This window comes from Ischnura elegans, chromosome 4 (genome assembly GCF_921293095.1).
Source record: "Ischnura elegans chromosome 4, ioIscEleg1.1, whole genome shotgun sequence".
Classification (NCBI taxonomy): domain Eukaryota; kingdom Metazoa; phylum Arthropoda; class Insecta; order Odonata; family Coenagrionidae; genus Ischnura; species Ischnura elegans.
In genome coordinates, this window is record NC_060249.1 from 99,457,132 (window position 1) to 99,586,342 (window position 129,211).

The 129,211-nt window shown below is 36.0% G+C and overlaps 6 protein-coding genes across 11 annotated transcripts; 2 read left to right on the plus strand and 4 right to left on the minus strand.

Moving 5' to 3' along the window:
* Positions 1 to 10,858: 10,858 nt before the first annotated feature.
* LOC124157826 (band 7 protein AGAP004871-like) lies at positions 10,859 to 25,933 on the minus strand. 2 transcript variants are annotated; one of them, XM_046532857.1, is made up of 9 exons: positions 25,826 to 25,933; positions 25,479 to 25,631; positions 25,211 to 25,351; positions 24,997 to 25,097; positions 15,282 to 15,437; positions 15,080 to 15,177; positions 12,793 to 12,954; positions 12,547 to 12,712; positions 10,859 to 11,727 (listed from the first exon to the last, which is right to left on the minus strand). In XM_046532857.1, the coding sequence occupies exons 3-9, from the start codon at positions 25,341 to 25,343 to the stop codon at positions 11,617 to 11,619; spliced, it is 927 nt and encodes a 308-aa protein (XP_046388813.1). In that variant the 5' UTR covers positions 25,344 to 25,351; positions 25,479 to 25,631; positions 25,826 to 25,933; the 3' UTR covers positions 10,859 to 11,616. The 2 variants fall into 2 exon arrangements, with proteins under 2 accessions (XP_046388813.1, XP_046388814.1); XM_046532858.1 differs by lacking the exons at positions 24,997 to 25,097; positions 25,479 to 25,631; positions 25,826 to 25,933 and having other exon boundaries at positions 25,211 to 25,313.
* Positions 25,934 to 26,095: 162 nt separating this feature from the next.
* On the plus strand, positions 26,096 to 52,022 carry LOC124157827 (polypeptide N-acetylgalactosaminyltransferase 1). Of its 4 annotated transcripts, XM_046532860.1 has the most exons (12): positions 26,097 to 26,451; positions 26,554 to 26,842; positions 27,031 to 27,197; positions 32,875 to 33,049; positions 35,062 to 35,271; positions 38,864 to 38,981; positions 40,154 to 40,339; positions 40,661 to 40,795; positions 46,643 to 46,753; positions 46,991 to 47,092; positions 49,346 to 49,489; positions 50,978 to 52,022. In XM_046532860.1, exons 1-12 carry the CDS (start codon positions 26,337 to 26,339, stop codon positions 51,155 to 51,157), a joined length of 1,932 nt encoding a protein of 643 aa, XP_046388816.1. In that variant the 5' UTR covers positions 26,097 to 26,336; the 3' UTR covers positions 51,158 to 52,022. The 4 variants fall into 4 exon arrangements, with proteins under 4 accessions (XP_046388815.1, XP_046388817.1, XP_046388816.1 ...); XM_046532859.1 differs by having other exon boundaries at positions 26,096 to 26,842; XM_046532861.1 differs by lacking the exon at positions 46,991 to 47,092 and having other exon boundaries at positions 26,096 to 26,842.
* A 4,195-nt stretch (positions 52,023 to 56,217) lies between these two features.
* LOC124157829 (translational activator of cytochrome c oxidase 1) lies at positions 56,218 to 66,008 on the minus strand. The gene is made up of 6 exons (XM_046532864.1): positions 65,932 to 66,008; positions 65,499 to 65,818; positions 65,311 to 65,426; positions 65,059 to 65,192; positions 64,798 to 64,963; positions 56,218 to 56,595 (listed from the first exon to the last, which is right to left on the minus strand). Exons 2-6 carry the CDS (start codon positions 65,698 to 65,700, stop codon positions 56,395 to 56,397), a joined length of 819 nt encoding a protein of 272 aa, XP_046388820.1. The 5' UTR covers positions 65,701 to 65,818; positions 65,932 to 66,008; the 3' UTR covers positions 56,218 to 56,394.
* Positions 66,009 to 66,034: 26 nt separating this feature from the next.
* LOC124157828 (glycylpeptide N-tetradecanoyltransferase 2) lies at positions 66,035 to 87,092 on the plus strand. The gene is made up of 12 exons (XM_046532863.1): positions 66,035 to 66,207; positions 66,381 to 66,483; positions 66,607 to 66,721; positions 69,232 to 69,356; positions 73,370 to 73,461; positions 76,760 to 76,876; positions 77,841 to 78,051; positions 78,607 to 78,747; positions 83,235 to 83,355; positions 85,289 to 85,434; positions 86,109 to 86,246; positions 86,813 to 87,092. Exons 1-12 carry the CDS (start codon positions 66,110 to 66,112, stop codon positions 86,831 to 86,833), a joined length of 1,428 nt encoding a protein of 475 aa, XP_046388819.1. The 5' UTR covers positions 66,035 to 66,109; the 3' UTR covers positions 86,834 to 87,092.
* A 1,440-nt stretch (positions 87,093 to 88,532) lies between these two features.
* Positions 88,533 to 93,125, minus strand: LOC124157830. 2 transcript variants are annotated; one of them, XM_046532865.1, is made up of 4 exons: positions 92,862 to 93,119; positions 92,446 to 92,644; positions 92,162 to 92,359; positions 88,533 to 88,824 (listed from the first exon to the last, which is right to left on the minus strand). In XM_046532865.1, exons 1-4 carry the CDS (start codon positions 93,028 to 93,030, stop codon positions 88,656 to 88,658), a joined length of 735 nt encoding a protein of 244 aa, XP_046388821.1. In that variant the 5' UTR covers positions 93,031 to 93,119; the 3' UTR covers positions 88,533 to 88,655. The 2 variants fall into 2 exon arrangements, with proteins under 2 accessions (XP_046388821.1, XP_046388822.1); XM_046532866.1 differs by lacking the exon at positions 88,533 to 88,824 and adding an exon at positions 89,522 to 89,728 and having other exon boundaries at positions 92,862 to 93,125.
* Positions 93,126 to 96,754: 3,629 nt separating this feature from the next.
* LOC124157832 (post-GPI attachment to proteins factor 2-like) lies at positions 96,755 to 104,602 on the minus strand. The gene is made up of 4 exons (XM_046532867.1): positions 104,225 to 104,602; positions 102,443 to 102,689; positions 102,142 to 102,357; positions 96,755 to 100,604 (listed from the first exon to the last, which is right to left on the minus strand). The coding sequence occupies exons 1-4, from the start codon at positions 104,408 to 104,410 to the stop codon at positions 100,477 to 100,479; spliced, it is 777 nt and encodes a 258-aa protein (XP_046388823.1). The 5' UTR covers positions 104,411 to 104,602; the 3' UTR covers positions 96,755 to 100,476.
* Between the last annotated feature and the right edge of the window lie 24,609 nt (positions 104,603 to 129,211).

The window sequence follows — 129,211 nt, forward strand, 5'->3', positions numbered from 1 at the left end:
CCTACATTCTTATGAATTAATGAAATCCACAAAATGTAAGTGCTAGAGCAACGTCTTCAGGAACAAATATTCCTTTCCTCAAAGAAGGAAAAAATAACAGATCAGATACATGTGCCAAATACTTACTGATCAAGAAGGAAGATAACCATTATTGAGAGCTCATGAAAAGAAAACAATTTCAAGGTAATAATAATACAGAAAGCATTTTGAACGTGTTAAAAATTTAATTGATATGTACATTGCTGGTGTACAATAAATATTATTGTTTCCAGTCTTGATATCCTCAATAGGCTTATTACAATAATTACTTATAATCAGTAAATTTCTTTTACACTAAAAATATGAGCAGGAAAATGGAAATTATTCAAGAGCCTCAGTAAGACTCTTACCAGAGAAGATAAAATTTGATTCAATTTAGAATGCAAATAAAAAAATATGAATTATCAACATATAATTGAAAGATTTCCGGGAAAATCAACAGGTAAAAATATAGTTAGTAAAAAATCCAATTTAGGATAATTAAGGTATACACACATGAGTTTACGGATCCATGTATTCTCCAACAAAGGGCATTTATTAATAAAAATAAAAGATTAATGTTATGCTTATTGTTTGCTTTGTGACATAAAAAACATATATTTCAAAATATTTTGTAAAGTTTATTCCTTTCATCCTTGACTAGTGCTCATGAGGATAGCAAAAAAAAACATACATGTATATTAGTCCAAATAAGATAGTGAAACTTGTATAAAATGTACAAAAAGATATTGTTATGAATATTTATATGCATGTCACCATCTTGCAAAGAAGTGATAACTTTCTAGCAATGAACATTAATGTACATACGAGTGTAATGCGCCATTTAAAATTGTAAAGTTAGGACTTTTCAAGAGCATTTATGTTGAAAGCTGAAAACTCAAATACAACTTTGCATCGACCAATGTTCACATTCGTGATAATTAAAATGAAATCTTTCACTTGACTCCAGCAGGCTTATATGTAAGAACTAAGCTTAAAAATATTCATAATATTGTTCTCCAAAATGGAAATAGTATCATTAGGAGCAGCTAACTCGAGAAACAGCATAAAAAGTCATCAAAAACTATCATGACAAACAATATTTCCTCCGATCTTAAAATGCCATTCTCTAATGCCAATATAATCAATCATTCTCTCAATGTTTCCAACAACACCCATATATCTTAATTTGAAAAAATACACAATGAATGTCATTGAAAATGATGTTTAAGTTACAGAAGAGGAAACAAGTTTTAAGCCAAAATGACAATGCAAACAGAAAAAACTAATGTCATTCTATAACATACTTCGATCAATATTAACTATTACAGAAAACTAAAAAAATAAACAAAATAGACCCATCAGAATAATCTGAATACCAAAACCCTGTATAAATATACACATAGTCTTTCTTGGACTGAAGCACTGGCATGAAAAAATCTCATACAAAGGTAACTTTTTCCTTCCAGAGCAAAGGCTCATACCCTATCACAGAATTATAATTAGAAGGGAAATATTCGTTGCTCTCCCACATTATCACTGAAAGCCATAGCCATCTATCTGTGAAGCCATGCATGAATTTAAATTATATGTACTACTCATGATAAATAATTCCCTCATCCTTGAACTAACCTAGACGATGTAAGGAACTACAATTTAATTCAACTATTTCTGCAATGTTTATTGAATCGAGCCAACTACCCTAATGTAGGCTAGATACATAATATCAACAAAAACATTGGAATAAAGCTTTCACAATTAAGAGTAAATATCTCACCAGCAAAAAAGGTTTGAAAAGCTGCTAACCCATTACACTGTCTTACTATGACAGGATACCTATGTAGGTTATGAAATCATTTTCAGACCTGGATTACAGAATTTCTATGACACAAATATTTCTAACATTTCAAACTGCATTCGTACTATCCACAATAAAATAATCACTAACCTACTACACCTACTTCAATATCGAAAAGGATTTTTTTCTCCTTACACACATTTAAAGTCATTTGCCAATTTAAATATTTAAAGAAATAGATTTATCTATGCCATACAACCCAGTACAGACATTGCGTTTTCAATTTAAGCAGAAGCCAAATGCAGAAAAGCAATAATTTATCCATTTTCTATGACAAGAACACAAATTTAGAAATATTGAAGTGTACTGAAAGACTGATGAAGAAGGCAAAAAAATAAAACACAAATTCTAGATACTCACTAGTTCTATTATTGGTACACATTTACATAGTTTTCATACAGAGTAATGGGATCATAGACAACAAAGGCACATCATATCAAAAACATCTATAAGAGTATTTCACTGCACAGTTTTACTTATAATAGTGGGCTTAGACAAAGATATAGATTTTGATCAACAGCACTAATTCATCTCAACATCACAGATACAACCAACCACTGAAGACACATCATATACACAGAGAGTAGTCAATTTTGTAAGAAGAAAATGAGAAGAAAGGAATCGTGCACACAGACTGATAGTGTAGGGGAAATTAAAAAAAGCACTTGCAATTGAAGGGGCTATGAGTAAAAAGCACAAGTGCGTGAATATTTTCTTATATCTGCGAGTTATCATTAATGCATTTACTTCAACCTGAGGAGAGTGATTTCAAGATTCAACAGGATATATTTGTACTACACATTGGAACATAAAAAAACTGAAAATAATAAAATATGTATTAAGAAAAATATCAAAACTCAACACAAATTATCTCTTAACCTTAACCTTATATTATTATCTTATTAAACTTTTTCGTTGTAATTATTTCTTAAAGTAAAAATGAATACCCACCAGTGGCCAATATTTTGGACCAAACTTTTTTCCTCGGACATCAACATATATGCTCCATAATCCCTGAGACTAAATTGGATAACCAAAAAAACAAGCTACATATTTATCTCTTTATTTTTCTTAAGATGTAACTGTCTTTCATACTGGGGTTGAGAAAAGATAGCTAAATCTCATGATAGAAGGGAAAAAACACTAAACAACAAGGGCTAGAGGACTATTTAAAAATCAAAGGATTCTTTTCCTTCAATGAGTTTTCAGATTCAAAGCTGTTAGAATCATGACCAAAAGTTTCTGGAAGTCAAAAATCTTCGATAATCAAAGAGACACGTTATGGAATCAAAAAAAATAAAATAAACAAAGAACAAAGTCAGTTCAATTTTATTCCCCCCTTCGTATTACTATCAATACCAAGTGGATTGAATAGTTTTAGCAACTACATATATCATAGATGTTGAGGGCATAGACTTTGATGAATAAACATCAAGCCAAATAGGACTTTGCTCATTGCCTATAGCTTTGTTTAGCATTGCCTATTGCCATATAGCTTTCACTTTCTGAGTAAATATTGACTTCATGTACAGGCAAATAACTAAAAAGCAAAAAGAAATATACGTACTTTTGATACAGTACTCTCTGAAGAGGGATAGAAAAGGAAAAAACTGCAATTCCACAAATACAATTTCATCTGTGGTATTAAAAAGCTACCATCATCCATCCTTCCTACTTTTCAACAGGCTATGACAGCTGCAAATGATACCAAAGTGCACAGCTTGCATGCCACAAGTCAAAGCTTGGATGAGATTTTCAAACCTACACAATTTTCCAAACCTAAAAAGATTATGAATATTCAGAAGGATCCAAGCAGAGATGCAAAGAGCAGAATGGTAACTTATGCTTGAACATTTAGCACTTATACCTGGTGTGGAAGCATGAAACCGGAATTTTTTTATAGTTGGTGCTTGCTATCAGTTGAAAGATCATAGGACTGCTTCTGCAGCACCATCTTCTCCCAAGTAACTGACAAAATTTGTCAACACACAATAAGCTAAATTTCATACACTGGTAGATTTTTCTATAACCTCACACACGTCGTTTTTTGTGCCTACCGAGTATGATTTGCAGACAGTATGGGTTTTCTGATATCATTTGAAGAAAACTGCAGCAGAATCGCATCAAATGTTTGTCGAAGCATACTGAGAGCATGATCTTGGCAAAACTCAGACCTTCAATTGGTTTTGGTTTCAATTGGTTCAAAAAATTTAAAAGTGGTGATTTTGAAATAGAAACGAGGACCATGGTAAAATATTTTTTTAAAATTGAAGAGGACTTGTAAGACTCATTGGATAAAGATGATACTCCGACTCAACAAGTACTCACGGAAAAATTGTATGTGATGCAAAAAGCAGTTTTTCTTCATCTGAAAGCTATGGGAAAATTCTTAAAGTGGGAAAATGGGTCCCTCATGAACTGCATGAAAGATGGCACAAAATTCAAAAATCCATAAAGTCATTTTGCTTCTTGGTAACGCCCTCTCACACACAGAAAAACGGGTTACAAATACAATCAAGACATTCAATTGGGAAACACTAATGGATGCTGCTTATTCTCCACACTTAGCTTCATTCAATTACTATCAGTCTGCATCATTGGGATTGCGCTCGTCGAACAGCACTTTGATTAGTAAGAAAATTTACAGGAATGGCTCGACAAATGGTTCACTTCAAATGAAAAATTATTTTTTGCATGCCATTTATAAGCTGCCACAGAGATGGAAAAAATGTATAAAATTCCAAAGGAGATTATTTTCAATAAAATATTTTCTAAATTTTCAACTAACAGACGAGTAATAATTAAAAAAAAAAATCCCGTTTCATATATCTCCACCAGGTAAGTTTTATCAAACCTAGTTTTCTTACATCATATATGAGAGGAATAATAGATATATATTTTTTATTCAGCATAATTTCTCTGGTAAAAACTGTTAAAACCTAACATTTTGGACTCTCTCATTCATCATACGATAACTTTGGAGAATATTTTCTCTAAATCAAGTACATAGTTGTATATTACAGTGATATAAATTATTGCTGCTTAAATTGACAAAATTTTAACCACAAATCATGGTTCAGTCTTTACTTGATGCCAACCTCAAAATGTTGAAAAATATAAGTGAAGATGTTTCCATAGAAAAAGCACACTTAAAAAGAAAATTGACTGTTCATTTTTCACCTGCAACTGCCCAACAATCTGTGCAAGAAAGAACCCATTTCCAATAATAATTTTTTGCAATGAACTGTTGTAAAAAAGGAATCCATAAAACATGCTGCACATTAGATCAGCACTGTAAGTCCACTATTCCCAGCCTTACAGACCATGGATAGAGGGCAACAGTATCTCTCCATTTCACAAATTGAGTTACCCATAGCAGAATGCAAATAAGCATATTGCTTTTTGCACAATACATCCCAGATAGAACACATAAGTCAGATAAACTCAAGATAAATTTTCCTAATTGAGATACAGGTAAATATTGACAACTCAATATGCCCTGAAAATTTAAATAAGATAGCCTAAGTAAGCAATTCATTGGGAAATCAGACCAAACAGGGGGAGAGGAGGAATGATGGATCCTCCAAAGGATAAAAAAATTGAGAAAGTGAATGTTGCAATTGTAAAATTACTTGTACTACCTAATGATATTGATACTTTGAATGATATAAGGTCCATGAGGTAACTTCATGATCAATTTTTTGCTTGATGTGCAATCACAGATCTTGTGATTAGCTATGTCACATTGTAAGTAATGAAACTATGGTGCATTCCCACAAATTGACTAATCTCAGGCCATCATCATCCAGCTACTCATAAGAGCTTTATTTAAAAGGACTGCCATTGAGGAATTAACAAAACATGAATTTTCACCAAAAAATTTTGCTTGTTTTTTTCTATTAAATAAAATCTCTTTTGGATTAGGCGATTCACAACACTACGATAATTTTTCCCTGATTCCTCTAGATAATAAATTATAAAAACACCTGATACACCAATGGAATATGTACACTTATATTGCATGACTATTTCAATAACAGATTAACTGCTCACTTGAGTACAAAAAATAGAAGAATGAAAATGAACGATGATTATCATTCAGTTAGCATACATAGTAAACTTTTTGTTGTACTTAACTCTGTGCTACATACTAGGATTGATGTAAATACATCAATAGTAAATAAATTAGGCTAGTATTCTGTTTGAAGTTCATTCACAAAAATAACCATTTACTGACTTAACAGGGGACTGTCCTTTTGGTGCCTCTTTCCAGAGCAGAACAATGTAACCACCATAATGAATTAATAAACAATTAGGAAGACCTCTCAATCTCATCTTTACAATCAGTTTCATTCAAACACTTCATTAATCTGACAACAATTGATAGCTTCCTTTTGCACCAGGCTCGAAGGTAGGTAACAGTGAGAGAAGTTAATAAGGAAACTTAAAAGTCTTTTCTGTCTTGCTATGATGTTCTTTGTTTTGATTTTTATGCAGAGTAGCTTCACTCAAACAACTTACTTAATCCTCAGAATTCATATGAATTTGAAGGATCAAATTACTGGAATGTGCTTTGATATATACATTGAAACTGTGAAATATCAACTGGTTCTGTAACACTCTATAAGGGTATCTAATGAAATTTTATCTCCATTGAATTATATATATGTAGGCATCTATTATGATGACACTGTTTCTCTCAAACATTTAAAACTTTATAAACTTTATCATAAACTCAACGGCAGTAAAAACAGTAGCTTCCATTTGGTAAAAAAAAGTAGGTGCATCTTCGCAAGGCAAGACACATGGAAGAGATATAAAGCAGTAAAAAGGTTCACTAAAGTAGTATTGGGTAAACTGATCATGAAAGAGCACACCTGAATGTAAGACCAATGCAACGTCAGCATTGAAAAAATGTGACCCATAAACTGAAGTAAGTACTAAGAGAGCAATGAGAAAGGTAAAATATCATCACACAACTTAAGAAATCCTAAATGCATGATAACCTGGGGGTGCAGAAGTTACAAAAAAGTAGAGCAAAAAAAACTCACCTATCACAGCTGATTTATAGAAAAAATTATCAATAAATTTAAATTAAGCACAAAACAAAACATAAGCTTTACAGCTTCGGCCATTCATAGAAAAAAATTAGCGTGGACTAAACATCTGTCATTATACTGAAGAGCAAACTGAAAAATACAGCACTCACTCAATTGTAATTGAGTTGAGTGATTTCTGAGCTGTCTTGGAGTCTTGTCTAGAGTTAACTTCTTCATTCCATATTATATTTATGTAATTATCGATTCCAAGACATCATCTTACATGATTCATAAGTTGACAAGCATAGTTAAAAAGCACATGAAACTGTGAAAAAATGACTGAAACACTGAGCATTCCTATAATTTCACACAGATTTTCCTGTTATTTCAAAATTGACCAATTCCCGCGCTAACATTTTCTATGATCGCCGTCATTGACTGACCGAATGAGCACTGAAATCTCACACTAATTACTCCCTACATATATTTTATAGCAAGCATTTTCAATAAACCAGCCCTAAAAGGTAATCAATGAAAATTCTCCCATTAAATCCATTATGGGTCAGTGGCTCAAAAAAATTATGCACGCAATATTTCATACCATGAAATGGAAGTAAACTACAGACACTAACACAAGCAATATCCAGCCAAAGAAGGCAGCAGAAAATTGCTATAGTTTACAATTCAGAAGAACAGCTATCTATCTCATGCTTTCAAAACCAAAAGACACATATAGATAAAATATTTAAATGAGCAGACACAAAACTATATCATTATTGGAAGGCAATCACAGAATTAATTCATGGAAAATTGACTTATAGCATTCCTTTTAACTCTATACACACTACTATTATAGACATACAAATGTTAAACATCTACGAATATATATTTATATTAACAATTAACACCAAAAACATTAGAAAATACATGTGTAAAAGTTGCCTCAAAAGTGGTCCTTAGATAACAGGATTAGAATTTGCCATGGTAAACAAAAATGAGATTAATGTGCTCACAGGAAGACTGTATGAATTCATATCATAAGGCAACAAAACTAAAAGCACATATCAACCAAACTCATCCATAACCGCCACCAAAAAGTAGTACCAGTCACATGCTTAGCACATGATATTAGTAAGTACATAATACATTCTCATGTTCTTTATTTAAATATTGAACTTTATATACAAGAACACTAATGTCTCAGTCAAGGGCGGATCTAGGATTTTTTTTCTGTGGGGGCACAAGGGTCTGACAGGCAAACGATCTCCTCATATTTGGGATTAAAACCAACGTAAAAAAATTACTGCATGATTTATTCTCTTTACTTTAACATGAAAGTTATTAATATGGTGTTAAAATATTGATGCTTCATCACGTACAAAAAAAAATGTAATGATAACCGTATTAAAAATCTTGTCTATTTTTTAACCATCTGGGGGGAGGGGCTCATGCCCCTGTGCTCTCCCCTCCCTTAAATCTGCCTATGGTCTAGTAATTACTAATTAAGTACACAGTGCTCATGTATAAGTATCTGAATCACTCACTTGCTCAGCTCAACAAAAAAGGTTAACTTGGACAGGTGAAGGCAAAACTCATTCCAGACTATGCCACACATGTGAGTGAACTCCATACATTTAGGGTGGGGAGCCAGTTACTTTCTCTGGGCCACCCAGGATTCAAACCTGGAACTCACCAATTGGCAGCCAAGCATTCTACTCACTTGGCTGCCATGCTCCCCTAGAACCTGAATAATATGACCGAAATACTAAAGAAGTTTAGCCATTAGTTTGACAAGTACTAAAGTTTACCAATTCAACTGTACAATTAATTAACCCTCCAAACTCAGTATTCCTTGCACTAAATGCTTAAGTTAGCTATGCAGCCCCGGAAATGCCTCAATAATAACCAAAGGTAACACAATGCTTTGGTACAATTGAACCATCCCATTATGTAATTTTATGTACATACTACTTTTTGGTGCAACTATTTAACCAATTCCAGCCTTGCATGAAAAACTAAAATCTTTGGTACGGAAAAGTAAATAACAGTATCATAATGGAACTCGTGAAAAAATAAGCCTAATAGGCAGTGAAGTTTCACGCAACTCACCGAAAATAAGTGATGTTTAAATAAGAGAAAGAATTGACAACACTTGTAGTAATTCCTTCCCTTTTGGGGCTGGTCGTGAAAAAAATTAACTTTTCCAACCACCAACCACAGAAAAATATTTCAACTGAAATACAATGAATATTGGAAACAAAAGATGTTATGCCTGAAGTTACCAACCTCCTATTATGGTTTTCATCATAAATCTGGGAGCACATTCTCAAACTCAGAAGGGGAAAAATAGGCATGCATGGACAATAATTTACAACTGACAAAATAATCATAATATAAAATATTAGTAACTCCCACAAAAATATCAGAAGCATAAAATCCTCAATAAAATATTTTAATGAGGGTATAAAAATGGGTATAACAACAGTCTTCCTGCAATTTTGATAGAAAGGCATGTCAGGATATAGCATGGATGAGTATGAATTTATGAAAATAATGATTGTATCAAAGAGTATTTTACAAGGTAATTCAGGATCCTTAAAAAATGGAACATTCTTAATAAAAATAAAATACATAATTTTTCACAAGTACAAATATGTAAAAGTTGAAAGAGAAGAGAGATAACAAATAAGTATCAAAGAGCTTCTTGGAGGCATGGATAGGGATATTTAAACATGTTTACCCCTAAATGAAACTATCTCTTTTAAAAAAGTATGATGAACAATTTATCAATAATTGACTTCTTCGATGAATGATGTTAAGTAAATGCTAAATATTATACAGGAATAAAAAATTATGAAATGTATAATTACATATTTACAATATCATGAAAGCGAGGATGCAACTAAGTCCCCCCAACATTCGCTATTCAAATGCTTCTTGTGACAAAATATTTACAAGTGCATGCAAATAAGAAATATATGATTGCAATTGATAACCATGGGACGGTGGCAATACCAATGACTGGATGAAATATGCAATGAAACAGTAATTAAAATATTCATCAGATAGCAAATAAGCATAACTTAAGACTACACTTCTAAGATATAGCTTTTTTTGGAAGAAATATACCAGACTACCACTTTCACATATTTTTCACCATTAGAATTAATGCAAAAAGACACTGCAGTTGATATTGGGGATGCTACAGCACTAGGTGACACTCAGATAGTTTAACATTGAGGAGCACTATGATAGTGACCTAGGTAGTCCATAAAAAAAAACATTCAATAGAATTCTTAAATATGAACAGTGTAAATTCTATAACATCAATTAGACCTTAGCCATAATATACAGTAAACACATCAATAAAATTGACAATAAGAAACCTCCACACACCATTTTTACATTTATCACAGAGGGATAATGTAAAATAACGTTCTGTGTTAAATTATTGTCGAACAAGCTAATAACTTCAGCAAAGATTTAAAAAAAACTCATCATTTATGGAAACCCCTCTTGATTTGAAAATGTATATTACAATAAACTGCAGTCACATACCTCTATGTGGAACATTTATGATCATAAAGACAGGCTCACATGATACTTTCAAGTGTGCATGACTTTACAATCATACACACATAACACCACTAATAGAACAATAACTATTAATGCACTGATTTATCATGATGGCATTCTCACAATGAAACAGGAAAATTTGAATTCCAATTATATTTCAGGAATATTCTGTATCCTCAGCTCCTACTTCTTATGTTATCCATTTGTCAGTGGCATATTGCTCGAGAACTAAAATCCTAAGTAGCTTATAAAAAAAACTAAGAAACAGCCTTAAAATTTATCCCATAACAATGTGCGACTGTTTTCATCTTAAATAAATTTTAACATAATTATGAGTTTTTTTTTCAATTAAATTTCACAACAATTGTTTTCAATTTATCATTTCTTTTTATCATAAAGGAATTTGTAAAAATATAATGAATTAATTTTAATATTTTAGGAGCAAACACAACTTGGCACAACATTTACAGTAGAGCTTCGACTATCTGTCATCCAATTCATCGTTCCTTGGATTGTCTGCTATCGCCTATATAGCCAGTTCCTTAATACGCTCTGCTGCTCTCCCTTTCCTAATGTCTTCTGTTCTCCAACACCCACCCTCAAAACCACTAGTTTTTGACCGGAAAGTGCACAAAAAATGCAGAGAAAGGATGAAATTCTCAGAAAATCATTATGAATTATCTGTGTCTTTTAGTTATCCATTAAAGCTTTACAATATATTTGGATGGATAATTGAAGCTATACAGCAAATTATAGCAGATTTCCTATTCAGTGGTGTTGGTGGCAAAAGTAACCTTGCTTTTTAATAACATATTTCCATACAACTTTTCCCATAGATCACATTGTGGAGTGTACACCAAATATACACAGAATATAACTGCATATTTGATATTTTACCTGCCTTAGATACACTGTGGTACAAACACCTTGACTGACATAACACATACAAAACATTTTGGGAGACATACAAGGCTTTTGGTCGAGTCAAGTTGCTAACCTTCAATGTATCTGTACAACACAGTTCAATGCCACAAAATTCAAGGTATGCAACTGCAACAGCATGGGAAAAGCAAAATGCTACATACAGATAGATACAAGAGGAATCCCTCGTAGTCCAGAACTGCCTTAAACCGAATGTCCTATTTGAAGTGATCTCATCAAGTCAATTGGAATGGGAAAAACTATAGTTGAACTCTTGTCATTGGTAATCGCACTTAAAGTCTGAAGGTATCTCAGCTGCGAATGTAAGTTAAGGAAAAATATTAATAAACTTTTGAATGAATACTCCCAAGAACATTCAGAGAACAGGATTTTGGTCAAAGTACTTGATAAATATTATGCAATAATATGAGGCACATTCGAAAAGTAGAACCCGATTTACTAAACGGTGCACTAGAGAGTAGAGTAGCCGCCAGACAAGTTCTAACATGGTCAGTTGTATTTCAGCTGTGTGTGCAAAGTTACGCCTTGCTGGTACTGACTGTGATCTTTCTGTGAGTGTTTATAATGTTCAAGAAAATAGAAAATGCCGCCAGTTGTAAAATTAGGGCTGTGATTAGATTTCTCAATGCAAGAAAAGTGAAACCTCGGAATATTCATTGTCAACTGAAGGAGGTAGTATATGGAGACACTGTTATACGCAAGTCATCTGTTCAGCAATAGTGTTGTAATTTCAGCTTGGGCAGAGAGATGATGACGAGCATTCCGGAAGGCGGTTCTTTTAAGTGCTGAGTTCAATTAATGAATTCGTGAAGGCCGATCGGCACATAACAACTGATGATATCAGTGAAAATTTCCATCACGTTTCACAAACAATTATGCAAGATGTTGTAAAGGACCACCTGCATTATGCAAAATTGTGCAAGGTGGGCCCCTCACATGCTTACTGACAAATACAAAACCACCCGATTGGCTGCAGCACTAATTTTTTTAAAATGTTACTCTCGTGGAGAAGACTCTGTATTGACTCCCATTGTCATTGGTGACGAGACATGGGTTTGTTATAAACTAAACTAAAATAACTTTAAAAATACAAAAACTATGTGAAGTACATACCTGCATAGCAGCTGGATTTCCAGACATTGTATCTGAGGCTTCCCTCAAGGCCCTGGAAGCATCAGCTTCACCTTGCGCAGCAATCAAGTGAGCTCGAGCCTCACGGCTGGCCTCAGCCTCGGCTGCCATGGCACGCTGAAGAGTGCTCGGAAGTCTTATGTCTTTTCTAAAGAAATTTGAAGCATGACCCAAGTAAATAATTTAGCATTCAAAGGAGGTCAGTTAAGTTTTTTCACCACAACATACATTTCTATTCTTTCCACCAGCACTCCCCAAGGGTCGGTTGGAGCATCCAAAGCAGTCTGGACAGCTTGAGAAATTTGGCCCCTTTCTTCCAATATGGCTGATAACCTTCGTGAACTCAGAGCTGTACGAAGGTTTGTAGCTGCTAGAAGGCGGGTAGATTCCCTAGAATACAATTGCACATTTAAGCGCTTTCATGCTTGGAGCAAAATAACTGCTAACTATGTAACGTGCATGGGTGGGGAGCATAATTATACATACAGGTTCAGAATGAAATTACAGTCGCTTCCTATAAATTGTGGGTTCACTTACATCCATACCATTCATTTTAGAAGATATTGATTGAGCAAATATTGTACATAATTATTCCATGTATATATTAAATAAAGTTGTAACCACATTCAAAATTATTTAAATTCATGTCCCTGTTGTATTTTACAAGGCAAAATACACATTTGCTGATGTGTTATACCTTCCCTGGCACCATACTGACAAAGCATTTTGCTGTGTATGATAAGTTAACACCTTCACCGAGCTCTCGTGAAGCGTGGTTATCCAGCAGCTCATCTTTCTCAAGAGAGGGGAGGAACAGCAATGACTGGGGAAAAAATGAGGAAAAAAGGAAGGGTGCAAGGGAGAGGGTAAAGATACAGGGAAGAAAAAAAGGTTGACGGGTATTGGTGCTACTTTAGAGGACATCGTTGATCCCTCGTACAGAAAACATATGAAAAGTCCAAACTCATGCCTGCTCCAAGTCCTTCAGCTTTAGTGGGGTGGTAGACAGTTGACCGTCTACCACCCCCAAGGAAGACTTAATCAGCATGTTGACACCTGACCACATCACGCAAGGGAACAAAATACATTCACAACAGCAATAGGGTTAGCATTAATCCTTAAGGGGTTAGACAAAACCTCCACTAATAATAGAGTGATGGACTATGGCTATCCTCCAAATATAGTCATTACTTAGTATTATCTGAAGGTGAATTGAGGAATTCCAGGAATTGAAGATGGAATTAATAATGTATTTTTCAGTTTTCTTTCAAGGAGTAAACAACTGGGTCCTTGCACACAGAACTCCACGTCATGGACACAGAAAATAAGAGAATGGCAAATGCTCAAAGTTGGGCAACATGATTTTACAAGCAAAAACGGGGTACATTTTAGATTTAAAAAACTTATGTATAAAAAATAATATGGAGGAGACGATTTTTTTCGAGTACATCACTCACCATAGAAATAGACAACCTCCCATATGTTTTAAGTCACATTGAAATTGTTTGCTTTGTTTAGCCGTTACAGCTCCTCTAACTCAAGTGTCTAGCTTTTTTTTACAGACAGTAGTCTATCATCATTTTCTAGCGGAATGAAGATAAAGATACATGAAAAAAGGAGATCAATGATGGAAAATCAAAACTTAGAGATCTCCTCATTGGGATTCCAAAAATTCTTTAAGTCATTATGATTAGACAGGTAAACCTGAAATGACATTGTTTACTATACAGTGCACTCCAAATTATCCAGGCTAATGATAGGGAGAGACGGCACGAATAATCGGAAAACACAGATGATCCAAACTTTCACATAACTGTCTTGTAATGCTCATAATTAACCTAAAACATACAATACAATATCATTTATGCAGTTATTCTATTATTTAAGAGTGCTTCCCAGACTCAATGAGAGCTTTCTTCACCAGTAAGCGATCTTTTTAGCGGAGTGTGGTCATGCACTGCGAGGCTTGGAAAACAGGAACATGGTGCTCCCATGTTCCTGTTTTCAGTTAGCATGCGATCCCTTCCATTTTACGAAGGATTCTAACGGAAATAATAATCCCGGTTTATCCTAGCATTAACGCAGTAATTGCGATGATTTTGCTTCCGATTTTATTTTTTAAATGAAGATTGCAGAAAAAATTGAGCGAGAGTAAAAATCATGCACGGATAATCTGCAACACGGATAAACTGCAGCCGGATAATCGGGAGTCTGCTGTACTTTTAAAGCAAAATAAATTAAACAACAGGATAGTTATTCATTCAAACTAAGATCTGAGAGATGTTTTAAATTAATAGAGCCAATTTCATCATATATTTCAAATTTCCATGGAATGGCTTAGATAATGCCTTCCCAAAAAATCAAGTTTAGTTTACGTCTTACTTTCTAAAATTGAAAATAAATTAAATGGAACACATGAACTGTTAATTTCTATGACAAAAAAAAAACAACTAAGAATTAAATACTCTTTTCACACAGAAAAATAAATCTACTCAAACATATTTAACAGTATTACCTGTAGTCATGAACCTTAAGGATGGCACTTAATGGATCTTGAACATGGTAGTAGACAACAGCATCTACACTTATGGTAACACTATCTTTAGTTAGGACCTATGAGATAAAACAAACATCATCAGCATGGACAAAAAGTGAAAACTTGGGCTCATTACAGAACTAGCACATACACAAGCACTCAGTCAAGATTAGTAATGTACCTGCTGTACAGGAACATCAAATGATACAGTCCTCAAATCCACTTTATGAAAAGTTTCAATACATGGAATACGGAAATATATTCCTGGTCCACGAATACCACCAGTTTTAAGTCTCCCTAATCTGAATATCAAAGCTCTTTCATATTCTTGCACAACCTGGAAGAAAAAATAGGAGTGAATACATTAAGTACCACAAAATATTAACTAGTAATTAATGAAAAATACATTTGAGCTTTCACATGCATAGTGAATTTTTTCATTACAGCATACCCAAATGCATACACATTCTCATTTATGCTTTCTTAGACATCAATCAACCACTAGATGTAATACAAATAAAATAAAGCAAAAATAATCATCCAGACATGGTACATAAACAGCCATGAGGTTATATAATTTCTTCGTACACACATACTTACACTTTCAAAGACACTCAAGGATATATTGAGAGCAAAAATGAGCAACACATGGGGGCAGTTAATCTATGATAATGGAGAATTTCCCTTCAATGAAGATAAATTGCAAGTCATGCCCTAGTGAAAGCATATTCACGATAAAAAATAATATGGAATAAAATATCCTGTTTTTATGGCAATAAAAAGAAAACTTCACATTCATGCAATAGCAGACAAAAAAACTCAAAGGGGGGTGGGGGCGCAAAATATAACTTGAGCTGTCTTCACTTTTATCGCAATAAAAAATGATCAAATCACAGCTGTCACTTGATCATTTGACTTCCAAGGCAGAGTATAAGAAACTTTTATTTAAAGTGATTATACACATGTAAAAGACAAGCCTTCTTATGTTATAAAAAAGTTAAAATTGCAGTTTTGCAATATTCAGGCGGACCGGCAAGGGTGGGGGGGCACCTCCCCGCATCTGTATCCGCCATTGCATTCATATAATAAACTTCCCATCTGCCGGAAGGCATCCTGCTAAGGTATGCAACCACACATAACAGAGAGGAAAAATAATTGGTGTATCTCAAGAAGGAATATGGGATTGCATAGAAAACGATGTAATTAGAGAAATGTTTAAGCGCAAATGACAATTCCTTAGCTGGAATATAGTTTGAAAAATCCGTTGTTACCGCATTTATGTAGATACTAATTTAATTTTCAAAAGCTGAATAATGAAGTTAAAAATTCATCATTTAAAAAATAACAATGACGTGAAGGAGAGTACAATTTATCGCCACTTCTGAACCTGAAAAAATTTCAATTCCTTCCGTATAAAGCAATGTTCTGCAGCTCTGGCTTGTATTTCATGAAAGGAACTGTTGAATGAGGCGACGACCTGTGGACCACTGTTCTTCTATGGCGAACACCATGCTCAAAGAAAATTTTATGAATCGTTTTGATAACTGACTTTCCGTTTAATATGTAAGTCTCGATTATATCCACCCTGATTGCAAGAGTAAAGCTCTTCATGGTGGTTCTTTCCACTATGACTAACAATGCAGGGGTGCATCTAGGAATTAAGTCTAGGGGGGTTTTAGGCGCAACTAATACTGGGGAGTTTGGGGGTATGGAATACCCTCCAGGGGAAGTAGGATGGCCCCCCCCCCAGAATTTTTTTCAAGGTAAATGGCTCAAAATGGTGAGTTTTACGGCTTCCAGAGGTATATTATATTTGCTTTTACATTATTCTACAAGTAATATTAATCCAATAACGTAAAATGGATTAAACTTAAAAATTTCTCTCACCTCTGGGGGGAGTTTAATCCCCCAAAACCCCCCCTCGCTGCACCACTGTAACAATGAGCTAATGCCAAAGAGACATGCAGCTGAAGAGTTTCGCAAATGGGGGTAACATTGCTGCTGAGGTAAGGTGGCTTCCATGAAAATATGTACTTGAAAATAACTCAAACAGTTTTTGAGACACACAATAAGGTCAATGTGTAACTTTGTAACTTATGTTGGGTAACCTCTTGATATGTGGACAGCACCATACCTTAGAACAACTTTTAATACCTATTGTCTGTCATGGTAGTTGTCCTGATATTCCCGCGCAAGATTCTGTGACATTTGACTCCTATGTATCCATCGGAGGTCAAAAACTAACAAGATGGATATGTTTATCGCTTCACTGTCTTGGGCATCCTTGAAAATTTTCCGGTTTGCGGGTTGATTTCCTGGATATTTTTGCGCACACCTCCGTGAATGTTGACCACCTAATGACCTCAGGAGGTTAACATTTAACAAAATGGATACTATGTGTACTACGCACCTCACTTGGTCACATTTTGTTTGGAGACATTAGTTTCCTTGATATATCCAATCATGCCTTTATGACCTTTGACCCCATTATGACCTTTGGAGTTCAAAAAATCAACAATACTGATAAATGAACTGCAAAACTGACTTGAGCACCCTTTAAAACCTATGGTTCGACACGTTGGTTGTCATGATGTCCCAACGTTTAACTCAATGACCTTTGACCTCAGAATTAGCCCTGGAGGTCAAATAGTGGATAAGACGAGTATTTGGACTATACCAATGACTTGGGCACCCTTTAAAACCCATGGATCGGCACTTTTGTTGGTATTCTATTCTTTTTGCCACCCTTAGGACCTTGACGTGACCTTAATAGGTCAATGGTTGAATTTTCGTGAAAAAAAGTGTTATTTTCAGTTTCTTCGTGTCTGAAAACCTAAGAATTTACATCTTGGTCAATGATATTCAGACTTTTTCTATCTTGAATTTTTTTAACATTGAAACCCCATAAAGCAAATTCAAAATTTTGGTTTGGGTCCACATTGTGAGGTCAAAAGGTCAAAATTGTAAAATTTTGCTTGCACTCAACATAACTTAGGACCTTTCCCCATAAGTATGCCAATTTTCAAGTACCTATATTGCTCGAGGAGAAGTTACTAAAATTAGTCAGTGGGACAGTCTGTATTGCATAGTAAGGCAGACCAGAAAAATTAATTTTTTTCAAATCCACCTTGTCACCTCTGTGAGGGGGGTGGGGGGTCGTACTCTTCGTAGGCCCTTAACCTCCCCCCCAATACATATTCCTAGTTACATCCCTGGAATGCGCTATAGCTCGGATTGACCTTAGGGATGTGCAAGTCAAACGTTTTGATCACAAGTCATGTCGTACTACTTGTGAGTACCGAGTCAAGACATAATTTCTGGACAAGGCAATACAATAATGCAAGCACATATTCTCATTTTTTCGATCCCCTGGCGCAGTTTCTCTTCTGAACCCTTGGCCTGATGTAAAAGGGAAAAGACGATGAGGAATGTCGATGGTCAGAATTAGGAACTGAATAAAAATTAATATATCTACAACAGTTCCAAAAGGACAATTTAGATGAATTAACAAGTACACAATAATTTGTTGAGTTTATTTGAACTACGTCTCCAAATTCCTCGGGAAGAGCCCAGACTAAATGCATTTGCACAATTAAAATAAAGATGAATCGTGTAAGATGTGATGCTTTCAATGGCCCTATGGCACTTTTCTTATTACCTTCATTAACGAGTAATTGCTGATAATTCAGCAAGAGTTTACTCCCTAAATGACAGTGCAAACTTATTTTAGATAGTGCAGTATTTTAACAAAAAATGCATTTGGCAGGTGTTTTGTCAGCACATTTGGTAAAGAAGTCCCAAATCAAAGAGGCCTGCACCTTTGGTGTGCCTACTGATCAGAGTAAGCCCTTGAAGGCCTACTCTAGGCACTTCCCTCGGCATGCATTACATATATGTATCGAGGTTCAGAAGAATTAAGACCGGTAAGGCTTGGCCTACTACTAGGTCGAGTAATATATTGTTCATTTGTAGAAATACTAGGAGTAGGCCAGCGATCACAATCGCCTTCCAAATTGGTCATCCACATTTTTCACGATTTGTCTCACACTCCCTCAAAAACCAACACATACTTAATGCAAATTTAATTATGGTTTCAACATAAGAAATGCAATAATTTGTGAGCAAAAGGAAGCTAATCATTGTCAAAACACTTGAAGCAAACCAACCTGGCTCCCCAGCCAACTCTTCCAATCAATTTCTTCAGAACCTACCAGCCACGAAAGCTCTGTAACCAAAACTACTCGACTCAACATTCGTAAAGTACTCAAGCATTCGAGTCAAGAAGTTGATACTCCACTCGAATTTTCAAGTACTTGCACGTCCCTAGTTGACATCTACTTTGGGTTGGATTGATTTACAATCAATACCTATCGCAGGTTGAGACACTGATGATTGAAAATACCTAAAAACATAATAACTACGATGAAGGGATAGATCTAGGCACAAGCAAGCACCACCAAAATGGAGCCGATACCACAAAAAACAAACAATTAGCAAGTGAATGAAACAATTAAAAATTTTTAAAACACCACAAAAAAATTTAGTAGGCCAAGACCTACGTCATTTCCTTTTCACACTATAATCGATTCAAATTGCAATACAATATCCTCGATTACGACACTTCTCAACCAGAAAAACTAGGATAGATATCTTAGGATTATGCGAGGTGAGGTGGAGGGATGGGGGGGACTGTTGGAGTGATGGTTATAGGGTTATATATAGTGGAGGGGAGGAAAGCCAGCGAGGGGTAGCTTCAGTATTAAACGGGAAGATGGGTAGGCGTGTGGTAGGTATAGACCAGGTAAGCGATAGGATTCTGGTGGTAGAAATTGAGGAGCGGCCCACTAACCTTGTGGTGGTCCAAGTTTACATGCCCTTTAGCAATCATTGGGAGGAAGAAGTAGATGAGGTGTATGAACAGCTTGAGGAAATAATTAGAGACACACCGGGTAAGGAAAATCTGGTAGTGATGGGGACTGGAACGCCTCATTCGGGGAAGGGAGGGATAGGAGATTACACGAAATTAGACACGAAATAGGAGATTTTGGTCTAGGAATACGGAACGACAGGGGAGAGAAAGCAGCAGAATTTTGCAAGAGAAACAAATTATTCATCACAAACACGTGGTTCAATCATCATAAAGGGCGAAGGTACACGTGGAAAAGTCCAGGAGATGTGGGAAGATATAAAATAGACTACATTATGGTAAGACAGAGGTTTAGAAATAGTGTGAAAAATTCGCACAGCTTCCCTGCAGCAGATGCAGATTCGGACCACAATCTAGTGCTCATGAAATGCTACGTAAGATTCAAAAGACTAATGAAAGTTCGGAAGGCAAAGAAATGGAACGTAGAAGCCCTGAAGGGGAGTATGAGGAAAGAATATCAGTCACTAGTAGACATTAGTATACGGGAGATTGAAAGTACTAAGACTGTTGAGGAGAGATGGGATAATATAAAAACGGGAATATTCAAAGCGGCAGAGAAGTCAATTGGCTACATTGATAGTAGAAGTATAAAGAAGCCGTGGATAACAGAGAACATGATAAGGGAAGTGGAAGAGAGGAGGAAGTGGAAGAACGTGGACACAGAACAGGGCAAAAGAATGTATAGGGAACTAAATAATCAATTAGGACGTGAAACTAATAGGGCAAGGGAGGCTTGATGGAAAAGACAGTGTGAGGAAATGAAAAAGTTCCAGAAGGATGGAGAAGTAGGCGCATTGTACGCCAAAGTTAAGTCGCTATCAGACCGCAAAAGAGGACAAGCCATGTCTAAAATTAAGGCTAAAATGGGAGGATGCTAACCAAGCGAGAAGAGGTACAGAGTACATGGAAGGACTACGTGGATGATCTGTATGACGGAAGAAACAGGCCAGAGAGATTGAGTTTAGAGGAGGAAAGTGCAGTGGAGGAGGATAATCTTGGGCCGGGGATATTAGATTCGGAAATAGAGAGAGCACTTCGTGATATGAAGGCTAGGAAAGCAGTAGGAGTGGACAATATCCCGTGTGAGCTTCTGAAGAATCTAGGGAAGGATAGTAAGAAAAGGTTGTTCGAACTAGTGTGCAGGATCTATAAGGAGGGATGTTGGCCGGAGGAGTTTGTGAAGACGGTTTTAATTCCGCTTCCAAAAAAGAGGAAAGCTGTGGAATGCGGAGATTATAGGACTATCAGCCTAATATCGCAGGCGGTGAAAGTGGTGCTGAGGATAGTGAACAGACAAATGGAGGCGAAGGCAAATGAGTATTTGGGTGAAGATCAGTTTGGTTTCAGAAAAGGGAAGTCAACTCGTGATGCAATAGCAATAATGAGGTCCCTCATGGAGAGGAACCTAGAATATGACCAGGACGTATATGCGTGTCTCGTGGATTTTGAAATAGCGTTTGATAGGGTGAACTGGGTAAAGTTAATGGATATTCTCAAGAGAATAGGTGTAGATTGGAGGGATAGACGACTGATTCATAATCTGTACATGGCCCAGACTGCGCAAGTGAGAGTAGCGGATGGAGAATCTGGGTGGGCAAGCATTGGCCGAGGTGTGAGGCAAGGCTGTCCTCTATAGCTGCTGCTCTTTAACGTGTACACTGAAGAGATGGGAAGGGAAGCGTGGGATGTGTTAGAAGCTGGAATAAAAGTGGGAGGAATGATGTTCAAATCAGTGAGAATCACGGATGATCAGGCGTTGATTAGCCAGTCAGCAAGGGGGCTTCAGGCTCTAGTGGATGCATTATACGAACATTGCGAGGAGTATGGGATGAGGATTAATCACAAGAAAACTAAGGTTATGCGGTTTTGTAAAGCATCACGAGCGAGGAATGTGAGACTCAAGAAAAACTCGAGCAGGTAGAGCAATTTAACTATTTAGGCAGTATGTTAGAGGAAAACGGATACAGTAGTAAGGACATCAGGAAGAGAATTGCATTAGCAAAGGAGGCATTCATGAACAGGAAGGAGCTTTTGAGAGGATCGCTATGTAAGAGTTTAAAGAAAAGGTTAGTGAAGAGTTTGATCTGGAGTGTAGCTCTCTACGGTGCGGAAACGTGGACACTGAGGAAAGAAGACGATAGAAGATTGGAGGCATTTGAGATGTGGGTATGGAGAAGAATGGAGAGGGTAAAATGGACGGAGAGGAAAAGGAACGACGAAGTGCTGGACATAGCTGGCGAGGAGAGGCAGCTTTTAGATGAGATCCGGAGGAGACAGAAGGTATGGATGGAGCGAGTACCTGGAAGGGAGGGGATGTTAAAAATGGTGTTAGAGGGTAGAATGTTAGGGAAACGAGGGAGGGGAAGGAAAAGAATAGGATTTTTAGATAGATTGAATGAGAGTAGGTCTTACAGTGAATTAAAGAAGGCCGTGCTGGAAGGGAGGCTCCCAGATCACTTCTTGAATACTCCATGTAAACCTACCTTAATCGGTAGAATACTATAATAATAATAATATACGATGAGGGATTTGTTTGAAATGATAATATGCCAAATTGTGAATTAAAAATTAAAATAAAATAGCTAAATTGATATTGTTGTGAAAAGCAAGGGATGATACCTGCTTTTTATAAACAAAAAGACACCCAGGGGAGAAAGAGTTGGCTTGGTACCTATGTAACTAACCAACCACATACTTAACTATCATGAACACTATTATCCTTCCATGAAACTTGGAAGATTTCCTCGGGTTCTTAAAAGGGGATATGTGGTACCTATATTCAAAAAGGGCGATCCATCAGATGTAAAGAATTATCATCCAGTTGTAATACAGCCTGCATTAGCTAAGATTTTTGAAGCATTGTTCTTCATAGGCTCTCTTTCTCTCTGAATAATAACGTCCCTTACCAGCATGGCTTCAAGAAAGGATGATCTGCTACAACAAATTTGGTCCAGTACCAGGATGACATCATGCAGACCTTTTCTTATAATCACCAAGTCGATTCTGTTTATCTGTATCTATCCAAGGCTTTTGCTAAAGTGAGTCATGCTTATTCTTGTAGCTAAGCTTGGAGGACTGGGTATCACTGGATTACTACTCGGATGGTTTGAGGGCTATTTGCATGGTTGCTTGTTGACCGTAAAGTTTGCGGGAGCTGAGTTTGAAGCTTCTTCTGGCGTTCCTCAGGGGTCGCAAAGGCCAATTTTATTTTCCATTTTCATCAATGACATTGCTGATGTAGTCAAAGAATCAAGTATTTTGATGTTTGCTGATGATGCCAAAGTATATAGAGAAGTGAAGTCCATGCATGATTGTCAGTGCCTTCAACAGGACCTCAATGAAATTTCAATGTGGTGCTTACAAAATGGTATGCTTCTTAATGAGGCCAAGTGCACAGTGATTTCTTTCAACAGATCCTTGACAACTTGTCTCTTTGATTATTCAATCAATGGGAACTCTCTCAGTAGATCCACCTCTGTTAATGACCTTGGAGTAATACTCACATCAACGCTCAGTCCTGAAGATCAAGTGAACAAGATAACAAAAAAAGTGAGCTCAGCCCTTGGATTCATTCTAAGAGTATCAAGAGATGGCTTCTCTGTGTGGGCATTAAAGACTTTGTTTGTTCAGCTTGTGCGACCTTTGCTGGAATATTGCTCTCCCCCATGGTCACCACATACAGTTGGTCTTACACAGGACATTGAACGAGTTCAGAATCACTTCCTGAAAATCGTGGGGCTTAGACTGGGCTTTCTGTTTAGGGATATTCCCATCTTCTAGCAGCTTCAGCTCTTGAGTTCTCAATGGCAGATCGCTGATCTGGTTTTCTTAAGGAAAATTCTCACTTAGGAATTTGACTCTCCTGAGCTATTAAGAATCAATTTTTGTTGCTGTCGTTCGTCCCGATCTCAGGACCTATTCCAGAGGGGCCACCATGCAACAGCTTACGCCTACAACTCCACTCTGCCTTGTTTGGGAAACAGTCTTCCACAAAATGTTGACTTTTTCAGCACGTGAGTTTGCACAAATTATTTGCAGGTTCTAAATGAAGACTTTTAAATGACTGATATAAAGACTGTTATAAGACTGTTAATATGAAGTTATCTGCATATATTTTGAGTTGTTTTCATGCCTTGTTCAAAAAACTTTACGAAATGGTGTTGACCATTGAATAAATATTATTATTATCATTCATCTCAGAAAAAAAGAATTTATTTCCCTACAGGAATCCATCACTTCCAGGACTTGAATCGGAGACCTCCAGATGAGCAATTATTTAGCTCATCTATAATTGCTATAGCCACTAGACAGAACTATCATACCCATTCATGAGATAAAAAGACACCCATATTAAAATCTGACGACTACCATTCAGGATTGGTAAAAGGCAACTCTAAAAATAACCCTTGAATTCCTTAGGTGAGGCTGACCTACTTTCATTCCATACCACACAGTGTAAGCACTTCAAAGAGGGTCACCGTTATGTGTCCATTTCAAATCTCAGCAAAATTACCAGCATTAACGTAAGCATTACAGGGAAAGGTATCAAAAGTTTTACAGAGATCTCTGTCTAATAGACTAGGTAACTGTTATGCATAATAAAATAAACCTTCAGCAAAGAATTCTAATAGATTTACATACGTTAGAACAGGGATGACTTTGGCTTACTTCCCATGATAGCAAAAGCAAATAAATACAACGACATTAATAATACTACATGTCACCCAAAAGATTAAATAAAAAGAGTGAATGTAAACACCTAAAATCTATTTATCTGGCAGCAGAACACAACCAAAAATTAAAATCTTACTCCATCCTATTCCAATTAAGACCACTCAGAGCATGCCTACACAATTGCATAAAACAGAAAAGTTTGCATGCACGAAAATCATCCCAAATCATTCTATATAATGATCAATGAGGCTTTAATATAAAAAGTTTTAGCTGAACTTTCACTCAAAAATCATACCTCGAAACAGAGAAACACTGATATTGGAAATGTAAGAACTATAAGAATGATTGAACACACAGTGGTAAATATTTCTGCTGCACTCATCTCTTCTGGTTCCACTGAAAATACGAAAGTGAATTTTTCCATTACTCATCCCTGGTAAACCCAATCACAAGATGCAAAACCCAGTTATTGTGATTAAAGGCCATGATAACAACTAACATATACTAACACTTTGTAACGTCACTGTCATCGTCCTTTTCAACGTCCCTACTTTTGAAGCAGGATAATTTCTTGGACAAGCATTCACGACCAATTGCTATTTTACTCTTAGGTGTATGTGGTATAGTTTCTTGCACCTCCATCGCGCTAACTATGGAATAAATAACAAAAAAGCTCAAACTCTTCGGAAGTCCATAACTGCTGAGTTGAGGAAGCTAGCCTCAAAATCGATGTTCATCGAAAAGACAAATTGATAATGACTCCAATAGCATGAATACCTGTTTTCAGAATAGTCCTCCTATTTGTGTACCAAAATCTTGCGAACACCAGCAAAGCCAAAACCCCTAAAACGTTTTCGATTTGCTCAATATTTTCCAGAAATATTGACGCATGCGTGGTCGGGTTACCCACACTGAAGAAATGAATTTTCCCTAAAATATAATGAAGGGCTTGCGCGATTTATATTTTAACCAGCTCTGCGAGAAAATAATTATTTACAGGTTAGCTATACAAAATGAATCACATTTCCAGTACTACGTCGGTTATTAATTAATAATCTGACTACATCAACTACATGACAACACATTGGACATAATCGGCTAGAATAAACGATACAATAGTTTACAATAAAGTGTTATCTAATTTGGTGGTAAATTGAGAATTGCAATCCTCCACAGAAGACTTTTTCAAATTCTTCTATTCCGCGCAATGGTGAAAAGTGCGTAACCCACTTAAATGAGCCCAAAGCTCACTACCAAAGTTGAGCCTTCAAGACACTAACGCTCCCTGTGCTCAATTGCAAAACTACGTCACCCCGATTTTTACGAACTGAACCAAACTGAACGATGAACATTAAATCCAACCTATGTCCTGGTAATAATTAAATAAAGCAGAATCGCCATACGAAGTATTTCAAATGCAAGATAATTTGATATATGAGTTGGCAGGAGGGACATAATCAGCGGGTGCATACTTGACGTTTCAAAAATTATCTCATTTCACTACGTGGAAAGCTATGTGTGCATTCTTTGTCATATCTACCAAAAGATCCACTCTTGCCCTGCCGCAGTTTAACTGACCTTTAGGTGCCAATTTTCTCAGATGTTTGTGGTAAAAATCACCTGCAAAACTTCGAAATGTTGTTGCGTTTCTTTCATCGCCGACGAAAGTTGTTGCTTTTTAAACTGGTCGTAGTATTGATTTCAGTGATGGGGTTACTGCTATGGACTAAAAGGACAAGGGAACCGCAAAGTAATATTAATAGCAATAGCCAGACTGCGTTTGCCCAAAGTGGGCGGATATTCGCCGATAATTCCAAATATTTAGGAAGAGTTAATAATACTCTTTCTTTAGACGCAGCTTTCACCAAAGGGCGATTCGGCTCCAAGGATAGGGAGCTGAATGCTAAGGAAGTGCCAGTGAGATACATAGACGCTGTTTCAACTGAAAGCGAATATGAAAATTTTATAGCCGATACCGAATCAAAAATCATTCCTGGCCTTGGTGATGACGGAGTTGCAGTTCATTTAGAAGGAGAAGAAGCCAAACTAGCTGAAAAAGTGATGAAAAAAGAGGCATTTAATATCATTCTCAGTGATAAAATATCTTTAACCCGCTCTGTACCTGACTCCCGAGACCCTTTGTAAGTTTTGTTGATCCTTAGGCTTAAATGATTGATTGAAGTTAGAGATAGTGTTTTATGGCAATACTTTGTCTCTTTAATTCTTACTGCTTAAATACTATCTGGTGTATGGATAGTTTCCTTAATATATTGTGAAGACTTATTGCAATTTATTGTGCTGTTGTGGTAATAATATCCTTCTTTTGCAGATGTAAAAGTGTGCATTACGATGAAGATCTGCCATCTGCTAGTATAATTATCATATTCACAAATGAAGCTTGGAGTCCTTTACTTCGCACAGTAATGAGTGTTCTTCAAAGGACCGAGAGCCGTTTCCTGAAAGAAATTATTCTGGTTGATGACAAAAGTGATAGAGGTGACTTCCTACAATATTTATAATTCATGTTTGAAACCTATTTGGTTTTTTAGTCGTAGAAAATGTTTCAGTTTACATTAGTCCCACTTGCTGTGTAGCTATATTTGTAAGGAGAATAGGGGTGTGCCAAAGGTAATCACTAATGTTTGGTGTCCAATTGATTATATTAATACTCAGATCAAAGGTGGTGCCAGGGGCAAATATAGACAAATAGAAAACCACTATGTTAAATTTCTGAGAAATTATGTATTGTCCATAGTAACCCTGTAACATAAAAATAATACACTCGCAGTGGATTTTATGAAGTATTTATCCACGTTACCTTGAGGTTTGGCCCACCCATTTCTATAATCTGACCCACCCTTGGCACTCTCATGTCACGCATGAAAGAGCCATTGCTGACTCAGATGATAATTTCATAATGAAAGATGAATGCCCTGGTGAATACCATAGCAATGGAGTTCTCGTGTTCCACAATGAATGGGATGTGATGAATAAATTGGCAAGTACCTGGTTACCGCAGTGAAAACATAGCTTTAGAATCTGGATGCTCTGGAATTCATCTTGATATTGTTATCATGTAATTACTCAAGTAATCATAGGAGTAATCATTTATTTATGTCACACCAAAAACAGCAGTAAGGCCTTTACATTGGGCTTGTAAACAAAATAAATTATATAAATATAATAATGAACATGTAAAAAATTAATATCATAAGTAACAATCATTTTCAGATTTCACTGATATACATATTAGCAATGAAAGACACTGAAGAAAAATTGTGAAAGCAACAAAGTGTCTTTCATTTTTAATATGGAGCCCTTCTATGACGCACAAGCTTCAAATTTTAATTTATCACTGATATAATTTGCAAGTTTTTCCCCTCATAGAAGAGCCAGAATATGATCTAGGCTTTGTTCAGCCTCAAGTATTCAACTGAGGTCTATTGATACGCATTTTATTCCTTTATGACTAGAATGCTGAAGGGTGTCATTTGGACACCGTAGGCGTACATTATTTACGGAGTATAATTAATAAGTGTTGTAGAAAAAAATCTTTCGTGACTTTTATTCATTTTTTAGAGTTTAACAAAACGACAGAAAAAGGGATACCCCCCTTAATTTTTTTCGTCTCAAAAATTCAAATTTACCTTTAATGCCGGAGGGTGCAATTTTGACACTCTATATTATATCGTTTCTTCTTTTGGTTTAGATGTCTCATGGGATGCGCGATAATTATTTGTCAAATTAGTATAGTATAGTTCATTACCTTTATGTATAGTATAGTATATTTTATTATGGTACATTGCCTTCATGATTTGACATCATTTTACATAATTTCAATGAGCATCGGCTTTGTACAATTTTTTTTAGAAAGTTTAGTAGCTCGTAAGGTAGGTATATTCTGCTGTGTTTTGCGAATGATTTGCCTTGAAATTAGCCAATTTTTTTAACGCGTTGACACTTTTTTTTGCCATGAAACATAGCAGTAAAGTGACACTTGCAGCAATACAGTTGGCTGCTGCCGAGCCTCTGTGTTCGGCTGCCTGGCTCGCTACTGTGTTGCGACCTGTCGAGACCTGCCGCTTGACCTGCATTGGCAGTTCTGTCTTGATAATGGCACTGCATAAACATGTTACGAAGGAACAAAGTATTGCATTACTAAACGATATTTCTGGCGACGTGTCCGAGAAAGGGTCTGATGAAAATGTTGAGTCGGACAACGATTGGGTTGCAACGGAGGTGCAGTTTAGTTCATCCAAAAGTGATGAAAATACAGAGCATGGTCAGTTTCAGTGTTTTGTATATTTCATTATAGTAATTTAATCACGAAAGATGCACATATTTATTTTACAATATGCATATGCACATAATTAAGTTATTGGATCTGCATTGGTTATCAGACAGAAAAAAAATTATGCGTGGTCGTGAGGTTGTGCGCTGATGTGGAAGGAACGCTGAGTAGACTTCAAAGCGACGTCACCTCCTTGTGAAAGATCCTGCCACAGAAGGAGATGGCCATGTTGTGGAATCATAGCCTGGGCCTAACATAACCATTGACGAACAGCTGTTTCCAAGCAAAGCTAGATGCCCATTCACGTAGTTCATGGCACCAAAGCCTGATAAATATGGTCAAAAATACTGGTTTGCAGTATATAAAGAGAGTATGTATTTTGATAACGGATTCCATTGACTTCCGATTGACCAGGGTCATCAAGGACGGCTCTCGTCAAGCTGGCGATCGCATTTCAGTTCATGTTCTATTGAAACGTATGCAACCCTACGTGAGCAAGGGCAGGAATGTAACCACTGGCAATTATTTCAGATCACTTTTGCTGGCTCTACTCAAAACAAAAGGGTACATGCCTTTCAGGAACCGTAAATAATGGAAGAAAGGAAATCCCTGGTGAAATAAAAGCTTCTCGGGAAGAGTTGTAATCTACTAAATTGTACAAAAATGGTGACGTAACACTTACTCTTCATCAGGGCAAACAGAAAAAATGTGTTCTAGTTTTATGATCTCTTCACCCTCATATTGACATTAGTGACAACTCTAATAAATCGCCCGAAACTGTAGTGTTGTAATGAGATAAACATTGAAGTAGATATTATTGATCATATGGGGTGGAAATATTCGGTCAGAACTGGAACCAGGCGATTGCCTGTTTTTTCTTTCCAGAATACTTTTGACTTGGTTGCTATAAAGGCCTGGATAATATATAATGAAATAACTTCACAAAAGATGTCCCGAATAATTTTTACAAAATTTATCAGAATAGCTTACTTTTCCTTACATTGCGTCAAAGAATATCTGTCAACCATCTAAAGAGTGTGAAGAGGTGACAAATCTAGGACTGAATAGGGATTGTCAATTAAAGATAAAATGCAATAAAACCAGACTTGCTTTTTGTAAGCTTTGTAAAAAGTCAGTAAATCTACGGCCAAAACAGAGCAAAAGTGCCAGAAATGTAGGGAATATACAATTTAGATAAAGCTTTTTTTTTAAGTCTGTATGAAAAAGCGTTCAATTTCTTTTTGGTTCTCATAAAGTTTTTGTAATTTCTTTTTAAAAATTTCATAGCTTAGTGGTCGTAATTGTTTTTTTTTCAAATTTTCGATTTCTGAAGCACACTTCTACATTCTAAGACGAAAACCTGTTGAAAAAAAGTTAAAAATATTAATAAAAAGAAAAAAACTCTGTCATATATGATTTTAAGTGTTTTATGCACGTAAAATTTATAGTAAATAATAAATACTTTTATAAAAAAGTATTCAATGATTGCATATTGGTATTACTACACTTTCGTGCGTCGTCCAACGTTTCAGTGCAATCTTTTTGATAGATTCCAAGAGAGTATTTTTTGTATAAATTTTTTAATTACAATAGGGTAGTTTCCTTCATCAAAGAAAACGAAAAGCATTGATTGCGATTCGTTACCCACCATTAGTGTATTCACAATATAAAAATTATTTCGTTTTAGAAATAGCGGTTTAGACGAATGGCAATGGTCCATTTTTATCCTCATTTGAAAAGGGCCAGATTGGCGCCCATGCGATGCCACTCCATGTGACGTCACAGGGACCTAGTTTCTATACGAGAAGATAGGAGTTATACATCGTCTGAGGTTACCAATGCATGCATGAGGCGTAGAGCTCAGGGAAACATGTCTTAATAATCACTTATTAAAACTGGCTAAGGTCGGAAAGTTTTCTTCATTTGATAAGGTATTAATAATCCTTATTTAAGACAAGCGCTACTAGCCAGCAGGGTACTCAGCTACCCGCTAGCAGCCAGCGTCGTATCAGGGCTAAGCCTCGCCTCAAGGTCACCTCACAGGGGGGCAGCGGGAACCAGAAATAAGTCTCACGGAGATATCCCGGCATTCATACTTACGCATCACATTTTCGCGCGCTTGAAAATTTTCACTTTTCATTTAATCGCGAAAAATAGATATGTATCGTCATTTAAAAATCTAAACGCGTGAAATACGTACTCCAGGTGTAATAATCTTTCGATTTAGGCAATAAAAAAATAATAGGAAACCACCCTATTGTACTCTATTAAAACATTTATTTTTTAATCCAAGGACACAAAACCAGTAATGGTTCAACGTCGGTTGCCCGGATGAAAAACCGCGAAAACCACCCATAAATGATAAGCCTCCTTAAGTTGCCAGTCAGGACGATTTATCGAAAGATTTAATTTAGCATTACAATAAATGCGGGGGATTCCTGTTCGCAGCTTATTTCGTGGTGAAGAGATCCAAATTGGGGTAAGGCACGTGACGAATCGGCGGCAGGTGAAGGTAGATAAATAGGTTTCGTAGGAATACCCAAAGAAATGCAAGGACCCTTTCATTCAGCATTCACACAAATATATTCAAAAATAAGAAACATCTTACATGAAATATTTAACCAGATGAGTGAAAATGATTGGGTTAGTGATGAATGGATGAAATAACAAATGATTTATGCAATTGGCATTTGAAATTACCATGAAATAATAATTAAAAAAAACAATATTTAACAAAAGTCAAAATGTATGCCGTTAAGCGGACTTCTTTCAATTATTAGACTTCGTTACACTTTTTATATCTGGGAAGTAATAAAGTCTGTCCCATTTGCACATTTAAGTTCCGTTGCTGACTAAGTTTGAGAATAGTGAGAAAAATCGCTGAGGCGTTGATGAATCTCACAAGGTGCCTTAACAGTGGCGTATTGCTGCATACGGGGACAAGTACACGGACACAGGGGTGGTATCACTGGAGTCAGGGCAATATAACTTTACGTGACCTGGATGACTATCGGATGACTCCGTTCCTTGGTGCCGTGGTTCAGGCTGGACGCAGGCTCGTCTATTTCTGTGCGGCCTCCTATTTCCTCGGAGACGGCAATTTGCGTGGCCTGGCTGCCCCTGGAACCTCCTTGGCGACCACCTTTGGATTCCGGAGTGGATCCTCAGACTTGGCTTCCCGTCTTTGCGCCGCTCGCTGCCTTTCGCCTTCTGCCTCGTGTTCTCACTTTTTCTCGTAGTGCACAGTCAGCAACGCAATTTGCAATTCTCCTTTTTTTCTTGCTGTGCGTTTGCCTTTTATACACTCCCAAAGGGGAGTGAGGGGGTTCCGATGCACACGCAACACACACAAAAAAAAATAGGGGGATACCTTGGGCCATTCAACATAGCTGCCCTCCACTCACACCGACTCACTCGCATCCACTCCACCTTGCATACTTGGGTAGGAAAAAGGGGAGGGGGAGGATGGGAAACGGGTGAGGACGGTGAACGAGGGAATGAAGGCCAGGGTTGGGACGGCCGCAACCATCACAGTATTGAAAAGAAGTTGACACTATCGACTCTGAAATAAAAATAATCTGCAATGTAACATGCATATAAGAAAATGGGTGTCAAAATGACACCCTCTCGGCATTCTTGGGGATACAAATTTCCCGGCATTCTAGTGTTAAATTGGTCAAAAAAAAAACTGACATCAGATGCTAATAGTATGAGATTATTACTTTTTATTAGCATAATGAGTGCCATAGAATACATACTTTTATTTTACGGTTGCAAATGTTTTTTTTGCATGCTCTGTCAAAATTCTACTTTTTATCCATTTCTCTTTCTTTTTTTGAATGTTCAAAAATTTTCCTTAACTCTCACTACCATTTTTTTCAGAGGAGCTGGGTGGAAAATTGCAGTATTATATCAAAACTAGGCTTCCTAAATTAGTGCATCTTATTCGTTTACCTGAAAGATCTGGATTAATTCGTGCTCGACTTGCTGGTGCCAGATATGCCACAGGAGATGTCTTAGTGTTCTTAGATTCTCATTGTGAAGTAAATGAAAAATGGTAAGCAAGCTATTTTTTTTACATTTCAGGCTTCTGCATAGTAGTTTCTTTTGAGGTGTTATTTCTGATGTTTTTTATTATTTTTTTTTGTTCACCTAATGGTTTGTTGTGGTGTTTTTTATTGTTTAAAAAATCAACTACTTTTAGCTTTTAAATGGAAAACCATGAAAAGTTAACCCTTTTAAATTGAATTACATGCCAGTTAGTCACTACAAAATGATATGCACCACAGTGTGGACTTGTGACGTCAACACCTTGTTTAGTAAAACCCCCTCCCAAAGTTTGATGAGAAAATGACTTGGTGGTGTGACTTGCAAACATACCTAACTGGTAATTGGGAGATCCGGGTTCAAATCCTAGCTAAGTCAAATATTTTTTCATGGCAAACTTCATCCTTTGGTGTATTTACAAAATGATAACTCAACTTCATGAGATGAAAGCATAATAACATGATGTAATACAACAAATAATGAATATTTTATTAAAATCTTTGAATGTTATCTATTTTAAGAAATTTCTCGCAATGGTGTTCTTAATCCATTTCCTGATTTGCCTGGTTGTTGAATTGGCAAAAGAAAAACAACTTTAACTGTGAAGTAGGTTGCAAATTGGCCAGTGTTGACTTGAAGATATTTGTTGGGCACCAGACAGGCACAGAAGCATCTTACCAACATAATTTAAGAGATTTTCATGTCTCATTAAAGAGCTAGATTATTATTTTGACCATGCAGGCTTCAAGGAATCTATGGAAGTCAATAGAAAGTTTTGAAGAATAAACTGAATCAATTCTAAATATACCTCTCAATCCTGATGAGAGAGATATCAAACATTTAAATCTTTGAAATTTTTAATGAAAAGAGGGAAAATGGGAATAGGTTTGATGGGCCAGCCCTTGCATCTGTACCAGGTATGTGTATTATAGCGTGACTGAAGTAAAAATTGGTTAATGTCCTGTCCTCTGAAAGTAATGTACTGCATTCTTATCATACCTTCACCCATCTGAACTTGAAGATGATAGTGCCACTGTGACTTCGAAACATCTATGCCCTGCAGATCTAACAGAACAACTCTTCACATAAAATAACAATTTTACAAAGAAAATTTAATGCTATGTCAGTTATTCGTCCACTCACTGGGAGATTTTTGGTATTTAATTATTAATGTGTAAATATTTTATCATGCGTACGCTGCTAAATAATGCTCATTTTCCAAGTACATAGCCTTTTATAATTCCAAACCAGCGGAGATGACGAATCCTTAATCTTGGTAGAGGGACATCAGAAAAAGTGTCCACTGCTAATGCTGTGATGTTATTTCTCTACTTACTTTAGGTGAAAATAAGTAAGGGTACACTAGAATCATATGTCAAAATGAGAGAAATGACTTCTCTTACAAGAAATGTTTTTTTTTTTTTCGAGGTAGTTAATTTCAATTTTTAAAAGCTAGATTAGGTACTAAATGAATGGGGTCCATTGTTACAAATTAATCGAGTAAATGCCTATTTTCTTTATTCATGAAATATCGTATTTTAATGATAATCCTCAAATAGTATATATAAATATTTACCACGTTCCCTACCATGGATTTTTTGACGAATTCATCCATTGAGCCATGCTTTTGAATTTTCCTTTTGCTTTAATACTTGGATCCTTTCCATTTGAGTTTTCGTGTGCATTGGGCAACGTGCCCCATGTCGGTTACGACGTAAACATGACACAGAAGTAGCTGTGACCAACAGTGTGATATTAGTGGTCAAAAAAGTGACTCATTCTTCGGTCATAATGACTGAAACGGCATAAAGATGAAGTTTGCGTTTTGGTGAATATGATCGAAACAGTATTGAACACATCAATTAGTTAGTCTAAATTATAAAGTTGGCAATTATTTAAAGTGGATAACTCAAATATTACAACTTGGTGTTATAATAATGTTGATGGCTAGTTGCCAATTTGATTGATACCAGTTTCTTGTGGATACCTTTTCATCATTGATATGTTGTCTGTCTCAAACAGGTTAGAACCACTTCTTCAGCGAATCAAAGAGTATAGGAGAGCAGTATTAGTACCTATCATAGATGTAATTGATGACCAGACTTTGGAATATTTCCATAGTAATGGAAAGTTCTTCCAAGTGGGAGGTTTCACATGGAGTGGCCATTTTACTTGGGTGGACGTTCCTAAGCGGGAAGTGGACAGGCGAGGAAATCCCATTGGGCCTACCAGGTACAGTACAACCCGTGTATATAGAACATCCATGTTGTGAAATTTTATGAAAACATCCTTATAAAAAAGTAATAGCCATAGTCCCAGGCCATTCCCATACATAATGCAAGGAGAAAAACCTCCCATTACAGACTTTTACAGTGATGCATATGTCCATGCAATCCCTAAAACAAAGTCTGCTAGTGGGATCCCATTAGGGGAACAACATATGCAATTTATTGGCTGAGGGTGCATAATCCAAAGATGCGAGCATGTTTAGTGAAGTAATTTTGTTGCCTTAATTAATTGCATTAATGCATAGAAAATCCCAAAATCAATTGCTTATGTACTTATGGTTTTAGAGGCTGTCAACTGTAGTTATGCATGGAAATACTGAACTGAATTTTGAATATTTTTGAGGGGAGAGAGAAGGGATATTATATTCAATATTTTCTTTGGGAGAACATCCTGCTAGTAGTATTTAAGGGAAATCCCTACCCTGGGGTAGAAGTGGAAGACATCCAAAAAATTAAACCATGGGAGGGGGACCCAAAAATAACCGAATGGAAATCGCTGTGTGCGTCGCTCTTATATTTTGGGCTTCTCCCACAATATGGGTGTTATTTCATCTTTTCTGAGTCATTATGTGAAACTGCATAGCTTTAGACGGCTGTAGTGAGCCCCTGTGACAGTTTACATCAAATGAGTTTTTTTACCTCTTCGATTTTTTAAATGGCTAGTATTGAGAACAGCATGCAGCACTGAAAATTTGTTCTCTGCTCAGTAAAATTGAGTCAGACACGTTTAACATGTTATGTACAGCTGAAAAAGAATACGCCTTAAAAAGAACTCAAGTGTACTAGTGGTATTTGCTATTCAAACGTGGTATGTAACATGTCGACCGAAGACATTCAATGCCCGGGCCGGCCTTCCATGTCGAGAACTGATGAAAATGTGGAAAATATCTCATGCCCTTGTGTACGAGGATATGAGGCATACTATTGACTTACTTGCTTTACAATCTGGTCTTTCATGGAGTTCATTCCAGCAAATTTTAGCTGGAAATTAGCATATGAGACGAATCATGGCAAAATTCATCCCCTGCTTGTTGACTCCTGATCAAAAAGCTGCTTGTTGCTGCTTGCCATGACTAGAGTTTTTGGTAAAAAATCGTATGAAACTCCTTCCTCACCCATCCTACTCACCATATCTCGCACCTTGTGATAACCTTTTGCTCCCCCGGATGAAAATGGTGATGAAAGGGAAATGTTTTGGTCACATTACGGAGGTATAAAGAAAATCGAAGGCGGTGCTGCAAGGCATTGGAAACGATGAGTACCAAAGATGTTTCGCAATGTGGAAAAAATGATTCAACCAATGTATCTGTGTTAATGGAGAGTACATCAAAGGTGACAACGTATGTTACACAAAAAATGTAGTTTTGAACCTTTTAAAAATTGTGTCCGGTTATTTTTGGGTCCCCCCTCGTTTTTGTGTCCCTTGGATTGCATACATATGCTGGATGTTTGGGTAACCTGTTGAAGTTCAGGATCAATGACTTGTTTCTCCAAATCCATTGGGTTAACGGAAAAAGAAGGGGATCGGGTTGGTGTGGTTGGTAGTGTTGGCTTCCCACCCGGTGGGCCCGGGTTCAAATCCTGGCAGCGGCAGAGAATTTTCAGAGACTGCCCGATCCCTGCTTGAGTGTTGTGTGGAGGACATTTCAAGCGCAACACTCCGTCTGTCGGATGGGACGTTAAGCCGTGGTCCCCTTGGCGCCTTTCGTTAAGAGCAGGCTAATGCCGACGCCAGGTTTCTCTCCACCCTTCCTTACCTACCCTTTCCCTCATGGCGCAAATGACCTCAGCTGTCGGTCGTCTCCTCCAAATATGTACTACATATACTATACGGAAAAAGAAAGTGCATGAATTGGAATAGTTTTTCTCCTATGCAAATATTTAACATAGTGTAAGATCCCCCAAGTACTCCTGGCATCGGAGGCTATCGGCCAAAGGTGTGTACAAAAATAAGAATTTTCATCATGTCATTAATTTCTCTGGGAGAAAACTGCAAAAAGTTGAGATTTTCAGAATTTTTCTCTGGATCATTTTCAGTACTTCACCTCCTGGGTCAATTTCAGCTCTCCAACCTTTCTATAGTTTTTAAGAAAACTACATACATCTGTAGTATGCATATCCATCAGTCAAGCAGCCGTCATCCTGCAGCATCGCAACCCGCGTAGCACATCTGTATACCGGACCCCCTTGCAATAAAGTACCTGATCTTATTGAATTTTTTGTATGGAAGTTTCACTGTATTTGTTTGCATACACTATGAAATTACTTTTGGATGCTGAACCCCCTTTTTGTTTTGGTCCTAGGACCACAAAAAAGGTAAAAATTAGTGTGGGAGTAAATTTAGTGGAAGGAAAATAGGTTTGTAATATTAGGGACCCAAAAAATTATGTAAAAAGAAAGTGTAAAATTGGTGGATCTTGACACAGAGTTCTACTATCAAGGTTTCCACTCAACCATGAAAACCTTAAAACTGTGAATAAGCCATGAATTTCTTCTACTGTGAAAAAACCTGGGAAAAGCCGTGAATTTCGACAATGAACCTTAAAAATCTCTCAAACTTGATTGAAAAACTACGATTGATAAATTAAAAGAAAAATCGATATGCCGATCAAGTTTCAAGGTCAGCCACGTGCAGACACTGTCCACGAATTTATCTGCACACGTATATTCTAAGCACGATTATTGGTCCTTGTGCCATGATGACACATTGTCCTTATGCCTGTGATTGGAAGACTGGTAACCAAAGTGTTCATTAGCTTTGGCAAAAAATCAGACTCTTCTTTACTCCCTACACACCTTCTCCCTCCGTTTTCCCACACACAACATTTAGCCGGCCCTGAATTTTGCTAACGATAGGTGACGTCATAAGAGATGGCACTTTCATTTCTGCGTTTGCATTCACGGCGTCTGCCGCGTTTGATGAATTTTTAGTTAACGTGAGGCCGGTGATTGTTACGTGATCAATATTTCTGCCTAAAATGGCTTATCAACAGACCGTGAATTTGACGACATTTTGACCGTGAAAACTTGGAAAAAGCCGTGAATTTTATAATTTAGTTTGAGTGGGAACCCTGACTATGCATGTAAAAGCTACCTCAAAAAAATACCCAAAATTCCCACACATGTTAACTCTGCATCCCTAGTTCTACCTTCGTCACCTCATTAAAAGTACGAAAGCATATTTTCATGTTCAAATTCAGGTCCCTATTTTGTGTCTGACTTTATAGATATCAATCAAAACAAGTACATATGTATGTGGTTATGATAATTTTCAAATTGAGATTAGTGGTATGTAATTGTGACTGATTAACTCATCCATGTGAACATTTTATTGAATTATTTAATGTATTAAAGTAAATATCGCTCATCATTGTAGTGGGATTGGGAGTTTGGAAGCACAGGTAATCACCTTGATATTGCCAGTGTGTCCTTTTCTGTGGCTAAATCACATTTTTTAATCTTTTTATTTAATTAAATATTATTGTTGCAACTATTCTGAATTTCTTATCTTGAGTTCTCTCATTTATATTTTACAGATCACCTACTATGGCTGGTGGACTTTTTGCAATAGATAGAAATTACTTTTGGGAAATTGGCTCATATGATTCCCAAATGGATGTTTGGGGTGGTGAAAATTTGGAAATGTCGTTTCGTGTAAGTTTTCAAAGTTTGTCTTCTACCAGATTTAGGAAATAAACATTTGACGGGCAGATATAATAATCTGTATTTTAAAAACAGAAAAATGCAGAATGGTTGATTTATTTTATTTCAGTTCTATTTTTATGAAATTTAAAGAAGCTGAAATTGGTGAATTTTCAGGGTTCATGCTTGTCTTGAAAACCTGGGACTGTCAGTAAATTTTTAGGTACATAAAAAGTCAGGTAAATTTCAGTTGAAAAACTGAAAGAGTCATTATAAAATTGAAGACCTAAAAGATTTTTAACTATCTCTACCATGTAAGAATTCTTACCCTAAGCAGTCATCGTAGTTTTTGCTATTGATTACTTGATTGACATGGTGCAGGCAAAGTGTTACACTGTAGTATAACCTTATAGTTTGCCTGTTTTTTTTATAGTTTGGCAAGAGCTTAATTTATCTTCTGTTCAAAATTAAAGTTAAAAAGCCTCAGGATGGAAATTTAAAAAATGAAATCTTTGAGTTGAATTGTGGAGTGATAGTAGACCTTTTAATATTACTATAATTAGTTGAAAATAAAGCCACAAGCGAATCACCCCTGGGTTACATGGCTGCCCTACAAGTTTCATCATTTGAAAGCTCAATGTTGAGCTCAATATTATTTGACAGTGCATTATGAGTATAGAAATAATCAGTGTCATACTTCATGATATCATTTTAGATAACTATAATCCTGATAATTCTGTTGGAGAGGTATGAAAAATTTGCTTAACTTTCACTCAATGCTTTGAGACCGGGGGGAAAGGTTTGTTTGGAAAAATAAGCAGATAACAAGCAATCTGTGGCATCGCAACTTTATCAGTCCATAATGCTGCTGGAAATCCATTCCAAAAATAGAGTTTCATGTAAGATATTTGTTTTTGCTATTATTTATCAATTATCTTGAGTTTTGCCCTATGTGAATTTATTTTCAAATATCTCTTGAAGAAAATCACCTTGTAAACACATACATTTAATTAAATATGAAGCTTAAAAGGAATGTGGACTGTTTTGTAGACTTCCTTGTATTAGTTAAAAACTGAACAAGTGAGGACTCTGCTACTGTATCGGCCCATTGCATTGGAAGGTAGTCAGTTGGATCATGTTTGGGTGGTAACAGCAACATAATTCGTCTCTCCTCTATTATTTAGGTATGGCAGTGTGGAGGAACCTTGGAGACAATACCCTGTTCTCGGGTTGGCCACATTTTTCGTTCCTTTCATCCTTATACTTTCCCAGGCAATCGAGATACTCATGGCATCAACACCGCCCGAGTAGCTCATGTCTGGATGGATGATTACAAGAGACTGTTTTTCATGCATCGCCCTGATTTATTGGTGAGCATACCCCCATTGTTTATACATATATAATTGTAATTATTTAATACATGCAAACTTCATGTTTCAATCCAAAGGTTGGTTTAGATATGATTATCAAATTATTAATTTATAAATCCTTCTTTTCCAATGATTGTTCTTCCTTCATTTCCTAATTTGCCTATGAATGCTAATCTTGTATTTTCCTCTCATCCCTTGAAGGCATTCTTGGTTCCGGAAAACATTTTTTTATGAACATATATTGAAATTTGACCCTCAGTTGTTCTTTCCTTGGCTTTCATAATCTACTAATTACTAGTACATAGTTCCTATTATTTTCAGACTATTGACTATGGCGATATCAGTGAAAGGAAAGCATTTCGTGCTGAAAAGAAATGTAAAGACTTTAAATGGTATTTACAAAATATTTATCCTGAAAAGTTTATCCTGGATGAGAATGTCAAGGCTTTTGGTCGGGTATGTATTTTCTATCCTATTAAAAACCTATCTTGCCTCCTTAATGCACTCATTAAATTTAAACTTAGTAGGTAAGAGGTCATGCATAAACTAACATTAAATAATATGAGTTTCCTTTCAATAGGGTGGTTTCCTATTATTTTTTTATTGCCTAAATCGAAATATCATTACTCCTGGAGTACGTATTTCACGCTTTTAGATTTTTATATGACGATATCTATTTTTCGCGATTGAATGAAAAGTGAAAATTTTCAAGGGCGCGAAAACGCGACGGGTAAGTATGAATGTTTCCGACCTTAGCCAGTTTTAAAAGGTGATTATTAAGACATGTTTCTCTGAGCTCTGTGCCTCATGCATGTATTGGTAATCTCAGACGATATAAAACTCCTATCCTCTCGTGTAGAAACTAGGTCCCTGTGACGTCACGTGGAGTGGCATCGTATGGGTGCCAATTTGGCACTTTTCAAATAAGGATAAAAATGGACTATTGCCTTTTGTCTAAACCGGTATTTCTTAAATGAAATTATTTGTATATTATGAATACACTAGTGGTGGGTAATGAATCGCAATCAATGCCTTTCGTTTTCTTTGATGAAGGAAACTACCCTATTGTGCGAATAATCCAAAAAACTGGATATTTGGATGCTGCACAATTTAGGGTTGAGTATATATGTATTGAGTATGTATATGTATTGTTATTCTTCATTTTTAATTGCTTTGTTCCACTGTCTCTAGTTTATAGTCATGAGTCACATTTATGGTTTTAATGTGATATTTTGTTGAAACGTTTATGAATAATGTCCTTACTGGGTTAATAATTTCAATCATTGCCTAATTCCAGTGGATACAAAAATAATGATAAAAAACTACATAATTCATAGTTTTTACCAAATTTATTTAAGCATTAATTTCATTTAAATTTTAGGTTTTTGTGTGTTTAATGCAACTTTTACATCATCAGCCAACTCCTTGATTTCATAATGCAATTGTATACATGACATATGGCTGTAAAAGTTAATCTAATGTAAAGCCTGTCTCATACCCTTATGCCATAACACTGCATATAAATTAATTTTGTCCATAGCAAAGATGCCTCTAGTTAATGAGGTAGTTTCGTATGTAAATTACATTAGTGGTATGTGTGCTGTTTGGCATATTTTCATAATACTTGCTGAAGACTATCTGTGTTCATTTTTTATGCTCAGTCACTTTCAAAAGTTTTAGGGTAACATTTATAGTGACACTTCTATTTCTTAAGAAAATATAGTTTCCCTTAATCTTTTTGTAGTCATTGGCATGCACTACGCTCTGCAAATGAAAGGCAGTCTTGCCCTGTGAGTCTTAGAAAATGTAATATACAAAACCAACAGTGAATACCTGGTCAAGTACACAGTAAATGCACACCAAATTACCATTTATCCAAAATAAAACATAGTGAAAAATTTGCAATAAGGAAGTAACTTCTCTCTTTGAGAGCATTTATTTTCATGCAGAAACTAAAGATTTTCGGCACTTAGCCAATGACAACAAAAGGAATATTGGAAACTAAATTTCCTTGAGAAACATAAGTGATGCCACAAATCCCTAAAACTTTTGAAAGTGGCTGAAAATATTGATCTCTTGCTTCATCAGTGGTTTCTTTTCATGTGATAAGTAGTTTATGATATTTGTTTCTATTACTAGCACGTTAAATAACTAAGGAAACACTCTCACTTATAATTTTACTAATTTTGTAAATATGTACTCAAAATTACCAATATTATGAGAGGAATTATGTAAAACTTTTTAGAAAGCAAGTAACTTTACATTGTTTTACTCTAACATATAAGAAATATAAATAGGTTTTCCTAACCCTAGATAATATTTATTACATGTATTAATGTGTGCACAAATATAATTGAGGGTAAAAAGAATTTGTCCTACGAGTTGCACTCTTGTGCATAAACAGATCATCTTCAAGCTTTTTCAAAAAGGAACAAGTGTAACATTTAGCTGTTATGTCTGAACTTATAATTTGTAGTTGGTGCTGGTATAATTAGTGTGGAACTTAATGATGCACCAATATATAATGCTTTTGTTACAATGGTAGATTATCTCAAATGCTTCCCCTAATGAGCATTGTAATATCAATTTAAATGTATTTCTTGCAGCATAATAATTGAAAGGCATACAGGTGCATTTTCTTTGATAATATTTTAATGATACATGTAATTTGAATTCTTCCTGAAAGCATTTGAGGTTAATTTGCCATTTAGCTTGTATTTATTTTTTTCACTTTTGTTTGCCATTGCCTGTACAGTTCTCTTGCTCACCTCTAACAAAACAAATTTTAACTGTGATTGTGGTGATGGGTACTCCTTTTAACTTGTGTGAGTTGGTAGGCAATGGGGTACCATGCTGGAAGTATGCAAACACATTATCACAGCACGCTGCGTTGTTGTATAGTGTCAGACATTAATACAAAAGTTTCTTTGGCAGCTTAGTCTTATACACTGTATCTACTATTTTGCACGATTGAGAGTCAATATGCACATCAGGCTCTAAACTTAAATGTTTACACTTAGCACATTTCAAGAAATCCATAATACAAATCAAGCTTCAGGGAATGAAGAATTTTCAAGAAATCACTTATCCATGCAATGGAGTTTTAAATCCAAAAACTTAGTGGCTTAATTATTATATTAGAGCACAAACAGTTTTTCTTACTCATCGCTTTGGGGCTCACATTTCTTGTAAAATCAAGCTCTCTGTTCATGTGAATGTTAGCACCTTGTAAGAAATAGCACTTTCATAATTTTTGTTGATTAAGCTGCAAAAAACTGACAGCATGCAGTGTACAAGGTTTGTTCCAAAAGTAATCAAAATATTAACAGATGAGTAAAACTCTTACCAGCTATGTTCTACATATTGCGCTCTATGTTTTTTTAAATAGAACTTGGAGGTGAATTATTATTATTGCAGTGATTTTTTCAATTGCAGTTGTTTCCTAACTTTTCTTCAAAAATACTGTATATTCTTCATAAAACTTTCACGAATAAGCATCATGCAAGTTGAAATACTTTTGGGCTATGTCGCCACATCAATTTTTGGGTGGCCCTAACGTTTCCTGACATTTTTTATTCATGCATACAATAAAAACTCTTTACATTGTAATGGAGGGAACCAAAATTTGGGCAATTTGATGAATGGAGGTTCACTACTAGAGAGGTTTCAGTGATTGGCACCATTTTTTCACCTCCTTCGGAAATGAAAGCACTACTGTCTTTTAAACCATCATATTTATGTGGTTAAACAATCATGCATGCATTAGTGAACATGTATTTATTATTTAATAATTACAGAAAGCGAGCACGATCACATGATTTTTGCCATGATTCGAGAGAAAATGATGTGATCTCTCTTAATTCAACAGTCACTTGATGATTAGGATAGTTGGATACCTTTTTTCTTATTTACTGTTAGGTATGCTCTCATGTGGAACAAAATGGCCACAGCTAATGATTAACGTGAAAATTACAACATACAGCACGCTCCCAATTATCTGGGCTAATGATGGGGAGAGACGGCACGAATAATCGCAAAACACGGATAACCCAAATTTTCACTTTAATGTCTTATCATATTCATAATTTATGTAAAAAAAACAATATATTACCATTTATACAGTTATTCTGTTATTTTGGAGTGCTTTCCGGATTCATTGAAAGCTTTCATCGCCAGTACGCGATCTTTTTAGCGGCGATAACAAGGTTGTACTTGTATTATTACGACTCCATGTAAGTACTGGTTTCGAAAATCACACATCGGCGGCTGCGTGATCACGGATACAGAAAAGTGGAAAAATGCTTCAAAACCACTGCGCGATGTCGGAAACAACACTTTCAGGCACCACGCCACGCCACGTAGTCACGTCTCGCACAAGTTTCCCAGGTTGCAACTGCTGCGGGTCATGTATTTGTGATCACGGAGTGCGATTGCGCACTGCGAGGCTTGGAAAACAGGAACACGAAGCTCCCGTGAATGCAGCTAGTGCGCAATCACTTCCGTTATCCTAGCATTTAAATGCAGTAATTCTGGTGATTTTGCGTCCGATTTTATTTTTATAAATAATGCAGAAAATATGGAGCGAGAGTGAAAATGATGCACGGATAATCTGCAACACGGACATACCATAGCCGGATAATCGGGAGTCTGCTGTAATAAAGGTGTATAAGAAAAAAAAATACGGGTGAAACATTATTGCTGAAAATGTCATTCCATGAACGTAATCATGGCCGCATTAATGGTCTCTAGTTGTCTCGGTACGATTTGCAGAGGTAGTTAGGCTGTCTCGGGGGTATAAGTGGAGGTTTTACGAGATAAAGAGGTTCACTACAAAGAGGTTTGCCAATAAATTTACATGTAAATCTGACGGGACCGAGGAGTTGTTTGAAGTATGGAGATTTATGATGTAAAGAGGTTCACTACATAGAGGTTTTACTGTATATTTACACCTGACCCAAATGACACCTATAAATATAAATATATAAATAAAAGTACTACTTCATCATATTCCCTTGAAAAATCAACCAGCTTTGATCAGGAAACGTTGGGGTCACCAAAAAATCGACACGGAGATACAGCCCATAGTTTTTTTTAGTAACAACCCTCCATATGTAGATCTGTCTTTTCTTCATCCTGAGTCAACTCTTTGACCCTATAATGTGTATATATATGCTATGTTATGCCAAAAAGTATTGAAGAAATTTTGTAAAACTGTTCTACTTTCTACTATTGTCTGAAAAATGTTTTGACTGTACAACTGCTTTCTTAGTTATCATTAAATACTGTTTCTCCATATCTCACCAGATAGAGTTGAGAAAGTATTCAATATAAATTATATACCCTTTAAAGTCAATTTTATCTTTTTGGGCCTTCAAAAAGTCACATGTGGCTTGGCTATGACTATATGTAGTTGAGGAAGAATGGTGATAAATATTCCCTCACCAAGATTTGCCTCCTATTTTGTCCTTTTAGAGGATGGAGATCTCTAGTCACATCTTAATTATTCTTCACCATAAGCATTCAAGTATGTCCACACATACAAAAATCTTTTTATGATTTATCATACTAGGCTGCTGCTGATTCATCATTGATGACCATGCTTTCTATTTGTGATTGGATAATGTTAGACTTCTTTTACTGAGATGGAATGGTGTTTGTGCATCACTGAAGTCTATCAGATGATCTCAGGGTCGCCCTTTGGTCCAAGGTTTGATATTCTGTGATGACCATTTGCGTAGAGCATGATTCTTTTTTCAAGCCATCACACAGTTCAATTGCTACCTAGTTTTTTCACTTGTGTATAAAACTTTGTTATTATTTTCAAGATTGCGTGCTATGATGTTAAACATAGCCACATACACAATATCTTTTCTTACGAGTGTTCCCTACAGTAAAACCATTGAAGGGGTTTAAACAACTGTCAAGATTCAGAGCAGACATCCTCCAACAGTTTTTCATTAGTCATAGTTGCTCTGCTGAGCATAAAAAGAGCAGTATAAGAGCATTCTAACTACTTTTGGAACAAACTATGTGGTTTACTGGTGATTGGGATTTATGTCACTGAAAGCTATGTCTTACATGGGATTTCAGAGTCGTATTTTTTTAACTTTGAGTAGTTGTTAGTGTGTAATCGTTGTAATCAAATGTTGACGTGATTTGCTGTGAAAGAGTGACAGCTTAACTAACAGATGATAACTTTCTACTTTCAAGAGCCAATCAAATAACCAACTTCAAAGCCAAAGCCAATTTTTCTATGGGCAAATGCTTTCTTGAATTGTAAATTGTTTCTCTCGAATCTACAAGGTTCGTGCATCTTTCTTGGATCTTTGCCTGGACACAATGGGGAGGGAAGATGGGGACAAGGAGTACTCCATCAGCACTCAATTCTGCTTTGAGCCTGCCAATGTTGATCAGGTAATTCTAAGTCATCAAATACCACCAGAAAGTGTGGTGTTCATTACTCAGCTTCTAAACTGAGAATAGTATCTGCGCAATAATCTCTACGGGTGGTCTATTTAGTGTTTTCTTTGGTATGGAGGAGCACTTGTACAGGCATTGGTGGGGAATAACTTGATAGAAGCTTCATTCAAGTTAGTGGGAATATCTGTGTACATAATAAACATAGGTAGCTTGGGCCATCTGTGCTTCTAGGCTCGTTCGGGTACACTCTGCCTGGACAACCTGCAGCGCAATGAAAGAAATGAATACAACCTTGGAGTATACCATTGCCATGATCAGCTGTACTCCAGTCAGGTGAGTTTGGTGTTCTCGATGTTACATTGTTTTTAGGGCAGATACATGATGATAATGGGCAGCAAAAGAGATGCTGCAATAAGCCGCAAGTAAACTGTGGACTCCTTGTCTACAGGGTTTCTTCAAATGTGGAAGTACCTTATGAAAGAGAAAATGCTGCAAGGGAATGCCAATCTGTGTACTCCTATCACAAAGTGTATTGTTTAGTGGCTTCTGTTTTGGAGGGGTTGAAAAAAAAATTATCTTGGGTTTACATGGACATATTGGAACAGAATGCTGATTTTTATGTTGAGTGTATATCACTTAATAGTGCCGTTCTCTTTCTGTTATATTTACTGATCTCCAATGAGTCATCTTATCTTAGTTTCTTAATGATCTTTGTTTACATTTACCTCTTATGAAAGCCAATTTTTTTTAAAATATCTTCTTTTTCCATCAGTTCTGTTTTTTTTATCAACCCATCTGTACTTCCTTTTAACTTCAGAGAGAATCAATCATCAGAAATTACATTTCATTGCATGGCATTCTGTGATGAAATTATTGAACCTAAGACCTCTCTTTAGGTATCCTCTTCCTCTTTCCGATTCTTTCTCCTCCTTACCCACCAATATCTCCTGAAGTGTTGTTCCTAGTTGTTATTTACTCTGCGCTACTGGCCATGATTGTTTTTATGTGAGGGCACAGCTCACACAAATCTAAATTACTATCATGTGAAATTCTCCCATCTAAGATGAGGGGGGCAGATCCTTTCCTTGGGATACCTGAAACCTGATATGTTGTTATGTTTATTGTTCTTACTACATAAGTCTTAATGCTTCCTCCTATTTTTTCTTGAATAAATGTCTTGTTTCTTCATAGTGTTTCTTCTCGCTTCTGCTCTGCCCTCAAAGTACAGACTTTCCCAGGCTACAAAGCTCTCTACATGCAAACCACGCAAATATTTTCTCTTTTTACACAGAAAATTTTTTAGCTACCTCCCCAGAAACCAATGTGGCTATTTCTCTGTCCTCCGATTGCTAAGTTTGCACTTGGCTCAAATTTCGATGCTGTGGCCCCAGTATTATGTTGATCCCTTGAAATAGATGATAGAAAATCCATGGACTGAAGTGTGACCATTTCTTACTGAAAGGCTGCTTTCTTTGAAAAAGATGCTTTCAAAAATGAATAAGATAGAGGAAGAAGGAATGGTTGGTACAGAATGTTCATGGTTTTGGTATATGGATAGTATGTATTTCTATGGTGGAGTGAGGCAGCCTTTGCCAAAATGCAACATATGTCTGGAAGGAAAAGTGAAGAGACTATGTCATTTAAAGCTAGTGAGTCCATATATCAGAATTAGTAGTACATACTCTCAGACATTATGGGGCCACTACCTGCTCAATCTATAGGAGAATGTAAATACTTTATAGCATTACTAGTTGATTATTTGAGATATGCTGAAGTGAAGCTGATTAAGAAGAAAAATGAAACTGATGAAATGTACCAAGCTAGAAATGAAAACAATAGAATACGCTCAAAATGTTGTGTCTGACTATGGAAGAGAATATATTTCAGAATAAATGAAGGCATTCATGGAAGAAAAGGGAATAAAGCACATTTTTTCCATTCCTGGAATGCCTTAATAAAATGGCATGGCCTAGTGCCTTGACCTCACTTTACTAATCATGGTAATTGGCATTCCTATTAGATATGTACTACCTCTTATTCTGTGCAGGGATAATCGTCCATGCTGTGCAATTGAGAAACAGATGCCACACTCCAGTGTTAGGAGGAACAAAAAGTTTAAGCCAAGGCCAACAAGAAAACCATGAACTACTAACGACACGGAAAATTAAGCTGCTTTTGTAAAGAGCTTTGGTCAACTTTTTTTCATGTACTACTCTTTAGACCCATAAAAACCCTACAAGACCCGTAAAAATAAAAATCTAATAAAAGTCCATATGCTGTATAGCTTCTAGGAAATATTTGTTTGTCTGATTTATCTTGAAATTTTATAGCTTTTAAGTTTTACTGATTGATAATGCATTTAAAGTGCTCCTATTTCAAAGTAATTTTGGCTTACTTATTACTTAATCAAGTACATACTTATTAAAAAATTACAGTTGGAAGATAGCCAATGCCTCAGTGATTTTTCACTATGTTATGGTGAAGGTAAACAAAAGTCTGATCTTGCTGGACACTAAATACATATGTACATACATATTTCCTGTCTCAGACCATCATTTCAAAATAATATTGTTATTTCTTGGACAGTTTTTCTCGCTAAGCAATGATGGGGAGCTCAGAAGAGAGGATGTGTGTGCAGATGTACCATCACAGTCTGGCCCAGACCAGAGAAAAGTGAAAATGATGAAGTGCCATGGGTTGGGTGGGAATCAGGCCTGGGAATTGCTCAAGGTATGTACTCCGCATTGGTTTGGTAATCACAGAATTGTGTCAACGTATTTTGCCGCCATGAAAAGTGCAATTAAGGCAAAAATCTGTTGGATTATCTGTTCACTATATGTTTGGGGGTGAGCTTTCATGAGAACATGGACACTCTTGAAGGGCCTTGGTAATTGGGAAGGGATAGTACCAAAGGAGAAAACAGGAGTGAACTCAATGTTGCCAAATGTACATAGTCACCCTAGTTTGACAGTGAAAATGCTTGAGTCATGGGCCCGGCACCGAGATAGTACACCTACTCATTTGGAAGATATTGAGGATAATCCCTTCGCAGAGGGCCATTACATTGTCAGCTATCACACTGAATGCAGCGCTATTGGTTAAAGGCATACAAGGAGAACACATGAAGTTTGGCAACATGGCTCCACGATATTAACACAACGGAGGTCCGAGAGCAACTGAATTTTTGAAGCATTAGGCCATGCGTACTATGTGCTGATTGGCCAAGGGAAGTCATGTGTCATGAAACTTTCCCTCCCCTCACTCTTACTCACTTTAAGCACACCAGCTCACCCACAAAGATGAAATGAACAGTATAGCCATGTTGATAACTTTATGGAAGTCACCCACACCAAGAATTGGGACTGCTTGTCGCATCACGAGCTCAGCAGTCCATACCTCCTTATCCGATATAATCCTCAAATTTCTACAGAGAAGAATGATGCCTTGGTAGCTAAACTGTCTAAAGCACTCCACCGGTAATTGGGAGATCCGGGTTCGAATCCCTGTCAAGGTGAATGATTTTTTTCTGTGGATTTTTTGTACAAAAATCTCTTAATTTGTGCTTCCTAGCATCTCCGGCCATTTTACTTCCCAAATGTGCACAATAATCCACTCATTAGGGTCTTATTACCAATCGCTATCCTAGCTTTTGCTTATATCATTTCTAATCTTAAACTACAAATTGTCTTTGTTTCATCGTACAGATATTCTGAGTTAATAGCTTTTTTTTGGTGCAGACGTTTTGTTTTTGATTGTTGAAATTAGTTCTTAAGTGATAAGGTTTAAGTTTTCAACTTAAAATGTATAAAAGATTGTAGTTTCTTGTTCTTCCATTTAATTTTCCCACATAAACAGAAATTTCTTATATTGTGCCTTTTCCTCCTAAAACCTGTACAAATTCTAATTTTTCCACTTTATGATGCTATAAATCATTATTGGCATACTTGCTTAGCACTTAGGAAAAGTATTTCTAGTTTAAGAAATACTCGTACATGAGTTGATCATGTTACTTAGAGCATGTTCTTCAAAAACTCTGGCTGCTTCTGTAAATTTACCAGTTAAAATTCTTTAAATAGTGTATGAAGTATAACCAGAGATTATAAGCAACCTTTTAATAAAACCATTTAATTCTTACTAAATGTTGCATTTATATGTATCTGGAGTGTAGTGATCATATGATGAGGCAGTTGTTTGATTTGTTCTTTTCGTTACCAACAGAATGGACATTTGCTTCACAAGTCAAGTGGGGATTGCCTTGATACATTGGGAGTCCAAAGTGGTGATGAGGTATTTGTTGCACCTTGCAAAAACATCCCTTCACAGATATGGGTGTTCGATAATTATGAGACAATATCACCTGCTTCCGGAAGTGTAGTGGCCGTAAAGGCCGGCATTTAACCTCAGGGACTGAAATGAATTACATCTTCATTTGTATAAGTCTCCAATTCTTAATCATCTAATTTTGTACTTGAAAGGGCATAAATATGAATCTCTTTTTGAATTTTTGAAATTTTTGTAACACAAGTTTTAGAATATTTTTGGTGAAAATATTTTCCTTTTTCTTTATTTTCCAAGAAATTGTGGACGTCATATTTTACAGAGAGGGTAAATATTACCAAGCCATCTCTGTCAACTATAGTATATCTTACATTATTACATATCAGATGATATTTCACTGCCCAAATGATATTCTAATAAATTATGTCATACTCTTTGTAATAAGCTTTCTGCCAATAGTTGAGTCAAGTGCCTAAAGATAACAGGACCACATCAAATATTTGTAAAATCTGATTAACTCTCAATCTAGTCCAGTAGTTGATATGTCTCTAAGCTCTTTCAATAAAAATATGTACATATTATGTTTTATTTTGGTTAAAGTTGGGTATTTTTGTTGAAGGGGATATTTGCAGACTATATTTTCATGAGACTTTTGTTGCATTTTGTATATTTATTATGCGTTATGTACTTAACTGAAATTGTGTGGCCATGTGCTTGCCTCAGTGTTGTGGTTCAAGTATTTTTGTACGTATTTCTTGTTGTGTTTTTATTTTTACAAAATGTTCTTGTGTACCCATTGTTTTGTAAAGTTGATGCATTTAAAAATATTTTACAAATCTTTGAGCATGTACAAAGTTATGCCATGTAATAACAGTGTTAAATAGTTGCAGTGCATTTTAATGGATAAGTAATTTGAACAATTTAAAGGTAACATTCCTGCTTGGACTTCGTTTGTAAATAAACTGTCTCAATTTTTAATTGTTCACTGAAGGAAGTTTAATTTCAATTAACGTAATCACACCCATGTACCCAATATCCAAAATTCTGATTGAGGGGTGTCTTCATCTAAATTTCTTTTGCACATTACCATGAAATTTAAGGTGAGAATATGTGATGATTTCAAGCATAAGTTATTACAAGTGGTATTTGTTTCAAAATAAAACCTGATATTTATGTACAACAAAAATGCTTTGCAGGCTGAGGAAGTGGTTTTTGAGATCAACCTTAGAAGAATGAGGGCCAAAATAAAGATAGAAAAATTATATAATTACAGAATGATAGACTAAATACATTTAAGAAGGCAAGTAGTAATGGACAAATGATAAAAGCTAGTGATTAAGGCCCCAGTGAGTAGGTAAGGACCAGGTGTTCAAACTTCCCAGAAGTGTTTGAAAGAAGCAGCTATTACGTGTTTCCCTTCAAAAGGTATTACTACGGGCAAGGTGAGTCTCTCAGACTCATCTCCTCAAAAATGTTTCATTATATTTTGTAATGGAGAACTTGTATGAATTTTTTTTATTTAACAGGCAAACAGAAAATTATTTTCTGATTTCAACAAAGAAAACTGCATGTAAATCTGAGTTTTCCTTCGCGAGATATTCAATGATGAATATAACGAATTTTAAAGTGCGCCAAAAACTCCCTGACCCCCCAAGCCACCGTCAACAAAGCCTCGATGACGTCACAGGTGCCTAAACATCATGTACGAAATTGTTGTGATTGTTTGTAATAGTTTCCAGCAGTTGTGAGAGCTTCATTAATGAGACGTATTTATTTTCAATTTAAAGAAAAATATCCGATGATAGAGGCTCGGAAGCCCTCATATTTTGTACTATTTATAATATTAATATCTGACTAAGGGCATAAAATATAAAACTGGAGAAGTTACATCAAAAATTTTATAATACCTAAATAACATCGTTGTAGGAGTCAGAGCTAAGGCCATTGGAAGGGGGATACGTTATTTGTAAGTTGATGTTATGGATGGCATATCATTCATTTAAGTATGTAGTTAGAACAATTTTGATTTTTACTAATATCTGCTATGTTTTTATATACAATAACTTCATCCATTTATTCGTAGGTACCGGAGAACTCGTCGTTTAGGACTGCCTGTGCTTGTATTATCCGTCGATGCACTAGGGTGACTTTGAGGTAACATACCGCATTTATGCACTTTTTGTTATTTTTTTCATTTCTTGGCCTTTGTATACCATTGTGACTTCAAAGTAACAGTTAGCCTACCCAATCCCCTCTCATGAATTACTTTTAGTTTGTTTTTTTCCCCTCCTGGTTCTCTGTCAGATCTCTGCACATGCACATGTAAAAAATTGGGGCATAGAGGGTTAAGAGGTGAATTCCAGTCAATACAACTTTTGCTCGCTGATTGGAGACACCTCCCGTAAAGTTACTGCTAATAATCACAGTGCCAGTGGTTGTAATGCACAAAGTTTGACAAGGTTGAAAAATATCGGCCAAGAGTTATCAGTGTTCCATCGTGATTGAATTGTAAATAGTACTATTACGCTATCGATAAATGTCTAACAGTAGGGTAAAAATTGTCAGTGGGGTGTTCATCTCCATTGTTCAGCGTAGATATGACATTTCACGATCAAGCTATCAAGATCAAAACTGTGTGTGAAGTTTGTTATTCTATTATTTCAACGAATAGTAGTGAGAAAAGTCACCTGTGTCACTTGTGTGGGCTAATTTAAGGGTGGGTCAATTTTTTTATTTATCTTGATGATGAATGGAGAAAATTAAGGTATTTTTGCGAGCTAATGTATCCATTTCACTTGTTCAAAATAGATTTTAGAGCAATCGACGACTCATGCAAGTTCCTCATTGAAATGTCAGCGTAGTATAAATTTTTGACTTCTTATTGGGTTCTTTCCATTCATGCAACTCATGCGTCAACTAGTGTCAACTCACAGAAACCGTTTATAACTCTCCAATTCCTGCATGTAATCGTTTGTTGTATTGTGTCACAACAGTCAGCGACACACACAGAATGGACCATGAAAACTGCGATGCAAGTCGACTTTTGTCGACGTATGTCAATGAATGGAAAGAGCCCATATGTATTTCCAATAAAATACAGTCACTCATACTACTTTCAGAACTAAAGTAACTTAGAAATAATTTTTTTCTGAATTGCATCAAATCCGGACAAGGTGAGCCCATGAGACTCATAATGCTTCTTACTTTCTTCTGCACTTATATTTCCTTTGCCTCTTCCAAGAGACCTACGTTTGAAGAATCATTGTTCAATAACAATGTAGCCAAATAATGGCGAATATTTAACTTAAATTATACTTGTTTGTTATGTTTACAAGATCATAGCAGGCAAAAACTTGTTTAGATGACGTCTGATTAGCGTCAGGTTCGGACTCGTACTTTAATTCGATGTAGAATGCTAATTTTTTCAACTCCAAGATAAAATATGGGCATAAAAAGTTTGTTTCGCAATTTTTAGTGCAATAGGAGGCATATATTTCATAGTGCGGCTACAGTATTTTCGGGCTCATGTGAGGATTATCAAGGATTGTCATCATTGCATATGCACCAACGCTGGAACGAGTTGGAAGGGGGCACTAACCAACCTGATTTTTTGGCAGCATGTGTTATGTGATATATTTTTCTCTTTTCATATACATTTCCATAGAGTAGATTTCAGCAGACTCCTGATTATACGGCTGCGGTATATCCGTGTTGCAGATTATCACATGATTTTCACTCTCGCTCCATATTTTCCACGATATTTATAAAAATAAAATCAGATGCAAAATCACCAGAATTACTGCCTTTGAATGCTAGGATACACCGGGCTTATTACTTCCATTCGATTCCCCTTTGTTAAACGGAAGCGATTGTACGCTAGCTGCATTCACGGGAGCCCCATGTTCCTGTTTTCCAAGCCTTGCAGTGCGCGATCGCGCTCAGTGATCACAAATACACGTCCCGCAGCAGTTGCAACCTGGGCAACTTGTGTGAGACGCGACTACATGGCGTGGTGCCTGAAAGTGTTGTTTCCGACGTCGTGCAGTGGTTTTGAAGCATTTTACCCCTTTCCTGTATCCATGATCACGCAGCCGCCAATGCATGGCTTTCGAAACCAGTACTTACATGGAGCCGTAATAATACGAGTACAACCTTGTTATCGCCTCTATAAAGATCGCGGACTGGCAAAGAAAGCTTTAAATGAGTCCAGGAAGCACTCCAAAATAACAGAATAACTGTATGAATAATAATATATTGTTTGTTTTACGTAAATTATGAATATGACAAGACATTAAAGTGAAAGTTTGAGTTATCTGTGTTTTCCGATTATTCGTGCGGTCTCTCCCCATCATTAGCCCGGACAATCGGGAGTGCGCTGTACCAACATTGTATCTCTGAATAACGTAACTTTGTTACCACAATTAGTTACTTTTTATCTTTTGCCTGTCATTTCTTCGTCCACTTAAAATATCCACAACATTGTAATCCCATTTTAAACCCCTCTTTGAATGTCGCATTACCCTCCCAGAATGTGATCGAGAAGTGAAGAAGTATCTCCTGCTACAAAGTGAAGACTGCATTTGATGAGGTATGTTGCGATTTATAGGGGATGACTGCATTTTATCCTTGTGTTTTATATTTCAATTTTGAGTACTTAAATAATTTGCTTAATTCTCCCTTGCCCTTTCATTCATAAAATAAGCAGATGGCTGTGATAGTTTCCACTCTTTCAGTGGCTGCTGAAGCTTTAGCTAATTAACATTGCTGGATGAGAAATTTTCTTCAGATGAAGATACTTCATTTGTAGTTCATAAAATCAGAGCTGTTAAGCTATTCATAAAATATTTGCCTGGTTTGTTTTCTTAGTAGGATATTGTGCATTAGCTAAAAAGAAATACGAATGATATTTAAAAATTCTTCAGATGAAGAGATCGAAATGGCCCTTTACACATTAACTGTTCTTCAGGCTCCAAAAGTGAGGAAATTTAGTCTTGTCTGTTGGACTTTCACTGACAAAAAGTTACAAAGGGAGTATTTATAATGTTATTTGTGACAACTATTTGCCAGACCTTGAACTGGCACAGACACTCCTTTCAAATGGATTTACTTTAGTTGGGACAGTTAGAATGAATAACATAACTCCATTTGTAGCACTAAATTCTTTTATAAAAAATAGAAGATAAAAAGTAAAAACATTTAATTAACAAAGGTAAGCAAGAGAAACATCACATTTTATCTCAGTTTTTTCAGAGCCATGCGAGTATACTCTGCTTTAGCTTTACACAATTTCCAATTTGATGTAAGCTATAGTTATTTGAATTACTGATATAGTTAACAACAACTTTAATGGCCATCAATTAAGAGAAGTTATCATAAACAGCCACAACATCTGGATGATTACTCAAATTTTGCAGAAGTTTTTCTGCAATCTTGGCATGAGCCTCATCCAACTCTATCACGTTTAGAGGTAGATATTCAACAGAGGCAAAATGCACACTGTAATCCTTCAACTCTAAGTAATTTCTCAAGGGGGTTAAAACGTCTGGATCACTGTAAAACTAGAAATAGAAAATCACATAATTATCAATGAAAACTTACAAGAAAAAATTAGTCATTATATTTAAACAGATAGTACCACAGAGAGTACTGTTATAGTAACCAACTGGGTTGACCCACATTATTTATTCAAGTGACGACTCTTAGATAATAGTATTGATTGAAAACATACCTTGTTACTTTTATCGAATATTTTCTCTGATCTAGAACGGTTTCACAATTTGAGATTTAAATTTAGAGAGCACTTCACTGACATTAAAAAAATCCTGACAATATGCCATGCTGAAATTACAGGCACATTTGTGAATGGAAAGTGATTTTCATTGCTTTGGGTCCCAATTTGGACAATATGCATAACAAAATTCATTGCTGTACTTAAGACAGTGGAATCATAACTAAATGGAGCTTGGGGAACTACTCAAGACAGGACTTTCTTGAGTAGCTCCCCAAGCTATACTGAGTACAGAGAGACTTAATAATTCCCACCACTCACATAAATGAATGAGGATAGACTAAAATTTGAGAGCCTATTCTGATTTCTAAGCCTTGAGTGCATAACCTATTGAATGCCCTCTTTACTCTAGCTATTGTGTTACAAATTCATGGAGAAGTTCTTGAAGAAAAAGTCATCTTCCTCTTTCACGATAATATTCATACTATTTGGAGATGAACTAACAATGCTATCCTTATTTGGCAGCTCAGAGAGGTGGAGCTGGCTTGGAAGTTAGCCCAACAAAGGTCATTCCAAGATGGAGATGCACCTGAGGTCGCTATGCCATTGTTTGCCAAGCATTCTTCAAAGTCCTTTCTCTCAGTGATGGTTAAAATAAGATATCAATCAAAACCTTTACTGCATATAACCACCATATAATACTACATGACTGCAGAGGAAATGATTTTATAATTCCGTTAATTTACACACTAAAAGCGACAGAAATGATACACCCTAAGTCATATGCATAGTAAGCAATGACTGATATTTCAGGGCACATTCACTAATAGCTCTAGGCATATGTTTTACTTTCTAAAGGTACTCTATGAAACTATAAAAAGGCAGATAGAGGAAGGCATAGGAATCCAAGAATGCCGCTGAAAAACTTCATCCCCGGCACGAGGTGTACCTGCAATCCTCATCCAATGAATTCGATGCATTTAGGACCTCATATATCTCAGAGATGGTAGCACATTTAACAATAAATCCTAGGAAATTTTTGTTCCACCGTAATCTACATACAAATACAAGAAATGTATTTGGTTTAATTTACACATCATAACCCTGGAAAACATACACCTCACGACTTAAGTTCAATTTTCAATGACTCACATTTCGTTATTACAGGTACTTCCATCAGTCATTCTTGGCACATGCATTACTATCCAAGAATACTATTTGAAACTATATAACAGTGGATTGAGGAAAACAAAGGAATCCAAGAACCCGGCCGCAAAATGTAATCCCCATCCCTTGCATTCAATGCATTTACGGCATAATATATCCCAGAGATTGGCACACATTTTGCAATAAAGCCCTGGGAAATCATAGATTCACTGTAAACCTACATGAAATTATGAGAAATGTATTTTTAGTAAGATTTATTTACCCATCACACCCCAAGAAAACATACAACCCGGGACAAAAGTTCAATATTCAACTACTCACATCTCGCTACAATGGGAATTTTTAAAGAAATGTCAACATTGAGAAGCAATTTCGCAGTTGAATAGGGTGGTTTCCTATTATTTTTTTATTGCCTAAATTGAAAGATTATTACTCCTGGAGTACGTATTTCACGCTTTTAGATTTTAAAATGACGATATCTAATTTTTGCATTTAAATGAAAAGTGAAAATATTCAAGCGTGCGAAAACACAATGGCTAAGTATGAATGCCGGGAAATCTCCGTGTGATGTCGTTCTGGTTCCTGCTGCCGCAAGTGAGGTGACCTTGGGGCGAGGCTTTGAGCGCTGATACAATGCAGGATGCTAGCAGGTCGCTGAGTACCCTGCTAGCTGGTAGCGCTTGGCTTAAATAAGGATTATTAATACCTTATCAAACAAAGAAAACTTTCGGACCTTAGCCAGTTTTAATAGGTGATTATTAAGACATGTTTCCCTGAGCTCTGTGCCTCATGCATGCATTTTTAATCTCAGACGATGTAAAACTCCTATCTACTCGTATAGAAACTAGGTCCCTGTGACGTCACGTGGAGTGGCATCGCATGGGCGCCAATCTGGCCTTTTTCAAATGCGGTTAAAATTGACCATTGCCATTCGTCTAAACCGGTATTTCTAAAACCAAATAATTTGTATATTATGAATACACTAATGGTGGGTAACGAATCGCAATCAATGCCTTTCGTTTTCTTTGATGAAGGAAACTACCCTATTGCAGAAAGCGATGAAATTGTGCCAATACCAAGGTCAGGGATATAATATCTCAGTATCTTCCTCACCATTTCAATGATTCCAATTCATGTATTATCACCCTCTTTTACTGTTAGAATGAATATAAAAATACAGGTGTAAAATTAGAATAATTTTAACCACACACAAATCATTTCAGGCAAACCTTGGACACCAGCAAGGCAAGGACTCTTGAAAGCGCCAATTGCGCGCGCGTGTGGCATGTAGCCCATGAGGTATGCAAAACACATGACTTAGTCGTTAGAAGGGTTGCTTACACATCAGGATGATGATTGTGACATCTTGACACTAATAGAAAATTTTCCATTCCATCTGTATGACCTCGAATAAAATAAAAGCATGCAGCATTCTTGCTGTTCAATGAATACATGATAACAGTGGAGCTTCGACCACAACAACTGAACTTGCCATTGCTTAGGAGATGAACGTTTCACGAGTTGGAAATTGAAATAATTATTATTTCACAGCTTGAAATAATAATTATTTCAAAGATGTTTGAGGATCTCGAATTTCTACATGGTTAAGTACTTTGGAGGATATTAATGTGTTCCAATCCCCATATGAACAGTTAGATTACAGTGAAATAGATTTATGAGTTAAGCATGCTCTATGTAATGAATGCAGAAACATTTCTCCCATAAGTCTAGTTCATAATGAGCTAAGTTGCATAAAATTAAGTTGATTTCCACTAAAATTATGGGTACAGGAAAAGTAATCCACAGAGGAAATGTTTGATCAATATACACCAGGTATTAATTAGCTGCTATTGAACCCACCTCAATATTTAGTGAGAAGGCTATGCATAAACATGAACATACATCTGTGCAAGTGTTCTCAGCCACCATAACAGTTTTGCTCTCATTGCTGCAATGAATTGGTAACAAATATGGAAGTGGAGTCATCGTGATTTACCATGAAGCTACTTGTTTTACTTTTTTTCTGCACATCATCTATATACATATATAAAAGAAAGTCAAATATCGTGTTAGTTTGAACACTTATAACTCGAGAACGGCTGCACCTATTTTAATGATATTAAGTTCTTTGGATTCGCCTCAGCCCCAGATAATATATAGAAAATTAAAAAATGGGAAAAGTTCACACAAAAATTCATCTTTTTCTTAGTGATAAGTTTTTAAGATTTGGTAACACTACAACAATGGATAAGTCGGTCAAAACTACAAATTAAATTATTCGTATTGTTTTTACCAATTTAATGATGGAACTTTGTAACAATATAACATTTTAATAGTTAAACATATTACAAATATTGAAATCATATTTTAAAAATTTGATTCGAGCTAATTGTAAGGCCATGTCGAGTAGACACTTCACTACCGTGTTTGTAAACAAATCTCCAAGCGTGGAAGGCTACACGGGATTTCCACCGGGTCAGGTTCTTCAACTCCATCTCGGCCGACGGCCCTGAAGACGATGGACAACTCGCCCATCGAAATGTCGGCCGAGATGGAGTTGGAGAACCTGACCCGGCGGAAATCCCGTGTAGCCTTCCACAATTCAATACGCCGGGAAAGCCTACGATCAAATCTCCAAGCAATTGTTGACTATCAACTATCGGTAATGTCTGTGTTCCTGTCAACTAATAACACAGTTTGATTACATTTCCACGGAATTTTTTTGCAAATTCGTTTCCTTAGTTAAAATATGAAAATTAGAAAATTCATTGAAAAAATCCACATATACATGCCTTGGTCTACTTCCCCGCTGTAGTTTGAATAAAGAAAATATAATTCTGACAAGCCATTGTTATGCTTATTTATGTTTTTTTTATTTTTTTATTACCGTAATCTAAATATTATTAAAATCAGTACAGCCGCTCATGATTAATAATTGGTGCAACTAAACTGTTCAGTGATTAATAGGTGGTACGAAGTTCGCCAGGTCAGCTAGTATACTAATACATATTTTGGAAAAGAAAGCATTTACTACTATCCACCATCCCCATTGGCATTATGTGGACTTAATATTTTCTGGTTTTTCACAGTCACCATAGAGGTTGCCAACGACATGGGTAACTCGTTTAGGGATGTAACCTTACAGAAAAGAGGTTCCCCGTATGCCTATATGAAAATGTGCCCTTACAGGAATGCAGCTGGAAAAGAAAGGTATGTCTGTAAAGGGTATGGGCTTTTCATACGCAGAGATAGTAGCAGTTTTGCAGGGTAGGCACCATTATGGCCTATCTATCATAACTGTTACGACGACCACCCCATGGTTTTGTGCAACAGAGTGAATGACCGCCATCTAAAAAAATATTGCATTTTAATTGCAACTTGACACAATTCATCCGCTCATATCCAGCCCATTTGAGCAACTACCCCACCGGTTGAGCATCAGAATGACTCTTCAAGTCAGAGATATTAATTGAGTAAATAAATTTTCTTTTTCAAACTATTTAACCCAAAATACAGAAAGTTCAGAAACAAATTATACTAATCGAATTTGGGTGCATGCATGGGACATGAATAAGGCTATGGATAGTAAAAATGCAGCTGCTTTCATTTCCTACCCTCCCCCAAACCCTGATGCCAGATCAGTAGCAAATTCTGTGATCAACCATTCCTTACTTTCCTTACTTAAGATTTCAACAATGCCATTCCTTACTTAATGATTCCACATACCATTCAATCTGCGGACTGTGGAAAGGAACAAGTGTCACTAACAATCGCATTTCTCCCTTTCAATTTGGCATGTAGTTCGCATCCACATACTACATAATTTGCAATACCATGATCCTACGAGAAAATCCTCCCTTTTTGTTGTATTATCAATGCTAAGGACATGATACCATTGGTAACAATCAATATAAGTATTCCTCCCTGACACCATTGGATGGATAAGGAAACAAAAATTACTCTCACAGTTATATGTGTCCTTCTACTCATGATGAGGCATACTTAGCATTTTCCAATCCCTAAGATACAGCTTTTATTTCAATAAGAGATTTATTTTTTTTGTAACCAAGAGTTTTGTTACCTAGGAAGCCGAATTACCAACCATGGAAGAAGCAAGAAGGAAAGAGTCAGTACAATAGCTAAAGCACAGAGGGCTTTCTACAAAAAGAAGAATCTTCTCACAGACAAGCATGGAAGTAAGGAAACAATTCATCAGATGATGGCAGTAGAAAAGTCAGGAGCGAATACATCCATAATGTGCTGCTACCAAAGAATGATGAAGATAAGATGGATCGACCAAGTATTTAATGAGGAATTACTAAGAAGAGTGAGAGAAAAGAGTAATCTAAAAACATTAAGGAGAAGATAGGAAATTGTAGGACAGGTGGAAGGGATGAAGGGCAAGGGATGGACCCAAATGAGTTATTGAATTGGACAGGTTGTGAAAAAATGAAAAGGTTAGCAGATAAGAGAGAGCAATGGAGAGCTAGATCAAACTATGTAATTAGGATTGTAAACTAAGGATGGAAGAGATTTCTATGGCACTAAAATTTAAAACTTTTTCCAACAGCTGTATGTTGCCTTGTGTCATTCTTAGGCATGAAAGAAATGAAGTAAGTCATGACTGGGTATTTATAATTGATATAGAGGAGGGTCCAATGGTGACTTCACTCATTTGAAGGAATTAAAACTCTCCCGCTCTTCATTTTCAACGTAGGTAGAGGCAATTTCATGGTAAATGACAACCCCATGATGTACCATGAATTTTTGCAAGGGTTGTGCATAAATTCACTACCACATTTATTGAATAAAGCTAGAGTTAATACTATAATAAAATTAACCAGCCAAAATTTGAAAAAAGTAAAGTCATCACGGTAAATAACTTCTCCCAATACGGCCTAGTGCGTGCGGCGAGTGCAAAATCTAAAATACATTTGTAATAAGCATGGTCCGCCACTAAACTGTTTTGGAGCAATTCTATCCCACCATGCACACTGTCAACCTTATCCTTCTTAGCAAACTTTGCCTCCAACCAGCCTTGGTCCAAACATCAATCTGCCTCCTTCCATGCAGCCACTCTCTCACAGCTGCTCAGGCAGAATAAGATTTGCACCCTTTTAGGATGCATGTTCTTGGACCTACAGCCAAAGGCCCAGCCAGTTTCCTGGTGCTGCCTTAGAAAACAATTGTCTTGAGCTCTTCTGCCTTTTCCAGCACTCATAAACAACTCCCAAGCTCACTCACAGCGACTGCAATGAGTTTGCTTTCATTATAAGTCTCACTGCAGTATAGACCTCTCCCCTGGAAGCAGCCAAAGGCTTGGTCTATAACCTTGGGTATGTCTCCTACTGATAGCAGCCACTCATGGTAGGGAAAGATCAGCATGTTTGACTGGGCCAAACAAGCTTCTGCACCTCCTGGCAAAAGGTACAACCTCACAAAGAAATCACCATCTACTACTACCCAGCAACCCTCCAGACAGCTTGATTGATGGTAAATGGGCCCTCACCCTGGTTGAGCGCAGTTGTTGAGACGGTCACAGAGGCTCCTTAATTGTTCCACCTGCCGGTCCCTCTGTCTCCGGGCCAGCCAGAACACCTGGCAGACCAGGATCTCATCATCAGGGAATTAATCAGGTGAGTCGGACAAAGTGATCTCCTAGGAGATTCGTAGTGTGGAAGATGAATTAGACAACGACCACAGCAACAGCTTATCCTCTATTGCCAGTTCCATGGAAACAGTTGTAGCAGTGTTGGATCCCAACAATGACTTCGACAACAACACCTACAGTGCACATCTGGATTTGGTGTGTTCCCTCCTGCAGTGGAGGACGCACCAGGAATGCAGCTGTTAGATGCACTCCTCGGCACTGAAACACTGCCACCACTGGTGGGAAGTCCCTTACACTGAGCACCTTAGTACAATCCTAGTTCATCCTTATGGTGATGCAACTGTGGTAGAACTTTCATTTTTCAGCGCCAAAATCCTGCACCCTCATTACACTCATGTATTTTCAGTTTAGTTCCAATTAGGACCTTATTAAATATTTGGATAACCTAGCTCTTAGCTTTACGCAGAATTTTAGTGAGGTAAAAGCCTGTACGTGCCTTCCAGATATTCTCAATTACTAAGGCCATTGCAGCTGTGCCTCTCATGCATGATCTGTTTTCATGGACAAATCATTTTAGAATTAAATTATTTAAATCATTTAACCCAAGTTTCGACTAAAGGAGACTGCTATGGAGTACACCATGATACCACAGAACTCTTGCATAGCTAATATTGACCTCAAGGATGCATTTTTCCACATTAAGATTAATAGTGCTCAGTCTAAGTTCCATGGAATTCATAACAATGCAAAACATTGTGTGTTCACTTGTCTTCCAATGGCACACTGCCCAGCGCCTGAGGAGGGCCTATCAGGAATGCAGGCATTAGACTCACTTCTAAGTTCTGACACTCTGCCACCAATGGCAGCAAGTCCTACTCACTCCATGAACTGTAAAAGTTTGGTATTGGTATTGCAAACTATAACTGGGAGCAAGGACTTTGAAAGTTGCATTGCAAACAATGAAAAGACAATCCTAGGAGCACCTCATTCACGGGATGACTTTTGGTGGTCCAAGTTGATGCACACACACATACATTGATGCAGTTGGTGCGCAATCGAGAGATGACAAGCTATTTTTGAAACTTGGCACAACTGTTGTCAATCAGCATTACATTAGCATGGGATATACAGTCATGACATTCAGTGCTTTGTATATTACCCATGTCTAGCACTCTTAAAGGATACCAAAACGGCCTTTCCCGACTTTTCTTTCCAAAAAATAAAAAATATTCCACAAGGAAAGAATAAATTCACCTGAAATATTGATGTCCCATCATCACCCTCAATTTCAACGACATCGTCTGCACCACCTTCAATGGCATTTTCGATCACCTTGTCCAAAGGATAAGACTTGAGAGATGTTGCTTGAATTATGCCTTTCTTTTCAAATAAAAATTTCACACCTTCTGACATAGTGGCCCTTAAAAACAAAGAACATGAAATCCAAACTTTTATAATAGTAATAATAGAGCGAAAATAAGACACAAAAGAACATGCCAATGTTTTATAACTTACTGGCCTTTCTTTAAAATATAAAACATTTCAGACTTCGTTTTCGCCAAATTAGAAGTAAGTATATCTACTATCATCACGAATCCACCAGGACCTTTGAGTTCCATAAGATGCTGCTTTCTTGGCACCGAAGAGTCCTTGTCCATTATGTTCGGAGAGAAGGTTATATGTATTATTAATAAATGTACGGCAATGTAGGGGAGAATCTATTTTTACTCGCACTGTTTAGGCTATACAGCGTCGCTATTCACTAACCTTCTCAGCTGCTTTCAAAATATACTGTATCGAAGCTGCGGGCATGTTTAACTTTTTTGCCTGCTCAACGGCTCGGGCCAGCAAAAGGTTCGTTTCAGGCGAGGGGCTTCCACCATCTGTGATAACATAGCCGATGAACCCAGGCCAAGAGATTTATTTCATTCAATGACATTTCAAATTGGGTTTACCTGATATAGCCACACGTATTTGACGAGATAATCTCTCGAATAATGCTGACCTTTCAGCATCTTTGGCAGCTTTGATATGCTTGATATTGGCCCATTTGCTATGTCCTGCATATTTGCGACAAAATTCTTTACTTGGGGAGGAGAAATTTAAGAAGCACTTCTTCAAGGAAAAAGAAATAGCCCGAGTTGCAGCATTTGCCATGATTAAATCCTTCAAACGTCTGCAGCAAGTCTGTTATCATTCAATGCTGAGAATTCGCTGGTGAAATAGATCCTATCTTAGACCATTTTAATCCCAGGGCCATTCTTTCATATTTGCGCTGGAGGACAATCAAGCATATATATAAATAAATTAGACACTAGGAATAAATAAAAGAAATGAGACAAAAGGTAAGGCATAAAAAGTTCAAGATTCAAAGGTTGAATTTCCTACCTCAACCTTCGCGGGGCCGCGATTCATCTTATTGTTACGTAAATCGTTGTTGTACTGTTCAGTTGGGAAAGGGGGGCGCTGCTAGTCGTATTCGCCCGTGACATCTATCGCATTTTTAACGAAATAGGATAGAAACGACTCGCCTTGCGACCTCCAAGAAAGACTTTAATGAGGAGATATGGGTGACAAAAATGTGTCTCATTCGGCTAATGCGGAGGAAAATGGACCATGCACATCTCAGGATGAAGCACATGAAAAAGATTCTAAATCTAAAAGGTACTCATTATTTTAAAAATCAATTAACTCGTCCGTTGATAGATTGATAAACCCCTACTTGTTCTCTGAATCATCTCTTTATATTGAAGAGTTGTATAGCAGAAATCGATATGCACGATCAAAACACCTTCAGTTCTCATTCACTTCTCACATTTGTGTAATTCTTTTCAAAGTTCAAAGAAAAGAAACCGAAAGAAGAACAAAAACCCTGAAAAAATGTCAGATGGTGTGCTTGATGACGGGGAACTTCAAGCCGGCCGAAACGTTTCCATACAGGTATTTGGCAGCTTCATGTTGCGTAAAGAGTACTCCCAACTCTTTACTTTTTATCACATGTATGTTGTATGTTACTGCACCCAACACAATGCGACGATATTTGACATTTCTTAAATATTGAAGGATATCCGCCTGGCCATGGAAATCCTATCATTCCAACAGAAGCCGGCGAAGACTACGGAAGAAGCTTTGCAGAAACAATATCAATTCTGGAGTACGCAACCGGTCCCAAAAATGGGTATGACTTTTCTTTCTAACGTTGCAATATTTATGTTTACCCCATCGTAAACATGAAGAGGTTCTTATGAGATCCATGTGTGATCATAAGTGTATATTTTTGGCAATATTCTTTGGCTAGTGTTAAGTTATAATATCAGTTATTTAAGGAATTTTATTCCAAGTCTTTGCCTGAAGAATATATGTAGATCGAAAGTTAAGTTCCATTTTTCACCGGATTCGTTTGTCAAATTTCGGTAGAATTTTTCGGTATTTGCTTCTACTTAAATATTCAATTATATTCTAGTGGTGAAGTTAGGTGATTCCTATGAGATCATTTCACGATTGGAGTATAATTCTAGGAAGAAGGAAATTTACCATTCTTCAATTTTTCATTGCCTTGTTTCTGTCAAGTTTACGGCGGATGCAATTAAAACGAGAAAAATTGGAATTTACTTTAATTTACTAGGTGTGATTTCTCAGGAATCGTATTTTACTTAATGCATAAATTATCTTTGGACACAGGCTAATTCCAAACTTGATTGGGTCAGTAATTTTTAAGGTAATTTTACTAGAAACCCACCTCAAATAGGCTGGTGATATTGTGAGAATTTTTGTGGGTTCTTAAGAAAGATTGAAACCCATCGAATTAGCAATTAAGATTATGTATCATTTATCAAACTTTACTACTACTTTACTGTCTATCAAGTATTGGAGTGTTTCTCTCTATGTATCAAATGATAAGTGATGTGTTTGCCAATTCACGTGCATATTAATGTAAGAATACTAGGGCTAGGCATGTTATATCTTTACGGAGTCACCCGGAATGCACAATTTTTGCAAAAAAAAAATCACAGAGAAAAAAACCATTCTCCTCGTATGATTCAGATTCGCTTGCATTCGCAGGACTTTCTTTCAGTTTTAGGGCTCTTATTGGACAGGGAAATGCCAGGGAAAATAAAACTTGGAAATGGAAGTAAATTAATGGTCGGGGGAAAACTCCAAGAAGCAGCAAAAAGATGAAAATTGTGGTTGAATGTGTTGAGTTAGAGGGCCGAGGTGGGCATTTTTTTTAGCCATCCTGGGGAGGCTATTCTGTATTTCCGGCTTAAGGCTCTAATTTGGATGGCATCACAGAATTAGCCCAACTCCGGCAATTTTTAAAAGATCAATAAGCCTGCGGCATTTGCGGCATACAAGTAATGGCTCACTGCTCTGAGAGCAGTTCATTCCCATAATCTCATCGTTGTTTCCTTGAAGAATGAATGACAAATTGAAAGATTCACGTGAAGATCCAATAGCTCTCTGTAAGTAGTCATTTTCATTTGGGTATAAAAATTAATCCCCTCTAGTCTGGTTTGCATTTTGCTACGGGGACCTGTCACTGTTTGACTTAGTTTCTACTACTCGACCATATTTTACAGTATACCATACTGCATTTTTTCGTATAATCCCTATACATGACTTTTTCTATTGGAATTAAATCAGGAGAATTTAAAAATTTGGCTGGCAATCAGGGAAATTGAAAGTGGAAAGTTAGTTTGTACCCTATGTTTTCTTTTGTTTTACACTAAAATTACATTTTTTGCGCTAAACAGAATGCCATGGTACAGTGAAACCTCGATTTTACATTCCCCCATTATACATTTTCCCTGATTTTGCACAGTTTGTATCGGGTCCCTAACAATACCGCCTGTAAACAATGATACTCTATTTTACAATATCCTCGATTTTGCACTTTTTTTAAGTCCATTCCAAAAGTGTAAAATAGAGGTTTCACTGTAGTACATAATTTACACATATTAGTAATTATTTACTTATACTACTATTATTACTATTCTCTTTCCTTGTACTCCTTATATTATTAATACTCAAACTTATACTTAAGTTTTATTTTAAAAAAATACCTCGGTTCTTTCATGGTGTGCTTTTTCTTCGTATGTACACATTTGAAATATAAAAATAATGGAAAACTCTCATGTAATCAATAGGGAGGGGGAAGCATATTTTTGCTTGCAAGCAGAGAGAGAGGGATTAAAAAATGGCCAAAAAATGTGATTACTTAAAACTTGAAAGATCTGTGAAGTTTTTTTTTATTACAGGCCTGTTGTTATGTCTATTATTGAAATGCAATAAGTACCAAGTACATATGTACTGTATTTGATTTTCAGGAATAACCTAATCGCTCTATCAAATATAAAATTATTGCTCTATTAAATTATTTGGGTTTGCCAATCTATTACCTAAATTAAAGACATTTTTTTCAGTGGCAGTATTTGATGACTTACTTTTGTATTTACTGCTATCAGAATAGCCATTAAGTGAAACATCCTGCCTGTTGAGAAACTGGAATTGTTAAGGCTTGTCTTTTTAAGTCAATATTTTATTGATTGATTATTTAATTTGAAGTAAACTGAATATACTTAAAGTTAATTGACTGTTAGTGAAGGCATTTAATGTTTGTAATGTGATAATGGTTGAATATTTTGTTGGTATTTATCTTCATCAACCAGAATTTTTAATATTCTATAGATGAGAAAATTACAAGCAACGAAGCAATAGAGCCAGATAAGCAAATACCTGAAATTAGACAGGAGCCTTACACATTACCTCAAGGTTTCCACTGGGACACACTGAATTTGGATGATCCACTTGTGGTGAGTTATTCCTCTTATCTCTAGGATAATCTGTGGAAAGTTAATGTGATTAGGCCTAGGAATGCTGTGAAAAATGTCTCAACCCTAGCGAAAGCCATTCATCAGGATGGTGTGCTTCTTGAAAGTCAGGGAAATGAAAAATTTGTGGAGAAGTTCAGAAAAAGCCAAGGAACTGTAATGCTTGTGAGAAAGAAATTGAAAATGCTTCACTTGAAGTTCAATTCTGTATATTGTATATGTACTTGATATGCTGAACTTGCACATGCTTCTAAGAATTGTGGAATTATATTGGAATTGTGGAGAAGGAATTGGAAAATTATCTATCTTAATTCAATAAGCTGTGGCCTGACACAGCAACGATTGCTGGAGAGGTAGACAAAGAGAGATACGGAAGGGTCATGTATGGCTCCTACTCTTTGGAAATGGTAATTTCAGTTATCTATACAAAAGAGCCTCCCATTTTTGAATCTCTAATTTACAAAGCGATACTATTTTGGAACTATTCTCCTGGTCCTGACTGCGAAAACTATCCAAGAGAACTTCCAGTTTGTGTAACTTCATTTTTTTTTCAGTTACTAAGTACATAGCCGCTCGCTTGGAGTAATTTCTGATTTCTCGGAGTGATTTCCTTGATTTTTATATGAAGTCCAATTGCTAGCCAACTGCCTAAGGCAATGGTAGGATATGCCTAATTTATCAAAAAGAGCTTGAAAATATTTTGAATGTAATTTTTCATGAACTTCCCTTCATGAAACAAAAAAAGTTTGGGTTCCTACTCTTATTCAAAAACATCTTAAAGCTGGCAAGCCTTGAAATTTTCTTGTACTTGATATCTCAAATTCATCAGATCTCAACTCTTTCATGGGAAATAATTTGAATTTCCAACATCCTGGCAGGCAAAATTACTCCAATTTAGTGGCTCAGAAGTATGATGGCACTGCAATACAACGTCACCAGTGTTTGGAAAATATTGTCTCACATTTTAAATGCATGACTGAACATTCTTTTCAAAGGTAGATTGTGGCTGCAAAAGTGTAGTTCCAATGCCCCTTTCGAAGGTGCATAGTTGATCCAGGCACTGCCAAAGGTACAGCAATCTTCCCTTTGCAATTCACTATGCAAAAATATATAAAGAAAAATAAAACCTTCTTCTCTAATTTACAAAGTAATTTAGGAAGTGAAGTGTGGAAATTGTGATATGTTCTGCACCTGACAGGAAGAAATTTCATTATCTGGCTGAAAGACCACTAGAAGTGCTGGTAATCACATGATGACTCATCCCTCATAGCAAAACCCCAGCTAGAATTCTCCCATTAATGTAAATTTGTACCAGAGATAATTCATCTGGAGTGCAAGGGATGAAGATAGGACATTTTGTAGTCTCTTACATATTATTTATTAAATGACCAACTTTTTGTTTACTATCCACCTATCCTCAATAATCCATTCTCAAAGCAAAATCCTCCTTCCTTGGGCTCTTCCCCTCAATGAATTTCTCCCATCTCATTTCCCCCACTTGGTTTCCTATGCAACTTCTCCTACCCCTTGCTGCTTGCCTATCCTGTTAAAAACTCAAACCATCCCCCCTTTCAACTCTGTTCTTGTCGGTTTTTGTTTCTCCTTAATTTCTCGGTTTTTCCTTTTTATTGTCCTCATACTCTTACCTGCTTCATGCAGTCTCTTGGTTGTCAACTTGGGTCATGGAAATTTGTATTTCCTCTGTCTTTACTATACTTTCATCTGGCACTCAAACCATCTCAAACAATCTGTTTACCCTTTCTTAAAATTAGTGATAAGTTGATTCTCAGGCACGGAATCAAGATTTGATTGCCTAAAGTTGATTCCGTTTCCATCGATTCCAGGAAGATAAATATTTTGAGAATAGACTATAAGCTTGGGGCATAAAGGCTGCCACACACCTGAGGCATTGTGCACTTTACATTAGTGAGTTAACAATTCATGACTGAAACAGTTAAAGTATTTATTATTTTATGGAACCTGAGGATATATTACTGTTATATTAATTCACTGCTTTTAAATGCGTAATATACTTTTTTGGCCACTTAAATTTCTTTGGTATTTTATTCTATTCAGATCTTAATGTTTATTACAGCAATGCAACTGACAAATCAATATCCCACCTGTTATTATAAATGAGAATAGATGGAATCGGAATTGAGGATCAGCAATTGATATGAAAGAATAGGAATAAAGTAGAACCGACTAATCCTTACTTTAAATGCATAAAATGCCTCAATTGAGTTTTGAAAACCCACTCTTTGTTTGCTAGGCGAGTACTGGATTTCGTCCACCTCACCCGAATTTGATTAAAGACAGTGATCTTATGGAAAAACATCTGTCATTATGGCAAGGCCCTTGTCTGGTGGAAAGTCAGTGAAATGCCAGGGCATCTTTTAAACCAACAACCACGCATTTAGTGAGCCTTTAAATATTATTGACAATAGTATTTGAAGAGCAACTACTTTATCAACTGAAAGTACAAGTACTATAGGAAAAGGCTGTGATGGATACTCATTTTGGGAGGTGTGAAGATAATCCTTTGTCAGTGATGGAAAAAAGGTCTGTGGCCTGGTTCTTAATATGAGAAGGTTTACCTATGCAAGGTCATGCATTTCCAGAGCTCCAAATAGGAGGTAGGAAGAAATTACTGAGCATGCTGTGGGTAGAATAGGGCCTCCTAAAGTGAGGCATCAGTGCGCAAGGGTTAAGTAATCCTGGAGACCTTAAGTAAAATCAGCTGAAAAGATTTCTGTTTTTGACTAAACCTTAGTCTAATATTAGGTGCACTGTAAGTTATTACATTCTCAGTGCAAGGTCCCTTTTGAGATCTGAACGAATATCAGCTTGTTTTCATATTGATTAAGTTTAAATTTACAGTTTGAATCCTCAACCAGTAATGTGAGTACATATTAGTAACAAATGGAATTCGGTGGTTTCCTATTATTTTTTTATTGCCTAAATCGAAAGATTATTACTCCTGGAGTACATATTTCATGCTTTTAGATTTTTAAATGACGATATCTATTTTTCGGGATTAAATGAAAAGTGAAAATTTTCAAGCACGCGAAAACGCGACGGCTAAGTATGAAAGATGGGAAAACTCTGTGTGACGTCGTTCTGGTTCTCACTGCTGCAAGTGAGGTGACCTTAGGGCGAGGCTTTGAGCGCTGATACGACACAGGATGCTAGCAGGTAGCAGAGTACCCTGCTAGCTGGTAGCGCTTGGCTTAAATAAGGATTATTAATACCTTATCAAATGAAGAAAACTTTCCGACCTTAGGCAGTTTTAATAGGTGATTATTAAGACATTTTCCCCTGAGCTCTGTGCCTCATGCATGCATTGGTAATCTCAGATGATGTAAAACTCCTATCTACTCGTTTAGAAACTAGGTCCCTGTGACGTCACCTGGAGTGGAATCGCATGGGTGCCAATCTGGCCTTTTTCAAATGAGGATAATATTGACCATTGCCATTGGTCTAAACCGGTATTTCTAAAACCAAATTATTTATATATTATGAATACACTAATGGTGGATAACGAATCGCAATCAATGCCTTTTGTTTTCTTTGATGAAGGAAAGTACCCTATTATCAATGGTGTAGATGTGTGGGCTATTTAAATAGCAAGGTATGATTTATTTTATTGTTAATGTATCTATAATGAATAATATAATTTTATATTTGACTCCATATTCCCTATGAAAGATAGAGATATGAATGGGATTGAAGCTCTGTTGTTGCATTTGTTGAAAATGTCTGTAGTAATCACAGTTTAATTACAAAATAATCATTTGGCTAATTATAATTCGTGGTATTCATAACTGTGAAAACTTTGGCAAGTGAATTTGGATGATGTATTTGCTTGTGAGTACAAAAAAAGTTTCCTGTAACAATGAATAAGTATTGATTGCCTACTTTTTTCTCCCATCATAATTGGCATTTGTCTGACATCAACTGATTAATTCATTTTCTATTTTATCTCCCTATACTAGTTGAAGGAACTTTACACACTGCTGAATGAAAACTATGTTGAAGATGATGACAGCCTCTTCAGGTTTGACTATCCGTCTGAGTTCCTTAAATGGTAGGTTTCATTTGATAGGTTAAAATAGTTGTAACATGTGGTCAAGGTTTGATATTTTTGTTTGAGAGATATTGTCCTTCTGCAGTGATCAGACTTCGAGTTTTATCCTCCATGTAGGCATTTGATCACTGCTCTGACCTAAGTAAAGGTAAAAATCATAGCTTCATTATGTGTATCTAATGCACAAAATTCCATACAAAAGAAAGCAATTCAACTCTGTTCAGAAACTACAGTAGAACCTCGCTTATGAAACTTTCAGCGGAAAACCATAAAAAGTTTCATAAGTGAGGAAGTTTCATATGTGAGGTTTTTCCGTATTTAGCATGAAATCCTTTCCTATAGGGGCTGGTTTATTTCCAGGATGCAATTACTAATTTGCAGGCAAGAAATTGAAGCCTAATGGTCTTATTTTCTCAAAAGTAACACCCCAAATGATGTGTTACTTTAAGAGAAACATAATTTTACATTCCTGAACAACATTACCCATGTTGAATTAAAACTTTTGGGCTATGTCGCCGCGTCAGATTTTGGGTGGCCCCAACGTTTCCCGACCGATGCTGGTCGCTTTCTCAAGGGAATCTGAAGAGGTGGGATTTAAAATTGGTATATATAGGTATACGTGTCAGGTGGTGGGGGGAGGGGAGTGAGAGGTTGGAGGAGTAGGTTGTAGAAAGGATAGTTGGCACAGAAACGATGACTTCTTGGCTCGAAGTTAGATTTCAGATTCCCTTGAGAAAGCGACCAGCATCGGTCGGGAAACGTTGGGGCCACCCAAAATCTGACGCGGCGACATAGCCCAAAAGTTTTAATTCAACATGACAAGCACCCGCGAAAGTTTTAACGAAGAACATTACCCATGGTTGAACGTCTAGCATTTCTGGTACTAAGCTGCAAGGCTATCATACTGGAGAGATTTCGGAATGATGACACTAAATGTTCACAGAGAAGCCAATTTTTTAAAAAAGTTGACTCATCAAAAGCAGTTTACAGGAAATTCATTTTACCACCTATAGGCAAACCCCAGAGTGGAGATTGAAGAAATGAAATACCTGAGGAAAGTCATCCAAATTAACCCCGTCATTAGGGAGCAAAATTTCACTAATGCATCACGAAGGCTTCACACCCTATGGAGCTGGGTTAATGGCAGAGGCAGAAAGTTTTCAGAGATGGCTCTATCCCTGCTTGAGAGTAGTGTGGACGGAACTTCCAGTGCAACACACTGTCCGGCAGATTGGACATTAAGCCCTGGTTAAGCCTATTGTTACAACCTGGCTAATTCCAACACAGGGTTTCTATAATCCCTCTCTTACCTCATGGCGCAAATGACCCCAGCTGTCGGTTTTCTCCCTCTAAATACCATGCCATAGATAATATGGAGCACCTGGCAGTGGCATAATTATGGTTGGGGGATGAGGGGATAGATCCCTCTCCAAAGCCTCGGAGAAATTTTAAAAAATTTAAAACACAAGTCTAGCTTTGATAAACAGCAACTGCATCTACTTTAAGTTAAATTTTATGTGCCAAAATAATGTAGAACATATTTACAGGCATGCCATTTTTTTAAATTTTACGGGAATCCCCATTGCCTCGGATAGGGGGGGGGGGGAGTGAAGCCGCCCCCCAGGTACTACCTTCACCCCCAAAGCATATTACCAGTTACGCCACTGGTACCCGGGATATTCCGTGAGTAAATTCACTTTTCTGGTGCTCAGAAAACTTCTAAGTGAGCATTTGAAATAATCGCGCAACTGCTGTCAGTGACGAATGGACAAAAATAGATTTAGAGCCCGGAAAAATCTCCCCTCTCAATAATGTTTACGCACTAAAAAAGAATTTTCCCATGACATTTTAGCAATAATAGATTGAATCTACCGGGTATAGCTTCTCTGCCGGCATTCTTCCGCGAATTCAGCGCCGGGAACTTCAACTCACAAGCCGTGTGACTCATCTTCACCTAATATTTTGCTTCCCCATATCTGAAAACAACACCAATACTGTTTTTGTACTTCGATATAATGGTTATGAGTCATTCCTGAGTCGAAAGGAACTGCCTTATCTCTCGCGTTTTAAATTTGACTTTAATGATTACGTTTCTACTAACAACGCGAGTTATTCTCCGAGGGCATTCGTACTAACTCTCGTTCAGTTAAAAAACAAACGCTTGCCACCGGGCAGACTTGAGCTAATAGCTACTCAAGGTCCACCTTTGTTTCTTTTAAATCCACTGAGATACATGTTGCATCAGTTTTGATCTGCGCGCCGCGTAAGCAACTTTCCACCGGCTCAATTCGCCCCGCGGATGAGGGATTAGCCCGCGGAATGAGACCACGCATGCTGTTTTTGCCATCGTGTTGAATCACCAACGACTTACGTCCATACTACCAATACGATAATCTTTTTCGGATGACCTTGGAAGCCAAAATTTTGGTATGCGAGGATTTTTAACGGCTCATTTGTGTTATTTCGCCGGGCGACGGGAAGCATAACCTTGGAAAATTCTAGACAATCTTCCGTTAGAGATAGATATTCCGGATTAACGATCATCTAATGCAGTTAGAAATAATATCTAATAAACAGCATCGCTCATTATTAAAACTTATTATTCTTCATTGACATATCTATGTAATGAGCGCATACTACCCCCGCACCTGTGACTAAAATCGGCGCGCGTACCGCAATCTTCTCGTAGAGCAGTTCTCTGCCAAGTCGTATAAGTGAGGTATTTTATCTCATTGGACTGGAAAAATACGTTTCGTAACCGAGGTCGTCGTATAAGTGAAGAGTCTCACAACTGAGGTTGGAAATACATGGGTTCATATGGGGTTATCCACCGAACCAAAAAAAATCGGCGTATAAGTGAGGTCATCGCATAACTGAGGGTCGTATAACCGAGGTTCTACTGTAGCTTATTTGTATTACAGGTTTTGTCATTTGGCTATTGATAATTCTTTTATTTTTCTTCTACAACACTGCGCTATCTCTGGATATGAGATGGTTGTTTACCATATTGTATGTCAGTGAAATAGTAAATCAAAAGATGTTGTGGTGAGGAAATGTTGGATGTACAAATTGTCCAGTTATGGGATGCCATATCTGGACAATTAGTAAATGTCTGTTTGTCACAAGTCCGCTTAAAACAATGAAAATCATCAATCCTTTTTCTTAGACAACACTTATTCATCTCTCTGAAAAACTATACAGAATGAAGGAGTTATCCTTTTATTAATTTCTTAGTACTCTCTTTTGTGCATTATTTTTTACGTTATTTTGTCTTGATCTCTTTGTTTCCTAATTAAAGGGCACTCCAGCCTCCTGGATGGTTGAAAGATTGGCATTGTGGTGTGCGGGTAACTAAGAGTGGAAGACTGGTAGGCTTCATCAGTGCCATTCCAGCATCAATGAAGATATATGAACAGTAAGTAAAATTTAATTTTTTTCATTATTTAGATGGTCAAAAGGCCATTAGTATTACTTTTTATAAATCTTTATCCTTAGGGTACTGCAACTAAGCACCTATGCTGTCTTAAATTAATAATATGCATCATTACATAACATGGCAATTTTCTCTAAAAGCGTAAAATACAGCATCAAAATTCCCAACTCGGTATAAGCTTGTTCCAATTTAGAAGTTTTAGCTTTGCTCTGCAATTAATGATAACAGTGTGCAGACTCTGGTAGTCCTTATATCTGCATTGATTACATACATAGGAGTAATTGAGCTCCTTTGCATTGCATCACATTTGGAATGCGCAGCAATTTTTACGAAAAGGGTATGAAATTAAAATGAGATACAGGGCTATAAATGTAATTAGTAATCATGGCATCTAAATAATTTTTAAATCTTTCTTTGCTGGGGAGTAATTTCCATTAATTAATTTGTAGCTTTAAAATTTTTAGGTTGAATATTTACTGTGAGAAAGAGATCTGATATTCTCTTTTCAAATGCTATCAGAATATCTGGAGAGTTGGTACAGCACCATGTGTAAAGAAACCCACCACAATCAACTTGTGACTTCATAAAATTTGTCCCAGTGTGTTGATTTTTGAGGGCCAATGCATGGAGGCCCCTTTGCCAAAGAGTGTAAATATGATGCTTACACTCTATGGCCTCCCAAAATCAATGCATTTGAACCCAATATGTGACCTCACAGGTTGAGTGTGAGGTCTTTATAAATTGGTGTATTGATAGGCATTAGAGTATGAATTCCTGTGTAAACTGTTTCCCGGGTGTGATTGTTGCTACTTCAAGTAAAATTGCAACTAATATTCCAAAAAATATTGACTTATGGTTTATTTTTTACATTTTAAGTTATGTACGAATAAAATCCTTAAAATAATTGTTGTATTGCATTGTAAGTTATCCTCTTAATCTTTAATAGCATTCAGAAGATGGTGGAAATCAATTTCCTTTGCGTCCATAAGAAGTTACGCTCAAAGCGAGTGGCCCCAGTCCTTATCCGTGAGATCACAAGGCGAGTCAATTTGGCTGGGACTTTCCAGGCAGTTTATACTGCAGGAGTTGTTCTCCCAAAGCCTGTTGGAACCTGTCGCTATTGGCATCGTTCCCTCAATCCAAAGAAGCTGATTGAGGTAATGTCTCATTCTAGTTTAGTATTTCACTAGTTCAGTATATTTACTATTTGCCATGAATGCTCATGGACCGCATGATTTATTCGACGTTGTTCCTTGAGAGATTCAATATATTTACATTCGTAGAAAATTGCTTTCTAGCTTAAGTATTGTTCATATCATGTGCCGTTATTTTGCATTTTAATTAAATTCATGTGGCACTCTCCCTGGAGTGCTCAGTGTTATACACCTAAACTCAAGAAAAATTAACATACACTAACATGTGAAAGAGTCACTTTGGTTTTTTTTAATCTTTTAAAAATATTAAGATAATATTATCGATCCAAATTATTAACAAATAACTGTACTGTTTTGGATTATTATGTGGGAATTATATTTTATACTTACAGTCATCTAGACCAATTAATCATTAGTAGTAATATTACATAATTAGTTTGAAATAAGATTTAGATGGGCTGCCGACTGCAGGAATATGGAATTCCGTGATGTATTTATTTTTTATACATATCCTTCAGAATCTTTGTATTTACAATGACCTTGTTTGGATCATAATAGGTAAAATTTTCTCATCTAAGTCGTAATATGACAATGCAGAGGACATTGAAACTGCACAAACTGCCAGATCACACGAGGACACCAGGCTTCCGCGTAATGAAGCCTTCAGATGTAACCCAAGCTCATCGGCTGCTTGGAGAGGTATGTTCAGCACTAATGTTTCTATTTCTTATAAAGATGGGTAACCATGCTGTATGTTTGGTAACGAGTAAGTCTGTAGTGTATGCTAATAGTTTTTCTTCAATAATTTACCTTCTGGAGCTCCATCCTGCCCTATTAGATTTAGTATTGTTTTTAAATATCCAGTGTTGTCTTTCTCTCTAAGAAATCTATTTTGGCATATCTGTTTGAATGAGTAAATTTGTTGACGGTTAATGTCAGCCATTCATTTCGTTTTTAAGTGATACAGTGGAACCTCGATCTATCGTTTTTCAGGGGGATGGATGAAAAAAACGATGAATGCAGGAAAACGATCGATGCGGGAATGTTTGGCCGGGTTGACTATGTCCCAAGAAACGATGGATTTTGCGAATTATGGATTCAAACAAGATTTTAGCTGATTACAGTAATATTATTACTTTATCGAAACACTTAGGTCATATTGTTGATTCGACTTAGGTCTCTTTCAAATATCCTAAAGGCTGCCTTGCTAAAAAATGTTTGCACTCCACTCGGAATTTTCACGGCTATTATGCAATTCTGTCTGATGTAAAAATTCTTATCCATCAAATGTCATTTCAAGTACACGTATTTACGACAGAAATGTTCGTGTTATGCCTCAAACAACTGATTTCGCCATCGCAGTGATTGGTTATGAAATGGATCAAGAAGGCCAAAAATAGTTTATTATTTGAAATGTTCCTTTCTAGCAATTAAATTTTTAATGTGATTGAGGCCGATTGTGTTAATCGTCAGCGGCACGCCACCTGATCCTCGGCTTCATCCCATTTCTTGTTTTCACCAGGGATCTCGCTCTACCCCCATCCCTGCCGTCATGTGCTAGCGGACATACCAAGGCGTTCTGCAATATTCACGCGCTTCTAGCCCTGATTCTTTTCTTCATCTTCAATTATTTTCAGTCCACCTTTTAAAGTTCTCACTTGTTTCTTCAGAAGGGCCATGGTCTGAAGATGAATAAAAATAAAACTAATAAAAATGAAACCGGACTTTATTGAACCCACACGGAAAACACTCGCTGGTTTCAACCCACCCTGGAAAGTATGGAACCATTCGTACGAGGTGAAGTTCGGCACTAATGCTATCCCATGGCGTAAGCAGAGCTTACTGCAGAGGGTGAAGAATGACCATATGACTGCGCAATGAAATTTTTTATCCTATAGAGAAGGCAACTTACCCACTCATTTCTAACAATAAGTAGCGTAGCTCTAGGTGAGCAGATGAATTCAGATTGCTAGTAGGGAGAAACAAAATATCCTGAGAAGACATCGCTTTGTTAGCAACTCAGACATGTGAGACTTGTAGCATAACTCGTAAATTGTAACCAGATGCCCTGTTTTCGAAAAAAATGCTCCTTCAACTGCCGTGAAACTCACTATCAGCTGCGAGGATATCGATATTTGCCAGAAATAACCATCGTATTATTCCAACTATTTCCTTGCTTAAAATGCTTAAATAACGTTATAAATACGTCGTGTTTGGTATAATTCTTTTTTGAATTACGTGCACATTACTAATATTTAAATCTAATAAAAGTATAATACCAATTGCCGAAAATCATTTTTAGACACCTTTTGGGCTAATTGGTGATTCATGCAGCAGTTGACCTCCAGAAAAGGGGAACTTTGAAGCGAGTCGGCTAAAAAAAAGTCAGCGGGCTAGAAAGGGGGAGGCGTGAAAAAAGTTTCTTTTGTTTTCGAGTAACTTGATATTTTCTTTCGAAGCTAAAGTCTTCATAATACGATCCCTGCATGAGCTGGGACCTTTTGTTTGATTTTGGAGAAGAGGAAAGCGTCAGAGGAGGGGGAGGCGAGTGCTGAATGGAGGGGGATACCGGATCTTGAGAAATGCGCTAATGTAATTATCCCACGGCACTCAGCTTCTCCCTATCGTATTTCAATCTCCTGGGGAAGATTCAGACTATGTGTCTGTCATTATTAGCCATAAATAACACGTTGTTAACAGTTCGTCTCATTTTCGTCAAACGATGGATGCGGGAAAATTATACGACGGGACCGCGATCTTCAAACGATCAATGCGGGAAAACGATACTTTGGGGAACGATACATGCGGGAAAAAATTACATTGTCTTTATGGAACTTAATTTGGGACCAGGAGTGGCGAACGATGAATGCAGGAAAACAATCAATGCGGAAACGATAGATGGGGGTTCCACTGTAAATCATTGACCCTTTTAAGTTAGGGCGGAGGAATCTGTAATTGAGCAACTGACAAAATATGAACTATGTAAATGATAGATCATGGGATGTAATGCATTTTGCTATTGTGTAAATTTGGTGCAAATATATGTGTGATGAAATCTGATGATGTCCAAAAAATTAGGTACTCATTATAGCAAACTTTCTATTGATTTGTGATTTTTCTATTTTCTAAAAAGGTCTTACTTCAATTATTGATCCCTTGTGCAATAGTCTGCTATAAGTGGTTCATTTAAAAGGAAAAGTTCACCAAATGTTTGCATTCATACTGCACCTATCGTCAATTGCAATGGCTCTTCCTATTTTTGCTATGCCATCACACATGGTAACAGTATGCAAACTTTATACAGTAGAACTTCTTTAGTATGTTTTTGAAGGGACCACAAAAAATAACGTGCTATCCAGGAATACGTGCTAACCAGGGAAGTCAGTAATAGCAATTGGGGTAATTCCAATCCGTAGAAAAGTCGTCATAATCACTAATACTATCCGAAATTCTTGTAGGATCGCCATCCCGAGCTCTTTTCACATTAAAAAACAAGAAAATTAGCACTAAACAGCCAAAAAAAACTACCATGTGAATTAAAATCACAATGTTTTCATAGATTTCCCAGAGGATATTGCGTAAAAACGTCGTCATTCTCGTGATTTCTCATATATGTATTAAGAGGACAAGTTAAAGTAAGTCATTTCTTCTTTCTCACAGATTACTCATAGAAAAGGAGGAAAACCCTAGCCTATGTCGATTGGTTGCTCTAAAATGTCATAAAAATTGGGTAACATTTCCTTTACCATAAATCCCGGCAACAGCTGTACACACTCTCGGAATGATCCCATATCGATGATTATATTGATCGATATATATAGATATTGATATGACAATTAAGAAGATATTTAAAGATTATTATTAGCAGATTTTTATAGTCTTCAGTTTAAATTCTCTTAAACAGGGTTCCCACTCTAACTGCATCATTAAATTCACGGTTTTTTCCAGGTTTTCACGGTCTAAATATAATCAAATTCACGGTTTATAGATAAGGCATTTTAGGCAGAAATATTGATCATGAAACAATCACCAGCCGCACATTAACTGAAAATGTAACAAACACAACAGATGCCTTGAATGCAAGCGCAGCAATGAAAGTGCTATCTCTAATTACTTCACCTATCATTAGCGAAATTCAGGTAGCAGGGAAGTGAACAAGTGCCTGATTTTTTGCCAGGGTTAATGTCTTCCAATCGCAGGCTTAAGGTCAATGTGCTGTCATGGCACACAGACCAATTAATAATTGCGCTTCGAATACACATGAGCAGATAAATGCGTGGGCAGTATCTGCACGTGACTCGGCCTTGAAGCATGATTGAAATATCGATTTTTCTTTTAATCTGTCTATCGTAGTTCTACAATCAAGTTTGAGATATTTCTAAGGTTTTATGACGAAATTCACGGCTATTTCCAGGTTTTTACACGGTAGACAAAATTCACGGCTTATTCAGGGTTTTAAGGTTTTCACGGTTTAGTGGAAACCCTGTTAAAACATTTGTCCAATGTTGTCTGCTTTCTATTTCTTGTACACAGATCAAGTATTTTTGCATTAAGTTTTGGGTGGAGATCCAAAGCATTGTCTGCTCTCGCAACACTTACACGTAGAAAGAGAGATGTGGGATGAATGTAAGAAGATTAATTGGGAATAATAATAAAATAAGTAATGAATTTGGAGGTGTACACACTCACAATATATGTACTAGGAAACGACTTGCGGGTTGCTTCATGGCAAATAAGTGACCGTACTACCCAGGAAAGCACTACTATTTTAAGTGTACTAACCAAATAGTTTTACCTGTATTTTGCTCGGATGGTACCGGGACTGAGGGAAGAAATCACCGCACTAAGAAGGAACATACTGACTGAAAACGTGCTAAGGAGGAACGTACTAACCAAGTTCCACTGTTGTTTCAGATGTTTGTAGCATGCAAGCCATATTAGCAATTGATGTGACCATTTATATCTAATTTTAGTTTCACACCACACTTCTCTCAATCAGTCATCACTTGGTCTGTTCAGTATTAGCTCTATAATATCAAAACTGCCCATAAGTGATGTGAAATTTTGATGGAACAGTTGATGTACTAAATCATTTCACTTTTCATCAATCATGTGTTTAAAAAATTAATAAAGCAGGTTACAAGAGATAAATTTCATATTTATGATGAAATACACTTCCATTTCAGTACCTGACCAAATTTGATCTGTCACCTGTATTCTCTGAGGAAGAATTTCGCCATTGGTTCCTGCCTCAAAGTGGAATAGTCGACAGTTTTGTGGTCGAGGGGGAAAACGGGGAACTTACAGGTGAGGAATATTTTTGTCATAGTAGCTACAAATTTGCACAATAGAAACTACTTCTGTCCCTTCTGGTCACTTTTTAGGGTACATATCACGATCTCATTTAGCTAGTAATCACTGAACACTCATGTATTAATGTATGAAATTAATACTTATATCAAATATTAATGTTTTAAAATTTATAATTTTCTATATATTCTAAAATTGTTGAAACCGATTTTCTGAAAAATAAACAATGGCAATTTTGTATTCCTCAAAGACCTTGTGTGTCCACTACTGATTTATGGGACCATAGTAAGTGCTGAATAAAATATCTGTACTATCAGCTTCTTAGATACTGAGCCTGATACAGGCGGTCCCCGACTTTCGTACACAATGCGTTCCCGAAAACTTGTACGAAAGTCGAATTGTACGAAAGTCGAACCATTGACTTCCATACTAATTAGGGGTTACGTTCCAAAAGAGCGGAATTTACGTACTAAAACCTTTTTTTTCACGGAATTCATTTCAATTGACTTAATTTAAATAATATATTAATAAAACTCCTCAAATCATCAAATTTATTTCGAAAATACGCAGAAAATGCAAATATAAGTTTAAAAAACAAGAACTCCGTTGGCTATCGAGTGAAACTTCCTCTTGGCGTTTAAGTTGACCATTCCACTTATTACGTCCACTATAAATAAAAGGACATATCAAGTAGCATAAAAAAATGTATTCGTTGAACCCGCACTCTGGATACCGTCTAATTTTTACACCAAAATTCGACATTTGGCAGGTGACATTCGTGATCGCGTATATTCCGCATGTTATTCAAAAAAGACAAAATACAAACGGAATTCGGGTGATATTTCGTGCAATATCGTTGCTGAAGGTTTACATGAATTAAACAGCACTCAAACGAAAAAACACAATTAAAAAGAAGGTCTTACTAGTTTTATTGAAAGCTATTCGATGATGTCTAGTCAACTTCTTTTGAAAAATATCTACAATGAAGGCTTTCCTCTTCTCTTGATAAAGGAGCCTATAGCAGGCAGTCTCTCTCCCAAATAAATCACCTAAATCAGAGTCAATTACCAACAATTTCCTTCATTATATACGTTCATATTGTTCGCATATACTGCCGATACTGCAATTTGAAACAATTGAATGTTGGGATGCGCAATAAACATGGCGGGAATTTTAAAAAAATTACGGACCAGCGTCCGAAAGTCCGAATTTAGCGTACGAAAGTCGAGTAAAAGGTGTCAATTTTGAATGTACGAAAGTGCGAATTGTACGAAAGTCGAGTGTACGAAAGTCGAGGACCGCCTGTATATGTATTGCCAAATTTATTTTTTTATTCTTGCATAAACACCAAACTTCATAAAAAATACTAAATTTCTATTTCATTTTAATCCAAAATCTTACAAAGATTTGTCATTGTATATCAGAATTAAAGAAAGAAGTAAGTGAGCAAAAACTTCTGAAAGAATTGGATGCACTGTACTGAATTCTGCCAAGAAACTGTTAAAATTCTCCGATTTGTTTATTCCTCTTGGATTTGGTATTTTTTTATTTCACCAAATTAGGCTATTACATATTAATATATATGTATTTCATTTCAATTTCATGGTGATAATTGCAGTTTGGAGTATCTTAATTGACAAGTGTTAGGTATTTTAAAGAATATCTCACATTCATTAGTTACTAATCTGTAGCTTTTGGTATTGGTTTCTCTGGTCTCAATTGATGTGCTGACTTATGCGTATTTTTTCAAAAATTGTTGATGTGTTATTAATATTTTTTGTGTTCGTTTGAGTTTGCCTCCCAAGAATTTTAAATAAGCCTTTCAATATCACACCTCTGGTGCAGTAACTTAATATTCATTGTCGTTATTATGGGTAAATTCTAAGTATTTATTACCAAATTTAATAATTTTAATTGTTTCTTGTTCCAGATTTTGTCAGTTACTACACATTGCCTTCAACTGTAATGCATCATCCAATCCATAAATCGCTGAAGGCAGCTTATTCTTTTTACAATGTGTCGACCAAAACCAATTGGGTGGATCTTATGGGGGATGCTCTTGTCTCTGCAAAAAATGTATGTCTGTTGATTTTTTTTCAATCTATTTTACTGAGCATATTTTATTCAAAACTTTGATTTTAAGAATCAGATCAGATTTTGTTATTTCTGTTATTCCAAAAATGTGCCATTTCAGAATCTCTGCTTTTATTATTAGCTATCACACTAGGGGTTGAAAAAATATTCTAATCATCGTTGTGATAATGTTGTTGTAAATACTTCTTTTTGTCAGTAAATAATTTATAAGTTTTTAATAATTCTCTAATTTGCCTGAAAATGATGAATCCCTCAAAAATTAGTAACTTATTCATATGGTTCAATTAGTGTACTTAAGTTGTTTATTCTGTTGACCGAAGAGCATTGTGAGGTTACATGATTTTTAAATTACATTGCCTATATGAAAAAACCCATTGTTATATGGTCCCTCGCTAATAGCTCAACCATGACCTCCTCTTTGCATTGAGGTAATGGCAAATATAAACTCATATACTCGTAATGTTTCTGTCTGGTTCTCATTAATGATTCTGATCTGGTGTTCTGGCATCATAAATTATAATGTAGTGATGGGCAGATACCAAGTACAAAGTAGGAGATGAAGTAACTTTAGAAGAATGATCAGTTATGTGTAAATATTGAGCATGGCATGATCTTAGCTGTAATATTATTATTATAAATATATTATACTTTTTCAGAATGGCTTTGATGTTTTCAATGCCTTGGATTTAATGGAGAACAAGAAGTTCCTGGAACAATTAAAATTCGGCATAGGAGACGGGTATCTACAATACTATCTCTATAATTGGCGATGCCCATCTATGCCACCTAACAAGGTATGCTTGCAGTCGGTGGTTGTGAAAAAATATTTAATTACATAAAGCCAATCAATTATTTTAACTTATTTTGATAAATGTTTGCCAGCTATTCATTTTGGGGATAAATTTGGAATGTTAAGAAAGACAAAGCCAATTAATGAAAATTGAGCTAGAAAATGAAGAACTGACACTTTTTGATCCAATTTCTATGGATTGTTAGCACAAGAAGCATGAAACTACAGGGAAATGAGTACCTTGATGAAAGGTGGAATTCTTCAGGCAAAAACTATTCCCTATTATTTATGGCTACCAGCCGATAGATTTTTTAGATATCGTTTAGGTGATAGCATTAGAGTTTCAACTGTATACATACTTTCACTTCTTCATGAGTTGGGCATAATTCATGATAACAGACGGTCAAATTGGTTTGTTGTTTCAATAAAGTAGGTGTGAAATGCATCAAAGTTCAGTTTTCATAATCAGTAATTTCAGCTTTCACATGACCTACCATTTTCATCTTGATCAATATTAAATTCAAAAGTAAATTCCTATATTTAAAAGTTATTAATTATTCTTCTTTACAGATTGGCTTGGTGCTTCAATAGACAAATTATATGGAGGAGGAATGAATTACCCTTGCCTGCAAAATGAGAGATAACATCATTGTATTCTATCACAACGTTAGTTATTTCAGCAATCTCCTTATATGAAATAGAAGTCATTTTTATAATCTTTTCATTGGTCAAAATTCAGGTGTAATTGTGGATTTTTTTGTTTAAGTGCAGTTTGGCTGGAGACTTTGTATCACCATTGAATCTACTGAAAAGTGTGTGAAAGTTACATATTAAAGTGATTCTGTTGCAATACTGTTATTTATTGGCCCTGTGCCATTTATTTTATCTTTAACATATTATTCATAATATTATGTTATCAAAAAATGTTATTTTTCTCAAAATCTGAAGGTAATAAATAAATTGCTTATAGCGCTATAATTAATGCTTTGCAGTCATAAATCAAAGCCCATCACCCAAAACATGGGGCTAATGGTTTACTGCCAATATCTTTCAATTAAAGGATTTACTGTTTTTAATTATGCTATAACCTCATGTTCCAAGGAGCCCAAAAAAAATAAACAATGAAAATTTTCCTTCACAAGAGCGAGGAAACTCTTCAGGTAAGCATTCCTATCTTGGGACTGAACATTGCCACTCCTGAAGCAATATTGTGAGTTTTACACTCAATAAATCTCTACCCTTCTTCATAAATATTAGGTGGAAAGAGTAGACTATAGTCAATATAGGAAGATTACAAGTGATATAAAAATTAATTAATCCATTAATACTACTAATAATCAATAATTTACACACTGAAATTAATTTTAGAAGAAGAACCAAAATAATTAATTTAAACAGTAATTATGTATCTCTCATTTATGCATAAATTTTCTTTTTAAACAATTATGGAGATAAATGTAACCCTAAGACTTAAAAAAGGTGATGATTTGAGTTCAAGACATTCCAGTAGGTAGACCTTAGTGTATTTTTATGACGTCTAGCATCAACTCGCATACTTTAATGTTAGCAGCCTATCTCTCCTCTGAAACAAGATGCAATTTTCAAAATTCCCAGCTAATAGGCATTTAAAGGCCAATTTTTTTAAATTCTACTTATTTACCTTGAAATACAAATTCTTAACTTATTATTATATTAAGTACCATGCATTACCTATATGTATATGAATGAAATTAGAAATTCATATCAATTAAATAGAATTGATTGAGACTACCATCAACCTAACCTTATCCTATGTACTACATGAATAGCAATAGAACAGGTATGGTCCACATACTCGACAGTGAAACAGGAAAGTAGTCTCCAAAGGCCATAACATTAAGGATCACTCCAAAGGTACAAAACAAATTACATACTATGCTGGTTTGCTGGAACTTGGTAAGGGTTGAACTCTTGCAAAGTATCCTTTGAGTTGAGTGAGTGCTTCTGAAGGGTTTCTGGCTGAGAGGGTTGTATGGGTCACAAATAAAAAATCCTCCCGTTCCAGCCAACAGTAATTTGTTTCATACCAATGACATGATCCCTAATGTCACAGCCATTGGAGACTAGGTACTTTTCTCTATAATAGCTCTTCATCACATACCATACCAATTGCAATTACTTTGCGAAACTCATTACATAAATCCATATCATTAAAATTTCTTTACATCAAATGTACTGAGTATTGAATAAAATAAGATAGACTACAAATAGCTGATGCACATACTATATTCTCACACATGAATGCCCCAAGTTATTTCAATAATTATTAATTTTATTTCATGAAAAACATTGACACATCGACTTCAACATTCTTATTATATTTAAATTTGTATTTATGTACATTTCCACCACTCCCAGCATATCGGTCATCAAATCAATTCGGTGACACATCCATCATGGTCATTGGTTTACATCGGTTGAGTACTATATTAGCAATATTTTTGTGCTTAGATAAATCAATTTCTTTAACTCCAACGAGCAGAATTATTAATCTCCTCATAAAATTCATCTTATCTAGTCCTTCTTGGGCCAAAGATAATTTCCTAAAAATCATGAAAAATTGGCACATCAGTAAACTAATAGATCAATCACTCAATTGAGGTCATCTTTTTAAATATCATGCACAACATGCTTTTCAAGTTGTTGAAATAAACATGCAAAAAACCAGGTAAAATGAATTATAAAACTAAATAAAAACCACTATGGCTGTCTAAATAACCAAATGCATGGGGAAGTAATCTGTTTAATTTCCATTTAAATTATGAATCTGGAGACATTATTAGAATAAGCTTATCATAATAGTGCCTTCACTTAAGACAGGAAATTGAGAAAAATATCTCAAAGAGCTTTTAAAAGAGAAAAAAGCTCTTTTATTACACTTAATAATAATGAGTGAAGAAGGTGGCTTTCCCAAGATTCTATGTGCTTGGGAACTAACTTTCTACCAAAATCATTAGTGAATCCAAGAGAACCACAAGATTTTATGATGGTATCCCTCGAAGGTAAGGTTAGCCATATACCTAACTTGTTAAATTCAATTCGTAGCTTGGCAAGTAGATAAATGAGATAAAATCAAGCAAAAAGTATGATTGAAACTATCATTAATGCAGGCATGCTAAAGGTTCAAGATGCTACAAGAGATTGAAAATGAAAAATATGCAAATAATTTTTCCTTGAGAGGTTTGATGCAAAGCCAAACTAAGCACAAGCAGCCACCAAGCAACAAATAAATAGAGTTTGTACTGGAGGAATATCATCTAGTTTGACAAGAGTTAGTATAATACATTAAGTAAATGTGGAGTAAAATATGTACTTATGAAACAGCATTTTCCCACTTTTGCTCATGACCTGAGTCTGGTTGCAAATATGAAAGTTAAAACCAAAAACAAGTAATTCTTCTGCAGCGAGTGAGTATTAAGAGTTGTGTAGTGGTCTGCAATATCAAATCTAGACACACAAAAGAAAATTTATGCTAATCCATGGAGAGACTATTAATTTTGCCACAGTAGGAAGCTGAGATGAAATGACAATGAAAACATTTAAAAGCTATAGCTAATAAAAGTAAGCTATTCACAAATTCATTTTGCCTTGCATATTATTTCTCAGGTACTCTTACTTTAGAAGGGTGTGGTCACATCTGTAAAATCTATGGCTGATCAAATAAGAAAAGTATTCATGTAATGAAAACCTATCTTATATGATAAAAACGTTAATTTAACTCATCAATATCTGGTAGAAACGAAGTAGAAAATGCACAACGTGAGTTTTTTTTCCAGAAGGCAAGATTTATTATGTATCTATTTTGTATACTCCTCATTAATCTTCCTCAGGTTCCTAAAGATGAAATGTATTTTTTTTGCAATAGTTTAAGTGACTAAATATAAACTCTTCCCCATTGGAGGCCAACAAGCTGGAGCAAAACGAAGTTCGTGCTTGTCCTAATCCCTAGCTGGGACAAACCTGCAGTCAATCCTACTCATGTGATACAGGCGCACAGTCACGCCCATTTACAAACACATCAAACATTTGTGGGGCAGCTTACAAGCCTCTGAGGAAGGTTGTGTTAGATGTTTTCACAGCTAAAATCCACCATGTACTCCAAGAGATATCATCATGCAAGTTGACTAGCTTCAAAAATATTTATCACTTAGGTGGATTAAGAATCACCTCCATTGCATGAACCTAAGCAAGACATATTTCATTAAAACCTTTTCGTAACAGATGTCGGGAGGAACCGATGGGCATTTCCATACATAGAAGACCTGATGTTGGGTATAGCTGTCTCGGATTTTTCAACACCAACGACCGCACATCAGCTCTGGTTAAAGCAGGGGAAGGGAAGTGACCGCTGAGGTAGGTAGCCTTTGTCAGATGCATTCAGGCCTGGCCTGAGACCCAGCTCAGTGAGTCCTTAGGGCCACTCCTCGGCAATATAGGCCCTACCCTCCCACTCGTTTATGATCATCCTCACCGCAGGAATCCATTGCAAAGTGGTTATATTTTCAGTAGTTTTTTCAATGATAAATTTTATTGCATGCTACAATTTTTTAATATGTACATTGAAATGAATTCTTCGATTTGTTCTGTACAATTTTTAAACAAAATTTCAGTGTTAAATATAACGGACTTCCGGACTTGTAGCCTTACTATTTTCTAATTTTGTTGTTATTAAAGCTTGAAACCTTTTTTAAATTCCACAATGCTAAAAAATTACAGTAATTTTCTTAGAAGAGTAAATTATTGAAAATCAAATAATATGTTTGGTTGAAAAAAACCCTGGTAACGAAATAAGTTGACCATGGATTCATGCTATGGTAGGATTAGAGGGTGTAGTCCAGTGGCCGAGGTCAGGGGCGGGCACCCCTTGTTGAGCTGGGTCCCAAATCTGAGGGGCAAAAATACCAGGGTAACTCCACCCCAAAAAAAAGAGCTCTGTAAAATATTGTCATGCTACTCGTAGCACAAAAACGTTTTCCTATTGTAGGCACCGGCAGGAAAGGGTTAACATCAAATCAAACCACTCGTAGAGGGGTTAACGAGTAAGCACCAAGACAGGTGGCATCAATAGCATTCAATCTTATCCAAGGATTTATACTCCTTGGCATTATATTGAATAAACCATGAGTCATTAACCGCAGCCCATAGCCACTTTTTGAGAAGTAAGTTAATCACCTACATCCTCAATTTAATCGCCATATATAAAGTATAATACATTTTAGCATTCTCAGCCCCATATATATTTCTTTTCCCTATATGCAGCCTTGAATTTTCTCCTGCGTTAACATATTTTATTGATTTACTTTAACTCAAAGAATCACCCCTTCCATATTTTTCTTTGACATGCATCATGAAGGACTACTACTACCCTACTTGCTAAGCACAGTTGAGATCTTTCCACCCTTAGACCCATTCATTGCATGTGCACCAGTATCAATAATGTGTATGCCTACATATTAAATTGAAAGGCACTCACATAACTCTTCCAACCTAAGAACATATCAAACACTTTCTCTTATTTCATGTCTTGTATATGCTTCACACCAATTACACACTATGCTCAGTGATACCTCTGACTTCTAGTTAAAACCACACATCCTTGAACGGCAAGGTAGCACATTATTAACATGTAAATAATCAATACTAAGTCCTTCCACAGAGTAATGCCTAACAGCTTGCTTTTAAGTAACACCTAGTAAGGACGGATGTATATTTAAAAATTTGGTAACATCGCCGTCACCTACGAAAACGCTAGCATGCTTGCAGGCATTTCTTTCAACAGTAAAGTGAAGTCCTCAACGTCACAGTGCAGCAAAATACCTTTCCATCTCAGAAACTCATGCGATAGTGGAAGCTTAAGTATGAATGAATAACTTCACTTACATTTTTGTGTCATTGGCAGTCGTAGTACTCATGTTGTCCTTCCCTTTCTTAAGCTCCATGAAAACCTCTTGGAACCGAAGCATTTCGTCAAACATTGATTTCTCTGCCGACAGCAACTCATTATATCCTTCACCAAATGAACCCCAAGAGTTATTCGACAGCTCTAAGATGAATTTATACAGTTTAGACCTCATGTGCCTGAAAATGATAGACAAGTCGGTCAAAAATGACACTGGTGGTCACCTAAGAATATCAAACATGTTATAACTTTCAATTTTACTCACCCTCCATTTTCTGGGTCCTCACTCACACTGTCACCAGTATCTTTCCAAGAATTTATTCTCGATTGAAGGGCAGCGAATGCAAACATTCCTTGCGTGGCCACTTGTTGACATTCATTCCGTACTTTTTCTCTCCTTAACAACCTCGGTTTTTCCAATTCGAACGACGAAAACTCTTCCACGCTACCAATACTTGCATTTTCTGCAATATAAATTAACCATACCTTACGAAAAATCCTTGTAAAAATCAAAACATCCCATAAAATATGGGCAATACACCACTTGACCACCACCTTACATCTTTCCACCAAATACACGAAATCATCTTCCTCTAATCTCAACCAATACACTCGTCCATTTAACTCCATACATGCAAATCAAATGCATCGCTTAAAATGTTGCAGAACTCAAATACTCACGATCTTTGTAGGCAGTTTCTAATAACGCCTTAGATCTCCTCAATTTAAACGCATCCTCTACACGTTTTAGGGCTTCATAGTCCGACCTTTCTTCATACACAGCAGCTCCTACTTGAAAATTGTCAATAGCAGATGATAATTTATTCAGATGAAGAGTAATTCGATCCATAATTCCAGACCAAAAGTGTAAACATATCCACAATCATCCGTTACTTCAAAATTACCACTACAGAACCCGCGTATTTACAGTCGAAAGAAGAACGGGTCGATCGATTGAAGAGATCGACCAACATCGGGTTGGCCAATCGACTTCCGTGGCGCTAATTCAAATTAAAGTCATTCACGATTAATTAGCAATACTGACATTTATAATAGAAAAGGTATCGCGTTTTATCGACTAAGATGGCTTGATAGGAAAAATTGTAAATCTTTCACTAATGGTCGCATTCAGTAGAGGAGTGATCGGTCACTTGACCACACATTCACTAGAAGTGCATTTCAGGGAAGAGTTTGATGAACTAGGAGGTCCTAGCAGGGAATTTGTGCCAGGAATAGCAGGCAGAAAAGATGACATAGTATATCAAGGATTAAATGTTTTATCATCAGTGAATATTTCTTTCGTCGCTTCGTAATGGTCCCATGTTATTCTCTCCCTTCCAGTTGATGCCTTACTTGCTACTACCACTTGCTTACTATTTTTTATTGCTCTGCATGTTTTTTTTTCATGTTCCTCATTTCTGAGTTAAAAATATCTTCTGATACATTTTGCCCTTTCTGTAATCACGAAAACTATTTCTCTCCATAAAAATTTCTTCTTAATTTTTTCTTCCTTACCGGTTTTCATGGAGCTGGAGTTTGCTAAGGGAAAGGTTCCAGGCAAAGGTTTCGGTTGTCTCACAATTGCTCTCATCAACTGGGGGTTCCAATAAATCTGTGAAATTTGGCTTACAATTTTACTGAAGCTAACATAACTATGAGTACGATCTACAATGACTATTAATCAGGGAAGGTAGAATCAAGATTCCAAAAATGTAATTTACAACCCAAATTCGAATTAGGGCCTTAAGTGGCTCTTTCCTCTCGCAATGATGCCTAGAAATGAATAGACGAATCAAATACTCACCGGCCGAATTCTCTACCAGAACTTCCAGGAAGTTCTTTTCATATATTGAATAAATAATTCTGAATCTGTAAAAATGGCATTTCCAATTTAACAAATTCACACAAGTCTTCAGGTACTTACCTAATACTACACTTACTAAAATAACATACAGATACTCTACTAATAACTAACTCACCATAAACGGAGATGAAATTACCAACAAAATAAGATAACATAAGCCAGTAAACAGACATAGCGAATAGTGATAGCATATGCTTCATTCATATAAAAATATTCTTAATTTTTAATGCAGAAGTTCCAATCTCACTATTATGCAATGAAGTCACTTGATATGAAGACTTTCCTCAAAATCATAAGCAAGAGGTACACCTTTCTATTCACACCTGTTTCATAAGGAGAGTCGAGAAAATATTCTCTGATTGATAAAACCAAAAGAAATACATAGTGGAAAAGATTCTCATAATTGAAAAAAATTAACTCTAAGAATGTTCGTGAAAAGAAAGAATCTTGGAGAAAATTTGTGACTCTACAACATTTTATTAGATAGTATATTTCAAATGATCTTCTTAAGTAACTAATTCTTTTTATTAGCTGATGACAAACCTGAAGCCAGTTTTACTTATATGTCTTCAGCATCCTGTATTTTACACGTCATTCCTCCATATAATACATATCTTTCCACGACCGCAATAGAGGACTTACTGGGCACAGCCATATTGTCTTTCAACATGTTCCACATCACAATGGAAAAAATGGTGTCTGATCAGTAACACTAGTGAGCTACCTTAGGGCATTCAGCAGAAAAGGTCTCACTGGCTCCACAACTGTTGAGCCTGCTGAACGCGACCAATACTAATGTCTATTTATTCATTCCATCCTTCATGCATATGGTCCCTGAATTAAATACAACAGTTTGATTTCAAATTAAATATATTTATTAATTTTATTGTACTTTTTAAAGTTATTTCACTTTGGCAGGATACAATCATCACACAGGTCATTCGTTTGGAAACACCAATTGCCTCTTTGAATCGGTGATTTCCCCAAACAAATCACACTACAACTTCCCTCTTTTATACAAATTAGAACACAACCGAAAAAATCAGTTGAATAGGTATGTAAATAATATAATACACAAGTGATAACAATCATGGCAAGTACAGTCTCATTTACCGAGAATAATTTCATACATTTTGAATGTAAACAAATAAATAAAAGCGAGTAAAAATTGAATAAGAGAGTAACTTCCACTTATCGTCCACAAAACTATGAGCATGCTTGCAAAAAGAAAACTGATTCCATGGCTCCCTTCCAAAACAATTTCAATTACTAACCTATAATGGTACCTCCAAATAGCCCTTAACTGAGCAGAAGTGAACTAAATGAAAGCACATGGGTGCAAACAACAATGATCACAATTTATCATCTGCTCTGATGGTAATAACCACAGCAATGAGAGCATACTTGGATCAAAAGCAACTCCATGAGTTTGTTCAATCACTTATACTTTCACTAAAAATCAAATTCAAACAATAATGCAAATAAAACAAATTAGGGTTTCACCTATTCTTTCACTTCAACCATTTTTAATTCCTCTTCAGAGTTTGGTGACCCTCTTTCCCTATGACTCGAACCAATGCTGCTGCTTCTAGGCAAATGGCAAGTCCAATTTAGTTGAAGGCAGGCATTTATCACAAGAAACTTCCTATGCAAGCAGGTGGAAATCGACAAATAGGAGTTTTAAATATCTTAAATGAGTGCATACACATATCAGTCAATAGAAAATGTGCTATTCATAGGCAAAAGAAATCCACCACTCAGTCCAAATGGCTTAAAAACGCATATGGCTCCAAAAATGATTGAAATGTACAATCAATGGTAGACAATAATAATACACCATTGATGCAGGTTTTTTCTTGGATTAAGGTGTGTGCAAACTGTGAAAATAGGTGACGTAATTTTTACATGAATTGCTATGAGAAAATTCCCCTCGAACAAGAATCGAAACACAGACCTGCCATTCTGCAGACCACTAAGCTGTCCACGTTCCTGATTTCCCATGCCAAGTCTACCGAAGTTCATCATATTACATACATACACATGCTGCAATAGGTGGGGTAACTTTGATTAAAATTAATGTTATTTTGGAATAGTGGTGTATATTTCCCGCTCATTTGCATCCCAAATTTTTCCATCAAGGTGATGCTGTAATAGGAATAACTGGAACTTCAATGACCATTTTGGGGTGCATAACTGAACCAAATAGCATCAAATATCTCATAGACATTATGATCTCATATCCATCTGCCGGCCTCGGTGGCGGCGGGGTAACGTTCTCGCCTGCCAAACAAGAGGTCGTGGGTTCGAGTCCCACCTGGGTAGGTTTCCCTGGTCCAGGGCATGGTCGTTTGTGTACGTTTACTTGTTACGTTTGTTGAACACCCCAGTGTAAAATGGCCAATAAGAGCTGTATCCGGTGGTTTAAGAATAAAATAAAAAAATAAACATCTCAGATGCTTACATGCATATGAGATTATAATGTCTCCTAATATGCCTCAGAAAACTTAGATGCTATATGGGGAAGATGGTAGTAGGATTAATGAAATCTTTTGATAGAGAAATTATTCATGTATTCATAACTGGTTAGGGCAACTACTTTCATCATTGTCAAGCTATTAACTCAGAATATAGCTCATACATATAAATAAGTGCCTCTTTCCGACTTTCTCTTCAATTTTCACTATCCAGCTCTTCACGTTTTCCGAGAAAAATGCAAATAAGGGGTTTCACTGAACTGTAAAATGTGGCAATTCATTTTTCTATTATGAAAACTACAATTTTATTTCCTTGTTCATTATCATTTATCATGGAAGAGTTCTACTACTTTGAACGCAAACTGACATTTCAATATTTGCATGGTGCTTCATCTAGCTGAGACAATAAGCATGCCCTAAATTACAGCAATTAGTGCAAAATCTATGGTAGCAAAATCTGGCCCTGACTTGATGAAACTGTTTGACGCGACGCGTAAGAGACAAGATGAGGGTATTTTGGTCCAGCAGAAAAAAATTCCTGCATAATTTAACTGTTATGGAACAGCATGAAGATTTTGGGAAACTAGAAACTAAGTAGAAGAAAATAAGAGCAAATAAAGAGGAATATAATAAGAATTAGAAAATAAAAGATGGAATACATTACAAAGAAGTTGTAAAGAAATATCATAAAAGATGATCCGATAATGATGGAGTACAGGAGAAGTATATATTTGAAATGGACGGAGAGTCACCAAAGGCAAAAAAAAGGGGAAAAATTATAACCCGAGGTAGAAGAGTCAAGTTAAATTCTGGGACATAGAGCATTTTCAAACAAAAATTAAAGATAAACTCTGTAAACCAAGGAAATATCCACCAAATAATGACTGAATATTTAAATTCAAAAGAAGGAAAATATGAAAGTGATTGCCAGAAATGGGATGCAAGTGAAGGACTTTACTAAATAATCTCTATAGAAACTACAGCAGGAGATATATTTGAAAAATTATGTGTGCCCATCCATTTTCCTTTGATTTTCATAAAAGCAGGAGAGACTTTTTGGATAGGATTCCATCACTAATGGCATTTGAGATAGGAAAATGCCAGAATTATCACACTAAATTTTCTTCAAATTTGGGAGGGTTTGCAACAAGATCATCAATAGCCTTTCAGAGAAAGTTGACCGGATGAAATATTATCCAAATATTCGTAGCCTTTAAGAAAATCTAAATATGGACCAATTTCTCGAACTCTTAGATTTCCCAACAACCAAATAGAAAAATTGCCTGAGACAGGATTTTTTTCATATAAATTGGCCTATTACTGTAATGTATGTGCAGGCAGTTTACTAAATAATTAAGCACTGAATAGTAGGTATTTACAAATGGCACTAAAACACACAACCATGACTAAGATTTCAACGGCAGGAAGGTACATTCCATATCAATGTCACCAGATATAACAACTAGCGTAAGTGAATTTCAATAGCACACTCCAATCATGTTATCAGTCACCTACTGGAAGACTTGGTTAGAAAGCTCGTTAATATTCTCTATAATGTCATGGCATGGGAAACTATATGAGCATGGTCAAATCAATTGATCCTTGTCAAAACTATGAGAAAAAAGAGTCAAACATATTTTAAAAGTTGTACTCACAACCTCATTGTTCTCAGGATTGAACAAGTCTTCTATTGTCTAAATTATCCAGAATGCACGCATTCATTGAGGAGAACAGGATAGAGTGCAAGGCACTTCAAGAATACACCTAACAAACCATGGTAGTCCGTGAAAGTGAGGTAAGACTCAATTCAACAATACTGGCACCTACGATCCTTACAGACTGCCTCTCTCAATACCTCCCTTACGCCTCCTCTTTATCTCCACACCAACCATACAGAGACCTTCTTTTGAAAGGTGCGCTGGTCACTACATTTAGAGGGCATACATATTCAAAGGAGAGGTTTCTGGTCTGTGCAGGTTGTGTAACACCAACTACGGGAAATTGTCACCAGCTTAAACTAAAAGTAATAAAATACATATGTACACTCAAATATATAAATAAAAATTCAATCTGTTCGACTTAAAAGAAAAAAGGGATTTCACCGAGAAAATTCTGAGCACGTTGTATCATACATTAATGGGTTTTACGTTAAAGGTGAAAATCAGCTCCATCTGGTTCCAAGATTTTATTACCAAGTTTGGTAAATTGAAAGTAAAAAGAAAAACTGAAATGTTGATTCAGGGGAAAAATATTTAGCATTTATAACATGCACACACATAATTTTTTGAATTACTTTTCAAATGCCTAAACCAAAGTCCAACTACAAGAGAAAAATGGTCTCCCCATTTTCAGTTCCAAAACACAACTGTTTCGGGGCAAAATGCAAAAGGAGTAAAAAGATATGAGAGAAAAATTTTCATATGGATAAAAATCTTTGGAAAATATCACACACTATCATTAAAGATTGATGAATGAAGCAGTTACAAATACACTCTCCATCAGTCAACATAACTAAAAATCAAAAATAAAAGAAAAACAGATAAGACACTGCAATCAAAATTTTAAAATCTTTCAACTTTTGAGATTTTAAACTGAAAAAAAAACTGCCTCATCATAGATAACAAGCTTTGTATGAATGTCAGCAGGCTATAAAAAGGGTAACATTTCCATGAGATAATGTTGAGTGCCAAAATATTTTGAGGTGCAAGAGAATACAAAAGGCCTGCATTGCAATACCAGACTCAATTGTGTATTAGAAGGAATAATGAAAGCATTACACGAAGATGTGTTTCGGAGGTTGGAAATGCAAAATTCTGTTGATATATAAAGAATAAAATTATTCAAACTTTGATTCAAAATATGCAATCAACAAGGGAATTTGAAGGCTCAGAATAACTTCAAAATGTCACTTTATGATGCAAATCTTAAAATTCCTGGAACTCCAATTTCATACTGTGACAGCCCCATTAAATGTTTGTAGCTATGCCTATGGTCACCTATAAGGATTTATTCACTATTTATTTCACATTATCCCAATTTCTTTGAAGTAAAATAAAATTATGTCAAGTAAAAAAATGATAAAATATTTTGATCCATAATCATGTGAACAAACTTACTTGCCCAGCACAAATGTTGACAGCTTCTAATCATAATGAAATAATTTTAACTATAATTACATGAAAATACTTATCAAAATAAAATATCACAGGGGATAAAACTGAGGTGAAAAACAACCTATATAAAAGAATGGTTTTCAATACATTATACTCTGAGAGGCAAATCAACACTAATTTAAACCAAGTAACCTTCACAATAACCTGAGCCTCAATGCTTCAACTTTCTTCACACGAAAGAGTGCCCACATGAAAAAGTAATTACAAAAAACATGATAGAGAAGTATTGAAGCATGACTCATAGATAAACACCACTTAGGTTTCAACCATGAATGCTGAAGCAACTTTTCGTACTGTGATTCGGCCAATTAAACAGTCAAGTATGAAAGTAAAACAAGACTGAGAACACACGAAATAATTACAAAGAGGCAATAAAAATGGACTGATGGCCATTAGAATTGGCTTCTAACACAGGAACAAGTGACACCTAGACCACATAATGCTTTGTATCTGGGTGAATAAATTCTCTTAGCATGACAAATAGGCTTTCGGGACTTGGAACTCCACTCTAACCTTGAAAAATCATAGAATAACATCTATTCACAACAATCAACAATAAAATATCTTTCAATCAGTGCTAAAATGCAAAATTAAGCACGGATGCCATAACAATACTGGGCCAACAACGTAACATCAACATGAGAAATACCCCATAGCTAGCATAACAAATCTCTCTCTTTGAAATACTGAGTTCAGCAAACACCCTGGTGACCTGTTGTTGAATGTCACTCCTCATTTTGGAATGATCACTTTACTCTCTTTGTAACCTGAACATTACTGATGCATCAGCTTAACGTGAATCCATACTGATGAAAGAGCAAGTGACGATCGTGGAAGTCCCAATAAGCTGTCATGTGAAATGCCATATTGGTCAGGACAACAATGTACTCACAAAATGCAAATGCCGAATACACTGTAAAAGAAATAGAAAAATTAAAAAAAAAGAAATGGATGATAATACACATAGTGCAATATATGTATATATAAATATAGGACTCAAACCAGAAATTGGCAATGGGGATAATATTTTACATCCACAGGATAATATTACTGAAACTACTTCATTTTAGACAACACAGATGAAGTATTCCATCATAAAAATTATTAGCAAGGCTCCATCAAAATGAAAACCAGATTGCCAATACAATAATTTCAATAAAGGAAGTTTTAATTCACTTGCCAGCTAAATAATTCTTTATTTCCTAATTTCATTGAAAAAATTACTCAGCTTCATGATTGAATGAAACACACACTATCACACATTGAGAAAAAATCATGGGTATCAAAGTACATTAATGACAAAATTCGAAACTTTAATATTCACACATTGAGAAAAAATCATGGATATCAAAGTACTTAAATGACAAAATTCGAAACTTTAATATTCAAGTTAAAAGCTGGAAACTAAATGTTATGAGTGGAATTTGGAAATGGTTAGGCTATGATGCCATTGCTAATAATATAATAATATATCAGCCAATACTTTGCCTGAAGCACACAATCATTATTCATGAACAGATTCAGGAATTGATTATCAAAGATCGAGAGCACAAGCTCCACCTCCATCATTTACATGATGATTATAACAGTTGTGTTTTAATCTCGCTCAACATGTATCTGAAACCTTGCAGCCAATTAGATCACAGCATCAAATAAAAAGAGAATTACCACCATTTTACGAAAATAATGAACATCATGAATTTCTTAGGCTGTCAGGAAATGATGCCCCCATATGAAATATGTGCAAATGTCAGTGCGAAATATTAACATTCAGGCCTGAATTGTTTATTACTCAATCCCAAGGTGACTTGGACATGAAAAATTAACTGTGTTATTAAGGCTTTAGTAGTGGATCTGAGACCAAATTTCACAGGAAAATGTGGGCTAATACATACTCAAAATAAAAAGAGAGACTGGCGATATGGAATAACATATGCATAATAGTCTTGCGGTAAGGTATTAATAATGATAAGAAAATCAGTATAATAATTATGTATCAAAATAAATTTTGGTTTTTAAATTCTACGCTATTCAGATAATTAAAATTAATGCATTTTTTGTCTCGAAAGAAATTCCATAACAGTGAAGGTAACGTCAAAAGCATTGCTACAGAACGAAACTCTACTACACTCCTGTTTTCATATGATCACACTTTTCAAAACTGATAACAGCGATTTTTATGTAAAAGATGCACGCTTAAACCATAAAGCATAAGTGTTCTGATATGCAGAAATTACACAGCTAAGATTGAATTTTTGCACCCAAATACTATTTCAACGGAAAGTTTTTTTCCACATCAGATAAAATTTATAGCAATAATTTAATAGTCAAACTCACCATGCAATAAAGGAGGCTTAACAACTAGTTAAAAACTATAACCTCAGGAAAAATAAATTAGGTACTAAAAATACCAAAGTTAATGGCAAGAAGCATTACTTAGAAGAACATACCCCATGGTTCACAGTACATGTTGTGCCTCACGAATAAATATGCTGCAGCAAGAAATGATATCACATTAACAGCCACAAGTTTCCATTTCATCCTCAATGATAAAGACTCGACATTACTTGGAGGAATGTTGCGAGCACTCCTTAATAAATAGCATGTGAGCGACATGTACACTTCAGATGTGACCATGAAAGTTATAAAACACTTCTCATGTATTGCTACAATAAGAAAGAATATTTAAGTTAGACACAAAAATTTCACATGAAAAAAATAAACAGACCAATGATAGGAACAAATAAATACCATAGTTATCAGCCGACGATATAAAGGTCAAGCCTATTAGAGCCAAATTTTCAATGACATTAAGCCAACAAGCAATTTTGGCAACATAATGCCATCGAGAGGATAATATTGACAAATAGTACTTATAGTACATAGAGGCTACCATCAGTCGTGGGCCTGCATGCATGGCAATTGCTAAATTCCACACATACCGCTGGGGATAAAAACTCCCAATAGCAGCAGAAATGGACGGAAGGAAGTTAGGAACCTAGAATAAAATACAAAATTTTGTAAGCATTCAACATATCTCCAGGCCTCTCAAGACCAAGAGTTAACTACGGACAAACATAAGCACTTTTAGTAGTAGAAATATGACTTTAAAAGAAATAAAAAGGGAGAGAGTCATTCTGGTTGGAGGGATAGTTGCATGTAAGTAAAACAATCATAAGGTGATTTAAAAGGGAAAATTAATATTTATGTCATCATGAAAAGCAACTGCAAGTACCAGAAACTACAAATACCAGCTATTATATACTTGCCAGGCAAAAAAAAGATTGATAGAGTGAAATGGCAATTAAATAAAAATATGTATTGTACACATATACATACTGTATAAAATCAATCTTTGACTAAACCCTTTGTGAATTGAAAGTATTATACCTTCCCCTACTTGAAAATCAGGCATATAAATTCAGTTAAGCAGATACATAATAAATATTTATATCATGGCTATCCACCAGATTCAATCCGTAAACTAAATAAAAGTCAAAGAAAAATTGTGTGATTCATCAAAACTACTAGGAGTGAACAGAATGTTAGATAGATTATACAGGAATTAGGCATTCACCAACACTGTTCTTAGCTGTCACCAAAAACGAATTTAAACCCGATGTAGCGAGTCACAGTGACATAGTTACAGAAAATGAAAAAGAGGAAAACGTGCTGCACCATTTTACTCATTGACTAAACCAAATAAAACAGAAAGGCTCTATTATTAGCCGTACTATTACGCGTAAACATCACATACAGTGGACCTCTATTATGGGCTCAGATTCAGGAGACAGCAGGTCCCCATAAAACATTTCTGAATCCAACAATGACCGATAAAAGTCTACGGTTCTCGGTTAGCATATTGGTCCACGATTGGTCAACAGTAGATACTTAACTCTACGGTTTATAATTCAGGCAAACAGTTAGGAGATATGCACTAAATTGAGTGAAAAATATTTTATTGAAATGCTGCGTCAAACATTATACGGATGAAATAGGTCGACATGCGAGAATACGTCTAGAAAACGCATAGCTATCACATGAACAGTATAAGACATAAGTGTTCAGTTTCCATAATCACACATAAGAAATCATCACACAACAAACAGGGCTTATTTTGCATTATTATGCATCACCATAACGGTGGAAAATAGCGAATGATAAGACAAAGAAATAGCTAATCATGCACGGAGACTACAAAATAATCATCACTGCCAAACTTGATCCTTGACCCTCGACCATTTTATGATTTTTCCAATCCTTTTGACCAAAATATCGCACACTCTAAAAAGTATGTAGAGTGATGCTGGACAAAATAATGTGAAAAACTCATTGGTCTAAAGAGGACTTCGCTTCGATACATTAGGGACCAGAAAAACACACGACTGCTAAACATGTGCAAGGTGTGGCTCAGTTTATTTCAAAATCCAGACAAAAATATCATTTTAAATAAGGACGAAAACTAATGTAGCAATTATTTTTAAGAATCCACAAGTAACCTCAGTTAAAGATAGGGCATCTAAAGATACATACCGCACAATGCGTAAAGGTGGACTCTTCGAAGTCATAAACTATTGACCACACAACACAAAATATAAAACTGCATAAAGGCAACGAAACAGTTATCCATGCCAGTTTACCAAAAGGCAATTTGAAATAAGACTCTCTTCGAACAATATCCTTCTGCAAAAGAGGGAGATATCCCACCCCTGAAGCCATTCTGGAACATCAAATGTTACACATAGGTTCTTGCTCTTTGTTCCGCACTTTGTCAACGTTGGCAGGGGTATGTCGCGCTATTTCCGTCATCACTGGGAAAAAGAAAGCCTTGAGCACAATCCATGCTTCATCAAAGTCTGACACACTCAGTCACAACAAAATTCCGAAGTTCCAATTATTCCGGTACCTACCGGTCAGTGTCGATCTATCGAGTGCCGATATCGCCGATGTATATCGTTCCGACCGTTCAAAAGTTGGCACACCGGAAGGGAACAGGAACGTGGCAAAGAATATGAAAATGCGCCATATTCAAACTAGTATAACGAGCTATGCCATGGCCACCTATAATACAGGCCGGAACATGCAATTTGGCGACAGCGCTTTACGTGACGTCAGGGGTGCTACTCTGCACATCGCCTGGGGTGCGGTGGATCGGCCTCTCAGCTGTTGACGTTAATACGGTTGGACCTCCGTTCACCTTCCCTAAAGTTAAGCTAAAAATTACGGTAGGGTTGAGTTATTCGAGTAGTTATATTTCGTATTTTAACAGCTATTTATTAAAAGTAATCGTGAGAACTAATAACAAGCCAAGGGATACGAGAGATTATTCACGGAAATATATTTAAGTACTGCGATCGACGTCCCAGAAGTTCAGACCAAGAAGGAAATACCCTTAAGTTTACTACTTAACCCATTGGTTGTTAATATGGAAGAACACCCTATAAAATTTATTGACTTAGAAATAAAGAGCGGCTTTTAAATAAACATCATTTCACCTCCCTGCATAACCTAAAAAATTAACATGTTAAAAAGTACATAATTCGTTATTTTCTAGCACCTTTCGTCGCGGTATTTCAGGAGAGAAAAATAATTTATGAAGTTCAACAACATTTATTTAAACTAAAAATCAGATATATACATTTTCCGGTAAACATTTCATATTGAAGAGGTCAAACAACCTCACAATGTCACAAGACATGGCCATAAAAGCATAAATATTACTCCAGAAAGTGGAATAAATAAAAGCTGCCACAGGTTCTTAATTTCAATTTCAGCTGGAAACAACCTCCATAGATCTTGCCATTTGAAGTTCACCGATGAACCGTCACCAGCAACAGCTATCAGTTTCACAGGCACCACATTACCTGATGGAAAAAAATGATCAGTACAAATGTTAGGGCTAATTAGAAAACTATGTGATATAAAAAAAACTAGTCTTAGCATTATATAAATTGGACAACGTTTAAAAAATATGAAGCCACAAGGAAGATAAATATATATTCAATCTAATATTTCTTAACAACAAGATCAGTATAATGAAATATTAACGACTTCCGAATTGGAAAAATATCTCAACAAATAACATTATACTAACATTTAACTCAATACTTATTAAAAGAAAATCAAATTTTACAAACGAGAGGAAATTATTGAATTAATCTCGATAATGGTAGCCACAACAGGTTCTTCATAATTGATTATATGGCCAAATTTTCAAGGTTCACTAACAAACGTTCACTCAAAAGGGAGTTTTAGCTGCAGAGAAAATTATTATATTGTTCTAAATACTACATACATATATGTAATTTCACTCAGCACTCATGGATTTTCCAATATACCTACTGTATTGGAAGGCGGCTAGACGTCAATTTACTAAGTATTTTCAATATGAAAACTTATATAGTCATTTCCTCAGAAGTTCTTTCATGTTCCACTAATTCATACAATATTCGTTCATTTCATCTTTAATTATTTCCACAGATTTTCATGCTTCACTGATCACAATAATGAGTTTTACCTGCAAGAGAAAGATGGATTAGTTCAAAAATACCACGTATAGATATATCACTCAGTACCCTTGGATTTTCAATATACCTAGAATATTGTAAGGCGGATAATTATCAATTAAGGTGCCCTTATCGATAAGAGAACAAATATTGACATTTCATCAATGTCCTTTCATGTTCCACCGATTCATAAAATATTTGTTGATCTCATTTCCAAGATTTACATCTACTTATGTTCACAGGTTTTCATAGTTCATTGATCACAACAAGAAGTTCTACCTGCAAGGGAAAGATGAATTAGTTCAAAATACCACTTATATATTCCGTATCACTTAGTAGCAATTGATTTTCCAATGTACCTTCAGTAGTAGAAGGCGGCCAGATGTCAAATTAGCATGTATTTCGGAAATAATGATAAATATTATCATTTCATCAGCAGTCTTTTCCTGTTCCACTGATTCATACAATATTTCCTGATTTCATTTCTTAGAAGTACAACTCATCTACTTATTTTCACAGATTTTCATGGTTCACTGATCACAATAAGAAGTTTTAAGAAGAGGAGAGGGCCTGAAACACTGTGGGAGTAGCACCAGGGGACAACTTTAGGCGATCTAACTCTTAACTTTTCACTTCAACGTTCTTATTCATGTAAGTTACACGGTGTAGGATATCCTGCTCAGCAAAATGCTTGACGCAAACTATTGCGCTTGAAGAAAGATTCCAATCCTTCCGAGGGATATTCTTCAGCCACTTCTGTCAACTGCGTTCATCTTTGGTGAACTGGAACACAGTCACATACCCCTTGTTCTTGGTGGATAGGTAGTTGCTTCTGCAATATGGCACACGATAACGTTTGGGCACCTTAAATGAAAACAATGGAAAGTTGCATGAATAAAAATAGTTTCGCTGATTACAGAAAAAAAGGAGTGCATTCATGATTAGTTTGGAAAATATGAATGACATTAGTACCTAGAAACATTAATCGAGTTAATGAGTAGCCATTCTTCCTTCAATAATATACGACGTTATTATAGATACAGCTACACATAGTTATTCATAAGGCAACCAAATATAGCAATCACTGTTAACTCAAGAATAATAATATTATAAAAAACAACGCAGCATTTAAATACCCGACAAATACACTTCGTTTCATTTGTGTTCTCTTAATGTTCCTTCGTGGCCGGCCGCCAAGAGACGCAATGCTTTGGATGAAATACTGCTGAATATCCACTCACAATACACTGAGAATATCTTTTAACTATTTTACTTGCCGTAAGGCAAAACACAGTACAGAAAAATAATTCTTTTTCCCCATTTAAAACCAGTATTGTTGCACTCTCAATTCCCCTCCATTAATGGCCGGCCTGCATGTGATCACAATACTTTTGAAGTAATAAACGTGATTTTCCTCCTTCAGCTCCCAAAAAATATCTTTAAACTATTGTACGTACCTTTAGCCAATGGGATATCCACAAAATAAGTCCAGTTCTGCCTTTTTAACAAGAGATTTAATGCTTCTTAGGTCACACGGACACTCTTCACGCATAAGTCGCCATGCTCTTAAGCAAACACAATCGCACCCCGGCACAGCGTTGCCAAAATTCCATGTTCCGGCCTGTATTATAGGTGGCCATGGCTATGCTGAATGTGACGTAGACAATTCTCGTGGATAGGGGACACCTGAAGATTATAATCCTCTCAACTCAATTTATATTGTAATTTTGATTATGTAGTTAATCATTTTAGATAATTATTGTTTTCTTTCTCTTCTTATGATCGTTTAATACATGTTATAATATTTCCTGGAGTTTAGGTCAATGTACTTTATGAAAACAACTTATAGCCAACGTTTCGATTTATTTTAAATCATCATCAGGGCTCTTAACTTTGTACATATTTAAAAAAAAACTGGTGTTGGTGAAGGCCTAATTCCTGTATAATTTATGTAACATTCTTTTCACTCCTAGTAGTTTTGATGAATCACACCACTTTTTTAAACTTTTATTTAGTTTATTTTTTTCTTTGTACATATTTATTTTTATTTTGTAAATATGAAAAAAGTTATGAGCCCTGATGTTGATTTAAAGTAAATCGAAACGTTTGCTAAAACTTGTTTTCATAAAGTACATTGACCTAAACTCCAGGAAATATTATAACATGCTAATCATTTTGGGGTTACTGTCAAATACAATCAGCAATGTAATAACAATATGTATCGTCCGGGTTTTTTTCTTTCAAAGACAGGATTCTGGAAACCCTTTAAAAGTATAGATTCACATCATAACATACCCGATCAAGGATTTTTTTTAAATCATAACCGCAGGTTTGGCTTTTGGGATAAGGCCGACCCAAAACCGTAAGAGAGGAGACTCGGTCTACGCAAAGTAAATTTCAGCAGAATTTCGGAGAATCGACAGTTTGGGAAAAAATTCACGGTTACATCTTTTACATATTGCTTATTTATTTATAAGTCAGGGTAAAAATAGGTAAAAAAATTGCGGGCCACCCGCTCGGGCATGGTAGTCGCAGCCCGCCGCGAACCATGAACGTAAAACAGTACGCGGGTACCAAGGTATTATGTGTAATAGCAGTACATAATTCTAACATATATCATTTTATAACATCAAAAATTATTCAGAATTGCAGATAAATAAAATGATCGATGCAAAAAAATGCATTATCACGTTTTTACTCAATCAATTCATTTTGACAATCTGAGTTATTTGCTTTAATTATGCATCTTTCCAAAAAATTCTATCAACTGAGAGAGAAATTTCAGTTTATTACGGTTATTCATGCAATTTTTATTCAATTTTCCATCCTAACCAATAATATATAAGGTCTTTCCACCGGCTTCAAACCATGAGGATTGCTTTTAGAATCACTGGCAGCTGAGTTTACCCGTGGTACATTTGACCAACACATCGCAAAACCCAAAGCCATAAAAGATACCTGCGGTTCTAAATATCTCACAAAATTCTCTCTCCGCTCAATTTTTGTTGTCCATTAAATTCCGCTGCATCTGCCATCAGTACATTTAAGGATGACCATTACGCCAAAGGGAATAAGTACCGAATATATATTTAAGATCCTAATTACTTTCCATTCCCCTCCCTGTTACATGATTTGGATAATTTATGTTTTCACTGCTTCCTCCCTTTCCATTCAGACCAGTGAAGCCATCGAAAAATTAACAGTGCCGGAACGTACCTTCCTTCACTTTTAAGAAGTGAAATATTACTCTCTGTATTTTTTATTACAAATTATTATTTAAATTTTATGACAAAATTTTTTTTGGTTACGAATGTATATATTAGAAATTTTGAGGAAAAAAAATTGATAAAAGTGTTGTATGTCTTTTGTTTACCAGTGCCGGAAAGGCGTTCCGGCGCGTTCCGACACCATGGCACCACTGATTACGACCCCTGATTTGCGTCCCCATTCTCCTTGCATTCCCTCTATTTGTGAATTTTGTATGGCCCTGAGTCAGCGAGGGATCAAAGGCGACAACAGCGGACCAAATTTCATGACCGTGGGAGGCAATATTTGATAATGCAATGAATTATTAGGGAGCGAAAGGCATGCGACACATCCTAGAGTGCGTTTTTATCTCAGTGGAGTGGATGGGGCGATTTCCCTCCCTCTGGATATGCCACTGATATCTCTCTCACAAGTTACCTGACGATCATATAATGTATTAAAATATATTTTATCAATTTAGTTATTTACTTAGAATAGCTAGTAATAATTCACCATCGTTATATGCTACTCCCACATTTGAAGTGATTCGATTCCTTTTAAAATTGATGGTTTGAGGCGTAACTTTGTGAAAGCGATTCATTATGAAAAATGAAAAACAAGAAACTTTGTGCTTTCACATGAATATTTATTCACACATTTACACGACCATGGTTTCAACGCTAGACGTCATCATCAGGTGACATCAGGTAGTATTTTTTGATGCACTGAATATATTTTTTTATTCTTTATATATTTTTGATTTGTTTTTCTTAAAGTAACATTTACCTTCAGACTCGGCTGAAGGGTTACTACGTTAATTTCGCAATTGAACGAGATGAACTTTTATCAATATCAATCAATAATAATAACTATAATCAATATCGACCTTCTTCTTCATTCATCTTGATAATCGTCAAATATACACTGAGCTGTTTACTTAGCCAAGGCCAAGCGTATTGCACCGTTAGTTAACCATAGGATAGGATAGGATATTTTTCATGTCAGACGTGAGAATTTAATCGCTATGTCTGTATCGCGGCTCAGTGTCAATCACGGCTCCAATCGATACAGCATTGTTAGGTTAGTCTTCGCCTCAATGAAAAAATATATTTTTTCAAGGTTTCATGGATAACTATGTTATTTTACTAAGTGTAGCTTGAAATTAATAAATTTTTTAACCTACTTTATCACAAAGTTGATCGACAGTAGTGTAAAAATGTATTTAAAATGCGTATTTTCATAGCTACCACAGCAAAGATCAAGCTCATTTGAGCGTAAAAATGTGTACTCTTCAGTAAACGGGTACTATTAATTACTTCATTACTATTAATTAAGTACACTATTAATACTCATGATTTCATAAAAGTAGTACATTAGCGTTGAAGCTGTCAGCGGAACTTGAAAGAATGCATGACATAAATGGAGCAGATTCAAATCTCTTTTCAATCATTTGAACTAGTAAGAGTGACTACATGCATGATTTTCACGTTCCTTATCGCGCTCATACGATTAAACATTAACTTGGGCGTTTGATGTAGTGTACTTAGAACTGGCGCTGAGTGAAGATATGTGGCGTAGCCACAGGGGGGGGTGGGGTTTCCGGGTTACAAACCCCCTTTGAGCATTTAAAAGAGGCGCCGGAAACGAGTAAGATGTTACTGTTTTTCAAACTTAATGTTTTTGAGTCCTAAAATCACGTTTTCAACATAAAAAATCCCAAAATTTAGCGGGGAGGGACCTCAGGACCTCTCTTTTCACTGGGGTGTTTCCCATTCATTCTAGAAGCGCCCCGAAATCTCCGCTAAGCCCCCCATTTCAAAATCCTGGATACGTCACTGGTAAAGAGCACGTAATGCTGGAAACTTTAATAAAATTCTAGCCAGTTTAATGGCAAAGCGAAGAAAAATTAGTCAAAAGGCAAATCGAAATATTGCCTCAGAGTGGAAAATTTGTAAAAATAACAGACTATTTTACCTCAGAGGGCATGATTACGGAAAAATGCTAGCTTCACATATTCAGATGGTAAGAGAAGAGATAAATTTGAAAGATTGTATTTGATACGCTACTAATGAATTCCCGGCGAGAGAAAGGAAGTCTTCCTCTTGAACGTTGGTTCAGAGCAAATCTCATTAAAGAGAAGAGCCCATTCGAGGTTGGAAAGACAGTTCGTAAAATCTTAACCGTCAGCAAATTTTACCACAGAAATAATTAGAAAACCTGTCACTCTTAAAAATAGGCGTTGCAACACATACCAAATTCTACAGACGGAGAATTATTTCATCATTGACTTTTTCATCGATCACAAACATTTAACCTTTTTCCTCAAGTGAAATTTCGTTTACATATTTCAGGCAATCATCATCACCTTTGGGATAGTGAGATAATGTGTAGTAAGTAGGATAAAGTAATGCATTGATACTGAATTAAGGAATTTATCACTTAGTAACATATCTCATCAGTTCCCCTCTTTATTGGAAATCCACCAAGTCTCAATAAAATATTGGAATCACTGTTATCGTGCCTGTTTTTCCACGGGAGATTCTACGCTGCTTTAAGTACCAGGGAATCAATTTATAAATTCGAATTCAGTTTGAAAGAGCTAAGGCAGACCTTTTAATAATTTGTTTCTTAATACAAGTATTGTCAATTTTAAATTCCAAAATTATCAAGATAAGTTATAAAAGAAAATATTTTTCCCGTGGAAAACAACTTGAAATGCCTTTTAATGCAATGATTCTCATGTATACTGCTTGAAATTTGAACAGAATATAGACACTTTCGTTTAAAGTATTTTTATTCTACTGAAGCTTGAAATATTTATTCTATTAAAACAAATTATTACAGTATTTTTATTCTATTTTTTCTTTCATGGAAAGTAAAAAATTTATTTATATCAAAACATAAAAAACATTCGTATGTATAAAAATGAAATTTCCCAAAACCTTACCAGTTAATTCCACGATGAAATGTCATGCATGCGGGACGAATACGAGCTTATCTCCCGGAAACAATTACAGATTTTAAAGTTGTTTGACTCTGGAGTCATTTAGACGAATGATTACTTATTTCCCATCTCATCTCCCATCCTAAATTCAGTCGCTTCTCTCTTCCATTCTTCTTCCCTTGGTTCCGGTAAAAAAATAAAATATTATAAATATTTAAAAATAATACTGGAAGTCGGGGAATGAGAGGTAGAGGCCAGAATTGCTAATATACTGCGTCTTAGACCAATTCCTTTGCCGGGATCGGTGGCGTTCTCACCTGCAAATCGGTCGCGGATTCGAATCCCGTCAGGGTGGGTTATCTCTTTTTCTGATATTTTGGTTGTGTGTGAATGCAAAAACTTGTTAAATATTAAAGAAGACTTAACAAACACAATTTCTTAGTTGAAATAAACAAAGTTTCCTGGTTTAAATAAAACCAAGATTATTATTTATCTGCTCACAGCCATTTCCCCAACGAACTCTTCCACCAGTTAACAACTCCCACTGCCCCATACATCAAATATGACTTACTTCCACTTGCCATTAACCTTTTCTTCACCCACCTCTGATTGAGATAAGGGATAAGGAATATGGTAAGTAGAATTGCTTATTTTTTTATTGGCATTTTTCATTTTATTATTTACATTTCCCTACATTGCCATATGACGGAGTCCAATTGTATAAATGTACACTTCATATGTCCAAAAGGTTATTTTCTTAGGACAGTAATTTATTATCATTTTTTTATCATCACCACTGTTTTTAAAAGAGTTATGTTACCGTTAGAGCTTCTTATGATGTCGTTCATTCGCTAAAATCTGAGTCGCGTAGTTTTATGCCATACTATGCATTTGCATACACAGCGAGGGGCAGGGGGAGGCAGCTCCTCCCCCCCCTAGAAGCCCAATTCGCAAAAGTCTTTAAGCAAAATCAGTACTGAATTGAAACGAAATTATTCAACAAATTTTCTTTAAACCCACGAAAAATTATGTCTTGGCATAAGATATGCCACTAACAATAAAATAAAACTATTTTTTCAAGGAAATAATCTCATAAACTAATGAAGCGCTGCTACAATTTTCTTAAAATGTTAGTTTCATTAACTTTTCCATGATAAAATGTCACAACTTGGCTTTCCCCCTTCCCCTGGACCACATCTTGACCCCCCCTAGTTATGATCCTGGGTACGCCCTTGACTACTATGGAAGTGTACATTTTATTACTTCCAGTTGAATTCGTGAAAACATTGGACTGGGCTAATATTGCTGTTGACTACTCATACATTAGAGCCACCGTCGGCAAAACCAGCACTTTTTGAGGGAATTTTAAAAGTTGATAAATGCGATGATGGCACTTAACAACTTGAAATAGATGCGAGATCGTAAAAATAGATCATGATGAAATATGCCGATCCAATGATACTTTTAATGTAATAAAATGTAGTCACATAAATAACGATACAATAAAGGTCATAGTGATATATTTAAATCGAGGTTAATCAATAAAGAATAATTGGGCGTCTAGCAAAGATTTTTCTCGTAAAATCAGCGGGGAAGGACTGCCCCGAAAATGTTCCTCATAAAAAATTCAAATTTCCATCTCACGTATATAAAAAACGTTCGAATGTTCCAAAGTTTTCGGAGAAATTTAAAATTTCCATGAGGTAAAGACTTTACTGGGATTTATAAAGAGCCAAGTGAGAGACCACAGTAGGTAGTTTTCGTAATAAGGGACTCAAACCATGTCTTGAAAGGGGAAAGCTATCCGAGGTGGTGTTGCGGTGGTGAAGGGTCTTATATATACATCGAAAGTGCGGTTAGAATGTGTTGCTTGTTTTGTAGATTTTGAGGAGGCAAGCGATAGCGATAGCGTCAGTTGAGTAAAACTAACGAAGATACTCAAGGAAATTGGAGCGACGGAAAACTCATTCAGAACTTATATATCGCTCCAAGTTCACGTGTTTGGGTAGTTGACCGAGGAGGGTAGTTTTAGGTCACTCGATGTGGAAGTACTTGACAGGACTGGTGAAGAGGAGAAACTTTTAGAAGAGATAAGGAGGAGACAAAGTAAGTCTCTGGAGCAAGTATTGAGGAGTGAGGGGGTTGCCGAAGTTCGTAATTGAGGGAAGATTATTAGGTTTGCGGGCAAAGAGAAGGGCAAGAATTGGGTTTATGGCTGAATTAAGATAGGAATTATAATGAAATGAAAAGAGTACCGAAAAAATATTTTTTATTCCATATGAGAGATGAATTAACGATACCATCATTTATAGCAATGATAAATCGAAGTATTACGGTAAAAGTCTGAGGGAAAATTTATGAATAAACTATTGAGAGCAAGAACGAACATTTTGAGCAGTTAAAGGATAGTCATAATTTCATGGATGCCTCACCAAGAGAGAAAAGAAATATTTGGAATCAGTCTACCTTGAAAAACTATCAATAGTTTAGGACATTTGACTGATTTTTTAATAGTAGATGGTACATTTGCGCAGAAATTGCAATCGCTGGTGGAACTTATAAAATCACTACAAGATGACTAAATTTGAACTAGGTATATAATTCTAAAGACTATAAATGACTCGATTATGTTATCAATTAAGGGAAAACTAGTTTTTATAGATGTAACATGGGTGAAGTATTTTTGCGTTGCCAAATTTGGCACATAGCTAATAATATTAGAGTGCAAAAATGAATGCATGGAATTGAAAATCTTAACTGAAAAACGTGTAACTTATGAAAGAAAAATTACCTAAATGAAATATTCAAGGAAAAAAAAGAAAATTACATTAATGGTGATTAACGTACACAAACACGGGAGTGCTCAAAAATCAATTTTCCGTTGACTGATTTAAAGACAATGAGTGAGAAGGAAATTGTTGAGTCCAGGAAAATGAAAGATTTTGGTTGATAATGAACACTGGAACCCTGAGATTACGTTGGCGTGAGGAACAAGGCTTCCATCATCCTTCAAGATTTTCTCCCACGGCTGCGAGCCATAGTCGAGCGCATCGCTAGATTCAATTGGGCTTTGTTCGTGGCATATTGCTTGCTAAAAAACCATGCTATCGTCTTGAAATTTTCAGTGCAAACAAAGGAGATCACTATAAATATTTATCACACTCTAATTTAAAAAAAACTACCCCAGTATTTATTTTGTCAGAGTGAGTACTGATTATAAAAAATTGAACAATGAAAATGTTGAACAAGCTGTGGAAATTCCTAGATGATAACCTAAGATGTGAATGAGTAATACGTATAGTATGCCAAAAAATGACAAAATACGACCGGTCGAAAGAAAGCAAAGAGTCCAGTTGAGAAGTACACTATAACAGCGTAAAGCATCGCTATAGTCCATAAGAATTTCATTTTTCGTAGCTTAACTCTACCACTGATGAACTTGAAGTTTTCAGTGATTGGCAAGAGAGGGACGGATATACTGTCTTTTACCGAGAAATTTTCCTTCAAAATTATATCTTTATACTTCGACTCATTATTATTAGAAAGTAATTACGAAATAACTGCTCAATTGAGAGTTAACTTTCAGGAAAAATGCACTTAAAATAAACTTTTTTATTTATCTCGCATATGATTTAAAAAAATATCACTCTCCTTCATCCGTAAATACGGTAGCGCAGTAAGCCTCCGACGCATGGATATAACGCCTTTGATCCCGACAGAAACCCGAAAGTTTATCAACAGAGATCAAGAATATCTGATACAGGCGGTCCTCGACTTTCGTACAATTCGCACTTTCGTACATTCAAAATTGACACCTTTTACTCGACTTTCGTACGCTAAATTCGGATTTTCGGACGTTGGTCTGTAATTTTTTTAAAATTCCGGCGATGTTTATTGCGCATCCCAACATTCAATTGTTTCAAATGTCAGTATCGGCAGTATATACGAACAATGCGAACGTATATAATGAAGGGAATTGTTGGTAATTGACACTAATCTAGGTGATTTATTTGGGAGAGAGACTGCCTGCTATAGGCTCCTTTATCAAGAGAAGAAGAGAGCCTTCATTGAAGATATTTTTCTAAAGAAGTTGACTAGACATCATCGAATAGCTTTCAATAAAACTTGTAAGACCTTTCTAATTGTGTTTTTTCGTTTGAGTGCTGTTTAATTCATGTAAACCTTCAGCAACGATATTGCACGAAATATCAGCCGAATTCCGTTTGTCTTTTGCCTTTTTTGAATAACATGCGGAATATACGCGATCACGAATGTCACCTGCCAAATATCGAATTTTGGTGTAAAAATTAAAAGGTATCCAGAGTGCGGGTTCAACAAATACATTTTGTTATGCTTCTTGATATGTCCTTTTATTTATAGTGGACGTAATAAGTGGAATGTCAACTTAGACGCCAAGAGGAAGTTTCACTCGATAGCCAACGGAGTTTTTGTTTTTTAAACTTTTATTTGCACTTTCTGCCTATTTTCGAAAGAAATTAGATGATTTGAGGAGTTTTATTAACATATTATTAAAATTAAGTCAATTGAAATGAATTCCGCGAAAAAAAAAGTTTTAGTACGTATATTCCGCTCTTTTGGAACGTAACCCCTAATTAGTATGGAAGTCAATGGTTCGACTTTCGTACATTCGACTTTCGTACAAGTTTTCGGGAACGCATTGTGTACGAAAGTCGGGGACCGCCTGTAGTATGATGGTTCCATGTCAATACGTTAACGGCTGCTTCGTAACCGACAAATCGTCACTGGCATCTCGTAAACGGACAGTTCGCAACCACGATATCTCTCAGCCGCGACATTTGGTAACCAGAAAGTTCGTAACTGATTATTTGGTAAAGGCGAAAGTTGGTATGAAGACGTTCCGTAATCGGAAGAGATGAAATCAAGTCATGGCCGGCACAAAGACTTCATTAAACCGAGACACAATGCATTACAATTTGCGGGTCTGGAGCTTTCATCAGTGTGAATAACAAAAATTATTGTAAAAGAGCTTTGATGGAACGTTATGGGTGCACTCAAAAGAGCAGAGATGATCCGTTATCCCAAGAATGAGATGGATGGAACGATAACAGTTGCTTCTGCTTCTTTCCTGCACATCCCCCTTACCATTACGCTCAACTTTCGAAGTCACCGTGTCCTGAATCGTCATCCTCAAAGGACAAGACGCGCTGTCTGTTAAAGGTGATTCTGCGCGGCAGCTGAACCCAATGATCGCGGCCTATGGTGACGCATCCTCTTAGACGGCCAGACTGAAGAAAATGGAAGGCTATCTGGAAAGGAGGAAATTAGTCCGTGCTTTGAATATCAATAGGCATGCTCAACAGGCCCGCCCACAGCCGCCTGTCGCTCCAGATCTACGAGAATGGAGATGCAAGAGCCACCACCAATAAAACGCTTTCGGCAGTCAAGTTTTTTTTCCCTCATGATCGGGCAGAAATATCTGAATGCTATAAGATGGATTGGTAAGGTGAATTTGGTGCTGACTCTTTACTTCATGGATTTGTTATCCACCAGAGCTGCAGGGGATAGTGGTTTGAATCTAATCTTATTATCGAGGGAAGCTGCCATTGATATGGCAAGTATTTTACATATAATATTATACTACTACTTAATGCCTCTCTATGAACTTGTTCGAATTTCAGAAGAAATTTGTACGCATACATTGCTGCTGACTGTGCGCAGTAGCAAGAGAGCGTGGCCAGCATTGACACCCCAATTTCAATGCTATGTTGGACATGGAAGAGGTAAAAAATAAAATATTATGAATAAACTTTACGATAATCCTGACTCTTCACCGTCTTCATGAGCATTAAAGTTAATGGAAATAAAATCTACGTTCAAAATAATACGAAAATAAACTAAGCATAATCCGATCCGAACTTAAAGCTGCCATCAATGCTTAGTAGTGAGATTTAAATAATTTCCAAAATCTTCACTACTTTCGCTTGCTCTGTTTCTCCATTGGAATTAAACCTCACACACCTACCCATTAGCTGTGAAATCAAAAAGCAAAACGTGGAATAGGCGAAAGTACGCTTATCAGAATTAAATTCTTAAAGGCATTATGTTGTTCTTTTCACATCTTAGAATACTATATATTCAATAGAATTACACCATAGGTTGCTATATATTTTCGAAGGTACAGATATTGTAGGCACATGTTTTTAACTACCCATTTAGAATAAACTGTCCAATGAGGATAAATGGGCAGTGTTGCAGGCTTATGTCAACAAACAAATCCCATGAATTGCGTTATAATATGCCATAAATAATGTTCAATTAAGAAAAACATCATAGATTGGACTTTTGAACAGATTTGCATCGCTATTTTACAATGTTTTCTGAATTATTAGAATATAATTTAGGAGAGAAAACCTAAGGAATTGTTTGACTTATCTTCCTTTTAATTTTTGCGACCTTTCTGGAGGATAGAAATTCACGATGAAATGCATAGCAATATTCTATCTGTCAATACTTTATCTTTATATCCATATGAAAACTAAGCTTTAGTTTAAAAGAGTAGGAATTTTTGAGGTCATCATGCTACAGCAAAGAAACGCAACGTTCTGATTTGGTAACAATATCATTTTTCTTGGCAAATAAATTCCAATTGACTATGGTGAACATAAAATTGAGCAAATACTCTCCAAAAAAATTTCCGATGCACTTTTTTTCCAAAACGCTTCGCCACTATAAGTGCCAACTCATCGAAAATATATTTCCAATTCGTCAATATTGCCATCTAATTTTCCCTTTCCTCGGATTTTTCAAAAATTTTCCTTGTCCCAAATATTTTCATCTTCCAATTCTACCCACTTCTTCGTATCTCCAGTCCAACTTACCACTCCGTATTCCCAATCCGTTCATCCGGCAATGCCAGTTACGCACGACTTAGTTCGCTGAAAGCCACTGAAGAGTAAGAATCGAGACCGACCCATTACCAAGTCCCCGTTCAAAATTCTTCCGAAAACTTGCGGGATCGGCTGATGGAAACTGTGAAAAATTTCGCTGGATATTAACTGTTGGATATGATGAGAATTAGGAAGTAAATGAAATTCATCACATTTTAAGGATCCTTAAAATATATATGTATATTAGTAGTTAAGTGTTTTAGGCAGGGTGGCCACTCAGGGGCGGAAATGAAATTCCCTGGTGTTCTCAGGAACATTTTGATTTTTATCTAGAAATTTTTCTATGAGTTCTTATTTACTTTCTGCGAAACATAAAATGGGAAGAATTGCAATACTAAGTCTGAAAAACAATATAGATGGCATTTTTATCCCAATTAACGCAAATATTGATTGGATACACGCATTATAAGTAATATTTACTATAACTGCGTTAAACCCATTTCAAAATGCATATATGAGGGGTATGATTTCAGAATATTTAGTCATGTGTGGGGCGGCGGGCTGTGTAAATCTAGGATAGAAATAGGCACTTGTGAAGAGCAGTGCGTATAACAGAAAACAGACCGTTTTACTTGGTCACCACTTTTTAAATCAAGAATCATAATTTCAAGGTAATTGAAAACTCCCTCATGTTTTACGGTTTTAACTGTTTGGGTATGTTCCGATTGAATAAGTGCTTCGTTTCCCTTAGTTTCCTATTTTTATAAGAATACGAAACAGAATTTTTGCGGTGTTCTAAATGTTTTTCCCGGATTTGTTCCCCCTAGCTCCTGATTTCCGTGTTCCATGAAAATATTCAGTTGCCCCTTGATGTATGTTAAAATGTTTCTCGGACGTAAGAAATATTGCCTATATAACAGGGTAAAAATCAAGTTATTTTTATACAGCTTTCAAGCAATTCAAACTTGACCCTCTCGCTACGACAGTCGGAATTGTTGTATCTAAAATTTTCGGCTCTACTCCAACAGTTTAAGTTATTTCCCAAGTGTCAAAATTACATTGAATTGCAATGAAAGTGGGGAAAAAGATATTTTTAAGATAGCATAACGAAGCCCAATGACGGGGTGAAGGAAGAGAAACACATCAAAGATAATAATTTTTACCTCAAAGAATTACTACCTACCAATCGCTTTACCTGTAGTAGAATCTGCAAAAAAAAGGAGGAGCTAGTTAAGGTAGGCAACATCCTTTCATTCGAGAAATGAATATCTAAACTCGATTAGGCAGAGTGCTATTCTAATGCATGTTAATTATTGCCGTTGCATAAGAGAATGTGTACAAATCCCTATTTTCATTGCAGCTTACCAGTTTCAGCATTGATTGGACGCAGCTTCCCACTAAACTCTCCTATCTGCGAATTTTTTCATTTTAAATATGCCCGCTGTTTTTAGTTCATGATTACTTTTTCTACATAGCTCAGTTGAGATCTTCCTGTGTAATAACTCCCGTCTCTATTCCGTAGATAATGTTTTCATCAGAGCATCATGCCTCACGTTCTTGCCAATTAATTATCCTCCTTTTAGGGTGTTCAGCAGACTTCTCTTTCTCTTATGAGAACTTCCTCATTACCACATCCCCAAGTCACCTAAAATGTTTTGTAGCATCCAAATGAAACTTCTTCACCGGTGAGTATTTAGTTGGTAGATCATAAATCTAAAAAAAGGTTTAAGAGCCAGGTTGATACAAACAGATGATAGCCTTGCTTTGGTTAATCTTGCACAGGCTGTGTATGACTTGTGGTTTTTATGCAGAGCAGGTAAATTTAATTATCATTAATGCAGTCGCCTTACGTTACCGACTCATCACAAATTTTAATTCTAACTTCCAACTGTAACTCCCTACGTATTTCATCACATATATAATATGCACCTTCAGGTGTTAAGTAGATAAAATGGAAATTAAGAAAACACAATTGCGCTTAAAGAAGGTTTTACATACTTAACAGGTCTATGAGATACGATTTCTGGTTAAAAAAGTATAATAATTCTTTATTGGAGTTACTTTGGATGATAAAATTCAATATTTGGAAAGTAAACGAGGGAAATAAAGACATTAATGAGAAAAAAATCTTAATTATATACTTGACAATATTATCTCTAAATACCTGCCAGTCATTGTCATTTTTCTAAACTCCAGTACAATATGCTTAAAATTTAACTACGCTATAACTTATGCCTTATTTTTACATCATATACTCTGGCTTTTGAGAAACCCATCCCCGTCCTATCCAAATGTTTTTACATGACCATTGAGACCTTTTTTTTTTGCAAAAATTAATTAAAATTCAACGAACCTCACGTTTGTTGGTAATGAGCATTAAGGAAATAGTGTTATTTAGTTCGCTAAGTTTTCCTTCTTCCCGTTTGCTTTTTTCCGACATCAGCCAATCGAGAACATATCCACAGATCTTTTTATGAAGAAAAGTTTGCCGGGCATATAAATCTTTGAAAGTCAATTGAGACACTAAAATTGCCAGAAAAATTAAGGCTCGGCAAATTTAATCGCGAAAAGAGGTAGCCCGTAGGATTATTGACGTGGAACAATATAAAAGCTTATGTAACAGGGAGACTTTTTCAGAAACCTTTAAGAGGTCAAAGGCCGGCTTTATTGAACTGCGTTATCCCGTGGGAATAGTCGGTCATGTTTGCAATCCATTATGGATGTGATGCATACTGCCGTTCCAATTCACACTGCGTGAAATAACTGACCATATATTTTCTATTCCAAAAGGTCAAGAGAACAAAGCACGTATCGAGTTTTCTTGGCAAGTTATGATTTATTTAATGAGTAATTTCTCGGTAGTTCCAATTGAACCATCCAAAAAGTCTCAAACATTTTTTTTTCGTGTAGTTACTGATAATAGAGAAAGAAATAAACACATTGTGCGCGCCGATTCTGCAGTTCTGCAAAGGGAACCAGTATCTCGGAGTATGCTCGAATAGTTTAAGGACTAGTATTCTGTGGTTGAGATAATCGAAATAATTTCACTTAATTATAAAACAACTAGGTTTATTCGTGGTATAAAGATACAAATTGACAAAGCAATACAACAAAGAGCTTTTTCACATGTGGCCGGATCGACGCCTTCTCCTTGGAGTAGTCGAGGCCACAGATCTCGCTCCGCACAATCTTATCCACGGAGCGATCGTAAGCGAGTGAGAGCTGCTCAGTCAGTCTGTCGTCGAGCAGCATGTGACGTGGCTCGAACAGTTGCGCAGCGATATTCGAACACACATTCAATGCAGGTAAAGGCCCTTGAATATATAATAATGAATTGAGTAACCTGACAACGCTTTCCAACCTAAAATATTAAATAAAATAATTAATGTGGCTAAACTCTTTCCGGATTCCCACAGGGTTAATTTATCCATATTAGTCAACGTTTAAAGCTCCGACTCGGGGCTCATCCTCAGGGCTAATTAGTAATTACATATTTTAAAACTAATTCCAAGTCTAACTGGCAAATAATGACTTTAAAATAAATAAGGCAAAAATATTTTCTCATCTATTCTCCTTTTTAATAATTTGGTGTAACAGGAGTAGACAATAATATTAGCTAACTCTTACAATTAAGTATTGATTGCTTAGTTATGTGTAATAATGGGGTATTACAACTTAGCAAGATGCTTTCATGTTGATACCACAGTTAAGGATATTCTTCACGGAATACATAAAATATGTAATAAGAAAGCCGTATACATATATATGTAAGAAGCTGGAATATTATTTGCGAATACATATTATAAAGATTTTCGAAGCCAAATTTTTTCAAGGATTGTATATTGAAGGGAATCAAGTGTTTTTCTTTTCTACGAACTTCTAATTTTACCAGAAAATGATTCATCCAGCAATCTGTGGGGAAGAGATTTTCTTGGTTTAAAGGAAAATACGGGAACCAAGGTCAAAACTTACTCTCCTCACAACGCCAAGGGGAGAAGAAAAAAAATTGCTTTCGATTGATTTCGCCCCTTATACACCACTTTAAATACCATTGACAAGTTTCTCTCAAGGGCATGAACTTTATCTTTCCCCTTCAAATGATTCCTTGATTTTTTTATCCCAAACAAAAAATGATTATTTTTTTAACCTTCTCAGCAAGGAAAGTGTCCCAGTATTTTCTATTCGCTAGGGTTATAAACAAACAAAAATAGCATGCAAGTGAGATACCACGACCCTAAAAATTCAACCTCTTTTCACATTTTAAATGCTTCGAACAATTTTCCCCCTCGACAACAGCACCACATAATTATGAAGACCTTCATCCAACAACTTTTCTGACACGAAAAAAATAAATTATCACCCTCAACCTTTATCTTCTTTAGTACCCCCTCTCTCCCAGATCTTCCATTCTCCCGTTTCCTGTCAATCAGCCAATCCTGAGCCTCCCTCCAAAAATCGACTTTTCACTTCCACACGACATGGTTTTCCAACGAACGAAAAGATTTTGACTATCTCATTCATCCATCACCTTTTTTAAATCCCATTTTTAATCCCCTCCCGAATTCGTAATTACCAGTGAGGCAACCGTCGAGTCCATGAGAAACGCACTAATTGAAGATGGCAAAGACCTGCTAATCAACTTCATTCGTCGAAAGACATTGAATGAGGGGATGCTACTCCGTCGATATTCCTTGTGCTTCTTAAGGTCAGGGTACGCGTTGAAACCTCTTGCGCGAGACCTTAAAGGAAAAATTGAACGAAGCGATTTGAAAGGAAAATTTTAATGAAATTAGAACGACGATAGTACACGAGCAGGCATTGGTATGCATTTTGTGCACCATTACTTTTTGCCAAGAAACCGTGTTTTGCAGGGTGTAGCCTATATTTTAAAACTTTCATCGAATCCTTGATTTCAACCTCTTAAAATTTGCTACGGGGAGAAGAATTGATGTTATACAAAATCAGGTCAATTTTTCAGCGCTCAATACAATGATCCTTAATTTTTTCAAATCGAACAAGTAATATCATTTCTAAAGCTAAAATGAAAAGTTACAGTCCTTTAGATCCAAAATCACTGCCTATTCACTTCTGAGAAACCGTTCCCGAGGAATTAAGCAATTCAACGTACAACACGGCCGTGCTTAATTCCCTAGTGCTCTCGTTCTCAAGAGCCGCGCACACAGTTAGCTGATTGGTCCTGAGCCCCTTACTGTCGAACGTCCCCCGGCGAACTTCCTCGTTAGGGCTAATGAAGTAATTTCTCGTTGGCGGCAATAGCAAAATTTGAATTATTCGCAAAAACATTGAGCCTCAACACCTCTAACGTACTAATGTGCGTATTGGAGTCATTCGCTTTTATAATTTTGCCGTTAAGATAAATGCTAAAAATGATGAAACTTCGACTTCGAATTTGAGAATAGCATACCCATTAAAGAAAATAAGAAAATCACACTCATTGAAAAGCTTTTATTTAGCTTCTTTGGTCACAATACACGCTGGTAGCCGCGGTGACTACAGTAACAATGCTTACAGAGTTATTTCGCCAGTTAGTTTTTTTAGTCAAAGGAGGTGCTCTGTCCTATTTTCCTTCATCCACACTTGCACAGTATGAGTGATTAACTTATTTTACAAAGAAAACAGGAATAAATTTGAGCTCTTTTTATGCATGAGAATGTGGGAATTTGTTCTAAGAATGCATTGGCGGAACGCGCTACTTCATAAATTGACGCATACTGCATTAGATGCGAGCAATTGATAGAAGAGCTTCCATATTTTGATATAGTCTCAGATGATTGTCACAAAATATAATTTTGATAGTTGTTCAATAGTATAGTTAAAGAAATTTGTTAGTCTCTACATAGAGTAGCACAAGATAGTCTCCTCATACATTGTCTTTGATCATCAAAACATGAAAATGTAGTTATTGATAGATTCTCAATAACTATGTTCATGAATTTAATAAAAAATATCTTTCAGATAGACTTTCTTTCATTGATGAAAGGAATGAGCGTTGTTCGTTACAGTGAATTTACAGTTAGTTACAATGAAAACTGTGGATATTACACTGTCATAAATTACTTTTCAGGTTCTATCTTAGCCCTTCCAATTTCTAAAAAATGACGCTAACTTTAATCTAATAATCTCCTTTCTTTAAGATAAGAAGCTCCATTCGTCGAATACAGATCGTAATTACTTCCATTAAAAGCAATTAATTGGTGCGTATAATTTTGCACCAGCATTTGCAATAATTTTTCAGAGGATTTTCGCCCTCTCTTTTGACGTAAATTCTTTCAAGGAAAGTCTAATATAAGATAAAATCATCGCCTTATTTAGCCATGGTAACGAAAGACAATTAGTAAAGAGAAGGAAAATATTGCGAGCTAAAACTAATGTTTATCAAGCTTATTAGTTTCATTAAAAAATGAGCCCTATTAAAAAGCTCAGATATAATTAATTTTAGGCATAAAATCAAAAAGAAAATAAAACATACCACTTACTTCAGGAATATAAAGGTAGATAAAATACATTCAACACTACTCCGTATATATAGAATGTCAACTATTTATACCAACTATAAATACAAATAAAAATATCAACTGAATACCTAATAAATAGTGAATAGTTATTGAACCAGTAAAATATCCGTGGAGCAAATATAGTCACACGATTGAAGGTTAAAAGATAAAAATTTTCTGGGAAAAAAGCACTTGAAGAGATAAACCGACAACACTTTCAGAAAAATCAAACGTTTTTCATTATGTCGTTAATAAAAACATGTGCATGAATGTATGGCTCATGTCATCACGAAAAAGGTAATGATGGCGATGAAAAAACCCCCTGAGGAAGAAAGCTTTTTCAATTTTTGTATTTCTTCCCCAACACCTTTTTATAGGAAAAATGTATGCTGGAAAATTTATACAATGTAATGACATAATCCTATAAAGTGTTCTACGTCGAGCTTGAAAGAATTTGCCTGCCTGGGATTGAAGGGAAATGGGTCATGGCTTCAAAGCAGACTCGTCGCATCAAGGCCTTACAACATCATAATGTTTCCCGAAAGAATTCACCGTCCTCCGGGAACATGCTTTCGCGGGATGGTACGTCGAGCATCCATTGCTTAAAAGGCTCCCTTTACCCACCTCCGTCATCCAACCCAACCACTCTCAGGGAAAGGATTTTTGAGATGGCTGGGGTACTAACTTCCGATCCCGATGGGGCTGGTATTGAGTGCGGGCTAGAGAGAGATCTTTTCAGTAGAATCTGATTCTAACCTGGGTGCTTTATAGAGAGATCTTTGACGTAGCACTTATTTAGCAAGTAAATTTAAGTATATAAAAGCGGTGCGTTCAAGAAATAAGCTTTCTTACGATGGATAATTAACTCTTTTCCCGTGAAAAAAATTTCTCTATTTTTACCTTATCTTAAAAAACCAGGAATAAATTGCTTCTTTACTATCTATTACTATATACATCATTATTGCCTCATATCACCAATGAGGTTAAGTCTCCTTATCTTCCTTGGTACGTGGGAATCTTGACTTCAACTTTTGCGCAGTGGCATATATATTCAAAAATTCAAGTTGCTTAATGTTCATATTCCACCATTTTTCTAGGAAAATATCAGCATCGAATAAAAGGGATGGCCGTAACACCGAGACAGGAAGCACTGCACCTTGAAAGATTGCAAGAACAAAGAAGGTTCTGCGTGTGTTGACTGGGGATGGGAAGCGGTAAACCGCAATACTCCAGAAAAGCAGATTCTTTGACATTTGAGAGCATTATTCTCACCATTCTGCCGTAAAAACATCGATAATCGTTAATTTTTTCATTTACAGAGAAATAAGGACAAAAAGAACAGGATATAATGACCTTCCACAAACTAGATGTCTCAATACGTACCTGGTAACCATTTCCAAATTATCCAACTTCGACATAGTTCTCTTCGTCAATTATCTAACTGATGTGAGGCGAGAGTTAATTTAATGCTAAAACCACACAAAGATGGAGAGCATGAGGCACGCAATACTCTAAAGAGAATCATACTGCTCCCTAGGCTTGATATTAAAAGACTTTAGGACAAAAATACCCCAATAATATTAACATTAAGACAGGCAAAACTTTGCGTATAAGATAAAGAAGTGAGTTTTGGTGCAAAATCGAGATAAATATTTTGCATACACTTTCCATGGATTATTTTATGCCTTAAGAGGCTGAAATACTGTGTAAGGTTTGAAAAAAGGTTAAGGTTTGAAAGCGGGGCGCATAAAACGAAAATTATGGAGAATTCATGACCCTTTTCAACGAAAAAGTTTTAGTGATTTGATGTCGGTCCGCGCTTAAATATTACTTCATTAAATGAAATTAATATCATAAATTAATTACTATGATATTTCATTCATTCATTTATTTATAATTTTAATAATACTAATGAATTCTTTCAATTTGCTACTCCGCAACGAGAAAGATGGAACGCTAAAGACTAAAAAATATCCGAGACTGTTTCAAGAAATGTTATAACAGCAGCATCGGTTTCAACTTTATCTTCTCCAAAAGTACGAAAGTTTCAGTTACAAACTTAAATGAAAGGTTTTCTGCAGTAAGCAACTAGGCATGGCAAATTTAGGTCCGAAAAATGCATGCGCAATTCAACTGATATGAAGTGTTGGCTTAGAAGTAACCGCAAAGGCCCAAAAAACTATTATGCCGTTCCTATTGGGACGCAAAAAATACAAACGAACACAACTGCAACTTTTAAATGAAGGAAGCGTCTCAATTTTTACAATTTATTTCATAACATCTCATTTGCTCCTGATCCTCTTTTGATTACGAAGTAATGCGTTATGGCTCTTGCATATTGCAATACATGCAATATGTATATTGCAGTCTTGGAATCCATTCTCCAAAGTATGCCGCTCCTTGCCTTAGGTTATACATCCACAATCTTTAAGTCAATAATGCATTAATTTCAATTTAATTTGTCGTTCTCCCATTTAAGTAACCCTCTTTAAATGATAATTATAACTGGGTGTTGGAAACATTAAAATGTAAACCCTTTACTACTATTAAGGTAATGCTTTTCGATGGTTTCACTCTTTCACCACTTCTATCCAACACCACCTAGCGATTATTAATGGTACTACATCAGGTTGAACCTAAATTAAAGTCATTTGAATTTGATGAATTTTGACATTATTAATACTTGAACACTCATGAAACAGTAAAATAAAAAATAACAGCCGCAATCGGCATGGGTTTTGAAAGGGCATGTTTTGCTACAAGGCTTTCTTACATAAATATTGAGTATATATCTTTTCAAGGTTTTGTTAAGCTCTTTGACTCCGGAAAAAAATTCAAACAAACTGAAATAGTTTATGAATATATTAACTAAGAAGGTGGTAATTTTTCAAGTTCTACATAATATGTCGGATGGATAAAATGTGTATTGCCTATTGCTGAATCATCAGGCGCAGAGTTTCACCATATTTGCGGGAACGAATTGTATTCGGCTAATTAATTAAAGGGAATCTATCAACGTATAAGTTCACCTTGCTTTATTCATAAACGCAATGTTTTCACATAATAATAGCGAAAACGGCTAAATTTACATTGATTTTTGCCATATTTAAGTAACATTAGTTCCCAATGTTGTGGTGACTCTTCTCCCTTCGATGGAAATTAATCCCATGAAAGTTATTCATGAAGAAGTGAATAATAATGACACTGCTCCAGAAATACACTATTGAAAATTATAGAAACATGATATATCGATTGATAAGTCACAAAATTCAATTTTCAGGCTGCATCTAGGGGAATGGACCCCTAAAGTTCTGGAGAACAAATGAATTACTAAGATTAATTAATTGAAAAAATTGGAAACAAGCATTTTATACTACTTCGATGCATTAATGTACCACTTTACCTCCGAGATAGGATTCCTGTGCGAGAGAACGAGCTAA

Excerpts from the sequence above, each read along its gene's own strand:
- LOC124157826 (XM_046532857.1), bottom strand. The coding sequence starts at position 25,343 with ATGGAGGTGCAAGAAACTATACCACATACACCTAAGAGTAAAATAGCA. Across the intron at positions 15,438-24,996 it reads CAGTGTTTCTCTGTTTCGAG|GTTGTGCAAGAATATGAAAG; the intron begins GTATGATTTTTG and ends TTTTTCTTCCAG. Across the intron at positions 12,713-12,792 it reads CTGGTGGAAAGAATAGAAAT|AAAAGACATAAGACTTCCGA; the intron begins GTATGTTGTGGT and ends AAATTTCTTTAG.
- LOC124157827 (XM_046532859.1), top strand. The coding sequence starts at position 26,337 with ATGTTGTTGCGTTTCTTTCATCGCCGACGAAAGTTGTTGCTTTTTAAA. Across the intron at positions 38,982-40,153 it reads ATTTGGAAATGTCGTTTCGT|GTATGGCAGTGTGGAGGAAC; the intron begins GTAAGTTTTCAA and ends TCTATTATTTAG. Across the intron at positions 47,093-49,345 it reads ATCAGCTGTACTCCAGTCAG|TTTTTCTCGCTAAGCAATGA; the intron begins GTGAGTTTGGTG and ends TTTCTTGGACAG.
- LOC124157829 (XM_046532864.1), bottom strand. The coding sequence starts at position 65,700 with ATGGCAAATGCTGCAACTCGGGCTATTTCTTTTTCCTTGAAGAAGTGC. Across the intron at positions 65,427-65,498 it reads AATACGTGTGGCTATATCAG|ATGGTGGAAGCCCCTCGCCT; the intron begins GTAAACCCAATT and ends ATGTTATCACAG. Across the intron at positions 65,193-65,310 it reads TTTTGAAAGCAGCTGAGAAG|GACTCTTCGGTGCCAAGAAA; the intron begins GTTAGTGAATAG and ends ATAATGGACAAG.
- LOC124157828 (XM_046532863.1), top strand. The coding sequence starts at position 66,110 with ATGGGTGACAAAAATGTGTCTCATTCGGCTAATGCGGAGGAAAATGGA. Across the intron at positions 66,208-66,380 it reads AAAGATTCTAAATCTAAAAG|TTCAAAGAAAAGAAACCGAA; the intron begins GTACTCATTATT and ends TTCTTTTCAAAG. Across the intron at positions 66,484-66,606 it reads GCCGAAACGTTTCCATACAG|GATATCCGCCTGGCCATGGA; the intron begins GTATTTGGCAGC and ends TAAATATTGAAG.
- LOC124157830 (XM_046532865.1), bottom strand. The coding sequence starts at position 93,030 with ATGGATCGAATTACTCTTCATCTGAATAAATTATCATCTGCTATTGAC. Across the intron at positions 92,645-92,861 it reads AGAAACTGCCTACAAAGATC|AAAATGCAAGTATTGGTAGC; the intron begins GTGAGTATTTGA and ends TTTATATTGCAG. Across the intron at positions 88,825-92,161 it reads ACTGCCAATGACACAAAAAT|GAAATTATCTTTGGCCCAAG; the intron begins GTAAGTGAAGTT and ends CATGATTTTTAG.
- LOC124157832 (XM_046532867.1), bottom strand. The coding sequence starts at position 104,410 with ATGGCTTCAGGGGTGGGATATCTCCCTCTTTTGCAGAAGGATATTGTT. Across the intron at positions 102,690-104,224 it reads CCACCTTTACGCATTGTGCG|GTTCCTAACTTCCTTCCGTC; the intron begins GTATGTATCTTT and ends ATTTTATTCTAG. Across the intron at positions 102,358-102,442 it reads ATCGTCGGCTGATAACTATG|CAATACATGAGAAGTGTTTT; the intron begins GTATTTATTTGT and ends TTCTTATTGTAG.